Below are 144,179 nucleotides of genomic sequence, written 5' to 3'. Positions count from 1 at the left end.
CGCGCCACTCCGGAAGCGTCCGGAACCTGGGGGAGGCGGGGCACAAGGGTCTGTGTGTTGCTGTTGCTTCAGGCACCGCCCCCAGCAGCCCCATTGGCTGGAAACGGGGAACTTTGGCCAATGACAGCTGCAGGGGGGCGCTGCCTGAAGCAAGAGCAACACACAGACCCCTGTGCGTCCCCTTCCCCAAGTTCTGGACACTTCCCGGGGTGGCGCGGGGGCAGAGCGGGCAGGCAGGCAGGCAGGGAGCCTGTCCTTCCCCCGATGCGCGTCGGGCCGGAGACGCTCTAGGTAAACGCTGGGGAGGGTGGGGGGGGGCCACGAGGAGCTTGCAGGCCGCAGAAAATACCCAGCCCATGGGCCTCGTGTTTGAGACCCCTGGATTACAGCATGACGGTGCAAAACTCATTGGTCCCAATAAAGGAAAATCACTGTATAAACAGGTTGTCTTGCCATGAAACTTTGGGTTTCTCCTGCCAAGACTTCCCTGGGGCATCATGTCATGACCAACAGAACCTGGCTCCTACCTACCCGTGACCAACCTAGCTGGCCAGTAGATTGATCCAGACTCTGGACTGGTAACTATAACATCACCTGGCGGGGGGAGGGTGCATGTGTGTGTGGTGATTAAATACATATGCTAATTGTTGTATCTTTAATAAATGCGGCGTATTGCCTTTTCCCCTGAAACAGATCCCGTGTGCTTCTTATAAGCATAACAGGGTGGGGTGCCCAATGGGTATGGCTCCCCACCCTAGTTTTAGGGTTCTTTTCTGTAGGGATCCCCATCCTTGGGTTAGGGTTCCTATGGGTACGGTTCTCCAGTTTAGGGTTAGGGTATACATGGATCGGTCACTTGGAGTTAGGATTACAGTTCCTATGAGTAGGCTACTTGGAGTTAGAGGTAGAGTTCCTATGGGTTGAGCTCCCCTCCGTATGATTAGGGTTGGGCTCCCCGCCTAGGATTGAAAGGACTCTCCACCCCAGGGTTAGGGTTTATATGGGTAGGGCTCCCTGCCCTAGGGTTAGGGTACCTATGGGTAGGCCACTTGGCGTTAGGTTTCGGGTTCATATGTGTAAGCCACCCCAGAGTTAGGGTAGCGCTGGTGGCATTTTACAATGCTGAGAAGGAGGGTCCTATCTTTAATTTCATTGCCTCCTTCGCCACAAAGAAGATCTTTCTTTACTTTGCAGTGTAGGGTCCCAGAGATAAGCTGAGGCTGGCTCCCCCAGATCCAGAGTAACCTGCAGCCAGCACTCCGTACACCAGCATGTATTTAGCCCCATCAGGGCCGGCTCTAGGTTTTTTTGCCGCCCCAAGCAAAAAAAATGTTGGCTGCCCCCCGTCCCAGCCCTTGGCTCCTCGCCGCACCCCCTCCCACTCCAGCCCTAGACTATCCCCCACCACCCGCACCCCCCTGCCGCCCCATCCCTGGGCTCTCACCTCCCTCACCCACACCCCCATGCCGCCCCAGCCCTGGGCTCTCACCTCCCTCACCCGCACCCCCTTGCTGCCCCAGCCCTCGGCTCTCCCCCACACATACCCTGCTGCCCCAGCTCGGGGTTCCTCCTACCCCGCGACCATTGCCCCACCCACCCACACACACACCTCCTGCTGCCAAAGCCCTGGGATCACCCACTCCACCTGCACCCTCCTTCCGCCGCAGACCTGGGTCACTGGTAACTCGTTCCCACAGCAGGTCATTCAGCAGGAATTTTAGATGTGCACAGAAGACAGACAGGATTGGTTCCCACATGGTTACAGAACTGCAGTAAAGTGGATCAATTTTCAGCTTGTGTGATTGGAGGATATCTGGATGCATATTATAAGACTGTCCTACATAAATGAGGAAAAGTTGACGTGCCTTTATTATTCTTTTGTTCCACTCTTTCTTTCTATGGGGAATTTCCCAGTGCAATATCACTGTCTTCCTTTTAAACAAACAAACAAACAAACAAACAAACAAAAGGCAATGGCTGTTGAAAATAGCAATTCCAGTCCTAATAACCACTGAGAAGCATTTCTTGCTCAATTTTATCCTACTTTTTCTACAGCAAGTTACAGCGGATCAGTATATTTGATTTGGGAGTAATGAAGTAACAGCTGCCCAAACTGAGCTTGAGCACTCCTGAATTTTGAGGTGTTCAAATCTGGAAGGCAGGTGCTGGGCAGGAGGGGGAGCCTGTGGCTCCGCAGGGGAGCATGGCAGCATGTATGCAGCGGCGTGTCTGCCGCTGCACGAAGCCAGACACGCTGGTCGGAGTGGCACGGTAAGGGGGTTGGGAGGTTGGAAAAGGGGTAGGGAGTTCCGGGGGGGGGCAGTAAAGGGACAGGGAGCAGGGGGGGTTGGATGGGGCGGATGTTCGAGGGGGCAGTCAGGGGCAGGGAGAAGGGGGGGTTAGATGGGTCAGGGGTTTAGGGGGGCAGTTAGGGGACAGGCAGCAGTTGGATAGTCATGGGAGTCCTAGGGGGTTGTCAGGGGACAGGTAGGGGGTGGGGTCCTAGAGGGGAAGTTGGGGGGGGGGTCTCAGGAAGGGGGAAGTTGGGTACAAGGACCAGTGGGGCTTAGATAGGGGGTGGAGTCCTGCGGGGCAGTTGGGGCAGTGGTCCTGGGAGGGGGTGATCAGGGGACAGGGAGCAGGGGGGTTGGATGGGTTGGGGTTTCTGTGGGGGGCAGTCGGAGGGAGTGGATGGGGGCAGCGTGGGGCTACCCTCCCTCCCTGTGGAGTGTCCTATTTTTTGAATGTTAAAATATGGAATCCCTACTCACAGCGCAGCTCTCCAGTCACAGCAGGCTACAGCATGAGGTCTCAGCTTCCTCACTCCCTCCCCCTCTTTCCTGTTGGTAGTGGCCAAGGGAATGCTGGGAAATGTAGTTTTTTCCCTGCTCCAGGGCTGGCTCTATAGGCCGGGAGCTAGCCAACGAACTACAGCTCCCAGGGGTCCCTGTTGGTTCTCAGCTCCCATGCTGGATCCCTGCCGCCCCTGCAAATGGGCTGCCCCAAGCACGTGCTTCCTTTGCTGGTGCCTAGAGCCGCCCTGGACACGCAGCAGGGGGTTGTGGATGGCCAGCACTGCCGTCCGGAGGAAGAGTCTTCTCTGCCCTTCCCAGAAGAACTTTCCGAAGACCTAAAACCAACAGGATGTGAGGCATTAGCAGATTGCCCAGAGCCAGGCTCCAACTCCTGGGGCTAGAACGGCATCTCCATCTAGTGGCCCCTGGAGGCAGCCACTGCAGGGGACCCAGCCAGCCCCACTCCCGGAGCTGTCTCATGCCCTGGCAGAGTGTCCTTACCTCTCCCACCCTAGCTGTGTTCCTGTAGCCCCAGGAGCCTGCTGTCCTGGTGCCAGTCCCAGCACCACAGGTCTTCGGCCTCATGGATGCTCAACCCTGGGAAAGAGAGACACACACACACATTTGTCATTCTGGTTGCAGTGCTTGTGTCCTTCCAATCCCATTGGTGGCTGCACAGTGGGCAGAGTCCTCGCTGCGTGCCTGGCCCAACAGAATTGCAGGGGAGGGGTTTAAAACAGAGAAAGAGAGAGACAGAGACTCATCCTCCAGCCAGGGTCACTCTGAGAGAAATTGGCTGGGGTCCCAGTCTCACTCTTCTATCGGGTGCCATTTCCCAGCTGGGTTCCTTACCCCTCTGGTGCAGCAGCAGCTGGTAGAGCCGGTAAACCCCCTCCCTGCCCTGCCGGCTGATGTCCTTGGCTGGGTCACTGGTCAACAGAGCCAGCTGTGCCACGTGGTGACCCATCCTGGGGAATTCTGCTCAGTTCTAATGGAAGGGAGAGGGAAAGGGGACTCCATCAGCATTTTCCTGCCAGCTCCCAGTGCCCCATGGGCCAGGACTCTCTTTTTCCCCTCAGCGCCTCTGCAGGAGATGCAAGAGGGTAGAAGCTAGAGCTAGACCCTTAATTTCCTCTCCCCCGAAGGGAGCCTGGAGAACAGGGATATGGGCAGGACCCTCCATGAGGACTTGGTTCCCCAGCTGCTCCAGGATGACAGGAAGGCATGAACCTGGAGCATGGTCCCCTTAAAAGCCCAGTCACCAATTAACCAGGACAAGAAGAACTTGACTCCAGCCAAGCTCATTCTCTATTCTGCCTCCCCAAGAAGAACACTCCTAACCCACAGCCCCTGCAGCAGGAGATCCTACAGCCAGTTGGAGCCAGCCCGCCTCACCCCTCCTGGTGGTGGGAGGGAAACAGGAGAAAGGACAAAAGAAGGAAGAGATGAAAGAAAGGAAGGAGGGATGGAGGAAAAGGTAAAACGGAAAGGACAAACCCTAATGTCCCCAGTGATTGTATGGGACAAAATCCCAGGTGGGGAATACAATTCTGCCACCTTAAACTAATTCTTTCCATGCCTAGAATTCAGCTTGCACCAGGTGGATCAGACTGAACAGGTTCCAAACCTCTCGGAGACTCTTACCTTGTAAACAGGGATGTCCGTTTTCTAGTAAAATCAATAAAAGGAAAGCAGTAAGCTCAAAAGAGCCTCCTCCTCGCACTCACCTACGTGAACCCTAATACTCTCTCAGTCCTCAAAGAGAGACCTCGAGAAGGAGACTTGCTGAAGCAAAGCCACAGGGGTCTCTGAGGTTTCCCTGGCCCTGCGCCCCTATCCTGCCTGGCTGATGTCAGCATCTCTCTGTGAGGTCACCACCTCCCCACCACCTTTGACCAATAGGCTGAGGTCCTGCAAAAGGCCTTTGTGATGTCACTGCCACACACACCCCTCCCATGAAGGGCTAATGTCCTGCTGCTGGCCAGACACTTTGAAGGTTTGAGCTACTCTCTGTGGATCACCCCACTCAATGTGTGTTCATTCTAGGAAGCAAGCCAGCTAGATACTAAAACATAAGAGGCTGTTCCCAATGCTACACTCAGTTTTTCCAAAACTAGTAGACTTGATGGCCAGAAGAGACCTTTAGACCATCTAATCTAACCACTGCATGATCACCGATTCAAACGCCCCGAGGAATCAGGGGGAATTAAGAGCACCTGGAACCAGCAGCATTTCCACACAGCACCTGCCCACCACTGAGGGATGGATTCACCTCCTGACCCGAAGAATGGAGTCTGGTTGTCCTTTCTAGTAACCTCCAGTGCCAAACCCCCTCCTTGAAAGGTGAGCTCCTGCCACCTCCGCCTCAGTGCCCTTGACAGCTGATCCACCTCCATACCACAGCTCAAGTTCTCAGAACCCTCTTCTCCCACCCCCACCCAGGTTGGGCAGGGAGGGGCTTCTAGCAGGGGCGGGCAGGAGGGATTCTGGCAGCAGTGAAGTGGGTTGCGGGGAGGTCGAGATCTTGCCCCAAGTCATCCCAAACACTAATGCTGAAGCCACAGGATGGCAGCCCTGGTTAATGGGGCATCCATCCCTCAGTGGTGGGCAGGTGCTGTGTGGAAATGCTGCTGGTTCCAGGTGCTCTTAATTCCCCCTGATTCCTCGGGGCATTTGAGTCTCTGACAGATTCTCGTTCCCATGCAGCAGGAGGACGTCACGGCCAAAGTGATGCACCAGCTCCGCATCATCCGGCACTTGCGCCAGGTGCCTGAGGCACTGCAAAGGCTGTGCCTCTGAGGCCATCAGCAACACCTGCTCCGTGCTGCAGGTACTGCTCTGGCTCACTGTAAATGGGGAGCTAGTGGAAGGGGAAATGGAGCCCCCTGGCACTCACTAAAAGGGAAAGTGGAGGATTCTCCATCTCTTGATGTCATTGAATGAAGACTAGATGCCTTTCTGGAATGTGTGTGCTCAAAAAGTAACTATTGTACTATACAGGAAGCCAGTGATCATACTGGGGGTCAGATTAGATGCTCTAAAGGTCTCTTCTGACCATCAAGTCTACCAATTTTGGAAAAAGTGAGTGTAGCATTGGGAGCAGCCTCTGATGTTTTACTGTCTAGCCGGCTTGCTTCCTAGAATGAACACGCAGTGAGTGGGGTGATCCACAGAGAGTAGCTCTGTCAAGGCTGTTTCCCCACTCTGATCTTTAGGGTACAAATGTGGGGGCCTGCATGAAAACTTCTAAGCTTAACTACCAGCTTAGATCTGGTCCACTGCCACCACTCCCAAGATGCTAATTCCCTTCCCTGGGTAGCCTTGAGAGACTCTTCACCAATTCCCTGGTGATTACAGATCCAAACCCCTTGGATCTTAAAACAAGGAGAAATTAACCATCCCCCTCCTTTCTCCCACCAACTCCTGGTGGATCAAGATCCAACCCCCTTGGATCTAAAAACAAGGAAAAATCAATCAGGTTCTTAAAAAGAAGGCTTTTAATTAAAGAAAAAGGTAAAAATCATCTCTGTAAAATCAGGATGGAAAATAACTTTACAGGGTAATCAAACTTAAAGAGTCCAGAGGAATCCCCTCTAGCCTTAGGTTCAAAGTTACAGCAAACAGAGATAAACACTCTAGCAAAAAGGTACATTTACAAGTTGAGAAAACAAAGATAAAAACTAACACGCCTTGCCTGGCTGCTTACTTTCTAGTTGGAAATATGAGAGACTTGTTCAGAAAGATTTGGAGAACCTGGATTGATGTCTAGTCCCTCTCAGTCCCAAGAGCGAACAACCCCCCAAAACAAAGAGCACAAACAAAAGCCTTCCCCCCACCAAGATTTGAAAGTATCTTGTCCCCTTATTGGTCCTTTCGGTCAGGTGTCAGCCAGGTTACCTGAGCTTCTTAACCCTTTACAGGTAAAAGGATTTTGGAGTCTCTGGCCAGGAGGGATTTTATAGTACTGTAAACAGGAGGGCTGTTACCCTTCCCTCTATAATTATGACAAGTTCAAACCTTCAAAGTGTCTGGCCAGCAGCAGGACATTAGCACTTCAGGGGAGGAGTGTGTGTGGCAGTGATATCACAAAGGCCTTTTGCAGGACCTCAGCCTATTGGTCAAAGGTGGTGGGGAGGTGGTGACCTCACAGAGAGATGCTGACATCAGCCAGGCAGGATAGGGGCGCAGGGCCAGGGAAACCTCAGAGACCCCTGTGGCTTTGCTTCAGCAAGTCTCTTTCTCGAGGTCTCTCTTTGAGGACTGGGAGAGTATTAGGGTTCACGTACGTGAGTGCAAGGAGGAGCCTCTTTCGAGTTTTCTCCTTTCCTTTTACTGATTTTACTAGAAAACAGATGTCCCTGTTTACAAGGTAAGAGCCTCTGAGAGGTTTGGAACCTGTTCAGTCTGATCCATCTGGTGCCAGCCGGATTCTAGGCATGGAAAGCACTAGTTGAATGTGGCAGAATTTTATTCCCCACCTGGGATTTTCCTTTTCGTTTTACCTTTTCCTCCATCCCTCCTTCCTTTCTCTTCATCTCTTCCTTCTTTTGTCCTTTCTCCTGTTCCCCTCCCACCACCAGGAGGGGTGAGGCGGGCTGGCTCCAACTGGCTGTAGGATCTGCTGCTGCAGGGGCTGTGGGTTAGGAGTGTTCCTCTTGGGGAGGCAGAGGCAGAGCAGAGAATGAGCTTGGCTGGAGTCAAGTTCTTCTTGTCCTGGTTAAGTGGTGACTGGGCTTTTAAGGGGACCATGCTGACCCTCCACACACACACCCTGTCGGGTGCTGCAGGGAGCTGAAGGAGGAAACGGTTGGCACGGAGATGAAGCAGACTGAAGTAGGGACAAACACAAGGGTGGAGCAGTCCATGGTGGGTTCCTGTGCACTGTCCTGAAGGGAGTATAGAGCATAGGCATGGGGAAGACCAAAATTCACCTCCAGGTAGATCATCAACCTACTCCTCTGTCCCAAGGGCCAGGAAGGCCTCTGGTTTTTGCTCTCTTTGGTAGCTGGAGCTGCTCTGATTTGGGGGTGGGGTGGGCAGAGGTGGGAACAGGCCATAGGATTTAATCAAGTGTCAGGGGGAGACTCCCCCTCTTCGGGAAATTATGTTACCCCTCTTTTACCTTAGCTCTGGGGAGGCCTGGAAATGACTCGATGATCCACGTTTCCGTTGTGTCCTCCTACCTGAGAGCCATCCGTGGTCAGAGAAATGAGTGCAGGGCAGCGTTGGGGCCCTTCCACCTTCAGGGATAGAGGGAAGGCGCTGGTGCTCGACAACAGGGCTCTTCCTGGTTCTGTTGAGCACTAACTCCAAGGCCCCAGGCAGGCTTGTGGAGTGAGAGCATCAGACCCCTGTGAGGTCCAGGAGAAGGCCCTCTGAGAAGAGCACTGGCTCCTTCCTAGGAAGCTGCTGAGATTCTCAAGGAGGGATTCATCCCTTCTCTCCCATGGACACAGAGGATTGTAAGGAGCAGGGCGTTGTCCTTTATCCAACAGAGACCTGTCCTAGCTCTCACCCACAAACCTGGGAGAGAGCTGGGCACTTGACCAGATCCTACCCCTGCACTTGCCCTTGTACACTTTCTTCTCCCCTCCTGCCTTGGCTATTAGGCTATGGCTCTATGAACATGAAACAAAGAGGAACGTCTTCTCTATCTCTAAGACAAACTGGTTTATCAAGTCTGACCCCTCAACATATTTCAGGGGGCGTATTTCCAGTACATGTATAGAACTCATTATACCCCACTCAGACTTGCTCACGTGGATGCGGCGGCGTTTCTGCGGGCGATCTGACGGTCCCGTGCCTTCGACGTACCTGCCGCTGAATTGCCACTGAAGACTGCCTGCGCTTGCTGCGCTGGTGCAGCCCTATGAAGTGGAGCAGCAGCTGGCATACTCCCACTGCATGTGCTCTAACCCAACCAATATCCGCCGTCCTCCAGAGCTCTCTGCCCTGGCTTCTAATCAGAAAGGCCCTGACTGGTTCCCCGGTACAAGAGAGGGGACCAGCCCTTCACCAGAGCCTAACAGGTCCTTCTTTATTTGATAGAGTTACAGGGGAGGGTTGAGGGTTGTTCCTGGGCGGTTAGCGGGGCTGTTTTGGAGCTTTGATTTATTGCCTTCTTTTAATGTTTTATCTAATCCAGAGTATCTGGAGAGACATTTTCCTCCATTCTTTACATACAATTTTATTGTAAACCCTCAGTTGAAGAGTGTCATGTTCACAGTCATATTCAGGGAAGGGCAGAGGCTGGTGGCTGAGGAAGGTCTCCCAACTTCAGAACGGCCAGGTCTGCTTTTCAAGTGAACATATCAGTATTTACGACTGCCTTGCCCCCTAGGCACGGGTGATAAATGAAGGCGGGGGTATCTCCCTTTTATGGACACCCAGCCAGCCACTTAGCTATAAAATCCCTGTTTGTAGCTGTTCTCTACTTGCTTTATCTGTAAAGGGTTAAAAAGTCCCTAAGTTAAAGGACGAGAGTGAGCACCTGACCAAAACAGCCCATGGGAAGGCTAGAACTTTTTAAAATTGGGAAAAAAATTTCCCTTTGTCAGTCTGTGTTTGTTCTCCCGGAAAGCAGGGACAGAGCTGGATCTAGGCTGTAAAAGCTTGTGCCAGGTATGAAAATCATCAGATCATACCTAGAAACTACTCTTTTGAAACCCCAGATATATAAGTAGATCAGGAAATGTCTAGGAAGACGCTATTAGGTTTATCTCTTTTGTTTCTTTATGGCTTGTGACTCCTCTGTTCTAACCCCAGGTGCTTTTGTTTTGCTTGTAACCCTTAAGCTGGACCTCAAGAAGCTATCTTGATGCTTAATCTTTGTAATTGTTTATTTAAAACCTAGCAAAAAGCATAAGTTCCAGGTGTACTTTTCTTTCTTTTTGATTTTAATAAAATTTACCTTTTTTTAACACCAGGATTGGATGTTGGTGTCCCTAAGAGGTTTGTGCGTATGTTGTTTAATTAGCTGGTGGCAACAGCTGATTTCCTTTGGTTTTTTTTTCTCCCTGGGGAGGGAGGGTGAAAGGGCCTGAGGGTACCCCACAGGAAGGAATTCCCAAATGTGCCTTTCTGGGCTCTCAGAAGGGTATTTTTTGCATTTGGGTGGTGGCAGCATCTACCTATCCAAGTTCAGAGAGAAGCTGTAACCTTGGGAGTTTAATACAAGCCTGGAGTAGCCAGTATTAATTTTTAGAATCCTCGCGGGCCCCCACCTTCTGCACTTGAAGTGCCAGAGTGGGGAATCAGCCATGACATGGTGGCAGAGCGGTGGGATCATTTTGAACCAGAAGCAAAGACCTCAGGATTTTAAAAGGACACATTTTTTCTTTTGGCAGCCTGCAAAGCCAGGGAAGTTTCTTTTCTTTTCTTTTCTTTTCTTTTCTTTTCTTTTCTTTTCTTTTCTTTTCTTTTCTGCCTGAGGGGGAAGAGGCACAAAAAGGGTTCAGCCTGCAAAGCAAGGGAGTCCAACATGCATTTTTTTTTCTAGCTTTGTGGCAACAAAATAGCCAGGCTAGAATAGGGCAGCCCTGTGCATGAGGTGGAGGTCGGGCACCAAAACTCTAGAGCAACTAGTCTTCCCAAAGCAGCACGCCACGGAGAAGACAGACCCAGACCAAGCCCAGACATCCAGCTCCATGATGGAAATTCAGGGAGGGGATGAGGGAATGGAGAATCCCAACTGAGATCCTGGTGCCAGGATGGAGGGATGCAATGAGGGGGGGAGGGGCAATGGCAGAAACCCATCCCAAGGTGGTTCCTTGGGAGGAAGAGGAGCCAAAGGGGTCGGTAGAGAGCCCAGGGCTGGGAATACGTGAACGGACCCCTCAGATCGCCTCCTGTTGCAGCAAGCAGGGGTCACTGCACAGATCTGCCCTGATGTCACCTCACCTACTGCCATGGATCCATACGATTGGTGCTACACTCTGGCTTTGGAACAGTCTCTCAGGAAGCCCTTTGATGTGCCAGACCCCCTAGAGGTCTCACTCTTCCTGCAGGGTAAGACACACGGCTTCACTGCCTCCTGTGACTGGACCTCTGGGCCTTCAGCACTCCTGCTTCACACCAGGAGCAGTGTTCAGCGAATCCAGCTGAGATAGACTCCTGATGGAGACTTGTGTACACTTCAGGGATTAAGGCACCTCACCAAGCATTTGCAATGACATTCAGAGCAGTGACTAATTAACCAGGGTGACGGCCTGTCCCAAATTGGGCGGGACAGTCCCGAAATGCAGAGTTCAAGTCCCTGTCCCGGGCTGAATGACTCCAGGACAGCAGCTCCCTCTGGGTCATTTGTTGCTAGGTTTCGATGCCCAGGCAATTGGGTTTGCCATCTTCAGTTCAGCAGGGGGTCAGGGTGCAGGATGCGGCAGGGGGCTTAGGGCAGGGGTGCAGGAGGGGTGCGGGGTGCAGGGTGTGGCAGGGGGTTCAGGGCAGGGGATTAGGGTGCAAAAGGGCTTCAGGGGGCGGGCTCTGGTCCAGCGCGCAGCGGGGGCAGGTCAGGCTCCCTGCTGCACTGCACCGCGCCGCTCTGGAAGCGTCCGGAACCTGGGGGAGGCGGGGCACAAGGGACTGTGTGTTGCTGTTGCTTCAGGCACCACCCCCAGCAGCCCCATTGGCCGGGAACGGGGAACTGCGGCCAATGGCAGCTGCAGGGGGCGCTGCCTGAAGCAAGAGCAACACACAGACCCCTGTGCGCCCCCTTCCCCAAGTTCTGGACACTTCCCGGGGTGGCACGGGGGCAGGGCGAGCAGGCAGGCAGGCAGGCAGGCAGGGAGCCTGCCCTTCCCCCGGTGCGCGTCAGGCCGGAGACACTCTAGGTAAACGTTGGGGAGGGTGGGGGGGGGCCACGAGGAGCTTGCAGGCCGCAGAAAATACCCAGCCCACGGGCCACGTGTTTGAGACCCCTGGATTACAGCATGACGGTGCAAAACTTATTGGTCCCAATAAAGGAAAATCACTGTATAAACAGGGTGTCTTGCCATGAAACTTTGGGTTTCTCCTGCCAAGACTTCCCTGGGGCATCATGTCATGACCAACAGAACCTGGCTCCGACCTACCCGTGACCAACCTAGCTGGCCAGTAGATTGATCCAGACTCTGGACTGGTAACTATAACATCACCTGGCGGGGGGTGCATGTGTGTGTGTGTGTGTGGTGATTAAATACATATGCTAATTGTTGTATCTTTAATAAATGCGGCGTATTGCCTTTTCCCCTGAAACAGATCCCGTGTGCTTCTTATAAGCATAACAGGGTGGGGTGCCTTACCCTTAGCAACCCTAATCATAACTCCAACTGGCCTACTTACAGGAACCCTAATGCTAGGTCAGGGAGCTATACCCATAGGAATACTAAAACTAGGGCAGGGAGCCCTAGCCATGGGAACCCTAACCCTAGGTCAGAGAGTCCAAAACACAAGAACCCTAACACTAGGGAGGGGAGCCCTAGCCCGAGAAACCCTAACCCTAGCCTGGAGAGCCCAAACCGTAGGAACCCTAACACTATAATGGGGACCCCTACTCACAGGAATCCGAATCCTAGCGTGGGAAGCCATATCCATAGGAACCCTAACCCAAACTCCAAGTGGCCTATCCATAGGAACCCTAACCCTAGGTCAGGGAGCCATACCCCGAATGGGTATGGCTCCCCACCCTAGTTTTAGGGTTCTTTTCTGTAGGGATCCCCATCCTTGGGTTAGGGTTCCTATGGGTACAGTTCCCCAGTTTAGGGTTAGAGTATCTATGGATAGGTCACTTGGAGTTAGGATTACAGTTCCTATGAGTAGGCTACTTGGAGGTAGGGGTAGAGTTCCTATGGGTTGAGCTCCCCTCCGTATGATTAGGATTGGTATGGGTTGGGCTCCCCACCTAGGATTGAAAGGGCTCTCCACCCTATTGAAAAGGCTCTCCACCCCAGGGTTAGGATTTATATGGGAAGGGCTCCCTGCGCTAGGGTTAGGGTACCTATGGGTAGGCCACTTGGAGTTAGGGTTCGGGTTCATAAGTGTAAGCCACCCCAGAGTTAAGGTAGCGCTGGTGGCATTTTACAATGCTGAGAAGGAGGGTCCTATCTTTAATTTCATGGCCTCCTTCGCCACAAAGAAGATCTTTCTTTACTTTGCAGTGTAGGGTCCCAGAGACAAGCTGAGGCTGGCTCCCCCAGATCCAGAGTAACCTGCAACCAGCACTCCGTACACCAGCACGTATTTAGCCCCATCAGGGCTGGCTCTAGGTTTTTTGCCGCCCGAAGCAAAAAAAATTTTGGCTGCCCCCCATCCCAGCCCTGGGCTCCTCGCCGCACCCCCCTCCCACCCCAGCCTTGAGCTCTCCCCCACCACCCACACACCCCTGCCTCCCCAGCCCTGGGCTCTCACCCCCCTAACCCACACCCCCCTGCTGCCCCAGCCCTGGGCTCTCACCTCCCTCACCCGCACCCCCTTGCTGCCTCAGCCCTCGGCTCTCCCACACACACACCCTGCTGCCCCAGCTCTGGGTTTCCCCTACCCCCCCACCATTGCCCCACCCACCCACACAACTCCTGCTGCCCCAGTCCTGGGATCACCCACTCCACCTGCACCCTCCTTCCGCCGCAGACCTGGGTCACTGGAAACTCGTTCCCACAGCAGGTCATTCAGCAGGAATTTTAGATGTGCACAGAAGACAGACAGGATTGGCTCCCACATGGTTACAGAACTGCAGTAAAGTGGATCAATTTTCAGCTTGTGTGATTGGAGGATATCTGGATGCATATTATAAGACTGTCCTACATAAATGAGGAAAAGTTGAGGTGCCTTTATTATTCTTTTATTCCACTCTTTCTTTCTATGGGGAATTTCACAGTGCAATATCACTGTCTTCCTTTTAAACAAACAAACAAACAAACAAACAAAAGGCAATGGCTGTTGAAAATAGCAATTCCAGTCCTAATAACCACTGAGAAGCATTTCTTGCTGAATTTTATCCTACTTTTTCTACAGCAAGTTACAGTGGATCAGTATATTTGATTTGGGAGAAATGAAGTAACAGCTGCCCAAACTGAGCTTGAGCACTCCTGAATTTTGAGGTGTTCAAATCTGAAAGGCAGGTGCTGGGCGGGAGGGGGAGCCTGTGGCTCCGCAGGGGAGCACGGCAGCATGTATGCAGCAGCGTGTCTGGTGCTGCACGAAGCCAGACACGCTGGTCGGAGTGGCACGGTAAGGGGGTTGGGGGGTTGGAGAAGGGGTTGGGGGTTCCGGGGGGGGCAGTAAAGGGACAGGGAGCAGGGGGTTTGGATGGGGCGGAGGTTGGAGGGGGCAGTCAGGGGCAGGGAGAAGAGGGGGTTAGATGGGTCAGGGGTTGGGGGGGCAGTTAGGGGACAGGCAGCAGTTGGATAGTCATGGGAGTCCCAGGGGGTTGTCAGGGGACAGGTGGGGGGTGGGGTCCTAGAGGGGAAGTTGGGGGGGGGTCTCAGGAAGGGGGAAGTTGGGTACAAGGACCAGTGGGGCTTAGATAGGGGGTGGAGTCCTGCGGGGCAGTTGGGGCAGTGGTCCCGGGAGGGGGTGATCAGGGGACAGGGAGCAGGGGGGTTGGATCGGTTGGGGTTTCTGTGGTGGGTGGTCGGAGGGAGTGGATGGGGCTACCCTCCCTCCCCGTGGAGTGTCCTATTTTTTGAATGTTAAAATATGGAATCCCTACTCACAGCGCAGCTCTCCATTCACAGCAGGCTACAGCATGAGGTCTCAGCTTCCTCCCTCCCTCCCCCTCTTTCCTGTTGGTAGTGGCCAAGGGAGTGCTGGGAAATGTAGTTCTTTCCCTGCTCCAGGGCTGGCTCTATAGGCAGGGAGCTAACCAACGAACTACAGCTCCCAGGGGTCCCTGTTGGTTCTCAGCTGCCATGCTGGATCCCTGACACCCCTCCAAATGGGCTGCCCCAAGCACGTGCTTCCTTTGCTGGTGCCTAGAGCCGCCCCTGCCAGCAACTACAGGTATGTTACTATGGTGGATCATATAGTAATTTCATTTGATTGGTGGATTTCAGAAATAGGCCACCTGGTGGAGTTAATTATGTTCAGGTAAGTAAAGGGGAGATGGTAGGGGGGAAAGAACAGAAAAAGAAACACAGGCACTTCATGCCATACCCTTTGTTATTTTATTTTTGCAAGACATCATCTGTAAAGATATTTGAAGATGACAACAAGGTCATGTTTTTTAAAATAACATACAAAATATATTAACTTGGCATGGGTATGTCTGAAATACATGATAGTGAACAGTGTGATATTTCACAACTCATTAATGTCAGAGTTGTGATGTATAATGGGAAAAACCTTATGGACTGACAAAAATAACCAACAGTGAACTAGGAGAAAGGGATTGTTTCATGGTTAAATCACAGGCTTAGGAGACAGAAGATCTGGAGTGTGTTCTCAGCTCTGACACAGACAAGTTACTTGTCTTCTCTATTCCTCGGTTTCCATGTCTGTAAAATGGGGATAACTATACAGGCCTCACAGAAGTATTGCAACATCAGTTTATTAATGCCGATAGCGCACTTTGAGATCCTCAATAGAAGGTGCTATGTAAATACAGGGCAGTGGGGCAAGTAAGCTGGTACAGTCAGGTACACCTTACCATTAAGACATTTCTTGCCAGTACACCGTACCAGAAAGACACATTGTCAAGAATGAATTGTAGAACCTTGCATGGATACAAATTTACATCAGCAGATGCGGATATCCGTGGATAGAAATCGGTATCTGCTGAATTGCAGGGCTCTCCCAGGAACCACAGCGGCGAAAGGAGCAGAATGTGGGGCTGCCACTCTCAGGATCCAGCGCCACTCCCAGGAGCCAGCCCCCAGCCCTGTGCTCCGGCATGGCTGTACTGCCCCCAGCTGTGTCTCCTGACTGGGGTCTGTACAGCCCGCCAGAGGAACTGCCAGCGTGGGGTGCTGGCTTCTGGGAGTGGCAGCCCCACATTCCACTCCTTTCGCTGCTGTGGTTCCCTGGAGAGCCCTGCGGTTCAGCGGCTACCGATTTCTATCTGCGGATATCTGCATCCATGGGTGTACATTTGTATCCGTGCAGGGCTCTAGTCATGGAACATTTTTTGTGAGGGGTGGCGGGGTCGGGGGGTGCAGTACTGTGCCAATAAGAGTTAAAATCTAATCGCGCCACTGATACAAGGTAACATTAATATTTATTATCTATTGGGCCACGTTCATCTGTAGGCTAATTCTGATCCATCCCTGGAGTTGAGTTCAGTGGGGTTACAGCAGGGACGAATCTGGTCCAACTAAGGGGATAACAGTGTGAAACTATTTAGCTCATATAATGTTGTGTGTAATAAACTTTTTTCTCTCTTTCCCAATAAGACATACATTCCCGAGAATCGTTTTTCTTCCAGAGGATATTCATGTTTATTCCTTTTTCTCTTTACCTGGCTCCATTGACTCTGCCACAAGGTGACACTGGCCCTTTAAGAAGAGCAGGGGCAGTGCATCTCTGCCTCATGAGCTCACTCCATTTGGAGTTAAAAGAGGGCACTTGGGTACTGCACCTTCTCCCTCTTAAAGTGGCTTCTGTAAAGGGGGGAGGAGAGTCACAGTGAGACACAGGGCCGGTTTATTATCAAACATAGTGCCAATCAGTCAGTAACCAAAAGTCACCAACATAGTCCATTTATGACCCCAATGCATGTAGTCCTTAAAACCCCACTCTTCCCAGCACTCTGCTGGGAGCGCATCCTGACCATACTCAGGTGTTCTCCAGCACACCAAGGCTCTGTCTCAGACCTCTTCTGTCCCTCAGCCAGGACAGCCACCCCAGCCCTTCCAGCTGGAGTGAAATGCTGCTGTTTTGTCCAGTGGGAACTCCCACAGACTCTCTGCTGCTGGGAAAGCATCCTCACCATGCTTGGTAAAAGCAGGTGCTCTCTGCACTGATCTCACTGCAAAGGTTTTTATATTTATGGCTTGTGTTACTTAGCATTTCAGATGCTTTGTTTCGGTTAGCAAGGGCTGAGTGCAGAAGGCAATGTGTGAACGAGTCGTGCAGGCGGGCAATTCTGAGCAAGCACCACCACTGGCTGTACCTTTTGTTACATGTAGGAGGTGATTCTCTAGACCAGCAACACCTCATGTGGGCGTGCTGAAGTTGTGACTCTCAAAAAAAAATAAAAAAATCCTCTGTATCTCAAAAAAAACATTGTCTCTGAGAGCCAGATTTCATGGGGAGAAATGGGCAAACAGTCTGGGGAACAATGAGAAGTGGCCTGAACCTCAACTCAGATCTCTAATCAAACTGAACCCAAGATATTTTAGATTTAGGGGAGAAGGGGTACTCAAAAGAAAGCCCTTCCATTGCTTTCTAACCCCGTATAGGCTGAATTCCATCTCAGGGTCTCAGTAGGGCTGGTTATTTTTGTTTTGCTGGCTGTTCTCCTCAAATCTCATGAGTTTCAGGTTTTCAGAGACAGAGGGAGTGAGGTATAATGCATTTTGGGGCACGCCTAACTAAGGGAAGCCCTGGAGCAGAAGAGGTTTGACTAAAGCAACTAGAGTTCAAAAGAGTAAATGCCAGAACTGAGACCCCTTCCCAAACCCTGCTGGATTATCACCAAAGGTAGGGAGCTTGCAAGGACTGGGGAGAAGGAGATGGGAGTCAAGAAACAGGATGTTGGGAACTGGTCTGTAGATGGGTCACTCAAGGAGCTGTTAGGCAGCGGGCAGGAAGAACCCTGAGTTAAGGACAAGGAGAAAGTTCTTGGTGAGTTGGAAGGAAAGAGAGAAAATAAAACTGGATGTCATGAAAGGAGAGGGAGCAGGGTAAAGAAAGGACCTCAGAAAATTTGGCAAGACTTAGGATGGGAGCAGAGGGGCCAGGAACCCAGCACATGAACCTTTTGAAGTCAGAAAAAACTTGTACCTAATGAATTGGGATGGAGCCGTTCAACCTCCCAGCCTAAGCAGGTGTTGGCATGTCCCCTCTTCGCTCACTCAGAATCCAGATCCCATCCTATCACTCCTAATATATAGCCACTCACACAACACTACTAATATTTACACCTCATCACCAAGGATTCCAAATAGCCACAACCATTAACTAATCCCCACAACGCTCCTGGGCAGGCGGTAAGTGTGATTATCTTCACATCACAAATAAGGAAACCAAGACACAGCAACTAAGCAGCTTGTCTGAAGTCACACAGAAGATCAGGAGTGCTTAGTGTCCTGGCTGGTGCTGTAAGAATACAGACACTTTCATCCAAGGACCTGATACCATTTTAAAAACAATCAAACCTCAAACCACTTCAGTGAGGTTACGGTAAGTAGGAATCCCGAAACATTTCCCTGCTCTAACTACTACAGCATACTCCCTACTTGTGCAGAAGAAACTGAATGGGTGACATTCTACTTACCGTGGCATAAAGTGCCAGAATTATCCGCCTGGCTCACAAAACAGGTGGATTAAGCTGCTGACAAGTTCTCTGCCAAAAGAGAAATTGGGACAGAAATTGGGAGGTATCATTCCACTGCTTGGGCAACAGAGAAGCTGAGAGCCTGTTGCATCCCCTACTTCAGTGAATATCCGAGACTGAGACCCTGCCAACTTTCTGTCCTCAATTTCCCTTTCTCCTGCATTCTATTTGTGCCACAGCGAAGTCTGCACTTCTGATGTAAAGATGCCCACGCACATTCAAAGAGTTCTTTTTATAAGACTGTATTAGAGTTATCTCTGCATCTATTAAGGACTAGACAAGTCTGTTGCCTTAACACTTGGAAAACAAGTCTTTAAGATCAAATTAACCAAATCATGAAAACTGTGTTAAGGATTTAGTAATCTGTAAAGAGCAAACCCGATTCTGAAATCAAATAGCAAAAAATTAACCAGAGTCAGATCCTAAAATGTTCTATTGAATCTGTTAGAATTTTTTTCTTAGATATCCTCCCCAGTCTCAACAATAGAGTTGAGTCCTCAGGGCTTAAACTCACAAACAAACCATTAAATGGAGACAGCATTATCGATGGTTAGAAATGGAAGCTGGCAGTAAGGAGATGTAATGTACAGCAATTAATAAATTCATAGTCTAAGACCAGAAGGGACCATTGTGATAATCTAGTCTGATCTCCTGTATAACACAGGCTAAAGAACTTCCCCAAAATAATAGACCATATCTTTTAGAAAAACGTCTAATCCTGATTTTAAAATGGTCCATGACGGAAAATCCACCACAACCTTTGATAAATTGTTCCAATGATTAATTACTCTCATCATTACAAATTTACAACTTATTTAGAATCTAAATTTGTCTAGCTTAAGCTTCCAGCCATTAGATTGTGTTACAGGTCTGTCTCATCTTACGCTGGGGTTACGTTCTGCGGTCAGCGCGTAAAGCAAAAATCATGTATAGTCAAAATTACATTGAGTTCAATGGCGGGTGGAATCACCTGCACTACAGGTACAGTATTAAAATTATTTTTCTTTTTGTTTTTGCCAACCGTGTAAAGCTGAAATCACGCATGTTAAATGCGCGTAAGTTGCGACAGACCTGTATACCTTTTCTACTAGATTGACTAGCCCATTGTTAAATATTTGTTGCCCATGTAGGTACTCTTGCCTGTAATCCCCCCTTAACCTTCTCTTTGGGTACGTCTATACTTACCTCCGGGTTCGGCGGTAAGCAATCGATCTTCTGGGATCGATTTATCGCGTCTTATCTAGACGTGATAAATCAATCCCGGAAGTGCTCGCTGTCGACGCCGGTACTCCTGCTCCGCGAGAGGAGTACGCGGAGTCGACGGGGGAGCCTGCCTGCCGCATGTGGACCCACGGTAAGTACCTTGTAGTTCGAACTAAGGTACTTCAACTTCAGCTACGTTGTTCACGTAGCTGAAGTTGCGTATCTTAGTTCGAACTGGGGGGTTAGTGTGGACCAGCCCTTTAAGTAAAATAGATGGACTCAATGAGCTCAATCACTATAAGGCATGCTTTCTAAATCACTTAATTTTTCTCAGAGCTCTTCTCTGAACACTCTCAACATCCTTCCTGAGCTGTGGACACCAGAACTGGATACAGCAGCGGTCACCCCAGCACCTCGTACAAGGTAAAATAACCTCTCTGCTACTCAAGATTCTCTGTTTATGCATCCCAGGATTGCATTAGCATTTTTGGCCACAGCATCACACTGGGAGCTCATGTTCAGCTGATTATCCACCATGACTCCCAAATCTTTTTCCAGGGTCATTACTTCCCAGGATAGAGTCCCCCATCCTGTAAGTCTGGCCTACAGTCTTTGTTCTCACATGTATGTATTTACATGTAGCCGTTTTAAAAGGCATATTGTTTGCTCGCACCCAGTTTACCAAGTGATCCAGATTGCTCTGAATCAACGACCTGTCCTCTTCATTATTTATTACTCCCAATTTTTGTGTTATCTGCAAACTTTATAAGTGATGATTTTATGTTTTCTTCCAGGTCATTGATAAAGATGTTATATAGCACAGGGCTAAGAACCACTCCCTGTAGTACCCCACTGGAAACGGAGCCGCTTGATGACAATTCCCCATTTACAGTTACATTTTAAGACCTATCAGTTGGGTAAATAGCTTTGGAGCTCTCTAATCGCCCTCACTAGCTATGTTTACACTTCACATTAAGCTGTCTGTCTGTGGGATCCAGGCTTATGGATTTGGTGTGTCCAAGCTCATGCTTGAGCGTCCACACAGCATTGTAAACCTGGGTTTTCAAGTGCTGGACCCAGGTCTCACAGTTGTGCTAATATGTCCATACTGCACTACGCAGCCCTTCTGACCTGGCTCTGCAGCTTCAGCTGCGTCCACACTGCAAATTTACAGGGCTTGGACCCGAGTCTCAATGGAACTTGGGCTCTGACCCCTCCCACCCAGCAGGTCCTAGTACCAGACTCCTGAGTTCTGCTGACCCAAGACCGATTTGTATGTGGATGGAAGGGGAGCTTGGACTCACACCTGAGTCAGAGCCTGGGGCTTAGTGAGCAGTTTAGACATACCCACTGTCGTCCGTGTTTTGGAAGCCATCAGAACCCTGCCCTAGCAGCAGTGTATATATGTAGCTAGACGTGGCATGTTGTTCGTGTTTAGTAAACGCAGTTATTTGGACCCCACCATGCCTTTGTGGTTCCTTTGTATGATATAAGACACAACAGGAGACCTAGGTTCTATTTCCAGGTCTGTCCCAACATACTCTGTGTTGTTAGGTCAAATAGAGCCTGATTTTACAAAGATGCTGACCACATACAACATTCATTGTAATTGGAGTTGTGGGTGCTGCTTAGCTCTGAAAATCAGGCTCTTTGGCTCTCTAAGCCTAAGTTTTCAGTTAGGTGCTTTTTTTAATGTAACAGCTCTTTTATTAATCAGTCATACAGCTGTTTACTAATGACTAAGGAATTAGTTCTGCCATCCCACTATAATTACATATCTACAAATCAAACTATCTACTCTTATGAAGGATTAAGCAGGCAATTTTTTTTCTCCCTGAACATATAGACTTTTCTAACTCTATTAAGATCTACATCCAGCAAATGTAAATTGAACATTTTTGACACTTAAAATTGCACTGTAAAAAGCCTTTGGAGATCAAAGATTTTTGAAGTTCCTTGAAGTTGTGTTTGAAATAAACAACTTAAAAAAAAAATCCTGCCTTTTATTTGAGGATCAATGGTAGCTGATAGACTGTTTATTCTTAGTTGCAATGTGGGGTGATGTTTGTGTGGTGTGTGTGTGTTGTGTTTTTTTTTAAATAATAATAAAAACAAGGTTCTTCTTAACCCCTTCACAGGCAGTTCTTGATCAGCCTCTATGCAGCATTAGGATGGAACAAGATAGCTACCCGGGGCAGCACCAATGCTGTATGTTGGTCCCTGTCCCAGACACACGAGACAGCACTGAAATATAGGGTGCCAACCCTCCAGGGTTGGCCTGGAGCCTCCTGGAATCAGCATTGATCTCCCGGTGACTATTGAAAGCAGTCCGGGAGATTTTCATAGGATTTTTTAAGAAAATGACATTATGTCATGTTGGGGGAAAAAATCTCCCACAATAGCTTCAGTCAGAATTGGCAAACCTACTGAAATAGTCAATAAAATACTCTACTTTGCTTTTTTGTGATTTATTTCCTTAAGCTCTGAGGGCTACTCCATCTCATGGCAGTCCTTAACCTCAGTTTCTTTCAGTAGCTCATCCTCAGAATGTAGGTTGAAGCTCTTTGGGGCAGGGACTGTCACTTACTATAGGTCTGTACAGCACCTAGCCCAGTGGGCTTGCAACTTTCTTGGCCTCTAGGCACTACTGCAATATAAATGTTAAATTACACACAAAAAATGTCAAAGAACATTAAGGTTGTAAAGTCAAGCACTCAAAAGTTAGGAAATGCCCGAAGTAAGGTTGCCACCATGCAACTTTAGTTTGGCCTCCTTTGCGTGTAAGCATTATTTTACAGTCTTTAATTACATCATCACATACTATTTTTTCCACCCAACCCCTGTTGCGGACACTGCCATGGGAAATTTCACCCCAAATGGTTTAAATTTGGCAAAGTTATAAGCAACTGAAAATAGCATATTGTTCTGTGAAGTACCAGACAACTTTAACCAAGGTAGCACTCTCAGCTCTGCCTATAACAATGATAATAAAAGTATATGGACAACATCATTTTCAAGGGATTTCTGATATGTACATGAACAGACACCTCTGTATGTGTATCAAACCTCAGCTCCTGCAAACTCTGCCAAGTTGAGCAAAGGGCACAATTTGCACATTTAAATATGGGTGTTTACCTGCACACAACATGGAGATTGAAAATTGGTGAAAACAAACCCTGCAAAGACAGAGCATACAACCTCTGCAGTACTCTACCACTAACAGCAGGAGGCTATGACTGGCCGACAAACCTACCAGTGGGTTTCCTACATGGTAGTACCGAGCACTAATAGGTCACCAGCTCTGCTGAAATTCATTTAATAGCATGGTGTCTTTCCTGGGTCATAAACTAGTGCTGGGGTTAAAATGACATCAAACCCCTGCAAAAAATATGCCATGTTTATTGGATGTTGTTTGCAGTGTTGTTTTAGGCACGTTGGTCCCAGAATTTGAGAGAGGTAGGTGAATATGAGGTAGGTGAGGTAATATCTTTTACTGGACCAACTTCTCTTGGTGGAAGGGACAAGTTTTTGAGCTTCACGGAGCTCTTCTTCAGGTCTTGGCCCTTCCACCAACAGAAGTTGGTCCAATAAAAGATATTACGTCACCTACCTTGTCTCTCTGCTTGTTATTGAATGGCCAGCGAAGTGGCTTCACTGAGCTAACTCATTAATCCTTTGTCATTTTGGTATCTTCCGTTATCTTTTTGCCATCATTAGAGTTTCAAAGTGAAGAAGGGTTGAATCTGTCCCACAGTTTGCCAGTATTTACATAACAGTATTCTAAAATGTGAGCTTTGCCTTTTAGTATAGATTTTTCCATTTAGGGAAGAATCCATTAAAGTAATTATGTGATACTTTATAAACCTTCATCTGCAAAGTCAAATAGTTACGTGAGTGACATTTCTTAATACAACCCATAATTACAATATCTATTTTTAAAATCATACATCTGGTGATACAGGAGGAATGGATCTTTAGAAAATATTCTCAAAGCTGGGAATGGTATTATTTCCTTCATTCTTGGTAGGGACAGACACAGTTGTTTAGAAGTCATAAGAACCTAAAAGCCATAAGAACAGTAAAAAACAATACCACTGCGGCCAAGACTACTATCCTACCTGAACTGCTAAGATTCACAGATGTTCCATTTTGGCTTTTGCTAGGTTGGGCTACAATAGCACAATGCTGGCTGCTCTGTGGGGCTTGAAATTTAGCCACCAAAGCAGTTTCATGCTTCATTTTTAGCTGCTATTTTTTTGTACTAAATATATTGAACATTTTTAAAAAGGCTTTTTGTTTTCCTCTCACGTCTCTCTTGCATCACTATTCTCTTTGGCCTAATCTACTCACAGCTTTTGCTGCGGTATAGTTATTTCAGTTGGGGTGGGGGTTTTCAACCAATATATTTACATTGGTACAACCCCAGTGTGGATGCCGTAACACTGGTATCAGCACTTTTATGCCAGTGTTACTGGTCCACCCAATCGGAGTATACTGCTTTAATCATACGGGTATAGTTAAAATGGTACAACTTTTGTGTGTAGGCAAGATCTTAGAAATTGTTCCTCCCATGAATCTGTTTTCCTTTGGAGTTTCTTATTGTTCCCCTCCCCCCTCCCCCGCTTCTCTCCCCTTCCCATTCCCCATCCTGCCCCAAACCCTTCTTCTCTTTTTAGTGTTTTCATTTTAGCTCTTAATGAGAGATGAACGTGATCAAAACCCTGGTTTCACCCCACTGGGAATTTGAACATGGATCCATTCCATGTTTCACCTCTGACCCCTACCTGTATCATGGGCCAAACCGAAACCCAAGAGCCAAAAAACCTCTCAGTCTAGCTCCGGCCATTACAGACTGACCTCATCCTTACTCTGAATTGTATTGCTTGGCTGGTATACACAGTATCTCAGTTCTAAGCTGAGAGAGCAACATAGAAGGTTTGTGTGGGCGTCTGATGAACAAATGTGGTTTTGGTGGCTCTGAGGTGGTTGGTCTGAGCAGCTAGATAGCCTAACGGGGCAGAAACAGTATGTCCCCAAAGGTGAGGTGGAAAAAAGCAAGATCAGTGGTGGGTGACTTCTGGCCAAGGTGATCACAGAGCAGGAGGTAAAGTGTGTGGAAAGGTGACCACACTGGTCACTCCTGCAGTGAATGGTGCAGGGTGCAGTGGGACAGCACTGGTTCCGTTACCTCAGAGCTGGCCATAGCCTCAGTGTGGCTTTGCTGCCACTGTGCAACCATGAGGTGAAGATTCCTTCCCTCCCAGCCGCAGCTTCTGGGGAATGTCCCTGTGCCAAACCTGGGCTTGGCATGTGGGGCAGGATTTCATCCTGAGGCCCTGACCCTCCACTCGGTATTACAATGTGAGTTTTGCTTGAACACAGAAGGGCCCACACACTTGGGCCCTTATCTGAACCAAACCTGAATTCCTGCCTTTTGAGGTTTGCCTTATTCTCAGCAATCCCCACTACCACAGAACACACTCTCCGAGAGTCCCACCCCATTTGGGGTCAGTGAAGTCGACTGCTGTTGCAGATGTTCAATATCTCTCAGGCTTTAGCCCTACATAGAATATCTGACTGCAGCCACACACACACACACACACACACATACATACACCCGCATTGTGGCTAGTGGAGGAAGAATACAGAGGCTGGTGTAGTTATTTCAAAGTGGGGAAGGCAGGGCTACATGGGGAGCTGCTTTTCTTGGAGGCCTTGGTGTCTCTGAGGCATCGCCTCTATGAAACAGATGATTTGGTATGGGTCAGTAATTCATATTGCACATAAAGTAGGTTAATGATAGGGGGAATGATGGGGGGACCATATCCTCTCTCTCGTTAAGTGGCCAATAGCAAGTTGGTTTCAGTGTTAACCACTTTCATTAAGACAATCACACAAAAGGAGCAAAAGATCCAAATGTGGGTTGAAAATATGTTTTTCTAATTCTCTCCTTTAAAATATCTTGTTGGGGGGGGGGGGAAGAGGGAGCTTGGATTGTGGCACTGGGGAAATTCTCACACACCAACCAAAAGACAGAAAACCACCTTGGCAAGGAGGGTGTCTGCTGCTTCTCCTCACTTGGGTTCTCGGCAGAAGGGCCTGGAAAAATGAACTCCTCTGCTGGAAGGCATGCACTAGTGGGGCTGTGGTTTTGGTGGGCAGCCGTGAGACTTCTCAGGGCCACACAGGAGAAACAAATAAGAGAGGTGACAGGCTATTAACAGAAAATATAATTAGCTCAGAATATATTAATAGTCATAGTTAAAGTTATTTGTTACTCAAAAATAACAAGATCTGGAGAAGACCATCAGCCAGAAAAGGCAGTTTGGAATGTTCTGCAGTTGTAGGTTGGTTTAATAGCATTGTGTCCCTAGCCTCTGTTTGCCAGAAACTGGGAATGAGCGACAGGGAATGGATCACTTGATGATTACCTGTTCTGTTCAATTGTTCATTCCCTCTGGGGCACCTGGCATTGGCCACTGTCGGAAGACAGGATACTGGGCTAGATGGACCTTTGGTCTGACCCAGTATAGCCATTCTTATGTTCTTATTGCTTTGCTTTTTCAGGTAGCACTGTTGTGAAACAGTCTGTGGAGGGATATAAATATTCATCTCTATTATGATTTCTACACATAAAGAGCAACTGTATACTTTCAGCTTGGCCGACCTATTCTTTTTAGTAAACCAACCACAAAACAAGAAAGAACAAAAGTAGGGTCTCCATGACAGAGCATGCAGTGTTTGCATCTCCTCTATAACAAACAGCATCTCTGGCAGCTACCACAGTAGCAGTGACGGAGCCCTCTCTCCATTTAAAGGTACAGGACCCAGAAAACAAGTCATTATAGATACAAGATCGACGCATGAACAAAAATCCAAGAACAATTAGCTGCCCACAGTGCTGTGGGAGTCTCCTTCTGCAGCCTTGCTAGCCCAGAGGGTTCGATTCAGATGGTGTTGAGGTGGATGCTGGGATGTGAAAACATGATCAGATTCGCCATCCAAGAAACCAAAATGCTAATTTCCTAAAGTGTTTAGTCACTTCTAACCACTTATTCATCATCTGTGCTGTGTGTTTATAAGTGAGTCATGCGACGGGCACTATAGAAATGCTGAAGAAAACAGCAGGGCATTAAACAAAACTCAGCTTTGCTGGCTAAATGAAGTTGGCACCTGGTAGGAGTCAGTGGTACGTAATAATTGCATTATATTTTAAATGATACAATATAATGATGCAGCAACAAGACCGATGACTGTTGGTGTAAAACGCCAGTAAATGCCCACTCCTGCACCTCCTCAGCCTAACTAATGGCTCTGTCATTTGTGTTAGAGTCCAGAATTTAATCAGCAGGTGAGTCGTCCTTGTCTTACTTTCCAGCCCACAGAAAACAGTCCTGTGTAAGAAAGATGTGACTCCCAGTTGAGTGTAGCTCCAGCTCCCACAGACCCAGCCAAAGGTATGCTGCTTTGAGGCACACTAGATCTAAATTAGACAGCAAGCCCCCTGATTTATGTGAGGGAGTGCACTGAATTGCGTTGCGAGCTGGGAATTAGAAGGTAACATGAGCTGATCACAAAATTGTTTGGTAAGCTACAGTCTTAAGCAGTGTCAGATTAACACACAGGCCCATAGGGCCCATGCCCGGGGCCCCGGCCAATTCGGGGGGTTCCTGCAGGAGCGCTGGAACCAGTGTAGAAGTGGGGAAGGGCACTGGTGCTGAATACTGGCCCTGCCCCCTGGCCAGGCCGGAAGCCGGAGCCCAGCCGTGGTAAGAGCCGCCCAGGGAGCCTGGGCTGCTGTGGGGAGCCTCGGACCCTCCACCTGCCCTGGGCAAGGTGCCGGGGTGCCTGAGAGCAGCTCCCAACCCATGTCCCTGGCCCCCAGGATGTGCTGCTCAGAGCAGGTAGAGGGTCTGGGGGTCCCCACACGGGCTCCCTTGGTGACTCTTACCGTGGCCTGGCTCTGGCCAGGGCTGGGTCTGGCTTTTTTGCCACCCCAGGCAAAAGAGCCTCCCGCCGCCCCCCCCTCACCCCCCAAGGGCGGCAGAGGAGGGCGCCGAGCCCGGCCACGGGCCGCTCTCCTCGACCGGCCGGAGCGCAGTGGGGTGGGCGGCGAGCCCAGCCGGGGCTCCGCTCTCCTCGGCGGCCGGAGCACCGCGGGGAGGGCGGCGAGCCCAGTCGTGTCCCCGCTCTCCTCGGTGGCCAGAGCGCCGGGGGAGGGCGGCGAGCCCACTGCGGCTCTGCTCTCCCCGGCAGCCGGAGCCGGAACACCGCGCCGCACCGCCCCCCTCCAAGTGCCGCCCCAAGCACAAGTGCCGTGAATAGGCTAGGCTGGGCTCGGAGCTGCTCAGGGAGGGACCTATGGGAGCTGCTCAGGGAGGATCTATGTTCACACAGCAGGCATTGCAATGGCTGTAACTGGCTTGCAGGAGACTGTAAACATCTGACTAGAATACACAGCACCAATCCAATATCTACAGCATGCACAAGGCTATAGCCCACTTAAAAGACATGTCTCAGGTTCCAGCCCAAAGTGCAAATTGGAATCATGTTGTAAGTGGGTCTCTGACTTCGTTGCAACTGTAGACTAGACGTGTGTGTGTGTGTGTGTGTGTGTGTGTGTGTGTGTGTGTGTGTGTGTGTGTGTGTGTGTCTTCATTAAAGAAGGATCACTTCTCCAACCACTGAAATGCAACTGCCTCTGAAAAGAAAATAAGTAGCTACTGTGACAAAGTTCCTCCTCTATCTTGGTGGGTCCTGCGCTTATTGGTGGATTTTTTTTGCCTCAGAGATTCACCATGTGGGTTGGGGAACAGCCCAGAGACCTTCCCCTCTGGAAGAACCCACAGTCCAAGTCAATTGGGAGGTTTGGGGGGAACCCGGGCCTGCCCTCTACTCCGGGTTCCAGCCCAGGGTCCTGTGGACTGCAGCTGCCTCCTGTAACAGCTGCATGACAGCTCCCTGGGCTACTTCCCCATGGCCTCCTCCAAACACCTTCCTTATTCTCACCACCGGACCTTCCTCCTGGTGTCTGATAACGCTTGTGCTCCTCAGTCCTCCAGCAGCACACCCTCTCACTCTCAGCTCCTTGCACCTCTTGCTCCCAACTCCTCACATTCCCACCTAATTAGCCTGCCTGCCTTAACTGGTTCTAGCAGGTTCCTGATTACTCTAGTGCAGCCCCTGCTCTGGTCACTCAGGGAACAGAAAACTACTCATCCAGTGACCAGTGTATTTGCCCTCTACCAGACTTCTGTACCCCACTGGTCTGGGTCTGTCACACTACCTATCCAAGCTCAGCAACACTACAGAATGGTTTGTGGAAGGAAAAGTGTTTTATGGAATAGAAAACATGGAGGGAAAAGTAGATAATGACTCAGTTTGAAGTTTGGCCAAAGCAGTGTGATTAAGACACTTTTACTGCTTTGTATTACTGTCTAGTAAAATAATACAACGGAGTGGGGAAAAAATTCCTCGACTATTCGTTTGCTTTTTAAAATATGCAAGTGCTTCGCTGTGCTCGCGGCCATTGTGTGTTCACTTTCTGCAAACATTTGAGTGAGAGTGTTTTACTGCGAGGAATATTTGGGAGAAGTGAATTATAAAGACACTGGCACGAGTGATTGATGAAATCAAATTTTAAATTCACACAAGCAAGGATTGTGCCAAAGGGCTTATATACTCCTCCACTCAAAAACCAAAAAACCAGTGACTTCTCTGACCAGTCTCAGCTAAACAACCAGCTTGAATTTCAAATGTCAGCAACTGATCCAGAAGGTAAAAGGAAAAGATAGTTGAACACTGAGTATATGTGAGCAGCTGCAATCTGTTTGGAGATCTCCAAGTAGAAAGAGGATAAAATTGTCCAGCTTTTCACTGGGAATTATTTGTTCAGCTCTAAATGTTCATGATTTCAGATTCAGATTTTTTTTTTAGGCTTAGTTTATTTTATTCTTAAAGTGCCCTTTGGAACTGCCTTAATCCTTACTGCTTTAGAATGGCATGTATCACTTTCCCCCAAAAAGATAGTTTCCACTGTCCTACTGCCTGAGAACCTGTGCATATTCCAGCATCCAGATTCTCCACCTTGTATTTCTTCAGCGGAGGGAAGTGCAGCAATTGCATCTGAAGCTCAGTATGATGGTTTGCACGTCTGCAGTCATCCTGAAGCTGCTTACCAAATAATCTTGTATCTTTGAGAAGTTATGTACTGTGAAGGACTACATTGGGAAAAACAGTCTGTACACCCGCTTGCATGGTCTGTATACTGGGCAGGATGTTTAAAACTCTAAACAAAACAGAAACAAGGGCACAAGGTTATCAGAGAAAGGAGGAGAGTTAGCATGAAGCCAGAGTGCAGCATGTAGGGTGAGGAGCATCACATGTTGCACTCTACTGACCCTCGGGCTGACTTCAAAACCATACAAGTTGGCCCACCCCAACCTAACGCTTTTAGGAAGAGGGAAAATTAAAGGGTTCATTTGAATCCTCTGCACTGCAAGAAGAGAATACCCCACATTAGGGCTGGAATCTGTTGGCCTCCATAAATATTTGTGTGTTCAATACAAGGAATATCCACCATTTGATCTTTTTTTTACCCCCGCCCAGAGGTATCTCTGGACAGCCCTCTCAGTCTGCACATCACACTGTTCTTGGGACTTTTGGAGGATCCCACTGTCGTGACTCTAAGGTCATGGAGCTCTGCCCCTTTTAAGAATAGTTGAGGGTGAGAGATGTAATGGAAATTTATTATCCATTGTGACCATTGTTGCTGGCGGGGGGTCACACTGAGACTGCTCACGCGGGGCAAACTGCAAAGAATGGGGCAGACAATCTCCAAAACTGAGGGTTTCTTCTTATAATTAGATTCACCAATCTTTTCACAAAATAGCTTCTGTAATACCTTACTGGCTACCCCAAAGCCCCCCCAAATACAGTTTCCCTTAAGCAATCCAGCCTTAGGCTCCAGACAGCCAAGTCAAATATGGTAAGGATTACTTAAAATTGTATTCACCATATATAAAGCTCTACCAATCCCAAGAGATCAGACACATAACCCACCAAGTCAATGAATATTTCAGATTTGACCCAAATACACGCTTACAGCCAATTCTTATTAACTAATCTAAGATGTATTAAAAAAGAAAAGAAAGAGTTACTGCGGTTAAAAGATCATTCTGCGTACAGATATGAATAAAGTTCTTATGTCAGTTTCATAGCAGAAACAATGAACTGCTTTTTTTTTTTAAACTCTAGCTTTACTTACACAGAGGCAAGACAACAAACAAGTGGTGCAGAAGAATCATCATCTCCCACACTGGCCCAGTGATGCCACTGACTACAGCACAAAAGGAGAGAAACAAAAAGGAAGTGAGGACTGGGCTGGGTGAAGCGGGGGGAAATCTTCACAGAGAATTTCTGCAACTCCAACAGCCTGACAAATGCATCTTCAAAGGAAAGTGACTTTTTAGAAGTGTAGGGAGTCTGTCTTTAATATATAGGAGGGTCTCTATTAATATATTTCAGTCTCTAAGAGGAATGCCACTAAGAAACATGGTACTATTCTGTGGTTTTCCACCTGATCTCCCCATGACTTTGTCTCTTACTGTATATTCCATTATTTGAGAGGTAAATCAGTGCAAATAAATGTACAGAATGCCTGGCAGAGAACCGGTGCCTGAGATCACAGAGACCGCGAGAAAACTGTAAAGCTGCCGTCCAGCCTGATGGAAATCAGACGTCACATTGTGAATTCACAGGACTGGATAATGAATAAAGGGATAAGAGTGCGGAGAGTCGGCATCCAGGCAGGCCACAAAGATGACAATCCTGGAGGTCTTGAGCTGTTAATATTCAAGGACATAGGAGATGTATATTGGTCCTGGGGCCTTACTTGAGCTAAACCTTCACTGAAGTCAAGGGAAAATTTCCATGAGTAAGGACTGAGTGAAAATTAAGTGAGAATATCAGGGTTTGGGCCAGGGCGGAGATTGGAGGGGGCTTGGAGGGGCGTTTCCCCTCTTGAACTGTATACATTGATTTTTGTTCAGTAGTTTACAATTCAGGTTAAAACATATTCTATGCACCTGAGATTCCTAATGTGATGGACCTACCTAAAACTGAGAAAAAGTAAAATGGACATTCAGAAGTTTTTTGTAAAACCAACTGTTGAACCGTCGGCAGCTGATTCACTGCACCTGCTTCGACTCTGGGCACCTTATCATCGCAAGTACAACAAGAGGATCTAGAATCTCTGGATGCAGTGAGTACAGGTTCTCTCAGCACAAAAACTGAAGATGACGTGGAAGCATAACTGTTCCTACAGATCTCAGAGAAAAAATATCAATGGGCCTAATCAACCACATCTGCCTGATTTTCCAAGGAGACTGTTTAGGAAACACAACCATTCTTTTTTCAGTTTTCCATTACAATACATTTCCTTGGGTTGAATATTCTGTTCAACAAGATGCTGTATTATGATTTCCCTGCCATCACTTCCACTCTGAAACAGGCTATCTGGACAATTTATTTATCAAAAAAAAGGTTGTGAGATTGGAAGAAAATCTCTGAAAAATTGCCTAACTATGCCATTAGCCAGGCTCATGTGAAAAGTAGCAATGCTTCAAACATAGCAAAGAAACTGGATCAGTCGCAGTGAAGCTTTCGGCACGTCATACGAGTACCGCTGAGAGAAACCGGGATTACCTTACTAACGTTTGTTATATTGTAAAATTACTTTAGAAACTTGGGGCTTGTTTTCACTACGGGGGTAAATCAACCTAAGTTACGCCACTCCAGCTACATGAATAACATAGCTGGAGTCGATGTAGCGTAGGTCGACTTACCCCAATATCTTCATGGTGCTGTGTCGATTGGAGACTCTCTCTGGTCGACTTCCCTTACACTTCTCAGAAAGCTGGAGTACCGGGGTTGACCAGCGAGCGCTCTGCCATCGATTTAGTGGGTCTTTACTAGACCAGCTAAAATTGATCCCTGCTGCATCGATTGCAGCAGCATCGATCTCCCCGTGGTGGAGACCAGCCCTCAGTTTACCATTACCAAGGCACGATGAGGGAAAGGAACCTAAAGTGAAAGGGAATTTCCATGAATTTTGTGATTTTCTTTGGAAAGTATGATGAAACTTTCAAGAAAACGGAGGCAAGTTATTTTAACTACACAAGCCCTGAATTTCAAAATGAAGTGCTGCAGATTTGTGCAGATTTTGGTTTGCGAATAGCGTAGCTGAATTCGATGTATCGGAGCCGACTTACCCCACTATGAGGACGGCGGCAAAATCGACCTCCGCGGCTCCCCATTGATGGCGCTTACTCCTACCTCCACTGGTGGAGTAAGCACGTCGATTTGGGGATCGATTGTCGCGTCCCAACGAGACGCGATAATTCGATCCCCGAGAAATCGATTTCTACCCGCCGATTCAGGCGGGTAGTGTAGAGGCAGTGAATAAGACCTTTTTTTTTTTTGCTGTAATTGCAGATGAGGCCACATCATTTAAGACAGATCAGCTTTCAGTTTGTATCAGGTACACAGAAAGCCTAGAGATTAAAGAAGAGATCCTGTGCTTCATCAATTGTTCATCTTCCCAAAATGCAAATAGCATTTATACTGCCATAAAGACAGCTTTAGAGACAAGTGGATTGCAGAATGGGCTGATAGTTGCTCAATCTTATGACGGTGTGGGATTTTATCTAATTAGAGTATGATCATGCAAATCATTGTTGCTACTACTGTTATATAATTGCAATGAATTTTATACAAAAGTGTAACACATGTCCAGAAAGGATTAAGCATCCTGCAGGCTAATTGACCCTGAGTCAACCTGTAGAGATGTGTTAGAAATGGTAATTAGGACCATTCCATGCTAAATAGGCTAGAACTTTGAAATGCAAACTTATGTTGTTAGAAGTGATACTAATTGTATGTGTGTACTCATAAATGTTAGCCATGTAAACAGACAGTTCCTATAGCTATTGATTCAGAGATCAAAAGGGAATATTAACATATAGATGCATCTTGGGTGCGATAATATCATTGTCTATATGTCTCTTTAAAGTTTGTGATAAACTGCTTAATGGATAAATTATATTGTATTAATCCATGTAGTTAATTATCGGTGAGGTTTAGGAAACAGGAGGTTACATCAAAAGCCCAGAACTGTATGGTCAAGTGGCTGCTAGAAAACGGTATAAAAGACCTTTGGGTCCCAATCCTTTTTATCTCAGATTTGCTTGATGCTTACGCCATAAGGACTGAGATCCCAGTCCTGACTGGACCACCCTGAATATAAACATTGGACTATAACCTATGGACTAATTCTGAAAGAACTCTTTGCAACTACAAAGCTCACCATCTCTGCTATGAATCTGAACCTCAAGAATTGTATTCGTGTCTGTATGTATACTGATTTTTTAACCAAAACTCTCTCCTTTTTAAATACATTTTAGTTTAGTTAATAAGAATTGGCTGTAAGCGTGTATTTGGGTAAGATCTGGAATATTCATTAACCTGGGTGGTAATGTGTCTGCTCCTTTGGGATTGGTGGAACTTTTTTATATGATGAATAAGATTTTCAGTAATCCTCATCATATTTGACTTGGGTGTCTGGGTGGAGGCCTGAGGCTGGGGTTTAAGGGAACTGTGTTGTTGGCTTCTGGGTAACCAGTGAGGTCTTATAGAAGCCGTTTAGTCCTGGTTTGGTAAATCTAAGAATAGGAATATCCACCAGCTTTGGGGATTGTCTGCCCCATTCTTTGCAGTTCACCCTAATTGAGTGACCCCAATTGGCTCCCCTGGGACTCCAGTCACATAGTGCTTCTGTGATGTCAAGACATGTGGGATTCAGCAGAGAATGAAAGAAGACCATTGTTTGCAATGTATGTACATTGCATGGAACACAAACTCAACCTCGTCTTTGTGGAGTGCTGTAAAGTAAGTCCTAGTGCTGCAGGCTTTCTAAATGTACTTTGCGGAGCCAGCCAATCATCAGATGTCTCTTGACCTGCAGACAGCTTTGGGTCTTAAGTATCAAGAGCTCGTGCAATCCAATGACATGCGTTGGGCATGTAAGTGGAGAAGTGTGTGCAGTAAAAACTCAACATACTGCCATCACGAGGTGTCTAAAAGATCTGAGTGAACAAAGCGAAAAGTGGTTTGTGGGAGCAAATGTCTTTATCATCAGATTCTGATGATGGTCTTTATCATAACATGATTTCATTCTTTACATGCTTGATTATCTTTCAACATATTATGAAAGTTGTTCATGTTGCTCACAAAGAGCTTCAAGGCATCGAGGGCGTGCTTGCAAAAACTTCCACTATCATAGAAAAAATGAAAGTGTACTTTGAGAAACTCACATTTGGAATGAAATGTGGAAAGAAATTACAGAATTCTCTCAAGACCATAACATTGCAGTGCCAGATGGAGACACTCTTCACTCACCAAAAGAAAAAAAAAAAAAAAAGAGTAGTAAAAATGTCGGAAGCTCTTAGGGACTTCATTGTCCCAATAAGTTTGGGTCAAAGAGGACGTGTATAAGGGGCAACAAAGACCCAAGACTGGCATTGCACTTGAAAAACAACAGGTGGCATCTGCAGTTGTACCTTCCTGTTTTGGATGTCATAATTGCAGAGTTAGAGAGACGATTCTCAAAAGAATCAGTGGAATTTGCTGCAGCAAGTGACTCAGTATTAAGGTGTGACAAAAATGGCATTCATTGACTCTTGCAGAAATACGCAGACCCGCTCCACAGAAATCCTCACCTTGCAGCTGGAAAAATGGATATTTTTACCAGAACGGACTCTCCTGTTAACTTTCAAAGACACCAAGAAGAAATGTCTCAGATTATGTACCCAAATGATTACAAACTCATTCAGTTAGCTCTCACATTTCCAATTGGGATGGCCACATCAGAATGAAGGTTTTCTGCAATGAGATGGATTATAAACCGGTTGCATTCAACTATGGGAGAACCATGGAAGAACTGCAAAGCTGATTCCAGAGAACACTGTGAACGTTTACGCTAACTGAAGGGAAAGACGATTGCATCTATATTAAGGTAAATATGGTATTTCTATATTAAGACAATGTTTATGTAGCTCTAAAACCAGGGAGACATGATTCAGAGTGCTTGGTTCTCTTTATTTAAGAATTTGATTTTATGCTAATGTTGATTTTTAAGTGGTAGCTGGTAAACATGTTAAAACAAAAAATTAAGGATGATTAAATAATGAACAAACTGTATTTGAGATTTCACGCACATGGTAATTTAAAGTACCACTAACCATCGGTAAATCCAGAAGTTAAACCTATATCTATTATTAATAGTATTAAGCCCCCTGTCCTCTCCAGATATAGAAATCAAACCTATGATTTGTGCAATTAAAAAAAACCTGTATTTAAGTATTTTTTAAATGTCAGAGAGAAGCAGAGAAGAAGGAGGGGAAGGGGAAGGGATAGCTTAGTGGTTTGAGCATTGGCCTGCTATACCCAGGGTTGTGAGTTCAATCCTTGAAGGGGCCATTTAGGGATCTGGGGCAAAAATCTGTCTGGGGATTGGCCCTGCTTTGAGCAGGGGGTTAGACTAGATGATCTCCTGAGGCCCCTTCCAACCCTGATAGTTTATGATGAGTGGAGAATAAAAGCTCAGCATTTTCAACTCTTGCACCCCACTAAATAATATAGCTGCCAGGCAACAAGGGCCTAGAAACACAGCAAGAGTCACTGTCATCTAATGCTGAACAAGGAACTCTATTAGACTAAGGAGTCACTATTATCCCTAAAATTTCTCTCTCTCTCTTTTTCATTCACTGTAGAACTTCTGATTAGACTCTCTCTCAGACCCCTTCCTGCCTGGCTTTCTGTGACAGGTTTAAAGAAAGAGTACATATATATTTGCAATAGCCAAGTCTGTATCTTGAAACAAAGGGGGAATTTTCCAGTGAAGCACACAGGGGGATCTGGTGTATGGTACAACACATTTGTTAAACAGAGCTGCTGGGGGTATGTCTAATCCTACATGCACTGAGCCCAATTCTGATCTCACATCAGAGTTACTTGCCATTCCACTGACTTACAGGAGTTAGTTACCTCTGATTTACACTGGAGTTTCTCAGATCCAGGATCTATAAAATCCACTGTACCCCTTAGCATTTCTAAAGTCCGAACACTGGCTCATGGCGTCTCCTAAATATTCTGCACTTCTGAAAGTATCGCTACACCCTGAACAGGTAGCTGAGGAGGGATGCTGACTGGAGAGGAGAGGAAAGAAGTCTGCATTGAAGGACAAGAGTCAGCATGAGTGAGAAAACATCCTGTGGCCTGGTCATTTTTCTGGATCACAAGGTATCCTGTTTCTCTGCAGGAACACTAGTTATCTGGATGTCTGGTTCTAGGCCCAAAAGAGAGAAAGACAGCGCTTAATTTGCAATGGAAGAGGTGCCAGAGCTCAAGCAATTTTTTTACATTGATAAGTGATGCAGCAAGTGGCAGAGATGCCAGGGCTATGAACTGCCAAGCCTCAAGGTGCCAGGGCTCAGCCTGGCAAGCCCTCGCACAAAATTAAGCACTGGAGAAAGAGCTAAAGCTTAAAGGCCCAAATGGGAGAAAAAACATGGTAAGGAGCTGTAGGATGGCTGTGGGAGGGAAGAGAGGGAGAAGGGTGTGACGGGTTGGGTCACTGCCCTTGGGGCTGCCAACTGATGTGCGAAGACTACTTCTGCCCCTGCTTTCCCTGCCAGCTTAGGACTCCAGTACCCTGTCTTGTTGAGCCAGACACGCCAGTCTGCTGCAACACAGACCCAGGGTCTGAACCATGTGCCCCAAAGCTGTAGACTTAACTGAAAGCAACTTAAGAAGTGTTCCTGTCTTTAATACTCAGATGCCCAACTCCCAATGGGGTCCAAACCCCAAATAAATCTGTTTTATCCTGTATAAAACTTATACAGGGTAAATTCATAAATTGTTCGCCCTCTATAACACTGATAGAGAGATATGCATAGCTGTTTGCCCCCCTCCCAGATATTAATACATAACCTGGGTTAATTAATAAGTAAAAGGAGATTTTATTAAATACAGAAAGTAGGATTTAAGTGGTTCCAAGTAATAGCAGACAGAACAAAGTGAATTACCAAGTAAAATAAAACACGCAAATCTAAGCCTAATACAGTAATAAAACTGAATACAGATAAAATCTCACCCTCAGAGATGTTTCAATAAGTTTCTTTCACAGACTGGACGCCTTCCTAGTCTGGGCACAATCCTTTCCCCGGTACAACCCTTGTTCCAGCTCAGGTGGTAGCTAGGGGATTTCTCATGATGGCTCCCCTTTGTTCTGTTCCACCCACTTATATAGCTTTTGCATAAGGCGGGAATCCTTTGTCCATCGGGGTTTCCATCCCTCCTTCTCAATGGAAAAACACCAGGTTAAAGATGGATTCTAGTTCAGGTGACATGACCACATGTCACTGTAAGACCCCAAGCCTTCATTCCTCCCAGCCTGACTCACAGGAAGGCATGCCTGCAAACAGAGCCATCTACAGTCAATTGTCCTGGTTGATGGGAGCCATCAAGATTCCAAGCCATCATTAATGGCCCCACACTTTGCATAATTACAATAGGCCCTCAGAGTTATATTTCATATTTCTAGTTTCAGATACAAGAGTGATACATTTATACAAATAGGATGACCACACTCAGTACATTATAAACTTTGTAATGATACCTTACAAGAGACCTTTTGCATGAAGCATATTTTAATTAAATTATATTCACACTCATCAGCATACTTTCATAAAATCATATAGAGTGCAATGTCACAAGGGGAATTACTGGAAGGAGCCCTCCAGAAACATGGGATTGTGAAGGAGACTTCTCTCCCAGAGGTGAAAGTGGACCAGTATGGTGTACTGGTAAGAAGTGGCCGCCGGTACCAGCCTGTATACAGATGACGTTAAAGCACTGCTGCGGTAGCGGCTGGAGCCCTGGGTCCTTTAAATTTTCACCGGAACCCCGGCTGGTGCCTGGCAGCGTGGAAGGGCTGGCTGGGGGAGGCTGACCCCCAGCCCTGCCCCTTCCACACGAGGCCCCACCCCTTCCGCCCGAGACCCCAGAGCCGGGCCCTGTACCGGTAAGTCTTTTATCTTACTTTCATCCCAGTTGTCTCCTTTAAGAATTAATTATACTTTTCCCCGGCAACATAGAACTAGAGTATGGAACTCATTGCCATGAGAAGATGTTGAGGCCAAGAATGTTACAAGATTCCAGAAAGGGATTGGATATTATTATAAACTATGTGACGTTGTGCAGTCTATATGGTTTTATAAAAACTTGATAATAAGTCAATATAATGTAACTGAGATAGTTTTAGAGAAAATACGGTAATAAGTGAATGTAAGTAACTGGGATATGCCTCATGCAAAAGGTCTCTTGTAAGGTATCATTACAAAGCTTATAATCTACTGAGTGTGATCATCTGATTGGTATAAATGTACCACTCTTGTATCTAAAACTAGAAATATAAAATGTAACTCTGAGGGCCTATTTTAATTGTGTAAAGTGTGGACCATTAATGATGGTTTGGAATCTTGATGACTCCCATTGTCTGCAGATGGCTGTATTTACCTGTGAGTCTTCCTGTATATGTGTGTGCTGGCAAGTGAGTAATGAAGTCTTGCAGTGACATGTGATCATGTCACCTGAACTGGAATCCATCTTTAACCTGGTGCTTTTCCAGTGAGGGGGGGTGGAAACCCAGAGAGACAAAGAGTTCCCGCCTTATGCAAAAGATATATAAAGGGGGGGAAGAGAACAGAGAGGGAAGAAGCCATCATGAAGAATCCCCTAGCTACCACCTGAGCTGCAACAAGAGCTGTACCAGGGGAAAGAATTGTGCCCAGGCCTGGAAGGTGTCCAGTCTGAGAAAAACTTACTGAAACATCTCTGAGGGTGAGATTATCTGTATTTAGTTTGATTAGGCATAGATTTGCGCATTTTATTTTATTTTGCTTGGTGACTTACTTTGTTCTGTCTGTTACTACTTTGAACCACTTAAATCCTACTGTCTGTATTTAATAAAATCACTTTCTATTTAGTAATTCACTCAGAGTATGTATTAATACTTGGGGGAGCAAACAACTGTGCATATCTCTCTATCAGTGTTATAGAGGGCGAACAATTTATGAGTTTGCCCTGCATAAGCTTTATACAGGGTAAAACAGATTTATTTGGGTTTAGACCCCATTGGGAGTTGGGCATCTGAGTGCTAAAGACAAGCGCACTACTGCGAGCTGTTTTCAGGTAAACTTGCAGCTTTGGGACAGGAGATTCAGACCCTGGATCTGTGTGTGGAGCCAAACAGGAGTGTCTGGCTCAGCAAGACAGGGTGCTGGAGTCCTGAGCGGGCAGGGAAAACAGGAGCAGGGGTAGTCTTTGCACATCGGGTGGCAGCTCCCAAGGGGGTTTCTGTGATCCAACCCGTCACAGTTGAGGCCAAGAATGTTACAAGATTCCAGAAAGGGATTGGATATTATTATAAACTAGACTATCCAGACTCCTCACAACTAATTATAACAGCTTTTGAAGGGATATTAAATCTCATGCTTCAGGGTTAATTCTATCTCTAACTATTAGAGATTAGGAAGAGACACGTTGAGGCAATTATCCCACATCTGCCTCCTGAGGGTTTCTTACACCTTCCTGAGAAGTACCTGGCACTGGCCACTAGGTGGACCTCAGGTTTGATTCAGTCTGGCAATTCCTATGTTCCTAAAAGGGTACAGAATTAAAGTAATGCAGTAGTTACCATCTACAAGTTACCACACTGAGCGTGGTATTAGAGACACTGTAGTCATTTCCCTAGAGTTAAAAAGAGGAAAATGACTGTGATGGCTCAAATCCCTTTTAAATGGCAATCATTACACTGCACATGGATGAGTGAAAGCTAAAACCTTTCGTAAAGGGAGTTCAGAAGAGAAGAGATTGCATTATATGGGCTCAGTCCTGCAAGGTGCTGCGCAGTCTGGCCTTGATCCAGCCATGTGCTTAAAGTTAAGCAAGAAAGTACTCCCAGTGACGACAAGGGGACAACACACGTTTAAAGTTAAGCTTGAGCTCAAGTGCTTTGCTGTAGTAAGGCCAATGTGCTCCACACCTTGCAGGATTGAGCTCTCGGATATTCCCAGGACATCCAGTTCTCTGAATGATCACTACCTCTATCTCCTGGTATTGTCAAGAGAGACAGGAAAGCTAGCAAGCTTGAATCAGCACATTCGGATCGGAATTTCCCTCAGGCTTCAGGGGTCTGTGGATCAGAGATTTTGGTTTCTGCACCTCTAAGTAGGGCCCAATCGTGGAGTCAGCTGGAGCTGAGGTTCCTCAGCAACTTGCAGAATTGGGCCCATGAAGACAAAGTTGTCTGAGCCAGAAAGACTTTATCCTGCTTACTGTGACGGGGAAGAGACGTGATACAAAACTCAAGGGTGTGATCTTACTAGGACAAGAACAAAATGGAAGATGAATGTCTTCGGGGACTGCACAGAGCGAAATCCTGTCAAAGCTCCCACAGACTTCAAGTGTGGGGGTGGGGCAGCATTTCACCTATCTAGTCTCTGCTCAGCATGGTGTGTAGTTTTCCTCTTAGGGGATATTACGATGTGCTCACATTCAGGGGAGCATACATGCAGCTTTTTTTGCTTCTTCTCTGGAAGTACCCGGAGAGGTAGGTGCTGTTCTGAGTTAGGCTCAAAGGGCTGGATACTTCTCCCATTGACTCAGTCTGGCTTGAAGTGATTCATTATTCGGGGCAGGGAGGGAGGGAAGCAGTAATAGATGCGCAGCTGATTGGTTTAAACTGTTGCTAGCCTAGTAAAGGAATACTGAGCACTAGCACATGGGAAGCGGGTGGGAGGATGTCAGGGATCAGGGTTGCTCACCGCCTAGGAGGCAGATGTCGCATTGGAGAGACAGCGAACTGAAGCTGTTGTAACTGTGAGCTCCCAGCGAGTCTGGGCTGTACTGATTCTGTCTTGTCTCTGAGCTGGGTGTGTGTAAGGAAAACATCTTCAAAGGGTGCCAGGAACTAGCTTGGTATTTGTTTCTCCTGCATGCGGTGTGGGGAACAACATTTTCCTGACAAGGATGTGCCGTTCCTCTGACAGGAAAGGAGGGAAGATTGTGAAAGAAGTTACTGGAACGGCAGCTTGTTGTAGATGTAAGGAGAATAAGAAAGGTGAAAATAGTCGTGGAAAGATGGCTGTGTCTCAGTGGTCAGCTCCTGACAGCCAGCAGTCACCTAGTCCCAACATGCAGAGGAGTCACCACCAGGCCTATGCCTTCAAAACCTTGGGGCCCGATCCTGCAATCAAGTTGTGCAGGCAGATCCCAGCACTTTTGTAGGGTCCCCACCGACTTCACTGGGGCTCTCTGTAAGGGCAGGGGTCTGCCTATGCGTCTCCAATTGCACAGGCTTTGTGCTGGCTCTGTGCCAGTAGTGCATAGTGAGCGAGTACAGTGCAATGTCCTCAGTGCAGTACGTCACACGTACTTCTCACCACTGTGGTTGGTAGTTTCCTTTTCTAACCAAAGATGTTTATTGCACCACTCCACTATTGAGGAGTTGATATTGTGGTTGATATCGTTATGGCAGGCGCCAACAGGTGGCGCTGTTACACATTGTTTTCTAAGTTATTTTTCTTGGCATATGAGCAATTTTGACTCTTAGGAAGACAGGCTGTGGCGTGGCTATATTTGCTGAGTTTTGCAAAGAGGCAGCTTTGGGAGAGAGGGAGCGATGTGAGCAGCAGGAGAGTTGGCTGTCTGCCTTGGGCTCTGATTAGAGTCAATTGGCAAAGCTGAACTGAACCCTAGTGTTGGGCTAACATTCCTAAAGAAGGGATTGCCCTGCATGCTGTTGATCAATCTCATTTCAAGACTGGTGTATATGTGTAAATAAGACAGACTCTACCCAGACTCTGTCACGGATTTCTCCTCCACTAGGAAGATGCTCTGCAAAGCCCTGGTCATCTGCTGCCACATGGCACAAGGTGAAACAGGTGTCTAAATGGGAGACAGATGTCAGAAGAAGGGGCAACAATATCAATAGCTAGAGGCAGGTATTTGGCAAGCTTGTCCATGTGGTGCTGCCAATGTACTTCACTAGTAAACTGCCCATCTGTTTTAGTGCTGGCCATCTCTTGAGCAATCATTTGGCTAAGTGAGTGATTTGGGGCCCCAATCCCAAATTCAGGATTTCTCCTTCATTCTTACCACTTGGAAATCAAACCTACATAGTGCAGCATATCTGTTTTTCCTGCTTTGTCTTTTGTTCCCCCGGTAAACATACTTTACTTTCTCAATATTTTTTGGGTAAATACCTTCCTACTCTCTCTGCACTGGCTGGGAGCCTAGAGGTGTGGGCTGGAGAGAGAGGTAGGAGCCAGGACTTGCACAGACCGTGTTATTGGAGCTCTGCAAATTGTAGCATTAGTTTTTTGCAGGAAGGAACCCAGGCATGGACCAGGGCCCCATTGTGCTAGGCACTATGCAAACAAGTTCACAGTCCAAGTATAAGACAGGAAACAATGCGTGATTACAGAAAGAAGAGCACAAGGAAACATTCAGACAATATTGGTCAGCACGATAAGCAGTTTTCACGCTGGCCAGTGTAGTCTCATTGTTTCCTTGTGCTCCCACCATGTGTGTGTTGTACCCACCTGTTGTCTATAATCTTACACTTTTGGGGGCGGGACTGTCTCTTTGATATGTCTGTATGGTGCCTCGCACAATGGGGCCCTGGCCTCTAAGTGCTATCATAATACATGTAATAATCATTATCATAATAATTTCCCCTATAGATCAAATAAACTCACAACAACGGTGAGCACTGGAAGTGGCCAGTTGCATTAGGATAGAATGAGACTAAACTTGCTCAGGTTGGAGCCATATTTAATTGTGGTCATTGGTGTGTACAATGTGCTCAAACCATATCTGAAAAGGATTCACCAATGGGAGGAAGTGTGAGCATCCACTAACCTGGCCTCGTTTCACTGGGCAGGGAGGACAGACCTTTTTAATAACGACTGAAGTACCAACGAAGTCCTGGCCTGAAATGAATTTGCAGCAGTGGACGTAGTCGGGTGTCACTGCTCAAGAGTGTGATATATACATTGTCATTTTCCACCCACCACTAATTGTTAGGCACGATTCCAAATAAATCTGACAGTCGAGGTTAATTGTGTGAAGACCAATCTAACAGGTCAACACAATAAAAACAGATGGCACTGGATATTGCAATGCAGCCACTTCTCTACTGCACCCTCCTAACAAGAATTTGCCCAGACTCTGTACACTTTGGTCTCATGCCACCTAGTGGTCCACCAAAGAATTACAATTTATCCTTACGCTTGTCGGACATTATTCCTTCCTTTTTGCATTTCAAGCATTTCCCTAGTTCTATCTTGCATAGATTGTACTGTACTTAACCACAAACACAGGGAGGTAGCACTTCAATAATTTACTATCCTCTTCTTATGTTGCTTAGGCATTGGGCAAGGGGAGGGAGAAGTCTGACTGTATTCAGACCAGGTAGGTGAGGTTATATCTTTTATTCAGTTGGTGGAAGGGACAAGCTTTCGAGCTTCACAAAGCTCTTCCTCATAAGCTTGTCCCTTCCACCAAATGAAGGTGGTCCAATAAAAGATATGACCTCACTCACCTTGTCTCTCTGATATCCTGGGAGCAACATGGCTACAAGAGCACGGTATTCATATATAGCCGTTTTACAACTCAAGCCAACACAATTCTAATGACGGAACGCTTGCTGCCTCCTCAATGCAGGGGTGGTCCCTCTCCCATCAGCTTACAACAAAGGGATGGAATTCAGAACAAAATGTTCTTCTGAGTCTCAAATGCCATTTTATTATAAAGCAAAGAGGAAAGCAGCTCGAAGTGTCTGTATCAATTATTTCTGAATGGCTGTATCAGTTACTTCTGGTGAATGATTAAGCAGTTAGAGAGGGGCACAGTCTAGCAGTCTGAAAGCATGGGACTGGCAGCCAGAAATGTCAGAGATCTAATCCTGGTTCTGATACTGGGTCAGATTCGCTGGCCCGTTAAACCTGCTCTGTGCCGCTCTGGCCGTGCGAAGCAGGCTCAAAACTGGCTTAATTGGCAACCTTGGGATTCTCCAAGGTAGGGAGATCCCTATGTTGCATAGAGTTCCCCGGCTGGCACCTACATAGGGGAGTGTGATTGGGGAAAGGGGGGCATGGCTGGGAAGCCACCATCTGATACCTGAGTGTAGGGTGACCAGATAGCAAGTGTGAAAAATCAGGATCTTTTTCAGGGGGGATGGTAATAGTTGCCTATATAAGACAAAGCCCCTAATATTGTGACGTTCCCGATAATATCAGGATGTCTGGTCACCCTGGCAGGATGCCATGAGCCTACTCTGCCTTGCACCAGGAAGCAGGGTCAGCACTTACTGCCCCCAAGGTGGCAGAGCTATTAGAGTGGCTTAATGCCATCCTCCAGACTTGCACTGAGCATAGTTCAGCTAGTTTGGTGACTGTGGGACATTAACTCTCTTTGGCCTTGGGCATGTGCCAAACCCTCCCTGCTTCAGGTTCTCCTATCTACACTGGAGATAGACAGGTAAGGAAGTAGCACTACCTTCCTCCTAGAAGGAAATGGGAAGATTAGCTAGCTAGAGAAGAGCTTTGAAAGCACAGGTGCTATGTATAATTCCTATTCAGGGCATCATTTTGCCATAGATCTTGCAAGAGATAGAATTTTCATGTTTGCAAAAGATCCGGTTTTATCTGGCTATTAGATAAGAATCATTAATACTTGGACAGATGATAATGCAGATCTGAAAAAGAACTAAAAACATGTTTTGATTAGAGATTTGTGCTATCAACCAAATGTGCTGGTGGTCTAGTGCCAGCAAAGACAGTGCTGGCAAGAACAGAGTCTCCAAGTCCAACTGTTCTTATCTCTATGCTCTCATTGGTCAAGGGCTTTCTGGTCTTGGTTTAATGTGCTTTTCTTCGCCCAGTCAGCCTGCTCATTGGTGGCAGCTTTGGTTCTTTCCTCAGAGAAACGCAGCCATGAACTCCTCTGTGGCCTCCTCCTCTTTCCCTTCATTCCTACTACAGAACTCCCTAGGCTGGCTGAAGAGGAACTCACAGGCCACACTCCTCTCAGTGTTTTTTCCCTAAGCTACCGTGATAACGTCTTAGTACAGGACCAGCATCTCATGTACTGGTAACGTGGCAGAATATCTCAGACCAGACAGAAAAGGCTGAACATAGCTATGACAGCTCCTCTTCACATCCTCTTAAATATGTTGAGTTAGACTTTGCACAGGCACAAGAACTGCTAGATATCCAACATGCACAACAGGAAACCCATGCACATTAGAAGGGGTAGCCCTTGTAGAATCCTGCTAGGACACTTCCTTAGAGAGGGGATCGAGGGTGTAACAACAATGAGCCAGAGAGGTGAGTTGATGAAGTCCAGACTGGACTTCAGTTATGGATAGGGCCCTACCAAATTCATGAGCCATTTGGATCAATTTCATGGTCATAACATTTAAAAATCGTAAATTTAATGATTTCAGCTATTTCAATCTGAAATTTCGCGGTGTTGTAATTGTAGGGGTCGTGACCCAAAAAGGAGTTACAGGGGGGGTTCCAAGGTTATTGTAGCAGGGCTTGCAGTACTGCTGCCCTTACTTCTGTGCTGCTGCTGGTGGCGGTGCTGCCTTCAGAGCTGGGCAGCTGGAGAGCGGCGGCTGCTGGCCAGGAGCCCAGCTGTGAAGGCAGGGCTGCTGCCAGCGGCACAGCAGAAGTAAGGATGGCATGATATGGACCCTCAGTCAGCAGCTGCCGCTCTCCGGCCACCCAGTTCTGAAGGCAGCAGTGCAGAAGTAAGGGTGGCAATACCGCACCCCCCCCTGAAATAAACTTGTGATCCCTACTGCAACTCCCTTTTGGGTCAGGACCCCCAATTTGAGAAACCCTGGTCTCCCCCCTGAAATCTGTATAGTATAGGGGAAAAGCACACAAAGGAACCGATTTCATGGTCCATGACCTGTTTTTCATGGCTGTGAATTTGGTAGGGGGGCCCTAGTTATGGACACGTAGTGCATGGATAAAGCTGCTGCTGACATCCCACCTAACAGCTAGTCTTGGTGTCCTTTCACCAACAGGACTCTGCGTACAGGAGTTTGGTGCTATGGGGAAGTGCTGACTGATGGAATGTGTAAAAGCCTGTTCTCTTGTGAACTAAAACAGATTGTTCTCTGGGCCTACAGAAGCAAGACTAATTAGCCCACTGCACCACCTAGAGTAGCTAGCCAGTATTATTCGTTGTGTTCTGTTCAGGATTTCTGTTGTCTGAAGACATAGCCAGAAAGGTAGCAGGAGATGAACCCACAAAGTGATAATTTCTGGGGGCTGGTACTGATGAAGGGAAAACAAATCAGTTCTAGTCACTGATCAGAGTACAACAGAAGCACCAGTTAGTGAAGTGCAGATTCTCAAAGGTATTTGGGTGTCTAACTCTCTCGGGATTTCTCTCCACTAAATGGTGAAGACGGCTGAGGACTTCGACTGTATAAACCAGCCCCGGAAGGAAGATGCACACAGAATCCTCTGTCTACGTGGAACAAGGAGCACCACAGAGCAACAGAGAAAATACTGTTTTGCGTTATATTTGTGCCTCTTTTCTCCCTGCATAGTGGCGTCTAACCCCCTCTCCAGGCTGACCAAGCATAAGGACGATGCTTCACCATCGGTAGGGCTTCCCCAAGTTCCCCCTCCCCCCCCAAAAAAAGGGATCAGAAAAAGTGCCCATGTTTAGTAAATGCAATTTAGCTGTAATGGGATGGAGTTGCTGCCTGAAGTTATAAAACATAATGGATCACAATTGATCATGGGTGGAACAAGCTTCCATTTAGAACTATTAAAAGCGGTGAAATCCAGGCAGACTGGTGAGCAGAGGAGAGCACAGATGGGCTGAGCAGAGTATGTACTCACACCTCTCTCTCATTTACATGTCATGACTGGTGGAGGTGCCTGGAAAATTGAGCTGCTCCTCGTTCTTTGGAACTCCTGTGGTGAAGGTGGGATGTCCCTGTCTCCGCAGTGGCTCTGCAGCAGACTTACAGAATCGGCCCTACTTCCCCTGCCTACTCTCTGTCTCTGCTCATATCCTCAGCTGCCAAGAACACAGTAACAAGATGGCCAGACCGGGGGGAGGGTGGCATATTCATGTGCCAGCACAGGGACAGAGTGGGCAGGGGGCAGCTTGCCACCTAGGGAGGCACCGCAGGTGCCAGTGCAGCCCCAGCACACATGAGGCCAGCCCTCAGGGCAGCTGTAAATTGTGCCCTGCTTCCGTGGGGCCTATGGGGCTTTGCAGGGGCACAGAACTGCCTCTGTCACGCTTCCTACTGCCCCTGACATCCCCCCACCCTCCTCTGGTCTGTCCCAAGTGCCCAGGACTGCTGTATGCCTGGGCTAGGGAGAGGGCGCCAGTAGGAGGGAGACTTAGGCCTTCCCTTCAGCTGCCTTTGCCAGCTAGCTGACATAGAGGGGCCACAGGGCAACCATAACTCGGGCTTGCAGCGTTAACTCTAAGGGCTGACTGTATAAGTTGCTATAGCCTGTAGGAGAGGGTAGTGCAGAGCCACACAAGGCCACTAGAGGGGGGCACTGGGAGAAGCGGCTCCCCTCTTCCTGCATGGCTGGCGTGTAGAATAGGCTCAGGCATCCCCCACCCCCAGGGGAGCGTGGCTGGAGCAAGGACTCACTTCTGCCAAACTCTTAGCACGAGAGGCTGCAGGGAGGAGATTTACTCCCCCCACTCCCCCTCCGCCCCACATAAAGCCAGGCCCAGTCCAGCCCTTCATGACTGACCCACTTAGGAGGAGGTTGGGTTGAATATGGACAGGTTTGTGGATTGTAATTTTGGGCTAACCAGATTTTAATTCTACACGGAGCATTCCGGGGTCTGATTTCAGATGCCTCTGGACAGGAAGTACCCCGCCCATGCGTGCGAAAGCAAGAAGCTAAGACCCCTATTGTCATACTCAGGGGCCTAATCCTAGGCATCAAAACCCACATAGGCCCCTGAGGTGTGGCTTAGTATTGGAGCATTATAAGGTCCAATTAATGGGAGTCCCCATCAGCTGACTTTCAGAGGGGTGAGCCCAGGCAAGCCCACGTGGACACAAATGGGAATTGTGGCTGTTAGCAGCACCTCTGAAAAATCAGGCCACTTATTTAAGGGAGATTAGGCCCCACATTCAATTCTCTTGGTTCAACCGTGTCAGACATTTTCCTGCTAGGAGCTGGGCTTACAGGGATTCTCAGCACAGGGCCAGGCAGGGGAGGCTGGGAATTAGCTGGGAAGCAATGGCTCTGGGCTCAGTCTCTGGTGTTGCCCCCACAAGGGTCACAGCTGAAGGCTGCTGCTGTCCTGTGAGCTACTGAAGGCTGGTGCATGCAACTGAGGAGGCTGCTAGCAGGTGTTCAGGAAACGGACTCATAGGTAGGAGGGGAAAATGAAGTTGCCTCGGTACGAGGCCAGGAAAAGTAGCATGCGGCCAGCATTGATTCAGCCAGCTCTGCAACTAACGTGTGTCCCCAAAAGCCTGGCAATGAAAAACGGGTTAAGTCCATTCGGGCTACAGCCCTGCCCCATTGAAGTCTATGGCAAAGCTCCATTCACTTAACAACGGACAGTCAAGACAACTGTTTAGCAAGGGCAGTTAAACTTCTCTCAAGAAAATGGAAGACTCACCAGGAAGGGATTAATTACACCCTTGAACAAGACGGGGTAGCAGGGCCTCTCACCTCTGGGGTAATGCTTTGCTTTGGGGCTGCACTGGGGAAGGGATATTTGGTATTTAAGCATAGAGGGCCCACTCCTTCCTGGTGCTGAGCAAGAGGTGCTCACTCAATTTCCATTGTTTAATGGGAGTGCAAGGGGCTCAGCTCCTGCCAGGATCAGGCCGTTGGGAAGGAGAGGCTAGACTAGAGGGAGGCGTTTTGGGGATTAACCCAGCAGCGCCACTAGGCAAAGAGCAGGTCACAGGTTCAGACTGCATCCACCGGCAGGAGCGCAGCTAAACACATGATCCATTGGTGACGGAGGCAAACAACAATACAGCCCTGGGCAAACAAGAGAGCAGGGCAAGGCAGTGATGATTAAGCGGGTGTAGCTTCGTATTGCAGCATTATAAACTCCAGTTATAGGGAGTCCCCGTCAGCTGATGACGTGGCAGCTCCCTAGGAGTGCTTTAGATGGGTTTGCTGCCAAAGATTAGGTAGGAAAGAGGTGGAGGAGTTAGATTCACCGTCAGTGTATATGTTTCACCTTAACCCTTCAATTGCCCCCAAGTTATGGGCCCATCTGGAAAGGCCAATACCGCTGTGAATACGCGTCAGACGGTGCTGTCTGGATTGGCACCTGTACAGGGCCAGCATGAGGAGGTTGTGGATTTTTGCAGCCAGACAGAGAACATTAAAGGGCAAGGTTACAAGGCTGGATCACACCCACTTCAGGTGCCAGAGGCAGTCTGCCTAGGGAGTGCTGAGAGAAGCCGAAGCTCAGCTGGGATGCTGAGGTACTTACATGGATTCTGTCCCCTCCGTCTCAGCAGTGCAGCATGCACTCTGAGCATCGGCCTCCTGCCATTAACTGCTGCAAAGGGGCGGGGGCGAGGCATTGGCCATGTTCCCCTACAGTCAGACCCCTCAGGAGTGTGGTCACCTCTGGCCATGCTAATTCACCCCCTTCTTGTCAGAGGGTGTAAGCACAGGTGTTCTGTCTTCCTTCCAGGTAGCTGCACAAACCATGTAAGTGACCGTGCAGTCTAGTGTTGAATAGGGACTCAGGAGACCTGGGTTCTAGTCCTATCTCCGCCAGGGACCTGCTGTATGACCTTGGCCAAGTGGCCTCACCACTCTGCGTTTGTTTCCCCTGCCAGCCTTGTCTATGTAGAGTGTAAACGCTTTGGGTCAAGGACCGTCTCTCAGTGGGTTTGTGTACAGCACACTCTTGACTGGGGCCCCTAGGTGCTACTAGACTGTAAATGATACAAATCAAGTACTTGGAGAGGGGAAACTCTTAGAGACCTAGTCCTAAGACCAGGCTCCTACCGTGTGCACTGCACAGAAAGGGAGAATTAGCCCAGGGGATTCTACACTGCAAGAAAAGGTGGGTTGTGTTCTTAACATGGGCTAAGACAGCAGTGCAGACAGGGCCACTCAGCTTCTAACCAGGGGTAGCAGCTCAAGTTCAAATCCATGCTTCCCTCTAGGCTTGAATGTGCGTGGCTATCCTGCGTAAAAAGCAGAGTGACCATGTCCTCGGTGCTATTTTAACTTGACTTAAGAACACACACACACACACACACCCCTCCCCCCCGCAGGGTAGACATACCCCACGATTTAAAGGGGAAGTGTGAAACTATATAGGTAACCCGACTCCTTTACCATCTGATGGTGAGCTCTATGGCACAGAGTCAAGCCGTCCTTTGTAACGTAAATCGGGAGTTATTTCTATCAGAGCATAAGAAACCATTTCCCAGCCCTTTAAATGAGATAGAAAAGGGAATGATGGATTGTGAAAAGCAGTTCTGCACTGTCAAGGTAATTGTGCCAGGAAAGATGTGATGATAAAATGCTTACAATTAGTTCCATCGGGGTGTGGGTTCCCTTCTCGGAATAAATCAATTACATGGATGCAATCATTAAAAATGCAGAATGCTTGTTGTTGCCCCCATTGCCAACACTCATCCTTTATTTGGAAAGAAGAGAGACAGTTATGACTCCCCAAATAAGCAGTCGGCACTGCTGCAATTCGCAAGTGGCAGGGTGCCATATGCCGCCTCTGCAGTTATTTGGGGAACTAGCAGCCACATATAGGCAGGAAGAAAACCAAAACAAGACATACAGCAATATAGGAGCGTCCTTGTTTGACTTCAAGAACCGCTTACAAGTGCAGTCCTGGGTGTAGTGAGGAAAGCAGCTAATATCTTATTTGTGAGGACAGTTCAAATCCCCACCAAGTTTACAAATGCCTGCAGGGGACCTGTCACTTCTATCTTAGTGGGCACAGGAATGAGAAAGTTCCCTGGGCTACAATATATTCCCAGCCTAGATACAGGAATTTGAGTATAACTCCCACTCGAGTTATTAGGACACACCCCTCCCTGCAATTGGACCGCATTGCTCTGTTAATACAGTACAATGTCAGTGGGTGAGAACGCAACACCCATTTACAGTGAGTGGGGTTGTCCAGTCTGGATTTTAACCCTCCCTTTGCAGGGTGAGAGATACTATCCCTCTCACGGGGAACAGTTCATTTTTATGTGGTAGGCCAAAGTGAGGGCCTGAGAGTTACACCAGGGATGTAGCTGGCCCATTCTTTTGTATCAAAAACAGGGCCACCCAGAGGATTCAAGGGGCCTGGGGCAAAGCAATTTTGGGGGCCCCTTCCATAAAAAAAAGTTGCAATATTATAGAATACTATATTCTTGGGGGGCCCCTGTGGGTCTAGGGCCTGGGGCAGATTGCTCCACTTGCCCCCCGTCTGGGCAGCCCTGATCAAAAAGACACTTACACATTTCTCATTGACAAGACAGGCTCCTTGTTTGTCACACACTGCAAGAGCTGGCAAATGATATCTGTCTGATCAGGGATAGGTGGGAGGTTAAACCAAGTGAGTGGATACAAATGCATGTTTTGTATTGGTATGAAACACCTTTTTTACCACATGTGGTCTCTGCACACATTGGCAGCTGGCGTGTGGCGCACGAGATCTTAGCTGATGACATTTAAATGGTTTTCATTTTCCCTCAGTTGTGCATTAAATGGAGTCGCAGAACAATCTCACTGTTCAACCCCTTTGCTATCAACACATGGTGTAAAAATACCTTTCCATAAAACCATCCCTGATAAGGCCTGTGGTTAACACCTTAAGGAAAGAGGTCCTGTTTAACCCAGCCTTAGGTATGCAAGTCATTCATTTATGGTCTACCACCATTTTTCTGATAAACCCATTGTATCTTTCCATACTTTATTAATAATATTGATAAAATAAAAGCCAGGGTTCAGGTACACTTGACTGGATACATTTCAGAGAGAGGAATAATTACAAAGCTTCAGATTATTGGCATTATCCACCCTGACCACTTGAGTTTTTTTATCAAAGGCCTTTAAGCGCCTCAGGACATACACATTGAATAAACTATCAATCTTAATTAAGCCCATGCTCCAAGTATGTCACATGACTGGGATCTTCCCTTCATTCTCATATAGACAAGCACAACTTTGTCAGCTCAAGGCAATTCAACCCCAGGCTTCCCTATACGCTTGAACTCTAACCGTTAACGGAGTTAAAGGGGACCCAATCCTGTAAACAGGCATGCGCGTGAATAGTGTTATTCAATTCAATGACACTACTCCAGTGTATAAGAGTACTATGGTTAAGTGTGGGATCAGACCCTAAAATAGCACGTGTCCCCACTTCTACCGTCTATCACTACCCCAACAACATTAATCATTGAATATAATTAATAGTTTATAATCAGATCTGCACTCTATTGCTCATTCCAGCATCACCTGGAGGGGCTTTTGTTCGGTCTTTCCAATGAACCTGCTGAATTGATCCTCTAATAGTTTTGCCACAAAATCCAACACGACTAATTTCATCATGAATAACCTCATTCCTGCATCCCCGGTTTAACACAATACTGCCTAAAGCAGCTGGAGACTCTAAATACATCTCCATTTCCCATTTCTTTTCAGTTAACCTAACTGCAGGTGGCAAGTAAAGAAAATGCCCCACGTAACTCCACTCACAATTCTATTGGCTTAATTCTGCACTTATCAGTATTAATGTTACAGGAACACCCAGAGGCCCTATTGTGCTATGCACTAAACGTGCACATGGTGAGAGACACACACTGCCCCAAAGAGCTTACACACAACACAGGCAGCAGCAAGGGAGGAATGAGACTTGCCCAACGTCACACAGTAAGTCAGTGGTAGAGTTGGGAATGGAATAGAACCCAGATCTCCTGACTCCTTGCCAACAGCCCTATCCACTAGACCACGCTGCCTCTCCAAATGCAGCAGCATGAGGAGGCCTTTTCTTTTCTTTTTTAAGCAAAGGGCCAAGTACATGTATAGGGTGAATATAAGAACATTAGCAAATTGCCTCCCCAAGCCCTTTCATGAAGCGTACAATAACCGAGCATGTTACTGTCATCAGAATAATCAGCTGGAGCCACAGGGAAATTAAAATGTGACGTGTTCCATGAATTTCCTAAAGTAGAAATTACACTGAGGAGATCACTAACAGCAGACAAACAAGTTCCAACTGTCCAGTGCCGCAGAAGAGAAAGAGAAGAAACACCCGGTTCCCTGTACCCTCACCCCCAATCTGACAGCTCTCTTACATTTACTGCTGCTCCTCATGTCCGATCAGTATCTCTCCTCTTTCACATCAGCCCTCTTGCCTCGCTGCACTCACTCTGCAAACAGATAAACACATGCAGAACATATCCGGCACCATCACATCATTCCATGTTCGCTGGAATCACAGTAACGCTCAGAAAATGTTGTAGCAACACTCATGACTATTTCTGCATTTTACATTGTCCACTAGGTGACGCTATTTCCCACAGATCATCATAGGAAAACTACCTTTCCAGGGAAGGAAAAGGTAAAGTAGAATCTCAAAGTTACGAACACCTCGGGAATGGAGGTTGTTGGTAACTCTGAAATGTTCGTAACTCTGAACAAAACATTACGGTTGTTCTTTCAAAACGTTTACAACTGAACATTGACTTAATACAGCTTTGAAACTTTACTATGCAGAAGAAAAATGCTGCTTTCCCTTTTATTGGTTTGTTGTTTATGTTTAACACAGTACTGGACTGTATTTGCTTGTTTTTTGTCTTTGTTGCTGCCTGAGTGTGTACTTCTGATTCCAAATGAGGTGTGGGGTTGACTGGTGTTCATAACAACTCTGAGCTTCTACTGTATTTATATTCTCAGTAGCCTTTGAACTTCAGTAGACCCTCCCTTGTCTGAATAGAATGGGGTTCATGTCACTTATTTTGGGAAAGAGGGCTCAGAGGGAGTTTTCCATGTATGTGATTCACACTGGGGGCCATAGGCCATGGTAATAATAGGAGTTTTCAGTGGGATTCTACTTTATTTCAGGTCCCACAATGTTAAAATACACCAGGAAAAATATTTCAACTAAGACATCAGAACAACCTGCAGAGATACAGAACAAGCAGCATCACACGGTCAGAGGCACAGAGTAATTTACAGCCTGCCTGGAGGGACCAGGTATCCTGGTTTGCCCTGGGCTCTCCCAGCATTGAGGCTCCTGTCATAGCACAAGAATAGGGCCCAGTTCTGTGAAGTGCTACCTGGCCTCAACTCCCTGCAGGATTAGCATTAACTAGAGCTGCTTTCTAACCAGTACAGTCCTTATGTGTCTGTGCTGTCAGGGCCCCAGATACAGTCACTTCTGGGCTACTTTTAAAAATAAAACATATGCAGTGATGCCTTCTGGGTCCATCATTTAGCAGGGGGACACTGGTTAGATAGATGGAGGGTTTATTACCAGAACTAAAGGGGGAATATATTTAACAAGGAATCTCCCCAGTCTCCTAGCATAAGTTTAATGTAGTTTGTTTTAAAGTACAGTCAGTGCTTGTACGACTGTCCATTTGTTAGCAGGGATGACTGAAGCCCGCTAGCCGCAGAACAGGTACAGCAGATGCAGCAGCTGCCAAACTACCGGGGGAAATAAACCTCAGCAAGTTCCCCTCAGACTCACTTCATGTTTAGATGTGAATCCAAAGCTTGTGGGAAGCGTCTGACTCTGCAGTTTTGGGCGGCAAGTCCTGGGGGAATCAGGGTTTCTTGCCAGATTACCAGACTTCTACTCCTGGCTGCAAATACCATGAGAACAGCCTTCCGTTCAACCACCAGCGTATTCTGGGCTTGGTTCAGCTGGAAAATTGAAGTGCAGTACAAAGCCAAAGCCAGACACACACACAAGTTACCCCTGTGAAGACATGCTGTGCGTTTGGTTCTGAGAATGGGTGAGGCAGGCGAGACAGGGCTGTTCTGTTACTCTTACTACACACTTCCCTATTCCAACCATTAAAGGGACATCGGACCTGGCATAGTGCTATCACATAAGGTGAGGGGGTAATGCATTCTCCTTCTCCATTCAGTCCCAGGCCTTGCTCTTTAAACTGCTACCTTTGGTGCCAGTCAGTGCTCATTATACTGGTGAAATATTTTGTTTGCCAAAGACCTGGCTTGAAACCACCATCAAGTACAGTTCCTATTGCAGACCTGCTTATGATACAAGAGCCCAGAACTGCCCTGGATTCAGCTCTGGCTCAAACATCAAACTATACACCTGCATTACAAATTCTACAACACCTGCCTTTGATGAAGTTTACCATTTATCCTGTTTCCCAGAAGCTCCTGGACCTTAAATGACTGATTCTAAAGAACCTCGCTTTGCATTAGGAAGAAGAAAATGTACCATGAGCTTGAAACACTCTATAAATATTTTTAAATTTCCCATTTGTTGCCTGATGCCCTCTTTGATAAGAGCCACATTTTTGTGGCTAGAATTCTCTTTAATGTCCCACACTACTAGAGAGCTGTCAGCTAAATAAAGGACAGTACTGCTTACAAATGACTCTGGGTAGTTAAAAGAATAAGTGAAGATGATACTACTTAGGGGTTGTTGCTGGTATTTATTAAAATCTTTTCTCAAATCATTATTATTTTCATTTGTGCATTTTCTCTCTCTGTCAGTTTTGTCAACTCTTGTTATTTTCTTACAAGTCCTTTGATATTTGGTGTTCTTAAAGCCCCAGCTCCTGGAGTCAGGTGATAACCTGAAAGCTGAGAATCTTGTGTATTTTCCTAAAGAGGCATTCCTCTAACCCTCATGGCTATGGAGAAAAGCATGAAAACACAACTCAGCTCAAAAAACAGAAGGCAAATTAAAAAAAGACTAACTTTATTATGTTTTAAAATCTCATTTTAAAGCCCATCTTATGATTTGAGGGCCTGAATACTTGGCAGTTGGCAAAACTCATGTGTGCACACACAAATTGTATTGCACATCTCTAGGCAACTTACAGTACACACATTAAACATACAGACATAGCATAAATCATCTACAGTCGACAACTGTCAGCAGTACTAAAAGGATCCTTTACCCATCCCATCTAGGAAAGTGAGTAAACCAAGAAGCTTTGCAAAGGCCAGGAGCTGACGCTTCTTTTATGGACATGTGTAACGTTGTTGACTTTGCTGGAGTTAGTTCTGTTGGTGTAAATCAGATCTAAGGGAAGAGTCTGGCCCAGGCTTGGAGCACATTAAGCAGGAAAGCTCGTGGCCATTAAAGATGGGTTCAAGCTACAAAATTCCGAATGGGATCTGGATTTCAAACCTTTCGAAGTCTGGGGAGGTGGGGGTGTTTTCAGATCTGGTGTTTGGATTCAGTCCATAGGTAGCAGTCAGCCACAAGATACTGCTGAGAGTTCAGATTGTAAACCCCGACCGAAGCGGAGAGCAGCTTGGTGCCTTGGAGCAGTGCTACATTCACACCTACATTTTCCGCTGAGGTGCAAGCCTTAATGGAAAAAACTGTTCCTACTTGAACTGTGGTCACACAAGCTTGCCTGGCCCTGCCTTATACGGTGAGCGAAGACACGTTTGATAGACAGGAGGAAACTAAGTATTCGGTCAGAGGTAGAGGAAAACATTTTTAGCAGATCCAAAGAGGTATGACTGTGGTTCATCAGGCACGCCTGTCGATCTGGGAGTTTCTCAAGAGTTATCTATCTCATGGGAGTTCAGCTTCCTTTTTATGTATTTATACATATATAAATGCAGCTGCTAGCTGTGTGCATGGTAAGAAGAGACTTTAATTATGTAAATCAGTGAGCACGTCAGCTGGAAACAGACATGCTGTATCACTGACAGCCTGCCACACAGCAGCCACCATAACAGAGTGCTCTAGGCCCACCCTACACACACAGGGTCAGATCCTGCCTTCCTTGGGGGAAAAAAAAAAAAAGACTCCCAGTGGTGCCAGTGAGAACTGAACTAGGCCTGAAGGCCCTGATTTCACTAAGAGCTCAGTGTCTAACGTCACTGACTTCCACTGGTACGGGGGGTGCTCAGCTTTCAGCTTGCAGATTCAGGTCCAAAAACTGAGCAGACATTTGTTCGTAATTTGGGGCCAAATCCTGAAGTTTCCACCTCAGGCAAATTTCCCACGAAAGCCAAAGGGAGATTTTGCCTGAGTAACAATATCAGACTTTTGCCCTTGAAACACAGCTTTGCTAAGTTTGATGTAGCTAGAGCGGCTACAGGGATTGGATTGTAACATCAAGAATAGAACAGGTCTTTATTTGTAAAGAATTTCAGTGGAAAATATACATGATTATAACCAGTACAACCTAGTAACACCGGCAGTCCTGAGAACATACTGCCTGTCCTTTTGTGTAGTGATTTACACTAGTGCACAGTGGGTGAAAAGAGCTACTAGGCCAGAAAGGGAGTGGCTCACACTCGCTTTGCACTGGTGTAAATGACTACACAAAGCAGAAGACGAGAGAGAATCAGAGCTGCAGCCTCAGGGATAACAGTGATAACACTGAGCCATTGGATAACACGCAGTCCCATTCTCCATTTGTCACCATGAAGCACCTTCCTGGAGGACAAAACAGGAAACTTGATTTTCCCCATCCAAAATATGAAAATTTCCCTTGCAGAGCTTTCCAACTTCTTCCATGTCCTTCTCTTGGGCTTAGCTATGTGGGCACACCCGTCCATAATCCTGCTAGACATCACATATACTAGTTAATTCCCCAAAGGCAAATTTTGCCTTTTGAAAGCTTTGTTAGGTCAGAAGGATTGTACGTAGGTGTGAAGAGATGAGTCATGGGGAAGCCTACCTGAAACTGGCTGTAGTTGTTTGGGAAGGGAGCCAGAATAGCTCCATGAAGAGTAAACTGGCTAATTTGTCTTGTTAAAGGCCTGCTAGCTCCTCGTTTGATGAGTATCAGTCAGGATTCAAATTACATTATGGCAAATCTGAAATGCTAGCTCTCGGTTTGTCAGACTCAGAAGCCATTCTTCCAGAAAATATTTGGGCACAAATGGCCCACGAGTTCTATAAAATGCCTGGCAATTCAAATCTCAAACAACCTAGAAGAGCTCTAGGCTTTAAATGTCAAGCCACTACTACAGCCAATGTAAACAAAATCTGGAGTGACAGGGGAAATACAGTTTTGTGGTTGGGAAGAATAGTCACAGTCAAAAATGAGTATTCTCCCAAGGGCATCTTACTTGTTTCAAAAATCGCTCTGTGATCATCCCAGATAAAACCCTAGGAGGAATACAGAGGCCATTGTTAGAATTTATATAGGATAAGAAAAGAACGAGTGAGCGCAGATATTTGTACAGACCCATTAAACAGGGTAGACTAGCTGTTCCAAATATTGGATTGGATGTGCTCTAATCCAGCCAATCAGTGGGGCTTTATTGAACAAGAAAATTGTGACAGAGGAAATATCGCTAGGCTACCATGGATTAACTGGGGAAAAAACAAATCACACTGCCTAGAAATTTACAATATCCTTTAGCAAAGACTACTCCATGGGATTGGAATACAAGTGATGGAGTCTCCCACTGAGTTCGATGGATGAGGTAGTCGTCACTTATTCTGGTTCCTGAAAAATGAGACCAAAGACCAATTTTTGACCTGTAGCCCGTTCGCAAGGGCCACAAATGAAGACAATTGTAGATGGTGTGTTGCTTTTAGCCTCACAAGTGTCCTTTATTGAAGCAATCCGAGACAGAACTAGAGATAAGAAACTCTTTCCCCCGTCAGTGATATCCAGATCATATAATCCAGATCTTAACGAAATAGCAGATTAGAAAGTTTTAAAGATTCGGAGAACCACGGAATACCTACAGATGGCCAGCTATTCAGTAAAGAAACTTTAACTTTTTTAGAGATCAGAACAAACTTTAGCTGGCTCACTATCTCATGGTACCAGTACTTTCAAGTTAGGCATTATGTTTCTCAACTTTGCAGGAAAGTTGTTTTATACAGAGAGTTAACTTCAATAGAAGCAAGGACATCTAGTCAATTAAAAAAATAACTAGTTGATATCAATCTTTGCAGATAGCTTTCCTAACAAAAAAAAGTGTCCGCATATGACATGCTAAGAAAAGGATCTTAACGGGGGAGGGATAGCTCAGTGGTTTGAGCATTGGCCTGCTAAACCCAGGGTTGTGAGTTCAATCCTTGAGGGGGCCACTTAGGGATCTAGGGCAAAATCAGTACTTGGTCCTGCTAGTGAAGGCAGGGGGCTGGACTCAATGACCTTTCAAGGTCCCTTCCAGTTCTAGGAGATGGGATATCTCCATTAATAAAAAAGACAGACAAATTATCCCAGATAAATGAATTGTGATCTGGAAAGAAGACCCACAACCTTAGTCTGTAGATCAATGAAAACAAGTTTAAGATACCATTTCAATGGTAGCTTACGTGAGTCAGATTTAAAAAAACCATTCAATCTATATAAGTGGAGAAATTGTGGTGAAAGGGAAGATTTTATGCATGTACGGTGGACACGTCCAGTCATTAGAGTGTATTAGGACACAGTTTATAAACAAAATACCAAATGATCCTGTAGTAATCCTCCTGGGGCTTCCTTATGGAAATAGTCACCCAAAAGAAAGGAAGAACTAATCTCATCTGCTAGTAGCCGCGTGGCTAGTCATAGCCTCCCATTGAAAAAACAAATAGTCCAACTCTAGAGAATGGCTCAAAAATATGGGACGTTGTCATAAAATTAATATACCAATTATAAACCCAGCAGAATAGAGGACAAACAGCTACTTAGATATTTGCCTACCATTTATTCAGTACTCAGACAAAGCACACTCACCTGCAAAATAACCCAGCACACCTGTCCAACTTTTTAAATGATTAACATTTGACAGACATGTCTTCTTTGTTAAATGTGTAATTAGAGACATCATTCAATTTAAAAAGAGCACCAGAAACAGCACGTCATGGTTAATGTAAAGATGTTCACTCTAACCTGCTAATACCTGTTAGTAGAGAGATCTGAATCTGATGGTTATATTACTGCATGTTTCTCCAAACAAAAGCTCTCTGTTGTAATGATTGATTGTCTCTGATATTTGCATGGCAAAGATTTTTAAACCTCTTAACTTTCTTAATAAATATATTGTTAATAAAAGCCAAGAAAATATTGCCCAGTGTTTGTACATGTTTAGGGAAAGAAGGAACTTTCACTCAAGCTGCTGTTCAGACAGGAATACATTGGCCTTATTGTTCACAAATGAAAATAATAATAGGAATAACTGAGTCCTGTAAAAGTTTGTACATTTGATTTACTTTGCTAGAATTAACAACAATGAACACTATCCAATTTGCACGCAGTATGTTGAGCGGCGAGGTTTCTAATAAAGTCATTCAAAAGGTGAAGCAGCATGACAGAAAGGCACTGAAACAGAATGTAGGGAATTAGGTCACATACCAGTTGGGTTGCAGCTAAGCGGTGCTCACAAGGCAGTGGAACTGTCAGCTAGAATCTAAAGGGGAGATGGAAGATGAGGTGCAGCTGGAGGGGACAGGGAGGGAACGCTACTTCAGAATTGAGAGGTGAGAGTGGATTTGTTAAGCGTTAGATAAAGGGCCTGATCTTCAGCTGCAGTGAATCAGCACTGACTTCAGCGGCGCTCTGCCAATTTCCTGCTGCTAAGGATCTGGTTCAACCGCATCTTTACTTCTTTTCCCTACTTTGCTTTTTTGTGACTATAGCTGCTGGTAGCTAACCTTAAATCTGGGGTTTAGTCTCGCTCATAGGGGCCAAATCCTGCTCTCAGCTGTATGGATGCCTAATGAACACAGAGGAAGCTGAAATCAATGAGGTTGCACCAATGTAACTGAGAACAAAATTTTGCTGAATGTGCTATAAGTTAGTTAAGCATCTGTATTAAAAACCAATGTCGGTTTATACCTTCAATTCCACACATTTCCATGGGGAAAATGAAAACTGAAATGAAAAAACAGTGACCCCAGGACAAGTCTTTGTGAGCTGGGGTTAATGAGTGGTTTGATTGCCAGGCATCATCTAGATCCTGCTCCAAAGCTGATTGAAGTACACGGGAGACTGTGTAAATGGTCAAGCTGACCCACAGACTGCACTTCATTTCAGCCTTACCAGCGAGCAGGGTGGGGGCTTCCTATGGATTGCGTACATGAGTTGACTTGGTTTTTTGTTACAGTGAACTTTGTATTTCTAATCAAGGATCCAATACAGCAAACAGGACATAAGATGCACAAAACTTTTACGGTATCCCCTTGCTCATCCTTCCAAGGGTGGAGTTTGGAGAGTAAATATTACCTCTCACACACAATTATAATGGACCAGAAAGATGTACTGTAATGGAGAGACTAATGGGTACGTACAGCATATCCAATTAGTGTAATTAGAGGAAGGGTGGTGTAGTGGTTAGGCACCTGAAATTCCCAGCCTACATCTTTCACACCTCCTAACCCAGCCCGTCCTTCATGCCTGATGACCAGGAGGGGTGCCCTACGCTTTATGAAGATCCACACCAGTGTTTCTCAGGCTGATACTCCTCCTCTCTGACATGTTTTGATGAGCAGCAAAAGAGTGAAGCCTAGATCCTAGGAGACAGGACCAGCCCTAAACCAAGTGATACCCCAGGCAAGGAGTGTCTTCACCACCCCCTCTCTTTGTTAAACTTTTGAATACCTTATTTTTTATTGCATTTGTAGCCCATTTCACAACTTTGATGCATGATAGAATATCAGGGTTGGAAGGGACCTCAGTAGGTCATCTAGTCCAACCCCCTGCTCAGAGCAGGACCAATCCCCAGACAGATTTTTACCCCAGTTCCCTAAATGGCTCTCTCAAGGATTGAACTCACAACCCCGGGTTTAGCAGGCTAATGCTCAAACCACTGAGCTATCCCTCCCCCTGCATGCTTGATTTATCCACAATTACACAATAAAACAAGGTTCACAATATTGCAGCTGGGCTCTCACTTCACTTCGTTCTTATATCTCACTGACTAACTGGCAATGCCCTGCCCTTATATACCTGCAAGGGCACGGCTGACATTTTCAAAGAAAATGTAGTGCTCAGAAAGTCTGGAAGGTTCCATGAGATTCTAGGAGGTTAGTGAAAAATGAATCCACATACAGAACACCTGAAACATTTTACTTCAAACATTCTATTTTCCCTTTTGTCGCTAACAACAAAAAGAGCACCCCAAGCCCAGCATTGCCCCTAAATCCGTCCCTGCCAGGAGACCTGGGATCAATTCCCTGCTCTGCTACAAACTTCCACTGTCACCTTGGGCAACTCCCGTGCCTCAGTTTGTCATCTGTAAAATGGGTATGGTAATACAGCCCTGCTTCACAGGGAAATTGGCAGGGTAAACACATAAAAGATTGTGAGGTGCACAGGTACATGGTGAAGTCCATATAGTGATGGGACTTAGCTTCTCATTGATGTGTGCATGACTGCCTCAACACATACAACATCACTGCTGGGGAAGATGTCTGAAGACATCTGAAAGGAGAAATAAAAAGGCAGTGTGTATTCCCTCAAAAAACATAAAAACCACATTAAAAGAACATTAAGGTTGCACAGTCAAGCACTCAAAATCAGGAAATGCCAGAATTAAGGTTAACTATGCAAACTTAATGCAGTCTCCTTGTGCGTATGAATTATGATACAGTCTAATTACATGATCACAACTCCCCCACAACAGAACCCCTCTATCAGTCCACAAGAAGAACTGTGCTCTCTTAATGAGCAGCTATTGAATATTTTGTTTTGTCTTCACTGGTCAACGTGTGGCCCACTGCTCGGAGGACAGAATTATTAGGTTCCTCATGGGCTTTTCTGTGGCACTTCTCATTGTAGTATGTGAAAGCTTCACAAACATTTATCTTTACAACAGCCCTGGGATGTGGGGGTGCTATTATCCCCCTCTGTAAAATGGGGAACTGAGGCAGAGAGATTATGGTCAAAAGAATCGGCTATTTTAGGGTGCCTAATCTGAGATGCCTCTGGCCTGATTTTGCAGGGCACTTGGTATTAAACAGCACTTTATATGTTTACAGCATAGCTCCCAGTGACTTCAGTTGCAGCTGTGAGTGCTTAGCACTTCTGTAGGTCAGGCCCTATGGTCTCACATCAGGGACCCAGGAAATGAGGAATACACAATTTGTAACCACTTTTGAAAAGTTTGATTTAAGTGATTTGCCCAGCATCACACTGGAACTCTATGGCAGAGAATCTAGTTTTCCAAGGCAGCATTCAATTGCCTGAACCACGAGACAATTCTTTCTCTTCTTGCCTCCCCTCCCTCATTCATGACACACCTTTCAAATTCTACAGCAGATGAAGCAGGGATCTTACAGAAGAGAATCTCATTGACTACACAACTCTAATTCATTCTCAAAGCACAGTCCATCCTATGCACTAAGTGAGGCAGAGGTTCTGTTGAAAAACGAATAGTATGTGACTAAAGATTATCATAATGCAGATATACAAGGAGACTGAATTAAGGTTGTACAGGCAACCTTAACTCTGGCATTTCCTAACTTTCGAGTGTTTGGCTTTACAACCTTAATAGTGTACTTTTAACATTGTGAGAGATTTACTAGTTTAAAAAACCAAACTGAACAACCAGAAATTCCTTCAGGTGGCATTATATTGACATCCAAAGGGTTATTAGCAGGGTGGGAACCTTTAGATCCAACACACAGTCCAGAGGCACCAATTTTCCAGTTTCCCTGGGATGCTCGACCCCTACTCCGCCCCAGGCCCTGCCCACACTCTATCCCTTCTCCCAAGGCCCCACCCCACCCCACCTCTTCCTGCCCCCACTCCCCCTCCCTCAAGTATGCCCCGTCCTCATCCTACCTATTCCTGCCCCCACTCCTTCCCCTCCCCCCCAGCGCCTCCTGCACACCACTGAACAGCTGATCACTGGCAAGTGGGAGGCTCTGGGGGGCAGGGGGAGGAGTTGATTGGTAGGGCTGCTGGTGGGGGCTGAGCACCCACTATTTTTCTCCGTTGGTGCTCCAGCCCCTGAGCACCTATGGAGTCAGCACCTAGGACACAGATCTCCGCCACTTCAGCTAAGGAGTAAATGATAGCAGAAGTGGGCTGTCATCCTCTATGTGGACCACAGGAGAGGGATGAGACTTCTGAGGAGTGAGTGGAGACAGACTGCCTAGAGGAGGAGAATGGAACTGGGGTGAGACGCCAGGGGTGGGGAACAGACAGGACTGGCAGAGGGACAGCTGGGAAGGGAGGTAACAGAGGGGGGCAAGCTTGGAGGGCAGGGGGAAATGGGTAGAAGAGTCTGTGCTCTCTAGAGCCTGGAATGGAACCAAAGCTTCCTGAATCTCACCATTCCTCTGCTATCAGCAGATAACTGACATCCACTTTCAAAATCTCATCCTAGTCCCTGTCCCCTTGCCCTGCCAGTCCTAGTTTCATCCCACTGGACTCACAGTTCATCTCCCCATTGTCTCCCAGACCCAGTCTCCTTGGCCAGCCTGTCCCAGTTCCACCCCACCTGTTGCTGTCCTTTCCTCCCGCACCAAGTGCTTCATCTGATCTGTTTCTCTTCACCATCCTGGCCTCCAGTTGCCACCCTTCCCCTATTCTCCATCAGTTCCCAGTCCCATTGTCCCCACCTCCTCCCGCACAGCTCCTTGTTAGTCTTTGCCTAGCCAGTTCTACTTTTAATCCTGCCCCTTAACTCCTTGTTAGCTCTGTCTTTCCTTCTCTCCTTCCCTACTGGTTCTCAATCCCAGGCATCTTGCCCACCCAGTCTCAGTCTCCCCCCATCCCAACTCCCAGTCCCAGTTTTCCTCATCACCTCCAGTCCCAGGGGGAATCACTGAGAACACAAGTCTCCCTGTTCTCACATCAAGTTGTAATGTAACAAATACTCTATAAGTAGAATCTAAACAATCGCCCAAATCATCAGGAAGCTCGGACTGGGTCCAGCTATAGACGGCTGATCGCTACCTTCTTATGATGGGCCAGACCCAAACACCCCTGCACTTTGGTAAAGGTCAGATACAAACCTTGCAGCTTGGGTCCATCGCTTCATATTACATTCGTGTACTGGACAGCATTCAGGACTTGGATTCTATTTTCATATGCATTTGGGGTTATACATCCAAGCTAAGGTGGTACATTTCTGCTGTAGGGGACTAGTTGGGAATTAAAACTGTGCACAGTTTGTAATCAGTAGCTATCTTTCACAAAGAAATACCAGTGCAATGGGAAGAGACGACTAATTTAATTTGGGTGCATAACCTTGGTTCCCGGTCAGTCGTGCCATTGAGCAGTCACCACCACAGAACGCGAGGCCACGGGCTCTGGCAGCAGCCCAGAGAGAGACAGCTCATTGTGAAGAGAGCTGAGGAGGGTGGCACAGTGAGTGGTTTCCATGGCAGCCCGTCTGATGCCAGACAGCATTTCCCCAGAGCAGTGGGCGGCTCAATGGCAGCGCTTGAGCAAGGAGAGGAAAAGCAGAGTCTGTCCGTTTGCGTTACTGGTGATTTTAAACATCGGAGAGAAGGAGAATTGAGAGGCAGGATTGGAAACAGAAGAGAAGGAGGCAGAAGTAAGACTCAAAAAACCCTGAAAGAAAGAAGGATGTGAAGAAAAGAATGATTCCCAGAGTCTGTTATTACAGGGAGGAAGAGCTCATGGTGCCTAATTCTCCTCACTTTCACCAGTGCAACTCCATCAGCGTCACTGGAGTCCCTTCTGATTTACCGCCTGGTAAGGTCAGCATCAGAGCCAGGCCCCCTTGCACTCCTGGGAGGTGCCCGCATTTCTGTGGTGGGAGAAATGATTGTTGGGTGCAGAAGTGTTTGCAGCTCACTGCTGTGCTGTGCCTTTATTGCATGTTGTGCTACCCAGTAATACAGAGACCAGGGCAACCCCTGTGAACCGGGCCACAGGTGCTGTCAAATACATCTCTTATCACTTAGAGCTGCGTGGAGCAGGACCACTGAGATTTCAGCTTCAGAGTCAGTGAATTTGTTCCAAGTCCTTGAAGCCGAGGCCTCCATGGTCCTGCTCCATGCAGCCCTATAGGGAAACAGGACCCTGGGGAAGCTCAGGTCCAGATTAAGACTAGGAAGCCAAAGAGCTCGACCTGTTCAGGTAATCCTTAAGGGCTGTAGGTATGGCTTTTAAACCACAGCCCACGGTCATGCTCTGGTAGCAACTCAAAAGGGCAGCAGGGACGATGGGGGGAATTAGTCCCTCCCTGTGCCAGTGGTAGGGCTAGCCGCTTACATCTCCTCAGTTGTGGGGCTACTGGAGGCTGCTCTAACCTGCCCTCTGGCTGCCATACTCCTCATGGGCCTTGTGCACTGAGGAATAACCAAGGCAAAAGGAAGCCCTAGCCCCTCCTCCTCAGCCCACAACACCCCCATCTGAATCCAGACGGCCCCTTGGTAGGGATTTAAACCCGGATATATTCCTCTTGGTTCTCTGTGAGATGGTACACCCAGTGCTCTCCTCTTTGCCATCTCCAAGGAGCATTTTCCCTAGCTAGTCTCTCTGCTGCCCAGACCTTGAGTACTCTGGGTGAAAGTGCTCACCAGCTCCTGTTCCGCCCATGTGGCAGCCATTCCCCTGGCAGTGCCTGGAGCCCAGCCCTGCCTAGTAGCTCATGTGGGCTTCTCTGGAGGACATGAAAGCAGAGGGGAGAGCTCCCTCTTGCCTCCGCTTCTGGACTAATTAGCTGCACGCTGACTTGAGATCAATGCATATTCAGAGTTCTCTGTGTGGATATGAAAATGCAGGTCACTAGAGGCAGTCCATCACTCTGCCTGTATTACGCAAGGGAAATCAGAATGCAAAGCAGCTCCATGGAATCGCTGTACCGTTAGAGGGGCACAAGGCACGAAGAGCCACCATGAGTTCTCTCCCCTTTGTTTCACTGAGTCTGTTACTTGCACCCCATCCAGTCCCACACTCCTGACAGAACAGTTCGTCCCTCTGGAGACTGAGTCACACAGCTTCTTTCTGAATCACTGCTCACCCACTCCACCTCTGCCTCCCCCTGCCGCACTGACCGCTCCTCCAGCGACTCTGTGACAGTGTGCTACCCACTGGGGCCCATCAGTCCCCCACTCAATCTACAGACTGCCGGATAGCGCCCCCGGACATCAGGCGACTCCATCAGGTTGAGTGGCAGCACTGCAACCCACCCTGCTCTTTGGGGTCCCCGTCTCAGGCCCTGACAGCAGTTTGGTTGCGTACACTCCCCGGCCCTCCCTTTTCTGAGACCACTGCTCCTCACAGCAAAGCAAACCAGCATGCGGTGAGGTTCAGGCAGTAGCCCAGTGTGTGACCAGACTCCAGGGCTCTCACAGGCTCAGTTCTTGAAAGCTAGAAAGGCTATGAACAAACAGCCCCTAGATCCCTTCCCCCTTCAAATTAAAGCCTTTCGCACAGACTACAAAACAAATTCACAACAGGTTAGCTGGATTCCCTTAGGAGGTGTAGTCCTTCCCCCAGCCCAGCTACACAGCTGGCCATGGCCATGGGTGAAGCTTCGTAGCTAGCCCCCTGCCTGCCTCTTCCGGCTGAGGACCTGCCCCCACTCACTGCTCTTGGTCTCCCCTCCCCCCGCCATTGCCCTGGCCAAAGTGGGGCAGGGGGAATAGAGCTCGGTCAGGGCCATGGGAGTGGGGAGGGGAGCCTGAGAACTCAGCTGGGACCACGGTGGAGCTCTCTGCCCTGGCTGGAGAGCCGAGCCCGGAGACCCTTCCCCCCTCCACCGCAGCCCCACCCCATTCCACCCCCACTCTGCCATGCCCCCCACTGCTCTCCACCACCGGTCAGGGCCATGGGAGTGGGGAGGGGAGCCTGAGAACTCAGCTGGGACCACGGTGGAGCTCTCTGCCCTGGCTGGAGAGCCGAGCCCGGAGACCCTTCCCCCCTCCACCGCAGCCCCACCCCATTCCACCCCCACTCTGCCATGCCCCCCACTGCTCTCCACCACCCCAAGACCAGAAAAGATCTGTGCCCCCCACTCCAGCTCCGGAGCTGTGGCGAGGAGCGAGAGCGTCTCCAGCCCTGGGGCTGTGACAGGAGGGAGATTTTTCAGGGGACCCCAAATCTGCAACTGCCCCCCCCCCATGGTGTGAGGTTCAGGGAGGCTTAGCCTCCCCCAACCTCCATTGCGCACCGCCTATGCAGCTGGTTCCTATTTTCTCTGAAATGCTTCGCAGGCCAACAGGCTCTCAAGTCATTCGCTGGCCCTGCTAACTAATCCTTGCCTCCCCCGTCTGGAGTTCCTGGGCTTTCTGAACCAGTAGCACACTTGCGTCTCCCAGGACAGAGGGGTAGCATACTCTGTCGGTATCCCTCATTACCCTCCCTCTCCAATATACACTCGGTGCTACCTGATCTCTCGCTCTGGTAACAAGCAACACCTCAGTGCAGAGGACTCCCAATGAACCACCCTCCACGCAGCCCTCTGCCCACTCTCCATCTTTCTCCTGGCTGCCCCATTACCACCACCTCAAACTTAAATATGTCCCACAACACCCTTCTCATCTTTCATCCTCTCCCCACTTCTGCCAGCCACTCTGCCCACGCCGATGCTCTCTCCCTCCCCTGCAGCAGTGATCCATCTGGTGCAGTCAGTGCGTAATTTGTAAAGGAGGTGCCGCAGCTCAAAATAGCACTGTACCTGTGAGGTCATGCCTTGCATGCAAGTGTAGAATTGCCTGCATTACTAAATGCTGCTGACGGAGAGGTGCTGGAGCTAAACCCTGGCCCAAATGAAGCTCCTGGTACAGCATCCTTTCTGACAGTGACCAGCACCAGATGCTGCAGAGGAAGGTAGAGGGTTTTTCGCAGTGGACAATCATGGAACCCCAGGTGACATTTATTGTCTCTTATTAATTAGAGACTGGCTTCTGCCACAAAGTGTAACGGTTTATATCTAATATGTTTATTATATTGAACATGACTGTGGATGTTCTCATTATGCATATGAATGTCAGGTCTTGTTCTGAATCCTACAAAGCTCTTGGCCTCAATGAAATCTTGTGTCAATCAGTTCCACAGGTTCCTGTGAGTTGTGTAAACTAGACTACTTAATCAGTTTAAAGTGTGTTGCTGTTCAGTGGCATTAGATGTCCCCTTGACCTGTAACATAAGGGGTAGATTAGAGACTTAATTAAACTTCTGTCCGTTATTCACTATTTTATGTACCTCGACAACATTTCCTCTTATTAATCTGCTCTCTAAACTGAAGGACTGAGTTTCTCCAATAGAATTACTCCAGATTATACCAGTGTAACTGGGAGCAGAATGTCTTTACATTTATAAACCACACTGGTACTAACAAAATTTGTGCCAGACTAAAATGCTCACTTGGTTTTATGTTACATCCCTTTTCCTCTTCCTTTCCGTGGTTTGTCTTCAGAGCATATGCTGTTTGGGGCAAGGACCTCCCTTTCACATGACGCAGGCAACCTTGCATTGATACAAGTATTCAAAAAAGTCAAGTTTGTCTTAAAAATCCTCTCTCCTCCAGGCCTGGGTTTGTGGCTGGGCACCCCAACCTGTATCAAGGGGAGCAAACGTGATAGCACTATGTGTAGGAAACTGTCCCAGGAGATCCTTCTGACAGTCTGTACCCTATGTTCACCCTTTTTACAAAAAATAAAAATTCTACAAAAAGCATGCCTTGTGAGGTATCATTTGAAAACTCATAATTTGCTGGTCATTATTGTCCTGGTAAAATACGTGTGGCAACATTGTACGAACAATTATAAGATTCTACTGTATGACTTTACTGAGACATGCTCCAAGTTTAGAAAAGCAGGTACAGACCAGTTCCTCAGAGACAAAATGCTAGCCAGCACCTAAGCAGTGTCAGCATAATCAAATGGACTATCACCTGGTTACACAGCCATTCTTTGGCAGGAAGAAGGGTATGAGTGAGAAATTTATGTCTTGGCAAACACTTTGTCTCCTAAACCTCAGCTGGAGAGGATTTTCAAAGAGGAGGAAGAGGTATAAGAATGAGAAACAGAGGCTCCAAATGATCTCTCTCCTCCCTTTCTCTCTGCCTATGACATCTATGACCCCTGAAGGACAAGGAAAGGGAGCATTGGACTGGGGGTGGGGTCCTGGCTGAAAGCATCCAGCCAGTAAGACTGCAAAAGAACATGTGGTGAGAGACATTGGGCTTTAAATTCATTGAGCCTGTTAAGTTAGATATTAGTTTGTGTTTTACCTTTTATTTTCTTGTAACCAAATTCTGACTTTTCTGCCTCCTTACTTGTAATCACTTAAAATCTTTTGTTCTGCAGTTAAACTTGTTTTATCTAAACCAATGTGTTTGGATTGAAGTGTTTGGGAATCTCTATTTGAGATAATAAGGGATGTGCATATCATTTTCTATTAATGAAATGACAGACTGTCTATGAGCTTGTATTGTACTGGGCGGTACAAGCCGCACATTTCTGCAGACAAGTCTGGGACTGGAATTGGTTGGTGTTGCTCAGGAGAGGCAGACTAAGAGCACTCTATACCTCAGCTAGAGGCTGTGTGTGAACAGGCCAGAAATGGTTGCGCTCATAGCAAAGCAGTGTAAAAGTCACCCCAGGTTGGGGAATTGAGGCGAGGCATCTGTTCAACAGTCCAGATTGTACCCTGGCACTATCACAATCCTCCCCTGCCCTCTCTCTCATGGATTTGTTGCAGAAGGGTGTGATCCAGCCCCTTGAAAAGCTGCATTGGCTGGTGAAGATGCAGTGCTCAAGCAGTGCATCAAGGTCACATATTACCAAGTCATCCTGACTGTGAATGCTTGAGAGAGGAGATCTGATGCAACTGCACAGATGCAGTTTCAGACATAAGGGTCTGAGCCCACTTCCCTCTCAGCAGGCCACTTCACGCAATAGCTAAACTGCCAACCCCAGTGTTTTACGGTGCATCTTAAAAACCCAGCACTTAGAGATCCACACTGGTAGCATGCAGCTATCTCACAGGCAGGGCCTTCTCCAGCCATCAAGAAGGTCTCTTCCTAAGCTCCTTCTGCTGGAAACTTCTCCTCACCACTGCAGTCTCCTCTCTTTTAAAGGCTTTTCTTTCTAGGTGCAGCCTTTTATCTCAGCTGTTGCTAACGAGCCACTTCGTCACAACTGGGGTAATAGCCGTAAATAGGTAGAACAGCTGCAACAGCATGGGGTTTGTACACCCCGTCATACAGCATATTTAGGAACGACTCCCTCTCAGCACTAGGGGTTACCTTTGCTGCAGGTAGGTGGTTGGTCTTGGAGACTTGTAATTGCCTGTATTTGATTTTTAACGGGATGGTGCTTCAGTACTTTGTAGTAGACACCATACAAACAGATGAAATGTTTAAAAATCAGTAAAATACTAGGAACCTTTACATTCCGTTCCTTGTGATTAGCTAGCAAAAGGAGTTACAGAATGGTGACTCTCTGCCCACAACCAACCAACACAACCCCACTTCTGTGCACTTACCCAGCGCCCCCCATGCCTAGGCATGTTGTGCCAGGTATCACAGCACACATGGCATGCAAGCCACTCTTCTGAGAAGATGATATGCCATCTGAGAGTGCCAACTCCCTTGTCCAAAATGAAGGAACAGTGTGCAGGGTCAGGGAAGAGGAGTGAAGGGGTGCGGAAAGAAGGACCCATGGATATCCTTGTCCAAAGAAATTGGATATCAGATCTGGTGTAGGTGCTACTGGAATACTTGGACTGGGTTTGCCTTTTGACTCTGAATGGTGAGCTATTTTGGTATCTCGCCAGTTCCCAACACTTTCCCTTTATGCCCCTGCTGTGTTTCTCTCTCACACGAACACCCAGCAGCACTAGATAGCCCTTCTGAAAACCACTCCTGCTGCCCTGTCCCTTCAAGATCAGAAATGGTGCAGCAGCAGTTCTTTAGGTAGGCTGGATTCTGCACCGTGACAAACTGCAACTGGTGGGGAGAATGAACGTCAGACACAAAATTGCTCAGGCTCTGTCTCCTTGTAATTGGGTTAGATAAAGGAACAGGGCCAGGTAACTAGAGCTCAAACAAACTTGAAACATGTTGCTGGTATAAACACATCTAGGTCTATCCAAGATGTTCCTAGAAGCTGTTGGGAGTCACGGTAGCAACATCAGCAGCCTAAGAACCCAGAATAAGGAACTGCAAATCAGTTTCCATTGCACCTATTACATATGTGCTTAAACGTCAATCCCTCCTTTCCCATCCATTTCACGGTTCACACAGGCAGAGACATCCCTATGGCTGTGTGGACTCTCAGAACAGTGCGCTGACCAAAATGGCTTTCATTTGTCATAAAATGGAAATATCTATGCTCTTAGGGACCGAATGCATAAATAATATTGGATGAACTCCAAATTGGAACCACTACATGTAGCCAATCCAGCAGGTACTCTGGAAACCTGTAGCTCCTCCCATTGTGGCCAGTGGCTGTCATCTCCTCTCAGAGTCCCTGATTTCAGAGTCCCCCCACTTGCTACTTTACCTGTTTCTGAGCCAACAGTTGGCGTGGTTTGTGAAAGTCACTCTGGCTCAGCACTTTAACTCTGCAGGGCAGAGAGACAAGCTCCCAGTGCCACTATCCAAGGCTCCCAGGGGGCCAGGCTGTGCCTTTGGGGGGATATGATGCAGAGATTCACCTCCCCAGGGGATGTTCTTAGGTGGAATATGCCTCAGGGAGCCCAATACCTGTCTAAGCCCCAGGCATACATTTCAAACAGTGCAGTTCCCCCTCCTCTCTGCAGCTGGCCAGCTCTGCTGTGGCCCTGCCTCCTTTGGTGTATATTGTGTATATTGTGTGCACCAAAGGAGCAGTGTCTTTGCTCCCAGCAAGATCAGGAACTTTGATTGACCCTGGCTCTTTGGTAGGACGCAATGGAAAAGGCAGGAGAGGTAGGTTCCTGGTATCCTCTTCATCCAGCACATGCAGATTATCCAGGGCTAGGGAATAGCCATCCTTGACCAAACACCTTTTGCTCTCAGGATTCAGAGCTGAGAGTTGTAGATCCTGGAGGAACACAGGGTTCTCTGTTCCTTCTCGCTCACGCTAATGGCAGTAACTTTTGTCAGGGGTCTCAAGTTCAGCTGCTCTGTGCATTCCAGTCTGAACATATCTTAGAATTATGTTAACAAGACAGAACAGTGCTTATACATCTAATGTAACCATTACTTCCAATGCACGGTTGGTCCTATTTGCCTTGTGCACGGCCCAGAGCGAGCTACATTCATTCTCAATGAATAAAGTGTTACTTCTTAGAAAAGTCTCATGAAAGGTCCCCTGTAGAAGAATGCCTCGGTAAGAAGAGAAAAACACGAATTTCCTACTCAGAACGTTGAGGGTCTGATCCAAAGAATTCCAGTGGGCTTGGATCAGGCCCTTTATCATCCTATTTTATGGCTCAAATCTGCTCCCACTGGAAGTTATGCTACTGACTCCATGGGGAGCAGGGTCAGGTCCTTAATTTATTTAAAGCATTTTTTCCCATGTGTTCAACGGCTTCATGAGTCATGTCTGATCCCATAGCTCTTTGCAGAAATGCCTTTAAAAGGGTAAATTGAGTTAGTTGCCTGAGAAATCAATGTCTCTGCGGCATGCTGGGGAAATACATATTTGACTTTAAGCCATCTGTTTTCAAAGATGATGGGCCAACTACACCCTGAATATATCTAAATTCTATACACTGTACAGCACACGACTCCTTTTAATAAGGATCATTTGCACTTTTGTCCAATGATCTCAAAGTGCTTTACAAAGGCAGACGAACGTTACTGCAGTTGTACAGATGGTGAAAACTGAGGCACAGAGAGGCTGAAGGCCAAGAAAAGCCAGCACCAGATAAGCGTTTTAGGTGTTCTGGTTGCCATCCCACGCTCTAACTGCTAGGCTAGTTTGCTTCCCGTTTGGGAAGCCAAAGCCTGAAGTAATGCTATGAAATATCATGAAAGTTGGCCAGGCATCACCAGAGGACACTCATTTGTACAGAACTGGGTTAGGATACTCTGCTTGGACAGAGGTTCTGGAATAGACTATTTCGCTTCATGGTGCTGCTTCAGATTAGCAAGGTTAAAATATTAAATTGCTCTCCAGCAGCCACTTGATGTTTTAATACAGTTTCATTAGCACCAAGGGTAGCATCAAGCCAGGAATGAATTAGATCATAACGCAACATCTCCAACTAAATAGATTTAGTTGGGGATTGGTCCTGCTTTGAGCAGGGGGTTGGACTAGATGACCTCCTGAGATCCCTTCCAATCCTGATATTCTATGATCTCCTCCCTGCACCCACCCCTGGCTGCAATGGTCTGGTTTTGGAGACTGTCTGAAGATACTCCTGAATGCAGGCATTCTATGGCCCCAGATTACAGACCTATCAAGAAGGGATGATTGTCAAAGAAAGCAATGTGCACCAAATTGCAGTCTGGGAGTGGGCTCAGGCAGGCATTTGCTGGCTGAGTATTTCTACTGATGCATGGAGTCAGAGAGAAGCTTGTCCCAATCTAAAAAGTTCCTTCTTGCTCATGGTAGCTCACAATTCTTCCTCGTCTAGGCATTTCTAACGTGCCCATAGTGTCTATGCTGCCATCCACACAGTGATTTTCTTATCATGAACATCTATTTCCCGGTTGAGGATCTAGTGCATAGATATTACAGGAATGAGCACTTTAAAAATAGGTATAATAATAAGTGGTGCAGATTTAATCTGCAAAGGAGATGGATTTCTCTTGCAAAGGGCTTTACTACCTCTTTTTGATAGGACCTTCAGCCTAGGACTTATTCAGAAGGCCATGCAGTGGGACAGGACGGGAAACTCTTCCACTGCATCCGAATGAACCCCAGTGAGTATGCATCTTTCTGCTACTGGCCATCTTTAGTTTCAGATTCCCCTAGAAACCTTGGCACTGCCTCAGCCTGTCACTCAGATAGGAATTTGTCACTGGTCTCCCGCCAATGGTAGCTTTGACATTGACCTTTTCACATACAGAACAAACTCGGATTCTTTGACTCTTCTATTTTTAGGACAGGAGCTGTCCGACCACATGACTTTGTCAAGGAATGGAGTTTTGCTTCCTGCAAAACTGTGTGATAAAGAATTGGGAAAGGGTCTGGGGAGCAGGAAGTGATCTACTCTTCTATCGAGAGCAGGGGTGCTGAAACAATTTGTATAGTGGGGGTGCTGAGAGCCATTGAACCAAACTGCAAACCCTGTACATGAGTCTGCATCCCCTGTACCCCTAGTTCCAGCACTTATGATCCAAAAGGAGCTGATTCCTTGCAAACTTCTGAAGATAGAGCCTGTAGGAACAGGCCGACATGAACCCCTAACTCTGTATCAACCGTTGTCTCAGTGCTGGGGAAGCCTCTTCATTTTCCTGTCACCTCCTTAGAGGACCACCCATATGCTGAGCAGCCATAATGCTGGCTCCAGGCAGAGTATTAGCAAGAGTGTCCTGTCCTGGTATAAATGATACTGAGACAGCTTTAGAGTGCGATGTTAGAGTGCTGCTAGAAAGAGGTCAGGGAAGATCCATTCCTGGGCTAGCAAAGGCACCACCTCGGGGCTGGAAGGGAGCTGGCCTGCACCTCCACTGTGCAGGGGCTGCCAAGGTCAGTTCAGCCCCTGGCACAGGCTAGAGCAGCTTTGAGGAGTGCCCTTCTTCAGTGATCCCTATGGGCCTTTATAGGGGCTCAGAACTGCCCAGGTACAGGTCCTCCTGTACGCAGCCCCTCCTGAGCCCTGGACATGGACAGAATGCCCTGAGTGGGGGGCTGAGGCAGTGCAGAGCTAGCTCTGGACATCATGGGCCCCCCAGAGATGTGGGTATCCCCCAACAGGAGACACATCTGCCCTGCAGCCACGTTGTACCAGCCGAGTCAGATGCCACCACCTTCTTCTTCCTCCCACACCTGCCATTTCTCTGCACCAAGGAAGTGAGAGACTGGAACTCAAATGCAAGTGAGAGGAAGTGAGCGGAGGGGGGGAGGCTTTGCACCCACACAGAATGAGCCACCTCTACTTTATAGGCAAAACAAGAAGTGGGATGAGCCAGCACAGAACATGCACCTCCAGATGTGTAGCTGTTGCCTGATCCTCCCCATGTGCACAGGTGTTGCCGGCACAGGGGCCCGAGGACAGCAACAGTGGGGTTCGGTGCCCGGAGTGCTTCACGCCAATAAACATACCGGGGTGGAGAAACAATCAAAGTTTATTTGAGATCTCAAAGTGGTGCAAGGAGACAGGCAAGTCTCAAATCGAGCACACCAGCAAAAACAGTTTCTCTCTTCTTTATACATTTTGCAACTAAGCCCCCCTCTCTCCCCCTCTCTACCACCCCCCCACTCCACCTCCCCTCTCTACCAAAGACATGTTTATACATTTAAGCAACTAAATCATTCTAGGGCAATAAATCTAGCTTGTTAGTAACTTCTCTCTAAACAGTTATTTGGTCCTGTTTACCCTTAGTTTATTACCCCTTCCCCAGCTAGAAACATGCAAACCTCATCATTATTGTTTGGTACCTGGCATGAGCAAGGTCGTAATTGCTAACTAGCTATTTACACATTCCAATTCCTGTCCTTAGTTGTTGAGGCCGATTAGAGTTAAACATGGAAGGACAGAGTTTAAACATGGAAGAACTCTGGCTCAGGCAGGAATAGTAACTCCAACACAGGTGTAACAACAGAGCGCATGCCTTGACTTCCCTGCCATTCCCCCCCATTCACACTAGTGGGCGTGAAAGGCCCCATGTGCTCACTTCCTTGGTCACCGCTGCAACATCAGAACTCAGATTCCCTTGGCGTGCTACTAGCATGGTTCCTCTCTGACCCTCAGGCTCATCTCTTCCTTTTCTGACCCCACAGCAAAGGACGCCCAAGTGACATGAAGGAGGTAAGCAGGATAGATGGATGCCCTCGGTCCAGAATGAATACAACACTGGTGCCACCTTGTTTGAACTTTGCTTTCTTTTGCCGAGGAATCTGCAGTGTGTCGTGGGCTTTTGTTTTACTCTTCTCCATTACTAACAGTTTTATACCTTTATGGTTCCTCCCTGTGGCTGTTTTCTTTCTTTGTGCAGTTTTATTTGCTCAATTACTTCGTACCTAATCTGAAGCAGCTACAAACTGTTGCTTGAAATAAGACACTGCATGGGGTTTCCTCTTATAAACACTCGGTTATCCCTCAGACCCAAGTTTAACGGGGTCAGCACCCACCTCTCGTGAGCCCCTAGGCTGATGGTTCTCTCAGCAGGTCTTCAGCAGCTCAACTCTCCGGCTGAGCCACACACACTGTCCTTCCTTCTGGGGTATACAGTCCAAGTTCTTATCACTGCCCTGGTACGGGGCCATAGCCCTAAAGCTTCTCTCAGAGGCATTGCCTTCTTCAACCACCCAGCCGGGGCCCATCTCAGTACTGGTGGTGTTTCAGCAGACCTCCCTGGGCTCAGTCTTCAACCAGACCAGGGGGGCCTACCTCAGTACCCTCACTGGCATGGCCAGGTTCTGTGCTCAGTCCCGCTGGGCTTTAGCCTGCCTGCACTGACCTTCTGCTGGTCCTGCTGCTCTTCCCACCAGCCAGGCACCTGGTCTTCAGCAGCCTTCCCTGGGTTCCAGTCCTGCCTGCAGTGAGCACTCCACAGTGAGCTGTTCACGGTACTGTGCTGCTCTTCAAGCCAGCTAGTCACCCAGTCTTCACTCCTCAAGCTCTACACAGCAAGTGAGGTACTGCGTCTGCTGCTTATCTTATATAGGGCCTTTCTCAACCCTGATTGGTCTCTCCATCAGCCCCTCTGATTGGTTGTTCCTCTGCAGCCACTCTAGGTTGCCTGGAGGACTTCTCTCTGCTCTATTCTGGGGCAAGGTGTCACAGGACCGCAAGGCCTCCAGCAGGCACTTGAGCTACAATTTTCAAAAGCCCATTGCTGACAAGAGCCTAAGTCCCGTTTTCTGCCCTCTCCAGCCACAGGGGCTCTAGGCACTGTAGCATCCCAATAGCAGCTGGTAAAGCCACAGCCTATGGGCTGATTCACTGTTTCCCTCCACCTATTCATAGATTCATAGATTCTAGGACTGGAAGGGACCTCGAGAGGTCATCGAGTCCAGTCCCCTGCCCTCATGGCAGGACCAAATACTGTCTAGACCATCCTTGATAGACATTTATCTAACCTTCTCTTAAATATCTCCAGAGATGGAGATTCCACAACCTCCTTAGGCAGTTTATTCCAGTGTTTAACCACCCTGACGGTTAGGAACTTTTTCCTAATGTCCAACCTAAACCTCCCTTGCTGCAGTTTAAGCCCATTGCTTCTTGTTCTGTCCTTAGAGGCTAAGATGAACAAGTTTTCTCCCTCCTCCTTATGACACCCTTTGAGATACCTGAAAACTGCTATCATGTCCCCTCTCAGTCTTCTCTTTTCCAAACTAAACAAACCCAATTCTTTCAGCCTTCCTTCATAGGTTATGTTCTCTAGACCTTTAATCATTCTTGTTGCTCTTCTCTGGACCCTCCCCAATTTCTCCACATCTTGAAATGCGGTGCCCAGAACTGGCCACAATACTCCAGCTGAGGCCTAACCAGAGCAGAGTAGAGCGGAAGAATGACTTCTCGTGTCTTGCTCACAACACACCTGTTAATGCATTCCAGAATCACATTTGCTTTTTTTGCATCAGCATCACACTGTTGACTCATATTTAGCTTGTGGTCCACTATGTAGTCATTTACTTCAGTGCCACAGAGGTGTAAAATGCCTCCAGATCCAAATGGTAACATTTTATACCCATTTTGCACTGCTGTAAGTGACAACAGTAAGGCCCCCGAGGGCTCTGAAGGGAACTCCAAACATGTTTGTACTTAGCTCTGCTACTGCCATAAACATAAGAAAACACACTGTCCATAGCCGAGTGCACTGCCTACACCCTCTGCCCCACTGCAGGATTGCTGCTTGAGCCCCTACAGTTGGCAGACACCCATGGTAGATCAAGTTTTGCTAGAGAAGGTTGCTGGACTGTCCCATCTTGCAAGATCAGTATGTGCCAGGGCCCCTCTCACAGCTGCAGTCCTATTTAAATCATCTCCCAGCTCTAAGGAAATAATTTTCCCCTCTGGGAACAACCGGAGTGGTAATAAATAAAGCCAATTATATTAAGTGGGCTGCAAGGGGGCTGCTCACAGACAGGCCTGCAAAGCATTCAGTGTTGCTATGGGCAGGAGAGTATTCGGAATGCCTCCTGGCAGCTCATCTAGCGGATCACAGAGCAGGAGTAAATCAGTCCCTTCAGTCAGCCCCTGTAGATGGAATTGCATCTTTGGAACCTGGGCTCTACCTAGCCAAAGGAAAGGAAAGAACCAACATTTGGTGCATGGCTGAGCCAGAAATGCTGGCTAATGAGCTGTCCCATCTGTTATCCGCATATGTGGATGTCTGAACTGTCTGACAGTTTCACTCCACTTCTGCTGTAGCTCCACCTATACCAACACGCTTTCATTAACGGTGACCTGCAACGGGGAGACAGCACTGGGCTTGGGCATTCTTTGGCTACTGTATGATGAAAAGAGAGAGAGCAGGAAATGTTTATATACAAAAAAATCTGTTGGCTTTTACAGTAGGAATTTAAATCTCAGCTAACTCATATGGAAGAATGTAATGTCATTGGGAGTCACCAGGCTGTGCTTTTAAAGACGCAGGTTAGAGTGTCCCATTTAGATCTGCCCTGAGCAGTCCAGGAAGCAGACTGGGAGTTTATAGAACCTGCTTCCCTTCCTACGCTGCAATCCATGATATGCATAGTCTGTACAAGGGAATAAGGATTGATGACAATCTAGCCCAGTGTTACATATTCTATTTATCAGGCTGCATAGAAGTCAGATCTTCACCAGTAAAAGTTTCTCTCCTTATATCTTTGCCTAAGCATATTTGAAGGTGTTGCTGCTGCCTATAGGTTAAACTCACACAAGCAAACAAAACAGCACTTGGTGCCAAAAGATTACAGATTCTATGGCAACTGGCGAACTAGTGCAATTATACCACCGTGCACTACCAGGCACTCACTCGATGGCACAGAAGAGAAAATCTGGACTATTTTAGAATTAACTCCCTCATATAGTCATCATGAATCCAAGACGCCGAGGGAATCTCAGAGTCAAGCTCTAAAATTCACCCAACACAGCTTTTCTCTCCCTAAAACTGTTGTGACTTTGAAGTCCATTATCTTGGTTCCTTTCTGGCTGGAAGCAAATATCGGGTCCCGAAGGGTAGCTGGGACTCTCCCCTTCCCACTGATGTAAAGCCCCCATTTCTAGCCCGGCAGGGGCACATTGAGCTCTGCCCTGCAGGGGTCCTATCAAATGACTTCAGAGAAGTGTAGTCTGGCCCCCTTTTTGGCAATCTCCATATCAAGGCCATGGGACGTGGGGTCTCCCCTTTCGCCCCAGAGGCAGGCCCTCCAGGTCAGGGTTGAGTGACACCTTGGCTGAGCAGAGTAGGGAAGTTACCGGGCTGCTGTCTGGGTTGTACTTGGTCTGGGCATTACCAGAGGACTTAGCTGCTAGTGCTGCCAGTCTAATGCCGTCCAGCTAAATTCACTCCCGCTGTTATAATAAAAGAGAATGACTTGCAGCCTCTGCTACCCTCCAGCTCAGTTAAACTGCAGTCAGTCCAGCTCATAGCCCAGGACGGTATTTGTGTTTTGAGGTTAACACATAGTCCATTGCTGTGCTCTTTGACCCACTGCATGTTGTGCTATTTGTACCCTTTTATCCACAATCCTCCATTCTCTTCTTAGATACCAGTTTGGCCTTTGATGTATAATAGATAGTTTTCTTGTACAAAAGAAAAACCAAGGTCCCCATCCTGGAAACACTACTTAGATTGTGAGCTCTGTGGGCAGGGATCACCTTTGTGTTCTGTGATTGTACAGCACCTAGCAGGATGGGGTCCTAGTCCATGAGTGACAGTGTTAGATGCTACTGCAATAGCTCAGTGGTTTGCGCATTAGCCTGCTAAACCCAGGGCTGTGAGTTCAACCCTCGAGGGGGTCATTTAGGGAACTGGGGTAAAAATCTATCTGGGGATTTGGTCCTGCTCTGAGCAGGGGGTTGGATTAGATGACCTCCTGAGGTCCCTTACAACCCTGATAGTCTATGAATACAAGTCATCAACAACAACAATGTAGGCACAGGAGGTCAATGGGACTCCTTAACAGTATCACATTTCTCACATGCCTGGGGCCCTAATCCAGTAACAAGGTGACATCCTGCAAGCACAGGGGACTCTACACAGATACAGGGATCTATCCATGCAGTGCTCTTTGGAGGCTCAGCGCCTTAGTATTTATAGGGTCAGGGAATAAACATTTAATAGCAGGTGTTTGTATAAATAGTTTATTAGCTGAAAATATAGATGTCCTGTAATTAGTTGCTTTATTGATTTAAAAAATGTGAAGGAATGGAAACAAAAAGTGCATCACAAAAATGTTATCCATTGTTCTAGTAAACAACATCACATATTCTAGTAAGTCTCTTCTTTCTATCAGCACTACAGGATACACTGCATTTTACATCATCCATCCGAGGCTCTCAACCTAGTTTACAACCATGAATGACATAAGCATTTGAGGGATTATAATAGGTGGGGAAACCGAGGCACAGCACTGTTGATTAATTTGGCCAAGATCATGCCGGAAAGCCATGGCAGAGCTGGGACCAGAATCCAGATCTCCTGCCATACATTCATGTGCTTTAAGCATAAGAAATCCTTAAAAGTCATTTGAGTTAACCAAAAAGAACGAGGAGTACGTGTGGCACCTTAGAGACTAACAAATTTATTTGGGCATAAGCTTTTGTGGGCTAAAACCCACTTCATCGGATGCATGCAGTGGAAAATACAGTAGGAAGATATATATACACACAGAGAACATGAAAAAATGGGTGTTGCCATACCAACTATAACGAGACTAATCAATTAAGGTGGGCTATTATCAGCAGGAGAAAAAAAACGTTTGTGGTGATAATCAGGATGGCCCATTTCCAACAGTTGACAAGAAGGTGTGAGTAACAATAATTAATCAGTAATTGTAACCACTCCAACACACTGGATGCAGAATGTTAAAACAGATGCTGCAAAAATAAAAATATAGCACTACTGCGGCTTTGTTCTTGCCATGTTGGGGAGAGCTAGAAAGGGGCGCAGTGGCCTGATTTTTAGAGGTGCTGAGCACCCACTGACTTCAATGGGACTTGCAGAGGCTCAGCACTGACAAAAACCGGGCCCAAGGTCTGGGCCAGTGAAGAAAGAGAGCCATTGGTTTATGCATTTCAGTCACCAGGGAGGGGTTGCTTATTTACAACCGTTTTTTAAACCGGAAAAGATAACGTCTCTGTGCAAAAGTGCAAGTGTGGCAACTGTGTTCACGGGCCTGCCTCAGGCTGGACATACCTGAGTGCTACTGTCCATTTATCCAGAAGTGCATTAGGGTTTGTCAGAGGGATCTGTTCATCTACTCCTCTGGTGTAAACTGAAAACACCATTTAATAAAACAGATAGTGGTCAAATTAAAGGTGGTAGGGTAAGTGTAATCGATCAGAGTGGAAGGAGAGAGAGATCCTGAAAAAGAGAGGGACCCTGAATGCTTATTCGAAATCACTGTAACCACCTTACTACCCTCTTTGTGTTGTTCACTGTTCCACATTTCAGAGATTTTCAAGGCAACAGGGAAGTGGGTGTTGGGAGAGAGAGTCAGTGGCTGTTGGGTGCCTGATTCCCATTCATGGCTTTGAAAATCTCCCCCTTAAGGTCTTCACTTTGGAAATATACTTCACAGTGTCATGGCTGGAGAATCTGATCGGTTGAGAGGCCTTTTACAATGTCTCCATATGACTATTCCCAGCCGAACAGCAAAGGTAACACAAGCCACCGCCAGCAACACAACTATAAAAGAAACAGAACGCCCTTGATTATGTGTGTGAGAGCAAATAAATGATCTCTCTTTTTACAAGAGTGGGGGTAACTGGGAGAAGGGCTACAACAACAGCAAAGGGGGAGAACTCCAAACAGGGCCCAATATCTCCCTTGAAGTATTTACACCATATTTTTACACTTACTGTGAGCAAACCCTAGAGCAGGGGTCGGCAACCTTTCAGAAGTGGTGTGCCGAGTCTTCATTCATTCACTCTAATTTAAGGTTTCGCGTGCCAGTAATACATTTTAACGTTGTTAGAAGGTTTCTTTCTATAAGTCTATAAGATATAACTAAACTATTGTTGTATGTAAAGTAAATAAGGTTTTTAAAATGTTTAAGAAGCTTCATTTAAAATTAAATAAAATGCAGAGCCCCCGGACCAGTGGCCAGGACCCAGGCAGTGTGAGTGCCGCTGAAAATCAGCTCGCGTGCCGCCTTTGGCACCCGTGCCATCGGTTGCCTACCCCTGCCCTAGAGCCTGCCCCTCAGCCAGAATAAGGTCTTGTCACCACCTAGAAGTTTTGCTGGTTTAACTAAACTAGTATATCTGTACCAACAAAACCCTCTTAGTTTAGACGCAGTAATATCAGTCTAAAATGGCTTATACCAGCAGAGGCCTTGTCTCCACTAGAAAGGGTTTGCCTGTACAGGTATACTGGCAAACTTTCCTAATAGAAACACAACTTATATCAGCAAAAGAGTTCTTTTGCCAGTATACGTTATACCAGTTTCCTGAATGAAATAAGTTAAAAACACAGTTTTTGCCAGTATAGCTGTGCCTACAGTGGGACTTCTGCCAACACAGCTATGTAGGCCAGGGGGCGATTTCTTCACATTCCTATCTGACATAGCTTGCAAAACTTTAACCCAAGCTAGAGTTTATGCCGGTTCCCCAAGCTAGCATAAGCTCTATTGGTGGAAGCACATTTATATCACTACACCCTTAACTGACGTCACTACACCAGTAACACTTTTTAAGCGTAGCCCCAGCCTGAGTGAAACGGGAGTGTGTGTAGGCTGGGGCTTGAGGAAATCAGAAGCAATCCTCCCCCAGGCCACAGAGTGGCAGCGGAGCTGCTTTCTGGCTGTTGCTACTACCACATCCTCTATGCCTGATGTGCCACCTCCACCTCGGTGAGTTGTGTAGCTGAGGCTCTGCCAGACCTGCCCTGCCCCCACCACCCCGTGGCTCTCCCCACCCCCAAACCCTCCTCAACAGCAGAGTAGAGGGAGCGCCTATGGAACAGAGGGGGCGCAGACATCCTGGGGCGGCTCTCCAAGTCCTATCCTACTTGCATTGTGGAAATGCACCAGTTCAGCTTCCCGCAGAAGGTGGTGAAGAGGTGGAAGGAGGTGGAATCTGCCCCACTAACAAATGAACTGGAGTGATGTTGAGGGTTTACTTTCCACCCCAAGCACAGCAGACCCCAGGGCAATCACAGCAGTTAAAGGGTCTTGCCTAGCTTTACTCTCACTCTGCAAAATTAAAGACTTCTCATAAAACCCTAGTTGGTTTTTAAAGGTCTCCTTTAGCAAGAGGGATCTTCTCCCTGCACACAAAGATGCTGGGGGAATGACATGCTGGAAACATTCAGGAGAGATTGGTGCCCTCTTCTAGATAAAATGAGCTTAAACTTTACAAGGACCCACCTGTAAACACACTGTTGTCAGTTGGAGATGAAAGGGAGTAGTTCTTCCACACAATGCCGGTCAGTGCTACAATGACCACTGGGTAGACAGTGAGATTATACCGCACATACTTGTCAAGCACAAAGTTTTCCAGAGAAAACCTGGTAGGAAATAAAAGTGGCAAAAAAATGAACATCCTGTCAGTGGATTTCCCCCCCTTCTAGATAACTTTTTTAGGGAGCAGTTGGGAACAAGCATGGAGTTTGCCAGGGCTGGATTAGACTATCTCCGTCGCTTCTCAGAGCCTAAGAAGAGCTCCATTATGGAGCACGTGAAAAAAGGTGGGGTTCCATGGAAACTGATAAAAACAAATAACATTCATTTTTGTGTGATTTTTTTTCATGGGAAGTTTCTATTTTTCGGTGGAAATTCCAATACTGAAAAATTTTGGCTGAAAACCAAAATGTTTTGTTTCTGAAATGCTGACGTGGTGCCTCCTGGGAGTTGTAGTTTGGATGACTCAAGTTCCCATTCTCCTCTATAGCCTGGGCTCCCTGGTCAGACTACATCTCCCATGAAGCACTGTGGCAGCATTTCCAAATCACAATATCTAGCCCAAACCCTGATATATTTCCATTTATTGGCTTTAGGGGTTTTTGACACTTTTTGTAGAAAATTTTGTTTAGTTGAAAAACTCAATTTTCTGTGGAAAAACAATTTTGACGGTAAATTTTCAACTCGCCCCACTCCAGTACCTTGAGCAGAATTACCATTCTCCTCTTGTGTTCAGTCACTGAAGAAGCTGATAAGGCCCCTTCTCCTACACATGGCCCAGCGAATACCTAATCATAGTGTCTGAGAGTGATCCTGATGCTACTCACTAAGAGTCAAGAAATGAGCAGGATCCAGATGGCCAGAGATTTTTTTAGGGACAAATGGGAGCTTATCGGTGTCACCTACCATATTACTAGTTCAAAGGTCAGGATGGCCAGAGAGGTCGCAGTTGCAATCTTATTAGATATGTTCCCATTGAAGATCAGCACCACGGCAAAATTCAGCAGAGTGGCAATGGTGGTCCAGGTCGCGTATAGTGCAATTCCGTTTTGCACCTGTCATGTAGAATAATGATACACTGAGTGATGATGAGAAATAAACATTCTGTATACCTCTAAACCTGCCACTCCTCCATAACCCAATGGGTGGTTAAACTGGCACTGGTATGTTTAGGATGCAGGTAGGTGCAGGATGCAGGAAACCCACTCAGTAGGTACACTCCTAGCTTCACAGCGGCTCCATCAGCACAATTGCAGAGAGGGGTTTATGGGAAAAAGTAAGGTTGGTGGCTCCACACCTATGCAGATCCTCAACATACCCCTCCAAGGAGGGGATGTAACGCCCAGTGGCCAAGGCAGGCAAAGGGGTAGTCCAAAGCAGTAGGCAAGTGTGCACGGTAGTTGGGTAGCCAGCAGGTCAATCCATATCAGAGATTGTCCAGGCCAATAGTCAGAGTTCTACAGGGATCAGCCAGACGATCCAATGCAAGGGGCCAGGTCAGTGGGTTGGTGGGGGCAAGGTGGGGACAGGCAAGGTGGTCTCGGCAGCAGGTAGTGGTGTGTTGCTCAGACAGCTTCCTCTTCCTGTTGAGGCCTTTATGTAGTCCAAGTATCCACGGAGACTGCTGCCTGTCCAACTACTTAGGCCAGGGTGTGGGCATGGCTGCTGTGGGTCTCTCGGCCTTCAGCCCTTAGGCTATTGGTCAAGGGGCTGCAGCTAAGGATGCTGCCTAAGGACCTTGTGGGCCTGGGTTCTATACTGGGCCCTGACAGGGTAGTACACCAGCTGCAGGATTGGTTGTATAGAGGCTGCACTACCTCGCCACAGCCTGGGTTGATGGAGTCCATCCCTTACTGATAGGTGCAATTCTCCACCCTCATCCTTCATTGTGCCTGGGTTTGTAAATCCAGGCTTGTTCCATGGAGTGAAATTTGGGCCGTAAACAGCAATACATAATTCCTACTGAACCGTTCCTAAACACTGAGCCAAATGGATTCATCTTGTTGGTGTGATGCCTATAGTTCCAAATGCTGAATTCAGAGTTTACTCACTGTCTGTACCTGTATATGGAACATGAGCCCTGGAATCTGACTATAACAAGTTGTGGGGAGACAGGCTGGAGCAGGAACGCATATTTGGGGTGGGTCAGGACTGTGATCTGGCAAGAGTCTCATCTTCACACACTGTCTACTGCTGAGAAATCCTCCCTGGTCTCAGACTTGCATTCTCATCCAACCCACTTTTCCAATGCATGTTCCTAGTTAGGAATCAAGCAATCCGAGGGGAGGGTCAGAGACCACATTTCAGTCAGGGGAGGGGTTACGGTAGACCAGACAGCTAGAAGGTGTAGGGTTTCTTGGTTGGGAGGGTGGGTAATGAGGGGAGGTAGCAGGTATGGAGCTCTTTTCTGCTGTGGGGAGGTGGAGGGACGGAGGGAGGGAGGGAGGATCACATGTGGCTGAAGGTATTCAACTTCATTGCCTCTGTGTAATGTACTGAGCACAAATAGCCAATGTTCTAGGTTGGGGGAGCAATCACTTTCATCCAGAGCATGGAACAAAAGGAAAAGGCAGAAGAAAGAAACCCTGAAAAATATGTAGGGTTTTTCCACTCCATCTATACATTCTTAATAATGGTCTAATGGATTAAGGATTATTTTGGGGCAATCTGGACTGTCAGTCTATACGTGAAGCATCGTGAAACAGATGAGGGGCTTATCTTCCTCCTATTGACTCCCATGCTGTCCACAGATGGGGAACCAAGACCCAAGGGAAACCTGAAGGTATGTGCAAGGGGAGGGAGTTAGCACTGGGGTAGGAATCATAACGGCATTGTGCGTCTGAACTTTGCCACCTTCAACCCTGCATGAACGTGGCGGTGTAGCTTTTCTATAAATAGCAGTGCTCACATATAGCATACCAGAATTCGGAGGAGCCACAGCTCTGCTTTGTGAGACTTTAGGAACCAAACGGCATGGATATGCAAGGATCGGTGTGAAATGAAGAGACCAACATAACAGGTAAAAGGGAGGACTGCCAGGAGAACCAGGGCTGGAATGAGATACCTAGGGGGCAAACACATGTGATACAGTATTTTAGCTAAATTGTATTACATATTAGCTCAATTGATGCCTCACCTCATAGCCTTACTCTTGGGCCTGGTCCCCACTAAGCCCCCACTTCGGACTAAGGTACGCAAATTCAGCTACGTTAATAACGTAGCTGAATTCGAAGTACCTTAGTCCGAACTTACCGCGGGTCCAGACGCTGCAGGGAGGCTCCCCCGTCGATGCCGCGTACTCCTCTCGGCGAGCTGGAGTACCGGCGTCGACGGCGAGCACTTCCGGGATCGATCCGGGATCGATTTATCGCGTCTTAACCAGAACATCGATTGCCTGCCGCCGGACCCTCCGGTAAGTGTAGACGTACCCTTGGACTCATAATAACCCTTAATAGAGCTAATCATTACATGTAGCCTTTACTTAACCTATAGCTGTTTTACTTTGTTATTCAATTCATGCTCGTATTTAGCAACTGCATTCTTCTAACAGCCAATGACTACGTGACTGCCGTGCTGTGCCCGTGAAATGACTATGATCATAAAAATATCCAAAAGCCACAAGATTAACTGGCTGAATGAAGAGTGGTACAAGATGACCGATCCGAGCTTCCTTATATTGAAAATATGCAGGAATGGCAAGTTGGAAGAGATTTTAGATTTAGATATCACAGATCCAACTCATGGGCCAAAAGCAAAGATTACACAAAACAAACATGACATAAAGGCTACCTTTTGCCTAGTCCAAGTGTATTAAGACACAAAGCCTGATTCCCTGGCCTAGGCAGTTTTACACCGATGTGACTCAGTTTACTTCGCAGGGGTTAAACAGGGGTGAAAATGGTGAAATGCAGCAGTGAATCAGGCCCAAGGAGAGGATTGCAAAAATCCCCTCTTCACAGTTCACTTACTCTCGGTCCCACAGGAATAGCCATCCAACATTAATGGCGTTGTTCAGTATCCACACCAGATAGAAGGATATTGGCAGTAAATCTGGCTCTGTGTAAACCCATCCGAGTTCATTCCTGCCAATGAAAAGCAGGCATTTGGAGAAAGCAGTACTGACTGTTAGGAAGATCAAGCATTGCAGGTCTGATTCTCCTCCCACTTACAGTGAATTGGCACTGGTTGAAATCCACTGAGGTGAAGGAAGTACTTTGTTTTACACCGGTGTCAGTAAGATCTGGCCTTGTGGCTTTACAAAGCATGCTTTCCATTTAATTCATTCATAATATCCCATGATATGTCACTACAGCAACTACATCTCAATTATGCAATATATACTACTGTTTGTGTCTATGCGGATGGTTAACCTCAACATCCTAGACTCATTTAGCACTCAGGCCTACTGAATCCTTGGCCTCTCCACTGAGGCTGGAAAAAACCTGTGCGGAGGTTGGTGTCAGTAATGGCAACATTCTGTGATCTGCATACCTGTCTAGCTAGGATTGAGAACACCAGTTCATTTCACATATGTCATCACATTGCTACCTGTAACGGTTTTTGCTCCCAACACGGTCTGGAACTGCAGAGCTGGGAGATTCAGTCTCATTTACATTATGGCTCTGTTATATCACTGTCAGCAGAAAGGCGCTGCCATGAGAAGCAGGCCAATCAAGTTTTGTTACATGATTTCCCCACAGATCTTTGCTAGTCTGTTTAGCCTGTGTATTACTTGCCCACTCAAAAAGCTCCCGGGGGGCTAGTGTATGTAGTAAACTCAGATCTGTGTCCACAGACTCTTATACTGTGAGCACTGTGGAGACGACACTGTGGCCCTTCTCCACCACTTCCTACATTAGTGTAACGCCATTGATTTCAATGGATTTGCTCCTGATTTAACCGCCGTGAGAATCAGACCCGGTGTGTTCTGATGAATCAGCATCATTTCCCAGCACTCCATTTGAGTAATATGGTGCACTGGTGCCAATCTCTGATCATGGTAATTCTGCTGCCCCCTCAGTGGGAAAGGCAGTGGTATTTAAATAGCTGTGTATCACAGAGACGGTTGGGGCAAGGGATTGTCGCAGATGGAGCACCCCACCTTCATTCAAATCCCACCTGTGGCCTCACTCTTTCCACCATGCCCACAAGCAGCAAGTCAAGGCTAATACTGAGACATACATAAAAACAATCCTAGCCAGTCCCTCCTCTGGACTGCCTGGTGTCCATCTTGTCTAGGTTGCAAGCACTTTGGGGCAGGTCCTGTCTGTATCTTATCCCACGCACATACAAATAATAAATATTCACATGGGATCAGAAGCAAAAGGCAAAAGACTGACAAGGATCCTCAACTCAGTGTCAGCTCAGCTAAGGTGGTGTGTGAGGGAGACTCCTGCATTCAAATGATATGGAGAAAAAATACCTTCTGCAGATTCCTGACAGTGCATAACCCAGCCAAGCAAACTGCCAGACATAGATGACATTCCAGATGAGGAAGGCCCAGCCAGCAGGTGTGAAGTCAGTGTTGTACTTGTTTGAGATGTTTCCAACAGTATTTAGGAATACACCTGGAGCAATGAAGGTTATTGCAGGAAAACATGTTACTGCACACAAGTAATGGGAAGAACCCACAGTTCTCCGCGCCCTCGCTCAGGCTTGACTCATTACATAAGCATACCTCGGTGCGAGCTGATAGGACTCTCTTGTCAAAATGATTCCTGTGTTGTAATGGGTTTTTCTTTGCAAAATCACTGAAAATGTGACAATCATCGCTTATGAAGACCAGGTGTGACTTCGAGCAAGTTATACAACGAGAAAAGAATGACAGCGAAACAGAACCAGAAAAGCCAGTCAGACTTGAAAGCCAAAGCTGCGGGTGAGCCGCGATACGCAGAGCTGACGAACTCTGTTGGAGTTGGGAATTGGCGGCACTGATCTTTATAAACAGGCAGCAGTAACTGAAGACGCTCGTCCTTTCTTGCTGCCAAGTCACTGGGGGCCTGGTGCTGTATAGCCCTCACTTGGGAGAGGGGCAGAGGGGGCTTTCCTTGTACACCGCTCACATAGAGCCTGACCCATAGCCCACTGAAGTCAACGGAAACTAAACCAGGCAACTGCAGCCCCAGCAGTGGGAGGAAATCAGAGGGTGTTCCCTCCCTACTCCCCTGGGGAGCTCATGGCATCCCCAGGGGGAGAGAGAGGAGGCAGGGTCACCACCTCCTACACGCCAGACAGTGTAGTTGGCTGGATGGAGGGATGGGAGGTTGTACCCTATAGCCCATCAAGGGGCCTAGAGTGTGCTGACTCTCTGCACCTGGGAAATGCCCCCCAGTATGCTCTGGGGAAAGGCAGCTCTAGGCCCATCTCTTACTATGGACTGTGCCTCGATGGGGGAAAAGACTGGGAAACAGCAGAGGGTAAAGAAGTGACAGAGTGAAAGAGGCAAAGCATGAGAATCTCTACCATTAGCTGCCTGACTAATGCACCTACTGACTCGGAGGAGGTCCTGCTTCAGCACACAAGCCGTCGTGTGTTTTGGGAGCGAGAGGTGTCTAGTCAAAGCAGAAACAGCTGCTAGTGTTACCTTTGAATGCCCCTGATCCCGCTCCAGCATTGAGCACCACCATGGCTGTGTAAGTGACCAGTGCCAGAAGCATTACGAAAATCTTCAATTTGTTGTGTGTAAACATCTGTAGGACAGAAAAGAAAAATCAGCACAGAAGGAGGCCGAGCAGACTTTAATCCCCCCATTCTTAGATTGCCGAAGGTGGCCCAGCCGGTTGCGGTGGTGGTGTAACATACATGCCCGATATAAGATGGTCCAAAAAGGGGCTATACATGGTTGTAGATGGCGAAGTAAGTGGCTGTAACTCGCAGCCATTCCATGGGTATGGAAGGCAAATGTAACGTATCCCAGTTTGTTATTCCGGGGCAGGGGGAGGATGGGCGCAAGTACTCCCATTACGTCAGTGGGACTACTCACGAGTGAAGGACTGGATGCCAAGTGAATGGAGAAACAGAGCAGGGGGCGGAGTAAGGGCAGCACATTCAGCAGACTAAAAAATTCAAATGGACCATCCGAGTATGGTCAGAGCACCAGCCTCCTCGACAGCATCCCATCCCATCTCCTAGAACTGGAAGGGACCGTGAAAGGTCATCGAGTCCAGCCCCCTGCCTTCACTAGCAGGACCAAGTACTGATTTTGCCCCAGATCCCCAAGTGGCCCCCTCAAGGATTGAACTCACAACCCTGGGTTTAGCAGGCCAATGCTCAAACCACTGAGCTATCCCTCCCCCCTAATGGAGGGGGGAGGGATATGGACCCAAATGGCATGGACCCATTTACTTAGAGGAGCAATGGAGGAAGGACATTATAGATTAGAAATGCCCAGGGATGTATTGTGAGTGTGTTTATGGACCAAACAACTAGCACACATCTGCAAATCTGTCTTCTTCACATCGCAATCGCATGTACTGGCTCAGGCAAACCTGCCATTTCCCCCGCTTTTTTCTAGGTTTTTACACTACTTCAATCTTCTACTCTGGCTTCACAACAGTGTTTGTTTTTCTTCAGTGTAGCTTTTTAATGTTCATCTACTGACCTTAAAATCTGTGAGTCTATGAGTCTTTAATCCTACAAAGTAATCTTTTATTTTCATCATGGTATTACCTCTGCATCTACTGGCTAGAAATAAGATTTAAACTGCTTTGACAGCTCCCGGGTGTTTTATAGATTTTAAAACTTATACATCAATTTTGTAAAGAGGCATTTGAAAATATAACTGAGGTTTTCTCAAATAATATCTCACTTTCAGGAAAAATATTATGGCATCTATCAAAGTAAACGTCCATACTTTGGGCATATGATTTTTTTAATTCAAGTTTTCTGCATCAAATAAATGGCAGCACAGCAATTCCTTCTATACTGGATAGAAATAAAAAGTGAACAGTTCTGAGTTGATAAGGGTTAAACTAGTGAATTCCAGGTCACACATGAATGGATAATTTTAGAGTTCTGTGCTTTGTTCCTGGATTTAACTACACCCAAATGCACCATCGGGAAGTGGGAGGGGAAACTTGCTTTTTCTCTGTTCAGTCCAAGTGAGTTTTTTTCTTACGAGTTTCTTTTGGATCATTTTATTATCTATTTATTTCAATTAAAATCCTAGATTTCAAATATAGGGGAGATCATTTAAATAAAAGATGACGATTCTGATTTGGATAATACCAGCATAAATCTGGAGTAATTCCCTTGACTTTACCGGAGTGCAAGGCAAGAGGTACATCCGGATTTCTGGATTTACAATGGTGTAACCGAGATCAAAATCCAGCACAAGCTCTCTCTACTAGCATATTTGGAAGAGGCCTTTGATTAGAGAGCACTGGGGAAATAAGTACTTGCTTGTGGAAATCTGGGAGGGAAATAATTTATGCCTAAGTGACATTTTCACAAACCACCTTTCTCCTACTGCCTCCCTTTGATTCATTGTTGACAATAAAGGTTTTCATTATTTTCCTAGCTGCAGTTATAGGTCATGCATGTTGTTTAGAAGATGTAGAAATATTACTCACAGTGTTCCTCCCAATGCTGATTTTTGGGACGTCTTTCCGCTGTGCTTCAGCTACTTTCCAAACTGGAGTCTTACTCTGCCTCTAGGAATTGTGCCTTCAGGCTTATGTAGAGAAGAATTTATACAACGTTAGGAAGATCAGCAGCATCTCCTCCTTAGAAAGTTAGTGGTTATTGAATGGACTCTTTGTTTTGCCCATTGTTTATTGTAGCCTCTGATTGGCTGAAGCATCTTGAAAGCAAAGCTTATACAACAGAAATGTGGTAATTTAACTCAGACCTGTTATAACACCCAGAGTCCTGTTGCCTGTCTCGAAACTTGCTGATAGGGAAAATAACTAGTAAAGTGCATATTTGTAGACTCCCTCTTAGTTCATATTTTGCTGTCCCTGTGATATATGAATCTAACACTGTAATTCAGTGGAAAACAAACACTTACAGACTATTGTAGCTAAGGATGATGATACGGTACATCAGGCAGCTCCATGTGTTATGTAAAGTGCAGGGGTTACTCCAAAACAGCATAGATTCCAGCACCATTTTAAAAACAGCTGCTTCTTTTTTTTAATTTAACCAAAAGATCTGTTTTTTAACGAGCACATTCATCTTCGCTGTCGCCCCTGCATTTCTGTTGCTATAAAAGTTTTGGATGGAACATAGTGTTCCTGCTGGAAAAAGAGTTGGCTTGCCAGATTCCCTCCCTTCTTCAAGCAGGAACCACTGAGAGTGTTTCTTGTTTTATGGACTTATTAGCCAAAAAGAATAAAACTAGGGCATTTAAATAGCCTGAGTGACGCCCTGCAGGCTGAACTGTACGGCTGCAGCACAGAAGATGGGAAGGAGTAGTGCTGAGTCCAGATGGTCAAGGATTTTCAAACAAAACGTTTTTTATCAGAAAACGTCGACATGTTCAAACAGAAACTGTTTGTGAGAACCCAAAAGGGTCACCTTCAAACATTTTGGAAAAAAACTAGAAATTGTCAAAATGTCCCGTTCTGGCATTTTACAAAGGAAAAGTTTCATTTTTCAACTCAAAACAACTTTTCATTTTGAAATTTTAATCAATTTAGACTAAAAAAAAAAGTTTAAGAAGATTTTAAAATGCCAAAATCTAAACGAAACATTTCAAAATGATCCAGATAACACATTTGCATCTGAAGAAGTGAGGTTCTTACCCACGAAAGCTTAGGCTCCCAATACTTCTGTTAGTCTTAAAGGTGCCACAGGACCCTCTGTTGCTTTTTACATTTGCATTGACACAAATGGATTTTTTTTTCAGATTATCGGTTTGTGGATGTTTTTCAAGATTTTGACTTTTCGCCCTGTTTTGGAATGAGGGGGGGAAAATCCAAATCTTGAATTCTTTGTGCTCTCCCCCATACTGTCCACCCAACTAAGAGCCAGCCAGATTTGGCCCTGATTAAATACTACAGACCCAGTTCTAGCATCCTTTCTCATGCTGAGTCAGGGTGGCAGAATCAGACCCTATATGATTCGGAGAACTCCCATGGAGCACATCAATTCTATAGGAGACAAAAGCATTAAGGAAATAAAGATCTGGGAAAATTCAGCGAAACACCTGGATTTTGGTGAGACAGAGTAATTAGAATGAGAAAACAATCAGACAGTCCGAATACTTAGCATTGGGAAAGCTCTTGACTTCTTCAACCCCCGCATGCAAATATCTACTCCTTACCCACTAGGTTTAAGCATGATTTGTTAGTGCAGGACATATCAGTGAAGGAGAGTTGGCATCCTCCAGGTCATTTGCTTACAATCTCTGTGGATTTTATATCCTCTCAATAATACAGTGTGAAACTAACCAGATCCAGTAAAATCCACTGATTATTTATGGCTAGGTGCTGCTTGCCCCTTATGCATTGGGGAAGGTGTGGGGTCTTCCTCCCCATGCACAGCCTGTGTAAGGGTCAGGCAGAATGGCAGTGCCCAGTGCTTTCGGGAGGGCAGGGAGAGCTCCATCCCTGCTGCTTCAGGGTCCCCACGGTGCTCTGAATCTAAAGGAAACAGGCAGGGAGGTTGAGGAACATGGCTCCACTCTTCCCACACACTGGCCAGTGGAGTTAGCTGGCAGGGATGGCAAGCAGTAAGCTATACCCACAAAGGGTGCAGCAACAGGCATGTAGACTCAGGAGTCTCCAGGGGAGGCATGTCTCTGTGCTGGCTCATACCTGCACAGGGCAACCTTATCCTTCGCTGCAGGAACTAGAGACCACAAGGACTTTGGTGACACTTGGCATACCAAGAGCATTGGCCAAAATGCACCTCCCAAGCTGTGGCATGATACAACATTCCCTGCTGACATCGGTGCGACTCTGGGGCAGCCCAGGAGCGTGATGCAGCTAGGCAAGGCAAGAGGTACATCTGGATTTCTGTTCAGTCATCACTCCCATATACCCTGGGACCAGCAGTAACAACTTGTCAGGCTCTATGTGCCAAGCTAGCCTGAGCGCTCCACTACCCTGAAATTAATCTCTTGATGCCAGGAGTATGATTCTTCTGACCTGAATTCCAGCGTTGGCAATACCACATGCAAGCAGTGTCATGGAGTTTGATTTACAACCTACACAGGGAGGAACTGGAGAGCTTTTTAGCTAGAGATCTCCTGAGAACGAGTTTGCTCTGGGGGCTGACTCCACCCTTCCCCAGTATAAATACGTTCAGTTGCCACTGTACATAATAAGCTCAAAATATGCTTCTTGGGGAGGGATTTTGTTCTCAGTGACTTTACAGAAGCCACTAATGCTACCAATGACAACTCGCTCCAGCCAGACACCGACTGTGAGCGTGAGGAGAATTTTTTCTCTCCAAGAAGGAGACGAGAGTACTCTATTTGGTTATACATCTTTGCATTTATTTATATATACCTATTTGTTTGGTTATACATCTGGAGCACTGTATAATTGAAACACACTTGGTCCCAATCAGCCAGCCATCCACTGCTCCAGCCAAACCAAACCAAACGGACAAAGGAAACAGAATAAAAAAGGACATAGGGCTGAACAAGGAAGAGAGAGATGAGCTGACGTGAAAAGCAGGTCCGTGCGCCAAGCCCTGAATGCAGACGCCGGGGGAGAGGACTCTGGCAGACATACTACAGAAGGGGTGCCCGGGACAGGATCTCTGAACCAAGCAGGGACTGTCCCTGCCTTGCCCCAGCTCGTACCTCAGGACAACTTGACCAGTCGCAATGGCCTTAAGGACTTTGTGGAGAGGCAATTACTCAGGTACCTTAGGACTTGATCATTGAGGGCTATAAGCAAAGCCTTGAACTAAATTCATTTGTGGCCTAATGCAGCAGTTCTCAAATTTTAGCAACCCGAGGACCCCCATTTTGATTTTAAATTTTTCACGGACCCCAAGCTCCCCACTCAGCCCCAGACCCCGCCCCCACTCCACCCTTCCCCCAAGGCCCCACCAACACCCCACCTTTTCCTGCCCCTGCTTCACCCCTGTCCCTCCTCTTCCCCACCTCTTTCCGGCCCATCCCCCTGAGCGCAATCCACCCCTGCTCCTCCCCTACCCTCCCAGCGCCTCCGGCACACCGCTGAACGGCTGTTCCCTGTTGTGCAGGAGGTGCTGGGAGGGAGGGGGAAGAGTTGAGGGTGGGAGGGGGAGCAGTTGATCAGAGCAGCCTGTGGACCCCCTGAAGTACCCTCGTGGACCCCCAGGGTTCTGAGGACCCCAGTTTGAGAAACTCTGGCCTAATGGATATCCCTGCGGTGTGACCTTAAGCAAGTCATTTCCCCTCTTGGTGTCTCAGTTTCTCCAACTATAAAAAGGAGATAATAATACTGACCTGCTTTTGTAAAGTGCTTTGAGGTCTACTGATGAAAAGAGCTGCATCACTGTTGCCAGTGCAAATCACTGAAGGTGGGGATTGATGACTGTCTCCTTCCTATGAAGGGTAGCTGCTCTCTGCAACTGGTGAAGCTTCCAGGCGAAAGTCAAGTATAAACCCCAAGTAGGAGTGAAGGACAATGACGTGATGGCCATATGAATGACAGGGGTGAGATCTGCATTGGGAAGCAAAAGACAGAGAAGTCTGAAATTGCTGGGGCCATGGTGACCTTGAGGTTCCAACCCGCTTCACAACTGGCAGCCTCACCCTCTGAACACTGGAGGGCGAGGGGGAACACAAACCACAAGTCCCTCCCAGTACTTTCCCTGACCTGTCGTCATCGTCTCGCTCGCATCTATAGACACAGCTGTATCTAAGACAAGCCAAAATGGCTGCCCAGCAATCCTGCAATGGTTGCGTGAGATGGAATTTTAAAATGCCGAGCATCTAGCACTGTGGAGGAGTGTTATATAAACGGAAATGAATGAATGGTAATAAACATTACCCTTTGCAGTCTTTGCAAGATCAGGAATTAGCTTGTAACACCTTTGGGGCATGGACCTTAGCTTAATAGCAGTTACCATTTATTAATTATCAAGATTATTATTATGGTAGTGCCCCAACCAAAATCAGGGCCCCATTGTGCTAGGCACTGTACATACACTGAGACGCATTGGGAGGCGCAATTGCAATACGTGTAGGTATACCCAAGCTAGCTTTGATCAAACCAGCTTGTTAAAAACATTACAGTGTAGCCCCTGGCAGCCCGGGCTAGCTACCTGAGTACAATCCTGCCCAGGAACCTAGGTACACATGCTGGTGGCTAGCCCATGCTGCTGCCTATGCCAGTTTTTAGTGAGCTACCTTGGGTTGGGTATGCCTACATGCGCTGTCCTGATTGCAGGGTAGCCATACCGGTACTGAGATAGACTTCCTCTTTCAAAGAGCTCACAATCTAAATAGACAAAGGCCAGGAGGCAAAACGGTCACCGAGAAGTGAAATGATTTGCCTGAGGTCACCCAGCAGGTCACTGGAAGAGCCAAGTCTCTTGACTCCAGTCCATGTTGCTTTTACCAGTACCTTCCATAAGGAACCTACCACATTGTCTGTGTTGTAATAACCCCACCTTTTAGTAGTAATAACCCCACCCACACCATCTCGGGTGGATTTGACCTGGCAACTGAGACTGAGGAAAGTCTTTGTAGGCCATTATCAAGCTCCATCTAGTCTCCCAGTCCTGTTTACTTCTCCAAATAAAAATCAAGTGAGTCCCCATAATATTGTCCCATTTATTGCAGAGAATAACGTGCTAAATGCACAGAAACTTGCTCTGGCCTTTTCTGATTTAAAAATTCCCTCCAGATGCTTTACATCAGGACATACTTAGAGCGGCACCAAAAAGTCAGTGACCTCACTGGAAATCATTTTCAGTAAAACTTTGGAAATGTTGCGAATTCCATATACTAATCCTCTAACAACAGCTCGGCATCTTAATCCTGCGCTGGGCTAATCTGGGTGCCTTCAATGCCATGGATTAACATCTTTGTACTGCCGCATGGGAGGGGATTTGAGTTGGTGCACCGGCAAGGGCAGCACGCCAAGAGTATCTGGGTTATCGAGCCAGTTTGTCTGGTTTTGAAGGCAAGAGCATCTGCTTTTTATTGTTGAAGACGGGGATCTGTCCATCTTTTGGCAGCTGTGTCTCTGGGAATAAATTTTTTGGGGGAAAAGACTAATAAATTAATGAGATTGCAATGCCTAGTTTACCTCAACAGACTTTGAAGCAGTTGACTTGATAAAATTCATTGACTGATCCCTATCAAATCTTTTGCTTGAGCTCTGGATTAAAAGAGGCTAATTTGAATGTCTAAGTAAATCAAAACTCTTCCATTCCTTGTCTCTCTCTCCCTGTAAAAACAACGGTGCTTTGCCAACCACAAGGCTGGACATCATGAGAGGCAAACAATCGAAAAAACATTTTGCATATGTTCTCATTTACTGGTTGTCTGTTGGTAAGTTAGTCCAGTTCCAACCAATAAGGGAGAACTTGTTTGATGCTTGTCCTATCAGTGACAGCAGCATTGAGGAACATGAGTACAGCAGCTGGCAGTTGGACAGTGTTGACATGCAGTATATATAAATGTGTTTTTCATCCTAATAAAAACTTCTGTATTAAAGGAAGATTAAGGTTGCAAAATCAAGCTCTCAAAAGTAAAAAATGCTAGAATTAAGGCTGCCCGTGCAACCTTAATTCAGCTGCCTTGTGTGTATGCATTATGATACAGTTTTTAACTGCATGCTATTTTTGACAGTATCCCTTCCTCATTCAGTGCAAAGGATGGACAGTGCTCACTAAAGGGGTAGCTTTAATAGTTCTTTTAATCCTCATCATTCAGAGTGTCGCCCCAGGTCTACTTAACATACACCAGCCAAACCCTGCTTTGAATACAGAATTATTAATTTCCACTATGGCATCTGAGTGCTTCACAAACATTAATTTTATTTCCACAACACCCCTGTGAGGTGAGAATATTATCCCCATTTTAAAGATGGGGAACTGAGGCACAGAGCGCTTAAACTATCAAGTTTCCACTAATTTTGGGTGCCCAACTTGAGAAGCCTAGGGCCTGGTTTTTCAGGCTATTTAGTATTTGTACAGCACTTTATATGTTCTAAGTACAGCTCTCAGTGATGTCATTTGAAGCAGTGAGTGCTTGACTCTGCAACATTAGTGTTTTCTTAATACAGGTTTGGGGTTTTGGTGGGGAGAGGGAGTTGAATGTAACTGCCTAAGTTTAAAAAAAAAACCCTGAAAAAATAGAAATTCCATCATGTTGAAGGCTATTGACTCCTACATGGATCATCAGAAGGTTGGAACCTTGAGCTCCACAGCACAAATCTCTACTACTTGAGCTACTGGTAGCAGTAATAGGTTGTTATCCTCTATGTGGCTCAACTAAAGCAAGGGGATGAGACACATTTTGCCAGTGGGTTTCACAGCTCTTTACAGACAGTAGAGGCATGATGAGACTCAGGACTCCCTCCTGGGTTAAGTTCCGGGTTCTGGAAGGCAGTGTTCTCTATTGGTTACAGCTCCTTTTGCCCCACTCCTCCCTTTTTGGCCCCCCCTTCTGACCCTGTTCCCCAGCATGTCTCCCCCAGCCTTCTGTCCCACCCTTCTTTGCTTCTATCCCCTTGTTCCCATCCTACTGTCCCGCACCCTGCAATCCCTGGCCCTTTCTGCTTAGTTCAGATGGAATCTTCAGAGGGGTGCCAGCCTCTAACAGTATGTGCATGTGTGACCTGTGCTTTTCACAGGCTTATAACCTGCTAAAATTATTGGGCAGATTTTCACAGAGAGACAGCAAAAGGAACATCCCTGGTACTACCAAATTTCAAGCCCTTACACCAAAGGATGGAGGCACTGGAGCATCTCAGTGAAATGGTTGTAAGAATACTTTAACAAGGGCAAAACAATGTATTTTTTCCCTAACCTTGTTCTCAGAAGTAGCTAAATCATTTGCGCTGTAACTTTCCAGAAAAATTCAGCCCAAGGCAGATACCCAGCATGGAAAATTTCAGCCTGAATGGTTAAAGTCTGGCTACATTACAAGCAACTGAAAGTAGGAGCTTATAGTGGGAAGTGTCAGGCAATCCTAACTATAGGCATCATTGCCAGTGCTGCCTATAATCTTTGTGGGTGTGTGTGTGTGTGTGTGTGTGTGTGCGCGCGCATGTTTTCTCTCTCTCCCCCCCATACACACAAACACATTGCAATCTCCTATATTTTTAAAAGTGGCTGATGATTTTAGGTGCCTTAGTTTTTGAATACCCAACTTGAGACACTTTAAAAAAGAGTTCTGATTTTCCGAAAGTGCTGAGCAACCCCTCATGAATACCAAGCCCCTTTGAGGTGCCTCAAACTGGCCCCCCCAAAACTGAGACAACGAATCACTTTTGAACATTGCCTTTACAAAAGCCTTGAGGCCTTATTTTCAGAATGCAGAGCACCTGCTATGTCAGCTGAAGCCAGTGGTGGTGCCAGTGCTCAGCACCTCTGACAATCAGATGTAAGTATCACTATAAAGGTCAGTGACTATAATCCAGAGCAGCAATGCAGGATTTTCTACCGAGGTTTAGAGAATTGATTGGGTTGTGTGCGATGGAGCGTTTGTGTGGAGTGGCACAATTGGGGATTCAGAGAAGTGCAAGGTGGAGAGGACTGAATACATCATCCAGTCCCCTTCCCTGCTGGTGCAGAATCATTCCCTCCAGTGCAATTTTAAAGCTATCATGGACACAGAAAGAGAAAGATTATTATTATTATTGCACAGTGGGCAACCTGCAGCCTGTGATTTGCCATTGTTTCACAGAGATTTCCAGTGCTACGTGGCCCAGCAGAGCTCCTACATACCGTAGGCAATGAATAGCAATACCCCCCTTTGAATGGCTGCCACCACACAACTGGGAATGATGGAGAATCACAGCTAGCGCTGGCTGTGATAAAAAGACTGTAGCATAATGACCACATCAGCTCTATCTGTGAGACCAGACCCCTCCTTACCCCACTCCCCAAGAATGTGGAAAGATGATATAGAAGTGTGGCTTTCTGCTGTTAAAGCAGGGAAATGTGGTGTTAACAGTATGATAGAGCATATTCCTACTGGAAAGAAAAAATTGTGCATTCACTCTGCATAAGACGACTTTTCTTTTAGATGTCTGTGGACCATTTAAGCAACAGCTGTCTTGTCTTTTCAACTAACCTGACCTATCCTTTGATGAGTGTAGGCTAAATTCTGCTCTTTGATACGGTTAAGTACTGTAATACTGCTTGTAATGAAAACAAAAGCGTAAGGCCTAGATCCTTTATTCATTGTGATCAATGGAATCTCTGCCATCTCTGGAATGATTTATACAGATGTAATCTGTACGTCTCATTAGGGATTTCAATAGTTCTGAAAAAAGTGCAATCAGGGAAAGCTACCAAGCCAGGTAAACACCCTCAAATCATGCAAGTGTCTTCCAAGGACAGGCTCCCATCTCATTTGGATGGATTTATGTGCAAGGAGACATGGCACAGAAATGAAAAACGTCGGGTTTTTTGCAATCCATCATGGAACAGAGCATGGAAGTATACAAGGAGGTTGCTGCTTTGACTGCAAGAAACCTCTGTAAACATGATCACTTTAAACAACTCTTAATATTCTTAACCATTTCACTACTGGTTAATGTCCTTGGTAAAGTTCATTGGGAAACTACATTGCCAGGGGCTACTGCATGTACCAGGTACATCTCACAATAATACCTGACACCATCTTCTAATTCTAGCCCCCTCCAACACCACCTCAAAATAAAAGGAGAAAATTAATAAAATATTTAAAAAAAAAAACCCTATCTCCAGCAGAGTTTTGACCAGAAAAGAGAACAGCCAGAAACTCCAAGTCCACCAGGGACTTCACTCTTGCTATTGATTTTACATGGAAGACACTCAGATACCATGGTGATGGGCAGCAGTATAAAACTCTCAGATAGACAGATCAGAGCATTCTATTGCAAACCATCAGTACACCCTGCCCTGGGCTGCCATAGGAGAGATGCTGGAGTTGAGCACCAGTAAAGAAGTGGTAACATTTTCCCCTATGCCTGGTGGTGGTGCTCTATGCAGCCATGTGGGATGGAGAATTGAGTTTGAGTCACATATTCTCAGCCTCATGCTCCCTGTGTTTGCAGTACAACAGATACATCACACAGAGCCTGAGAGGGAAGCAGAAACAGCTGTAGGTGCCAGTTGATTAAAGAAGAAAGTTAACAGGCTTCGGAGAGGAAACTCTCCCTGTGCAAGAAGGATGGAGGTTGCATCCTGGTTGGAGAACGTGGGGGGATCTTCAGACCTTTCGCAGAGATATAGAGCTCCCAACCCAAAGACACAATTTATCATTGCAGTTAATAATATCATTTCAGTGTTCAGGAGATACCAATTTGCAGACTGTGAGAGCAGTGACCCAAAACTTCCCATCAACATCACTAACAAGAAAAACTGTCTAATTAGGAATTTTTATTTGTGACATTGGTGTAAATAACAGGCCTAGAAAAAATGAGACACACTGACCTAAAAACAGCAGGCTTGACTCCAGGTGTATATCCTCTGCAATCATGGACTTGCACTAGTGTGGGAACAATCCCAAGCATGGCAGTGGGTGAGTCCCATTCCTTTGGCTTGCTGTGGTTTGATGCATATTGATGTCTCCCTTTGTGCTCCTGTCTCTATTAGAACATCAATTGATTTGGTCACGTAATACTGACTATAGAACTCTCCCCGGGATAGTCCTGCCTATATTTACAACACCGAAGATTGGATAGCTGACAGCTCATGGGCCCAATCCTTCTCCCATTGATGGTAATGGCAACACTCCCATTGACAGTACACTTGCCACAGATTCTCAGGGGGATGATGCCAGGGAGCCAGCTTACAGAACTATTTGTGACCCGTTTTCGAAACAAGTTGGGTGTACAGATTGTTCCAAACACTGCAGCTTGTGTGGGTCAAACCTTGCTGAAGATTTGGTCCATGGTTCTTAGGAACACTTATCAATGCAGAGTTTTTGTCTTGACCCAGTCGTCCCTTTAAGCCAGTCACTAGGGTGAGTTTGTTTCAGTCTCTGAAGAAAACATTCAACCCTATCTAGTCCTGTCTGGCTGTCAATTGTTTTCATGTCTCACTGGATAAACTAGGCCTAATTTTTCCACTGTCTGGCACCCTCTGTAATCATTGAAACAATGCAGTGGGGGGCCTTATGAAAAGCTATTGGCAAAAGCAGGCTGGGCCAGAGGCCAAGGTACTGAACTGAGGGTCAGGAGACCCGGATTCTATTCCTGGCTCTGCTGGTTGGTCAAGTCACTTCCCTTCCTCTCGCTTATCTATTTAGATATTAAGCTTTTGTCCAAAGAGGCCAACAAATGCCACAGACTCAGAATGGGTTCATGTGCCACAGGTGAAGATGGTTACACAAAGGGCAAAGCAGTGAGGAATCCCACTCCCTATTTCCTTCTGGTTTGTTCTGCTGCTTCCAAATCATTCATCAAGTTTCTTTCTGCGCCACACGACCCTTACTGATGCACACACGAAACCCTGCCTGGGCCAGAGTCACCGTTGTTTACACCAGTGCAAGATGGGTGTAAAATGTAGCCAAGTCAGAACAGTGGTATCTCACTCCACCTTTGCACAAGGTGCAGGCCAGTGGAGAATCAGGCCTCCTGACTTTTTCTAGCTATTGACTCCATACTATTCGTCTTCCTTCACTTCTTTCTCTTGTTTCTTCTCATCCATCTCCTCTCACTTCACTTCTTTCACTATCCCTTCTCCTGGTCCCGTCGGTGCTTCTCTTTGTTACTTAACACAGCTTTTAAGAGGACACAGAAGCATGTTTCTCCTCCATTACAAAACTACCAGCGTACTATGCAACCTGAACATTCATTCAAGGACTGGCAAAATCAAGCTGGCCTCTTCATTTTAGGTCTTGAGCGTTACAAGAGTGCTGCACGTCTGTATACATATACTGTAGTTAGTTAAAAGATGAGGCACCAGTCGGTGGTGCCCAAGAATAGAACCTGAGTTTTGTAGGGCCAGTTAAACTTGTTGAGCACTACGTATGGCTGTCTCCGTGCAGCTCTTCATGTCCGTTCTCAAGACTGGGGGCATATCCTGCTATTCATATGTGTAGAATTTCCATTTATATCTTTAGAATGACAGGTACGGCACTGCTGCATGCTGGGGATCTCTGACCTCCTTCAGGCCTGGTAGCTGGTGTATTTTGCTCTTCTAATGATCAGCCCGGAAAACTGTTTTACTGATATTGACTTCCTATCAAACACAACATTCAGAACCCTTACTTACAACTGCCTTCTGTGCCATCATTGTCAATGTAACTAACGTGCTCCCTCTTCCACTGTGAGCGTACACTGGGCAAAGGCTGATGTGATGATCAGAGTGTCAGCAGAAAGGGACATCTACTGACGGTGCTAACGAGCATTATTACAGCCAGGAGTACAGCTGCCCTCTTGCTCTGAAAGACTCCCTGAGCTGTAGGGTGATGAGCAATCCCCAATGATAGTCACTTTGTGCAATGAAAATTGATTCTGTTTATGAAAGAATTTTATTTTAACCTGATTTTTCTCGGTGAAATATGTGAAAGGAGCCATGGTTGATGGTTCCTACCTGAGACTACCATTGTGATCACATCACAGGAGCAGGGTGCCACAAGCTCACCTGAACAGAGGTGTTGCTTGTTACTTCATTCCAGAACAAACCACTAACTCACCTCTACCTGCTGCACCAGCTAATGTTCCACCCAGGCTTGCGGAGAGCAAACTTTGCATCGCAGCTTCCTGTGCAAACCATAGCCTGGATCATTCCCTCCTGTGAGCAAGCCCAAGGAAGTGGCTCTCGGGGAGGACGTCTCAATGAGAATTCCCTCATGGAGAACTATTCACGTCATTCTGTCAGGGGGACCTTGCAACCCCCACCCATGGAAGAGGCCACAAAGCCTGCCCCCAAACCTGGCAGATCCCCAGTAATCCATGAGAGACCAGCTCCATTGGAGTCACATTACTGGGGGCTGTCCCAACTGCAGCTCCTCATGCGACCTGGTTGACGGGCCTCTGCTAAGAAGCTAGCACAGCTTAGGGTTGTATTATCTATCCTAGGAGTCTCTGCAGAGCCAAAGGAGAATGATGTCCATCCGCTACCCCTCCCCAGCCTGCTCAGTCTCCTCTCCTTCTCCACTCGCTCCCGATGGAGCCTGAGGAGGTATTGCTCATGCTTAATACCATGCTGACCTCACCTGTGCACCTCCCACCGCCTCCTCTTCCTCTGGGCATGTGGCTCAGCCAGCGGGGAGAAAGCAGGCTGGCAAGTATATGCTATATTGCCATCAGGATTCCCATAGGTTTCTGCAGTTGTGGATCCCAACCAGGCCTACACAGGCACCTTGGGCCAGGCAAGGTAGGGAAAGAGGCAGGTTGCAGAACAAGAGGCACAAGGATGCTGCCAAGCTGTGGCCATAGGCTAGACCAGTAACTTTCCAGAAAGAGCATAGACGAGAGAAGCACCCAACACTGCACACACAACAGAGTTACTAGGGTAACAGTAGCTGCAGGGGGAAGTGAGGCAAGAGCAGCTAGATGGAACAGGGTATGACAAATGCACCTACGCACTGGAGGAGAACAACAAGTTTACTGAAAGGGCAAATAATATAGAACACCCGTCTCCCTGTCCCATACAACATGAGTTATTGGCTAACTAAAGGCTTGCCTGATGCTTCTGACCAGAACCACACAGTGCTAGATCTCTAGCAGGGCAAGTGGAGTATCACACAGTAGCTGGTCCTTGTGAGTAGGCCAGGCCCAGGGCCCCTGTGTCTGAGCAGGTGGGACCAACTGAGCCAACTAAAGGTTTCAGGGTTACTCGGGGGTTCTAAAGGCCTGTCAGAGGGCCGGCCGGAAGAGGAGGAATGGCTGGGGGCAGGCTGTGCCTGTGGAGAAGGCCTGCTGTGGAATGGAGCTTACGCCTGTGGTGGGTCCCTGAAACAAGGGACCAGGTGCTCAGGGAGGTAGCCCTGGGGCTGGTGTTCCAAAAGGGAAACAGAGCTGGCTGGGACTGGGAACTGCTAGAACAAAGGATGAGCTGAGGAACTCTTTTTATCTGTTCATGTTCTTATGTTTGGATAAGTACACTTATTTAAAGGAGACTGAGCATGGCAGTGAGTGTTTGTTAAGCTGGGGAGAAGCCCTGCTGTATCACATATGGTGAAGACTGTGGACATGTTGGTTGGCCCCTAATACAAGGAGGCAGGGGTGCTGGAACAAGGGTGGCGAGGGGACCATGTCCCTCCCACTTTTTACCTGCCATAAGGGTAGGGTTACCATACTTAACAAATAAAAAAAGAGGACCCTCCATGGGGTCCTGGCCCCGCCCATTTCCCCAGCCCCGCCCTAACTCCGCCCCCTCCTCCCTCCCACTCCCAGCCACGCGGAAAGGGCTGCCCGAGCGCTACCGGCTTCACGGTTTGCCGGGCAGCCCCCAGACCCTGCACCCCCAGCCGGCGCTTCCCCAGCGCAGCTGGAGCCCGGGAGGGGAAGCGCCCAGCCGGGGGCGCAGGGTCTGGAGGCTGCCCGGCAAACCGTGAAGCCGGTAGCGCTCGGGCTTCGGGCAGCCCCTATGCCTCCGGACCCTGCACCCCCAGCCGGGCACTTCCCCTCCCGGGCACTTCCCCTCCCGGGCTCCGGCGGCGCAGGGTCCGGAGGTATGGGGGCTGCCCAAAGCCCGTAGCACTCGGCTCTTAAACAGAGCCGAAGAGTCGGGGAGGAGCAGAGCCGCCGCGGCCGGAGGCTCTGCTCCTCCCCTGACTCTTCGGCTCTGTTTAAGAGCCGAGCTGCCCCAGCGCTACCGGCTTCGGGCAGCCCCATGCCTCCGGACCCTGCGCCGCCGGAGCCCAGGAGGGGAAGTGCCCAGCCGGCGGCGCAGGGTCCGGAGGCACAGGGGCTGCCTGAAGCCCATAGTGCTCGGGCAGCTCGGCTCTTAAACAGAGCCGAAGAGTCAGGGGAGGAGCAGAGCCGCCACGGGAGGGGAAGTGCCCGGCCGGCATTTTCCCGGACATGTTCGGCTTTTTGGCAATTCCCCCCGGACGGGGGTTTGAGTGCCGAAAAGCTGGACATGTCCGGGAAAAACCGGACGTATGGTAACCCTAATAAGGGTGAGCAACAGGGGCGGAGGAGGTGGAGAGGAGCAAGAGGGGGGCGGGGATTTGGGGGAAGAGATGGTGCAGAGGCTTGGGGAGAAGGGGTGACGTGAGGGCAGGCCCTCGGAGGAAATGGGCAGTGTGAGGGCAGGGCCTCAGGGGGTTGGGGCGGCATGAGGACAGAGGGGAAGGAGTGGGGTGGGGCCTTAGGTGTAAACGGGGGGTGGGGCCATGGTTCGGGCACCAGTGGCCCCCCACACTTTTAGGGACTTTCTGTCGCACCTGCAAGGATCTTAGGTGCTCTGTGAAGAAAGGGAAAGCAGAGGCAGGATACTGCAGAATGACCTGTGGCCATGAGGGGTGGTGGCCATCATAATTACAGGGACATTACAATGAGTGCTGCTGGGTAGCTGCAGTGCACCTACCCTTGGCATGACTCCTTGTTATTCCGGGGAGTTGGGCTCTATTCTCAGTTCCCTGAGTTGCTGTACTTTCTTGGGCAAAGGACTTAATTAACTTCTCCCTTCTTCAGCTTTCCCATCTTTTAAACGGTGATAATGATACTTACCCATCTTTGTAAAGAGCTAATGCTTAGTGATCTATGAATAAAAAGCTCTAAGTAGCAAATGTTGTTGTTGTTGTTGTTTATAATACCACGGTTCTCCCTGCATCTGTAGATGTTCCCCTATACTGGTAGCATTGTGTTTCATATATGAGACAGAAAAAAGAGGGACCTAGGCATCTAAATACCTTTTGAGGGTCTGGGCCTAACTCCCGTTGGGGGAATTTATGGCCAGGATCCTCAAAGGGCCATAATTATTCTGCCATGTTATCCAACAGTACATTCACCAGGACCTCACATTCAGCATGCTATTCACTTTATGTAGATTCTGTAAAGACTATTAGTATAGCAATGATAATTGAGGCCGCAAAACAGATTTGTCACAACGTGCTAGTAATCAAAGACATCACAAAAGATTCTATTTTTAACTAAGAATCTTAGTAACTTATAGTACAACGTTCTGATGATGCAATAAATGATCAAATTCAATACCCAGACAGATAGGACCAAACGTTCCGAAAGCACTAAGGGTCTTTTCATTAATCTTTGCATTGTCTTCAGTGCTTATTGGATAAGGTCCAATGCAGCTAAAACAGTATCCTTTGTTGGCGTGGAGGAATTGCCCAGTCAACAAATATATGACCCGAAATTCAGCCCTGATCTAAGTAGAAGCAACTTCCATAGCTTTGATTTAAGGATATGAGAAACTCTTATGAGTTTCTGCACAACTGGAATCTCCATAATTTTGTTTCAAGGAGATTACACATTCTAAGGATGTCATCAATGGGATTTAAGAGTTTGGTTCAAAGAACTTTAAACCTTCCTAGACACACCCAGAGTAGTCACTATAGTCTACAAAGGAATAGCTTTCATTCAGGGAGGTTGCAAACTCCATGAGTATATTCTGCATATTAGTAAAATGCATCGGCTAAATAGTTCTGGCTGAAGCAATGTATACATTTTATAGACAGACACGTGACACAATATGGGAAATCTGGGAGCCAAATGGCTCCCACTCAAGAAATAAAGGCACTTGCAATGATAAAGCATTTAGTGTCGCCAGTGGGCTGTATAAGGCAGCGGAGTGTATCCCTTACAATATGCACAGGCCTATTCAACAGTCCTTGTAAATGCCATCGAAGTAAACATGGAGTTTACAAGGTCTGCAGGCATTGGCTACGAAACTTAGGAAGTCAACACATGTTGCCTATGGATCTGAAAATGTCTAAAAGTTATCATTTTGATCCTGAGCACAATGGGCCCCTCGTGACTTTTACAGGGTTGGTCTTGCATACTTTGAAAGTTCTGCTGTGTTTATGACTATAGTTCAAAGACACTCTCAAAAGAGATGATCAGTTCTACAAGACCAATATCTCCTATTCAAGAAACATACAAGATCCAGAGAGGGGGGAAAGTGACAAAATAGATACCTAGCGAATTTAAACAACAAATAGTTCCAAGAAAATCATGATGTGCTCATGGACATTCCATGAGCAAAAAAAATACTGAATTCTTTAAATCAGTGTTTCCCAAACTTGGGACACCGCTTGTGTAGGGAAAGCCCCTGGCGGGCCAGGCCGGTTTGTTTACCTGCCACGTCCACAGGTTTGGCTGATTGCGGCTCCCACTGGCCGCGGTTCGCTGCTCCAGGCCAATGGGAGCTACTGGAAGCGGCACGGGCCGAGGGACGTACTGGCCGTAGGGCTTTCCCTACACAAGCGGCGTCCCAAGTTTGGGAAAAACTGATTTAAATAAATGTGTGAATTATTAATGCAGCTCTACTTAAAGACTCTAGCATCATACCTAGACAAGCTTTCAGTTCCCATGTAGCCTCTGCAAGTAAATTTAAAAAAGCACCCCTAAGGAAATTCTAAGGTAAAAAAATGAAGATGACAATAACTATAATACCATTAAAGCTGTAAAATAAAGATCTATTAATTCAAAGCATTATAAGAAGCTGCAGTTATGTAAACAAGTATTTAAAAGTGAAAACATTTGTAGCTAAGTTTCTACAAACACCTTAATACCAAGCCCATGACCGCAATCAGCTGCTTTGCGAGGGAGTTTTTAGAACGGGAGGAGGAGAGATAGATATCCCTGATTAACATTCTCTAAAAAATTAAGGCAGTAAACACACACACACACACTACAAATAACAAAGCAAAACAAAAAACCAAAATCCAACAACAAAGAAAGCTACAGGAGTAAAGACAATGCAGGCAGAAGTCCAGCAAAAGAGTGGGTTTTGTGATGACAGGGAAAACCGCATGGTGACTTGCCTGCCAGGTCCAAAGGTTGCAGATCTCTCGAGACATCTGGACAGGCCCATGTGTAGTACTGGGGAGGAGCCAGTGGTCATGGGTACATGTAGGTACCAGTGACATAAAGAAAAATAGGAGAGACATCCTGGAGGCCAAATTTAGGCTGCTAGGTCCTCCATGGTAGCATTAACTGAAATGCTTCCAGTTCCGCGCGCAGGGCCAGTTAGATAAGCAGAACTGATGGGTCTCAATGAGTGGATGAGACGATGGTGTAGGGAGGAGTTTAGCTCTATTGGGAATTGGGAAACCTTTTGAGAAAGCAGGAGCCTATACAGGGGGGATGGGCTCCACCTAAACCAAAACAGAACCAGAATGATGGCATGTAAAATTAAAAAGGTCGTAGAGCAGTTTTTAAACTAAGGGCTAGGGGAAAGCCAATGGATGCAGAGGAGTCCATGGTTTGGACAGAGACATCTCTAGGGGAGGATCTATTAAAGGGGATTCTCAATATCCTAGTAAGGAGAAGATAGGGTGACCAGACAGCAAATGTGAAAAATCGGGACGGGGTGGGGGTTAATAGGAGCCTATATAAGAAAAAGACCCAAAAATCGGGACTGTCCCTATAAAATTGGGACATCTGATCACCCTAGGAGGAAATGATGAAAGATAATAAAGTACAGGTAGGATCTGACGACAAACAATCAAATGAAAAAAAGGCCCATTCAATTACATCATGTAATGGCAGACAGTTACAAAGTGACAAATTTTATAAATGCTTGTATACAAATGCTAGAAGTCTAAATACTACGATGGGTGAATGTGAGTGCCTGGTATTAAATGAGGATATTGATATAATGGGCATCACAGAAAATTGGTGTAATGATGATAATCAATGGGACATGCTAATAACAGGGTACAAAATAAGAATGACCGAAAAGGTTGTGCTGGTGGGGGGATGGCACTATATGTGAAAGAAAGCGAAAGCATAGAGTCAAATACAGTAAAAATATTAAATGAACCAAACTGTACCATAGAACCTCTATGGATAGAAATTTCATGCTTAAATAATAAGAATATAGCAGCAGGGACATACTACTGACCACCTGACCAGGGTGGTGTTGGTGACTGTGAAATGCTCAGGGAGATTAGAGAGGCTATACAAATAGAAAACTCAGTAATAATGGGGGATTTCAACTATCCCCATATTGACTGGGTATATGTCACCTCAGGACGGGATGCAGAGCTAAAGTTTCTTGACACCATAAATGACTGTTTCTTGGAGCAACTAGTCATGGAACCCACAGGAGGACAGGCAATTTTTGATTCAGTCCTAAATGGAGCATAGGATCTGGTCCAAGAGATTAATATACCTGAACTGCTTGGTAATAGTGACCATAATATAATTAAATTTAACATCCCTGGGGGGCAGGGGCACACCAAAGAAGCCCATCACAGTAGCCTTTAACTTCAGAAAGGAGGACTACACAAAAAATAAGGAAGCTAGCTAAACAGAAATTAAAAGGTACAGTCCCAAAAGTGAAATGCCTGCAAGCTGCATGGAAACTTTTTAAAGATGCCATAACAGAGGCTGAACTTAAATGTATACCCCAAATTAAAAAAACATAGTAAGAGGACCGAAAAGCTGCCACCGTGGCCAAACAACAAAGTTCAAGATGTGCTTAGAGGCAAAAAGGCATTCCTTACAAATGAATGTAAAAACCTTATTTAATGCTTTACATTTCAAATGCCTTAACTCTTGCACCTTTTCTGTATCTTTAATAAAAGATTAAAAGGATTTTTAATAGTGTGTTTGCCATGGTACTAAAGAGTCTGAAGTCTCAGTGTACCAAACCCCCAACCTCGTTTAAAACTCTTTAATGTTGGCCAATGACTGGGTTATGTTAACACCTTTAGTGCATATATTCCATCTAAATTAATACAACAGACTCACCTCACCCTCAAACCCCAGCTTTCCACTGTGGTTGAAAGACCACACAGTAGTATACCTTGCTCGTCCTATGTAGTCCCAAAATGACACCACTTCCAGGAAGCCAACTACCCCATCTTCTCTCCTTATATGGAGAAGAAACCCCAATATATGTTCAATATTCTCTGAGACCCTGATCCTCCAGATACAAATTACACATCTACCTCTACTGAGTCCACTACACATGGAGTTAGGCCTCAGACCACAGAGTCCTCTTCATAACATCAGACCAGGATATTAGTCTCCCTTGGAATAGAGAAGGAAGTGGACATATTTGCACAAACATATTATGCTCTCGTTTGTAGTCAATGATTTAAAAAATTCCTGAAGTTGTAGGAGTTTCAGTATGAATGTATGGCTGGTAGGGGCTGGTGGGAAGGATCAGGTTATGAGTGGAACTTCTACTCCGAATTTCTTCAGTTTCAAATGTTTGCGGGTTTTATACATAGGGTATAGTAATAATGCTTTAAATTAAGGAACAATACAACCTTAACTCTAATTTATGAAGGGTTTTGGCTGGCAATATAATTGAAATATATTATAGCATTTGTTCTTAATGAGATCATTTACCTTGAAAGTTTACAGGTTCTTCAAAAGGTGGTCAGAAGTATGGGCTTTCAGTTTTAGGGCCAAATTTTCAATGGTGCGCACAATAGGTGCACCCACAAAAAGTTTGCTCTCGTATTTGTCCCCAGAATGGGAAAATGCACACATTACAATGGGTTTCTCCATGCAAATTAGGAAGATCTTTTTTGCAGGCATCTTCCTTTAACATGTGACCTCCAATGAAGATCCCTGGCTCACCATTATATTTGTTATATTAGTGTTGTGGTTATAAGGGATTATTCTGGATGGCCTAATTAGCCTGGAAACCCAGTAAGGCTTCCATGGGTAAGGGAGTTATTAAGATTCTAATGAACATAAGTCTCTGAGTGATGTTTACTCAGTCACACCCTGCATGATCGTATGAAAAAGATCAAAGAGTCCTGGAAATGGGTCAGCACGCTGTGATATGACTGGAAACAAATGAGGAGAAAAATGAAAACATGGTACTGTTCTAGAGAAAGGATAACAATACATTTGAATCTGAAAAATGCAGTTGTGATTGTTCGCTGCCAGGGAGCTAAGGTGCAACATGCTTTTGCATTGCAATTGTGGTTGTAAAGTACTGGGGAAATAATGACCATCATGCTAAGGAAAATGTTTGACCTCTGAATACAAAACCCAGAAAGGCGTGCAAACAAAAGCTCTGTGTACTTACATGGAGGGCTAACAATCACTCACTGACCTTCTCTGTAACTCAATGAGCCAGTAGACAAAATCAGCTGCCTAGGTGGACAGGTTTACGGGGGGGGGGGGGGGTGGCAAAGGCAAATTAATTCCCTACGATATTAATATAAATATTGAAAATCCTGTGTGCTTACTTAATAAACTGTCACTGAAAAAAGTCTGGCCTAGTTATCTAGGCTTACTACAGTGCTAGGCTAGCTGGGTTTTAGGCCAAGAAAGATGATTTTGTACCTAATGCACTGGACTGGGACTCGGGATCTACACAGACACCCTGTGTGACCTTGGGTAAGTCACTTAGCTCTTTGGGTGACAGTTTCATATCTGTAAAATGGGATAATAATACTTTCCGTCTCAGCTTGGCTATTTAGACTGTAACTTTCTCAGTACAGGGTTGTTCCTTTACAATCTGGCCCAATGGGATCCCGAACTCAGATGAGGTCACTACATGCTACTGTAATAAAAATAACAATTGGCAGCATTGTATTCAGTGTTGTTGTAGCCATGTTGGTCCCAGAATACTAGAGAGACAAGTGGGTGAGGTCATAGCTTTTACTGGACCACCTTCTGTTGGTAGGAGAGACAAGCTTTCGAGACACACACAGCTCTTCTTCAGGTCTGTGTAAGCTCGACAGCTTTGTCTCTTTCACCAACCAAAGTTGGTCCAATAAAAGATATTGTTTCACCTACCTTGTCTCTCTAATTACCAGCATCAGTTTTCTGATTTCATCTGTTTTACTTTAACTCTTTTTTAACTGTTTTAACTCTTTTGCTTTAACTGTTTTACTTTAATTCTTTTCCTCCTCCCGGGCCATGCACGTTTCTGTAATAGCCCAAAATTCTTAGCTGCTTTTCCGATTCTGCTTTTAGGATGCTTTTCCGATGGTAGACTAGACCTTGGGTTTACACATAAACAAAGCTGTACATGAATACCCCATTTGCTGACATTCTCTGGTGCAATAAGTGAGTTGATCCAAAGTAACAAGAGCATTGGAATAAAAGTTTTTTGTATCATTGTGTTTATTTTACATCGATGCATAATGTCCACAGGCGCTGTCATTATATTTCATTTTGGTATACTCCATTCAATTCATGTTACTGCTTTTAGACATAACTGATGGATACATCTGAATTACTTTTTAGTAGGGCTGCCAAGCGATTAAAAAAATTAATTGCGATTAATCGCAGTTTTAATCACACTGTTAAACAATAATAGAATACCATTTATATAAATATTTTTGGATGTTTTCCACATTTTCAAATATACTGATTTCAATTACAACACAGAATACAAAGTGTACAGTGCTCACTTTATATTTATTATAAATATTTGTACTGTAAAAATAAAATAAATCATATTTTTCAATTCACTTAATACAAGTACTGTAATGCAACCTCTTTATCATGAAAGTTGAACTTACAAATGTAGAGTTATGTACAAAAAATAACTGCATTCAAAAATAAAACAATGTAAAACTTTAGAGCCTACAAGTCCACTCAGTCCTACTTCTTGTTCAGCCAATCGCTCAGCCAAACAAGGCTGGTTACATTTGCAGGAGATAATGCTGCCTGCTTCTTGTTTACTACGTTATCTGAAAGTGAGAACAGGCGTTCGCATGGCACTGTTGTACCCAGTGTTGCAAGATATTTATATGCTAGATGCGCTAAAGATTCATATGTCTCCTCATGCTTCAACAACCATTCCAGGGGACATGCGTCCATGCTGATGATGGGTTCTGCTCTATAATGATCCAAAGTAGTGCAGATGCCACCAGCAGAAGGTTGATTTTCTTTTTTGGTGGTTCGGGTTCTATAGTTTCCGCATCGAAATGTTGCTCTTTTAAGACTTCTGAAAGCATGCTCCACACCTCTTGCCTCTCAGATTTTGGAAGGCACTTCAGATTCTTAAAACTTGGGTCGACTGCTATAGCTATCTTTAGAATTCTCACATTGGTATCTTCTTTACGTTTTGTCAAATCTGCAGTGAAAGTGTTCTTAAAATGAACAACATGCTAGGTCATCATCCACGACTACTATAACATGAAATATATGGCAGAATGGGAGTAAAACACAGAGCAGGGGATATACTATTCTCCCCCAAGGAGTTCAGTCAGAAATGTAATTAACACATTATTTGTTTAACAAGCGTCATCAGCATGGAAGCATGTCTTCTGAAATGGTAGCCAAAGCGTGAAAGGGCGTACAAATGTTTAGCATATCTGGCACGTAAATACCTTGCAATGCCGGCTACAAAAGTGACAGTGTAAATAAGAAGCGGGCAGCATTATCTCCCGTAAATGTAAACAAACTTGTTTCTCTTCGCGATTGGCTGAACAAGAAGTAGGACTGAGTGGACTTGTAGGCTCTAAAGTTTTACATTGTTTTGTTTTTGAGTGCAGTTACGTAACAAAAAAAATCTACATCTGTAAATTGCACTTTCACGATAGAGAGTGCACTACAGTACTTGTATGTGGTGAATTGAAAAATACTATTTCTTTTATCATTTTTACAGTGCAAATATTTATAATAAACATGAATATGAAGTGAGCTCTGTACACTTTGAATTCTGTGTTGTAACTGAAATCAATATATTTGAAAATGTACAAAAACTTCCAAAATATTTAATAAATTTCAATTGGTATTCTATTGTTTAACAGTGCAATTAAAACTGTAATTAATTTTTTTGAGTTAATCATGTGAGTTAACAAGCCCTACTTTTTAGCAAGGAAATTGGAGCCACGGTAGCAACCTAAACAAGCAACATAAAGTCATATCTGCTTCAGGATCAGTCACACCTTACAGGCCCAAACCTGATAATCAGCCCATGGAGTCTGGGATGATTTGCAGCTTTAGCTTTGAGTGTGAATGGAAATATTAGTTCTTTTGCAGATGATTTGGTCAGCAGTGTTATGTTTAAAATATGCACTGACTCTCTAGGAGCATGCACACTAGTATAAACTAACTGACACACAATATTTAAACATGACTGTTGCACCATGGGGCCAGAATTCCATGCTCATTCATTGTGCTTTAGGCACAGACCACACAGGGCACTATGCTTAAAGATAAGTAAGTCAGGGCAGAGTTTCATTTGGAACAACCTACCAGAGCAAAAGACCCTTGCTATGGGAGCCTATCTCCAGAGTGCAAGCTACAGGACGAGGCTGACAGAAGAACATGTCCTAAGCCTAGAGAAAAGAGGTGGGGAGGCTAAGGCATTGCAAAGGAAACTGGGACAGCAGGAAGTTGGAAGGGGCAAGTGAAAGAGATGGGCGAGACTCACAGATGGGATCTGATGGAGAACCTGCCTTGTTTACTTAGGGATGTGGGAGTCAACAAAGCAGGTTCTCCATCTATGGCAATTATTTGCCCAAGGCACAAACACATTAGAACTGGCCCTGTTCTGAGTTATGTGCAGTAAGTTGTGTTAGATTCTGCCCTTCCCTTTGAAGACTTCTCTGGATACTCTTTCCTTTCTACGGATAAATTGGGCAGCCCTTTTCCTGCACTTCCATACTATTTTTCGAGGATATAATAGGAAAGGAAGAAGCCTGGCTTGCCATCAGATGGTTTTAAATTGACAGACACTCTAAAAATTACTTGACTGTTCAAATAGCGGATGTCCCTACTACCAGCTCCACAATGAACAGAGTTATGATTTTAGAAGAAACTATAACTAAAGAAGAGCTACGTTCTGTTGAGAAAGAAATTCAGGTACATTTTGTTCACAGCACCCCGTCCTTTACTTTTGTGTGTAGTCGTTATTCACTGACCTGAGGAATATATTGATAATGGATGTGTAGGTCCCGTAGATTTACAAAAGGACCCAAAGATCTATGATTTCCAATAACCAGCCTTCTGAATGGAGTCCCACATTCCTGATGAGTGATCTTCTTCTATGAATGTGCTTTAACAACATAGTCAGGAGTTGCTTTCTTAGGCGGCTAATCGCTTTCATTTGAGAACCTCTCCTCCGAAGTCCCACTGCATCCTGGGGGGGGTGGGGTGGAGGGGGAGAAGAATGACTTTGTCTGGCAAAACTCTTGCCTGTGAATCGATTGTGATGCAGCGTTAATGTTCAAATTGGTGTTTAGTGGTTTTGAAGAGGCAGCATTTTTCAGTGCTTAGAGAAAGAGGCTAAGAGCCTGGGCACTTGATTTCTATGCTGGTCCCTGCCACCGACTTACGGGTTGACCTCACACAAATCCCATAATTTCTCTGTGCCTCTGTCTTCACATCTGTAAAACTGGAATAATAATGCTCGCCTTTGAAATCCTCCTATCAATGATCGTGCCTCTGGTCTCTACCACAACATTAATATTAAATACCATAATGATAGAGATGCTGTTATTAGCATATAATGTGCATGATATGAAGGGCACAATGCAACACAATATTTAAAATATAAAGAAGAAAAGTGTTTTCAGATCACATGGTCTATCTGTAATTATTAATTTGAGTGGCAAATATATTATTCATGTCTGTTACCAGCTATCGTAGTACTCGCACATACGATAAAGAGCCTACAGTGTTTGCCAGTAATACTAATTTACATTGCTATAGTGCCTTTCATCTGAGGATCTAAAAAAGCTTCATGGGCGTTAATTTATTTAATCCTCACAGCACCTACATGAGCCAAGTAAGAATGCCGTCCCCATTTCATTGATTGTTAAGCTGAGCTACCGCAAGGGTGTTCAAGGTCATAACAAGTCCGGGGCAAAGCTAGATGCAAGACAATACAATGCACTGATTACTTTGCATCACCCCACTCGTTGCACCAGAGAATGTCAGCAAATGGGGTATTCATGTACAGCTTTGTTTACATGTAAAGCCAAAGCCTAGTCTATCACACTGCCTACAGCACAAAAAATATCAGGTCCAACAAGATGGTTAGTGAATGTTTCTTGTGTGAGTGAGCGTGGACTGAGAGGACGAATATAAATTGTCCTCCTTGCCTAGGCCTGGCAAAATAAAAACAACCCCTCTTCCCCCCCCCCCCACACAAACAAACCTAGGATCAACATTTATTTGACTCACAGTCCCCCGCTCTAACCATTAGACTACACTCCCTGAATAGCAAGGAAGAAGAGAATATGCTTGAACTGTTATATTATTCTTATTACTATCATCTTCATCCATATTGCAAATACTTCCAAATCCAAGAGTAGTCTCAGGCTTGTGGCTAGGTAAAATATTCTGATTATCTTGTGGTGCATCATTCCTTTAAGATACATTTCAGGGTTAATAAGCATACATGACCATGCCCTGCTATCCAGCTCTTGATACACTTGTTTGAGGAGATAAGCGAGACAGACCGGTGAAAGCAACAGGTGATGCATTTTGAAGTTCATGAAAAAATTATGCTGCAATACATTTCAAAGCAATTACCAGGAACACTCAATACTGCTCACAAACATGTATGGACAAACACGTTCCCTGTGGCCTAATGACATGGGCTCCACTGTTGCAACTGATAAGCATGGACTGACTGCTGAAAATGTGCCTATCAATTGCAGGACTGGGTGCTTGGCTGTTCTTTTAGGAATATTTGGATAAATTGGCTTTGTGGGTGTAGTGCCAGGAGAACCCCGTTAGCCCACTGAGAATGAAACCCCAAAGCTGCCATCTGTGTTCCAACTCCATTAGTCTTCTGGGTGGGAGTGACCCTCAAATCTAAGCAACACACAACTGAACCAATACGTTCAACAGAAGATTCTTAAACACTCTAATAATGTCTTTTATCCCAAGCCGTAGTGTAGTCAAGGGTAAACAGAGTTTACCCACTTCTCATTTGGGGAATATGGAGTTTAGTTTTAGTTAGTTTACCCTCTTTTTTTTTTAACCACTCCATGAGGGATTCCCAAAGGCATTTTATAACCCATATATCTAGGGATCTCTCACCCATTGGCGAAATAAATACCTCTCACTAAGATCTAATTTAGTCAGTAAACACTGTCAGTGATCCGTCATCCTGTCCCTGCAGACCCAGTAGTTCAATCTGTCTCTGGTGGCTAGCATACGGCTTCATAAGCCAGGGGAGCAAGGGGCAGGCTGGGTCCCCCAGAATCGCTACTGACATTTCAACATCGCCAACGGTAAAGTGTCGCTCATGGAAGAACGTCCCCGCTTGCAGCTTTTGGAAAAGTCCTGAGTTCTTAAAGACATGCATGGTCATGCATCATCCCCACCCAGCGCACATGGATATCAGCAGTGGGATAGTCCTACATCTCAAGCCTACCAGAATGGCGAGGGTGGAGCACTGTCCTCTGCAAAATGGCATCCTCTGTGCAGTGAAATAGTACTGGAGTGGCATTCCAGGCTATTCCCACTCCACTTCACCACTGGTATCAGTGAAGCACTCACAGTGATCAACTTGGCCTGTTGGGTGATCTTGAGCAAGTCACTTTACCTCTCACAGCCTCTGTTTCCCCATCTGCAAAATGGGGATAATGCTACTGACCCCCTTTGTAAAGCACTTTGAGATCTACTGACGGAAAGTGCTGTATAATAGGTAGGTAGTATTGTTATAAGTGGATAATATGTTTTCGGTATTGCTGCCTTTTCTTCTTTGTTTACTCACTTTTATCATAAAAAATGAAAACCAAAAAAAATATTTTAATCCTAAGGCGAGATAAGGCTGTAACACTACATTATTGAAGGAACAGAAAAGAATTCAATACCAAAAACCTATGTTAAAATATAGAGAAACCGGTTTTACACAGTCACTGGTAAATCCAGCAATACTCAGTTTCTTAACAGATGTGGACCCAGTTCCTCAGCCCTGCTCCAGATGCTTTATGAGCCTGATCCAAAGCCCACTGAAATCAGTAGAAAGACTCCTGTTGTCTTCAGTGGGTTTTCCGTCAGGCCATGGAATCCCCTGGCTTCATTGTGGGGGAGGGATAGCTCAGTGGTTTGAGCATTGGCCTGCTAAACCAAGGGTTGTGAGTTCAATCCTTGAGGGGGCCATTTAGGGAACTGGGGTAAAAATCTGTCTGGTGATTGGTCCTGCTTTGAGCAGGGGGTTGGACTAGATGACCTCCTGAGGTCCCTTCCAATCCTAATATTCTATGAATCCTCAGGTTCCTTGTGAAAACGTAGCACTTTCGTACCCAACATATACACTCCCCGTGTGCCGGCAGAGCCACAGCTGCTATCTTCCATGACTCGGTGAAATTGTTACTGTTCCTTCACTCCTGCTAGCCTTGCAGAGCCTAGGAAGATAAGAGAAGCAGTGGGGTTGTACAGCTGCAACTGTGAGGGTAGAATTTGCCCTACAGAACCTTTACTACTGATGATGTGCAAGACATAAAGACCCAGCTTGACTCCCAGGTTGAATTTGTAGGGCTGGCCGGCACAGGGGGAAAAGCACATTGGCACTGGAGTCTCTGAGACAATAAACATGGAATCCCAGGATGTTATTTCTGTGCTCATTTTTCAGAGCAGAACCACACTTTAGGCCAGGGCTTGTAGCTGAGGTAGCACTATGCTGCATTGTCAACAGGAACGGTGGTCAACAGAGGCCGTGGTGGTGGCCTGTAAAACTGAGGAGGAGGTTAAGAGTTGGGGGGAATTATCAGATGCATCAAAGTGAGTCAGGAGAGCAAGGCCCAGACTCAGACTCCAGCTGAGTCTCCATCCACTCTAGACAAAGCCCCCCTAGCTGTGAAGCATCGCACATTTTTCAGTTGCAACCTCCAGAGCCATTTAAAGGTGTAAAGGGTGCGGAGGCATTAAAATGAGGAATTCTTAGAGCTCCATATTTTTGTATCATGCACAAAGGCCACTGGGCATCCCACAAAATGTAACTAAAAACCTGACAAACATTTTTAAAAGGCCTCATCGTCCGAACCTAGCAAAACAACAAATAACCCAGCTTCCAGTATCTATTAATAAAATAACCAACTACCCAGATAAAGCTCAATGGTAACAAAAAAGTACTGAGGCTTGTTGAGCCAGATGTCATTAGACATAAACCTGAAAAGCCCTGAACGGTGGGGAAATTCAAAGCCAGATGCAGCTCCAAACCTCAGAGCTGGAGCCCAGCTCCAGATGCCATAAATATGCACTATTTATTGGTGAGGAGAAGATTCTACACACATGGGTCTTCAATGGAGAAGCGGCTACAATACCCTTGAGCTTATGTTGGGGGACTGCCAAGAGCTTCAGTCCTGCCATTTCCAATTATTGTAAAGGAACACAGAAAGCAACAGGTTGTCTCTCTCAGGCAGAGTGGTCCTATAGTAATTTACGATGTGCATATCGAGAAGTACAAGGACCTTTTTGTGCACGCTCATTGGACAAAACGCAGCCAATAAGTGCTGTGGAGCACGGGCTTCACTGACCCTCATGGGCAAAAGCTCGTTAGCAGGCAGGCTTCCAAGTGCTACAGTAGCTGCAATGCTACTGCCAAGCCCGGGCATTCAAAATTCATGAGTCAGGCCACAAAAATTCATGAGATTGGCTTAAAAAATCATGAAATTAAAAAAAAAATTGAGTTATTTTTATTTGCCTCCTGGTTTCTGTGCCATTAGGGAGTCACATTTTCAAGCTTTTCTCCACACCCATGAGGGCCAAAAACTTACATTAAAAAATAAAAGCTGAGAGTCTCGTGAAATAACATGACTCCAGGAGATGAGACTTAAGAAAAGAGATCAAATACCATGAGACTAATGCTAAAATCATGAGAGATGGCAACACAGGGTACGTCTTCACTTACCGGAGGGTCCGGCGGCAGGCAATCGATGTTCTGGGATCGATTTATCGCGTCTGGTTAAGACGCGATAAATCGATCCCGGAAGTGCTTGCCGTCGACGCCGGTACTCCAGCTCGGCGAGAGGAGCACGCGGCATCGACGGGGGAGCCTCCCTGCCGCGTCTGGACCCGCGGTAAGTTCGGACTAAGGTACTTTGAATTCAGCTACGTTATTAACGTAGCTGAATTTGCGTACCTTAGTCCGAAGTGGGGGGTTAGTGGGGACCAGGCCACAGTGTTTTTCAAAGTAAATCCCAAATAATACACAGTACAATAAATCTGCCTTGAGGTCACAAAGACATGGTCCACAACCTATGGATCTCCTGAATCCTATCAGATCCTTGCAACTATCACTTCTGCCTACCCTATGTATTTGGAAGTTATGGATGTGGCTGCGGGAGGACTTTGAAGATCCAAAAGCCTCCTGCCCCTGACTGCTATTCAACCAATAGCTAATCCCATATCTGACTTACATTTATGCACATGTTCTCGGTTCAAGGTGCCTTCTTCTATTTATCAAACACGCTGCAGGATCTATAAATATTCTGCAATACAAATGGACACCAAAGCGTATCCTAACTGGAGATTAACAGTATGTGTGGTCAAATGACTCATGCATCTAACCCATCTCTTCAAACAGGAGTTTGTTTGGTCCCAGTCAGTGAGAACTTCGGAGGGCTGATTTCTCCACCACACACATGAGGAAAATGTGAACCCACGAGGCGATACTCATACCAAAACATTTCAGTGAGCAACAAGAAAAGGTTCATAGCGTGAAATAAATGATCCTTTTAATCTGAAATTATAAAACACTCTGTATAAATAATATGTTAGCCAATGATGAAAAACAAACAGCTGGTGTTGGGGTGGATCCTGGACTCCTTTATCAGTCTGTCAGAAAGGAACACAAGTAACGCATGACAATGCACAGTCATGTTAAATACCCGTGCTGTTCTGTTTGTTCTGCTGCTCCATCAATTGCATTGCGTAGGGGTGAGTGTGGGAGGGTGTGTCTATGAACACACCAAATGGTATGTGATGTGTGGAGAGGTCACTTACCCAATTCACCTCAACCATGACACGCAGAAGGGAGAGGCTAGGGAACCCAGCACTGTCCTGAGGAAGAGTAGTTACGCTCACATCCAAGCTCTTACAATGCTGCCTACATTTATACACAACGTTATCAACGCAAACAGCACTTTCTCTGAAGCTGCTGGTGCTGGACACTGTAGGAGACAGGATGGACCATGGGCCTGACCCGGTACTGCAATTCATATTGGGTGCGCCTCATTATCATCCAACTTTACACCTTGGAAGTAAATTAAACTAAACGAATTAAGGCCACTTTAATTCTGAATGACAGTATCCACTCAGGGATTTAATGCAGTTTAACTAATCCACTGTAAATTCACACCTTTAGTTAATTCAGATTAATCTTCCTGAGTATCCCCTGTAAACAAACTCTAATATAACAGCAACAGCTGTGAAGGAAAAGGAGAATCAGGCCCAGTATAACACTAGAACAGGATGGCTCATTCCAGTACATTCCACTGAGGTACCAGTACAACAGGAAAGACCCAAGGAAATGAGCTAGGTTCCGGGCCCCTTCAGCAGCACACATTCTCCTTCTGTAGCAACGTCTTGATGCTATTCCGCTCCAGTGGAAAACAGAAATGTTAAGGCCACTTTACAACAATGTACAGTCCCCCACAGACACTACCATCCCTCCATCACCTCCTGTGTCGTGAATACATGTGAATAAGAACTGAAGGCAAATTTTCTGCTCAATAATGATATAAATGCATACAGTTTTGATAGAGGGTCCTGTGGCACCTTTAAGACTAACAGAAGTATTGGGAGCATAAGCTTTCGTGGGGAAGAAGAAGAAGGCATCTGAAGAAGTGAGGTTCTTACCCACAAAAGCTTATGCTCCCAATACTTCTGTTAGTCTTAAAGGTGCCACAGGACCCTCTGTTGCTTTTTACAGATTCAGACTAACACGGCTATCCCTCTGATACAGTTTTGATGTCTTCCATACCTATCATACCAGTACACAGTGGATTCTCCAGCTCCTGAAGTCTTCAAATCAAGACTGGATGCCTTTCTGAAAGATATGCTTTAGTCAAACACACGTTGTTGGGCTCAGTACAGGAGTAAGTGAATGAAATGATATGGCCTGTGTTATACAACAAGTCAGACTAGATGATCGAATGGTCATCAAACTCACCTATAATCTACGCTAGCTACAACATACCAGAAACCCTACCAAAAAGACTTTGGACTTTTTGTAATCATAAGAACGGCCATACTGGGTCAGACCAAAGGACCATCTAGCCCAATATTCTGTCTTCTGACAATGGCCAATGCCAGGTGCCCCAGAGGAAATGAACAGAACAGGTAATCATCAAGTGATCCATCCCCTGTCGCCCATTCCCAGCTTCTGGCAAACATAAACATCCCTCTCCATCCTGGCTATTAGCCATTGATGGACCTATCCTCCATGAACTTATCTAGTTCTTTTTTGAACCCTGTTATAGTCTTGACCTTCACAACATCCTTTGGCAAGGAGTTCCACAGGTTGACTGTGCGTTGTGTGAAGATCCAGGCAAGAAGTTTTCATTGACCATTGTGAACACAGCAAATGCATCACCAATGGATGCTGACTCAGTAGCTCATTAGAAATAAATCTCTTACTTACCCATGCCACATTGCGTACCCAGGTGCTCTCCTGTTCATCCTAATACATGAAAGTCTATTACAGCCCGAGCACCTAAGGGAGATGCAATATCTTCCACTCTTCTCTCACAGCCAGTTGCTGCCCTTCCTTAATTACCCCACTGTTTTGGAGTGTATGTAGGTAGATGAATGAGTAATGACAGGAGTTAGCCTCAGCTGGCAATAAGGACCTCCCATGAGATCCAAAGGCATGACAGATGGGAGCAGCTTCCTCAATCAGTCCTGTGCAAGAGGACAGCTTCAGTATTGGAGCAGCACTTTGACGGGTGCATGTGAACCGGTGAGGGTTTGCACTGCCATGGTAGGGCCTAGAGAGAGTTGTGTCCTATAGGGACTGTGATGACCTTCTACATACAGGTGTGATAGGCATTTTCCTGTGGTTGTGGATCTCTCGAGACATCTCAATAGCCTTATGTGTAGTGCTGGGGAGGAGCCGGTGGCCTGCCAATGACATAGTGAAGGATATGAGAGAGGGCCTGGAAGCCAAATTTAGGCTGCTAGGTAAGAGATTGAAGTCCAGACCTCCATGGTAGCATTCTCCGAAATGCTTCCAGTTCCATGCGCAGGGCCAGTTAGACAGGCAGAACTGCAGGGTCTCAATGCATGGATGAGACGATGTTGTAGGGAGAAGGGGGGTAGATTTATTAGGAACTGGGGAAACTTTTGGGAAAGGGGGAGCCTATACAGGAAAGATGGGCTTCACCTAAACCAAAATGGAACCAGATTGCTGGCACTTAAAACTAAAATGGTCAGAGAGCAGTTTTTAAACTAAGGGCTGGGGGAAAGCCAACAGGTGCGGAGGAGCACGTAGTTCAGACAGAGACATCCCTTAGGGGAGAATCTATTAATGGAGATTCTCTATGTCCTAGTAAGGAGGAGAGGATGGAAGATGATAAAATACAGGTAGGATCTGATGAGAAACAGTCAAATGAAAAAGAGTCCCATTCAATTACATCATGTAATGGCAGACAGCTAAAAAGTGACAAGTTTTTAAAGTGCTTATATACAAATGCTAGAAGTCTAAATAATAAGATGGGTGAGCTAGAATGTCTCGTATTAAATGAGAATATTGATATAATAGGCTTCACAGAAACTTGGTGGAACGAGGATAATCAATGGGACACAGTAATACCAGGGTACAAAATATACTGGGAAGGATGGAACAGATCGTGGCGGTGGGGAAGTGGCACTATATGTGAAAGAAAGCGTAGAATCAAATGAAGTAAAATCTTAAATGAACCAAACTGTACCATAGAAACTCTATGAATAGTAATTCCATTCTCTAATCATAAGAATATAGCAGTAGGGACATATTACTGACTACCTGACCTGGATGGTGATAGTGACTGTGAAATGTTCAGGGAGTTTAGAGAGTCTATCAAAATAAAAAACTTTATAATAATGGGAGATTTCAACTATCCCCATATTGACTGGGTACAAGTCACCTCAGGACGGGATGCAGAGATAAAGTTTCTTGACACCTTAAATGACTCCTTCTTGGAGCAGCTGGTCCCAGAACCCAAAAGAGGAAAATCAATTCTTGATTTAGTCCTAAGTGAAGCACAGGATCTGGTCCAAGAGGTGAGTATAGCTGCACCACTTGGTAATAGTAACCATAATATAATTAAATTTAACATCCCTGTGGTGGGGAAAATACCACAGCAGACCAACACTGTAGCATTTCATTTCAGAAAGGGGGACTACACAAAAATGAGGAGGTTAGTTAAACAGAAATTAAAAGGTACGGTGCCAAAAGTGAAATCCCTGCAAGCTGCATGGAAAGTTTTTAAAGACACCATAATAGAGGCTGAACTTAAATGTATGCCCCAAATTAAAAAACACAGTAAGAGAACCAAAAAAGTGCTACTGTGGCTAAACAACAAAGTAAAAGCAGCAGTGAGAGGCAAAAAGGCATCCTTTAAAAAGTAGACGTTAAATCCTAGTGAGGAAAATAGAAAGGAGCATAAACTCTGGCAAATGAAGTGTAAAAATATAATTAGAAAGGCCAAAAAAGAATTTGAAGAACAGCTAGCCAAACACTCAAAAAGTAATAGCAAAAAATTTATTAAGTATATCAGAAGCAGGAAGCCTGCTAAACAACCAGTAGGGCCACTGGATGATCGAGATGCTAAAGGAGCTCTCAAGGACGATAAGGCCACTGCGGAGAAACAAAATGAATTCTTCGCATTCATCTTCACGGCTGAGGATGTGAGGGAGATTCCCACACCTGAGCCATTCCTTTTAGGTGACAAATCTGAGGAACTGTCCCAGACTGAGGTGTCATTAGACGAGGTTTTGGAACAAATTGATAAACTAAACAGTAATAAGTCACCAGGACCAGATGGTATTCACCCAGGAGTTCTGAAGGAACTCAAATGTGAAATTGCAGAACTACTACTATAATTTAAATCAGCTTCTGTACCAAATGACTGGAGGATAGCTACTGTGACACCATTTTTTAAAAAGGGCTCCAGAGAAATTACAGGCCGGTGAGCCTGACTTCAGTACCGGTCAAATTGGTTGAAACTATAGTAAAAAACAAAATTGTCAGACACATAGATGAACATAATTTGTTGGGGAAGAGTCAACATGGTTTTTGTAAAGGGAAATCATGCCTCACCAATCTACTAGAATTCTTTGAGGGGGTCAAGAAGCATGTGGACAAGCGGGATCCAGCGAATATATTGTACTTAGATTTTTAGAAAGCCTTCGACAAGGTCCCTCAGCAAAGGCTCTTAAGAAAAGTAAGCTGTCATGGGATAAGAGGCCTCTCATGGATCGGTAACTGGTTAAAAGATAGGAAACAAAGAGTAGGAATAAATGGTCAGTTTTGTACTGGGACCAGTCCTATTCAACATACTCATAAATGATCTGGAAAAAGGGGTAAACAGTGAGGTGGCAAAATTTGCAGATGGTACAAAACTACTCAAGATAGTTAAGTCCCAGGCAGACTGTGAGGAGCTACAGAAGGATCTCACAAAACTGGGTGACTGGGCAACAAAATGGCAGATGAAATTCAATGTTGATAAATGCAATGTGATGCACATTGGAAAACATAATCCCAACTATACATATAAAATGATGGGGTCTAAATTAGCTGTTACCACTCAAGAAAGAGATCTTGGAATCATTGTGGATAGTTCTCTGAAAACATCCACTCAATGTGCGGAGGCAGTCAAAAATGTGAACAGAATGTTGGGAATCATTAAGAAAGGGATAGATAATAAGACAGAAAATATCTATATAAATCCATGGTACACCCACATCTTGAATACTGCATGCAGATGTGGTCACCCCATCTCAAAAAAGATATATTGGAATTGGAAAAGGTTCAGAAAAGGGCAACAAAAATCATTAGGGATATGGAACGGCTGCCATATGAGGAGAGAGTAATAAAACTGGGACTTTTCATCTTGGAAAAGAGATGACTAAGGGGGGATATGACTGAGGTCTATAAAATCATGACCAGTGTGGAGAAAGTAAATAAGGAAGTGTTATTTACTCTCTCATAACACAAGAACTAGGGGTCACCAAATGAAATTAATAGGCAGCAGGTTTAAAACAAACAAAAGGAAGTATTTTTTTGTATTATGCACAGTTGGTTTGTGGAACTCTTTGCCAGAAGGTATTGTGAAGGCCAAGACTATAACAGGGTTCAAAAAGGAACTAGATAAATTCATGGAGGATAGGTCCATCAATGGCTATTAGCCAGGATGGGCAAGGATGGTGTCCCTAGCCTCTGTTTGCCAGAAGCTGGGAATGGGCAACAGGGGATGGATTACTTGATTACCTGTTCTGTTCATTTCCTATGGGATACCTGGCATTGGCCACTGTCGGAAGACAGGATACTGGGCTAAATGGACCATTGGTCTGACCCAGTATGGCCATTCTTATGGTGCAGCCAGGATTATTATTTTCCCCAGCAATGGCCACCACATAGATGGAAAAGTTGGGACCCATATCCTCTAGGAAAAGCCAGTCTTGGCATGACATCCTGCATTATTGGAGGGCAAGACCAAAGACTCACCCCCACCAAACCCCTTTCACTTTTGGAAGTCTAGCACTGTTGCAATGCTAGAGCTATGGACTCCTTGCACATCCTGCGCACAAGAGCTGGGACTCTTCCCAATCTGTGCACAAAGAGAAAGGAAAGTACCTTTTACCCTTCCCCCAATTGGCACACCAGCACAGACAACCTATATTTACACAGAATTATAGACGGTCTGGCAAACCTCCATCAGGTAGCAGGTTCCAGCCCCCTATGACTTACAATGGTTGAGTTACAAAGCTGAGGATGAAAAGCCAGGGACCCTGACAGATGTATAATGATACCGTGAGAGCCTAACTGTCATTCTTCTGAACTCGTTCACATGCGAAACAGTATAAAAAGGTTTGGCTCCAGCCACAGTTTGCTTATACTTTCTCCTGTATCTGCTTACTCATTGCTCAGGCGTTCCAGGTTGTTACTAAATATGGACCCTAGTTCCTTTCCACCCTGAAACCAGGCGAAGCTTCCATGAAACCGACAAACACCTCACATCTTGACAGCAATTTCATAAAACCACGGTGGCAAGACCAGTCAGTCTATAAACCTGTAAATGAACACAGCCATGTCAGATGTAATGAGGTGAGAAACGCAGGGTAATTATGCCACACCAAAATTGTAATCATCCTGCATTCCTTTTCAGTGAAGGACAACTAAAAATGAGATACACCTGTTGAAATCCCCAAGGGGAGTAGCACTTGAGATGTGCCGGATTTACAGGCCCACGGCAATGGCCTTGTTGCCTGGGTGAAGGGATGCTAAATGTTCCTGAGTTTTGTTCCCACTTCCTGCCTGGCTTTCATGCCTACTGGTGAAGGAGGATTCAATACTCACTTCTCCGTGCAGTAGCTAGTTTGGGGCCACATACCGCTCACCTAGCCCCCGGTGTTGCAATCAGGTCTGCAAGGTCAGACCCTTGTGTCTGCGCAGAGCTTCACTGACTCCAGTGGGGCTGCACACAGGCACAAGGGTCTGTCCACACATATCTGCCAAGGTCCTTTTCCACAGAGGAGTTAATGGAACTGCTCATGTAAGGGGAGCAGCCTTGGCTCAGAGTTCTCTTTACTGAAGAACATTGTGAGCTCGATTGCAGCGTCTACACCACAGCCCTGTGTAGAGGGGGAGCTACGATTCCAGAATGAGCGGCAGGGAGGTTATTTCTCAAGCAACCACGCTCGACTGTAGGACTTCTTTGCGTGCACAAGGGATCACAAGCCTGGAGCATATAGCTCCTCTGCTGCGCCAGCTACAAGGACTGGTGTAGAAGGTAAGGCTAAGCCAGAATCCTGCCTCCTCCCTGCTCCCTCTGGTGTCTTGCTCCCCAGAGGGAGGAACAGGGGTGAACCTTTCCCCAGTAGCGGAAGGGGGTGAGGTTTTTGTGTGGCTTCCTCATCTGGCACAGTCCCACGCTGGCCCTGTTGTAGCATGAAGCATGCCTTTCAAAATTCGCATGGGCCACTGTGTAGGGGAGGAGAACAGAAAGTAAAAGGCACAGACTGTCGTGTCCTTTCCTTCCACCTAAAAACGTAAGGAATTTGCTCCTTCATTACCACCTCACAGTGCACGTTGTTTAAACCAAATCCTTCCAGGCCCGAGAGAACAAATGCGACATTTATACTAGCTTCTGTAAACAAGCCAAAACAAATGTAGCGCAAAGAAGCTAGAAAGGCCATGTTTTTATTATTTAATTATATAGCAATGAAAGATTTAGTTTAATTTTTTTTTAAAGTTGTAATAATGACCACGCTTCCTGCTAGAGCTGACCCCTTTCAACATTTGGCCTGAAGGATTTGCCTATATGATTTTAAGTCAGCTACCTCGAATCTTTTTTTAAAGGGTCTCCCTCTACAGGGGGCGGGGCTTCCTCTACACCGGGAGCAAGATGGAAGGGGGTGAAATATTTCACAGAAGAGCTTCTCATGCACAGTGTATTGCTGAATACAAGTCCCTGCTCCGTTAAACAAAATTAAAACCCTCAGAGCAAATTCTGCTCTTAGTTAGACTGGTACAAACCCTAATGGAATCAGTGTGGCTGCATCAGCATAACTGAGAGCACAGACTGGCGTCATAGATGGACTGACAAAACCATAAAACTACCTCCCACTTAGAAAATCCTCTGATTATCTTGTGATTATTCAAATGCACTAAACTTACCACAAAACCAATAATTTTTAATGTATGATGGCACCATGTTACTGAACTGTTTACGAGTTCAATTTCCTAACATGACTTGGGGAAAGTGTTTTTCCAAGCGGTGAATGCCCATAGCTGAACAAACCGGCCCAGATTTGCTCCCGCACTGAGATTTGGTCCATTATGACTTCCTGATTCTTTACCCCAATTTGTGCTCACTCGGGAAACCGTGAGTATGAAGTTCAGCAGTGCTGAGTGCCTGCTGTTGACTGCAGGCGCTGAGGATGTCTGAAAATCAAGCCCAAGATGCCTGAAACTGGGCATTCAGAAAGGAAAGCACCCCCAAATCATCAGCCATGATTGAAAATTTTGGTCCAATAATTTAATATTTTCACAACATTCGCTTGTTCCCAAGACTCTTGATATCCTGATGTGAATGAAGATTTAGACAGAGTGAATATTATTATCCAGCCACTTTATTTCCCAGGTGCCTATCATTATGGTATCTAAAACCCAGATAATAGTACAACTACGCGCTCACTCAGCACTTCGCAAACTGCAACTAATTAATTTTAATAACACCTTTGTGAGGAGAGGGAGGTAAGTGCTATCAACCCAGTTTTACAGATTGGAAAGCTGAGGCATAGAGAAGTGAAGTGATTTGCCTAAGGCCACACAGCACAGCTAGAATCAGAAGTCAGGTCTCCTGACCCCAAGTCAGGCACTCTGAGACCATGATAATGGGAGTGGCATAAGCACCTGAATAGAACAGGAAAAAGTCCCATGCTCAGTCCGCTATACCACGCTGCTCATTATGGTCCCTGCAGAAATCACATTCATCTGTCCACATTCATGTCACCAAATCCTAGCAGCGGGGGCGGGGGGCTCTTTAAATCCCAGTAGAACACTGAGCTCATGAATAATTCAGTTACCACATTGTCACAAATAGAAAATCAATCATTCTATGATAAATATAGTGAATTGTAATAGTCAGAAGGCACTAAGAGCTGTGATTTCCTTAGTCAGAGGTGGCTTTGTAATTCTCTCATTCACACGGGTGCAGCATCATCCTTGACTTCAGCAGATTTGTACTAGTGTAACTGAGAGCAGAATGGGTTCAAGAGATTTTATTTTGTGGAGCTAGAATTCCCTATTGCACCACCTTCTGTAAGCAAGAACTCTCCATGTGAGTAGGTGTTAGCCAGGTTTTGAGCCTCTGTAATGAGCAATAAACACCCTATTGATTCACTCAATTAGCTATGTCATTAGAATGTTTGTAGGGAAGAATTCAAAATACTTGATATATGACATGGGCAAGAGCCTAGTATATTACCTAATACCTTGTAGCATCAAATACATACTGAGAGCCTGATGCTGCAGATCTCGTTACCATTCAATGAGAGTTTTGCCTCAGTAAGATCTGAAAGATCAGGCCCTTAATATATGAAATTACTTAAAGCCATGGACTGTAAAATGTAAATAAATGTAGCAATAGACATTTGTTTTTCAGGGAGGCACCTTTACATAGGCACAGTGGATCTCAGAATAATTCTGAATCAAGTAGAAAAATACCACCCCCAAAAAATCAGTATAAAAGAAAATAAAAATAAACATAAATCTGTATCAGAAAAAGGCCTAATGTACTTACCTGTAGCAGTGTCAAAACCAGTTCCTGCTCCCACTAAAGTCAATGGCTTAAACTCTGACTTCCATGGAAGCAAGATTGGTGCCAAAAATGTGGGACGGTAAACAAGGCAGGGAGGTGTCTGTCACCTCCATTACAATATCCCTCTCTGCAGAAACAGCTATCTAGAGGTCCAGGGTTCTGCCCCTGGACAGGGAGTGGGACCATTAGCAGTGTCTGATGACTCCAGGACCTCCTTTCTTTCCCCACCCCAAGCCACTCAATTGTGAAGGCAACAATTTAAAAATAAAATGAATCAAACTGTTCAAACAAAATGAACAGCTCTCCAGCTCAACTGCTCCTGATTTTCAGAAACCTCATCTTCAAATCCCCCTGCCCTGACACCTTGGGAGCTGATTCAGGGCCCAGCTCTAAGTACAAGCACTTGGGGTCTTGCTGTCTTCAAAGCTCTACAACCAGGCACAGAGCAGCATGAGCAGACAGAGACAGAACAGCTGGTCATTCACCAGAACCTCTTCTGCTAGGCCAGGGGTGGGCAAACTACCCATTTTAGTTTTAATCCAGCCCTCAAGCTCCCACTGGGGAGCAGGGTCTGGGGTTTGCCCCGCTCCAGCGTTCAAGCTGGGCAGCAGGGTTGTGGGCCGCTCTGCGCGGCTCCCAGAAGCAACGGCATGTCCCCCTTCTGGCTCCTACGTGTAGGGGGGCAGCCAGGAGGCGCTGCTCCGCACACTGCACCTGCCCCCATGCGCTGCCCCTGCAGCTCCCATTGGCCGGGAACCGCAGCCAATGGGAGCTGCAGGGGCAGCGCCTGCGGACGGGCAGCGCGCAGCAGAGCCACCTAGTTGCACCTCTGCATAGGAGATGCCGCTGCTTCCGGGAGCTGCTTGAGGTAAGCACTGCCTGGAGTCTGCACCCCTGAGCTTCTCCCCACAGCCCAATCCCTTACCCCAGCCCTAATCCCCCTCCCAGCCTCCAAACCCCTTGATCCCAGCCCAGAGCACCCTCCTGCACCCCAAACCCCTCATCCCCAGCCCCACCCCAGAGCCTGTACCCCCAGCCAGATCCCTCACCCCCTCCTGCATCCCAACCCCCTCCCCCAGCCCTGAGCCCCCTCCTGACTTCCAAACCCCTCAGTCTCGGCCTGGAGCACCCTCCTACACCCCAAACCCCTCATCCCCACCCCAGAGTCTACACTCCCGCACCCCAATATCATGAGCATTCATGGCCCGCCATACAATTTCTATATCCAGATGTGGCCCTCGGGCCAAAAAGTTTGCCCACCCCTGTGCCAGGGGAACCAGAAAGGGGCCAACTCATGACTTGGTTCACCCTTCTCTGCAAGCTTGGGGTCTAGCAAATGTAAAGCCGGCTCTTGGAGTCCCTCTGGAGCAGAGAACTATTGGCAGCGGGGAATATGCTGGAAGCAGAGCTGTGCCTCCAGCAGCAAGGAGCAGAGATCTCAGGGGCGACGACAGAAGCCACAACATCTGAATCCCAGCTTCCAAGATCCCAAAGCTTGAGGGGCATTTGGGTCTGGGCTTTTGATTTGGCCCATTATAAACACAGGGGCTATTTGCAAACGTCTGGTCCAACCCCAGGCTGAGAGGTGGAGGGGGTTTAGATTCGGGGTCTTGGTTTGGGAGAAGCTCAGGGGACAAAGGAGATGTTTGGGGGCGGGGCCCAACATAATGCCCCCATCCCTGACCGCTGGAGCGTGTGAAATCCAGGCCCCTCTCTTCCTAAGGCGCTGAACCAAGCGCCCCTTCTCCATGGGACCCTCCTTCTAGGCAGGGGGCCTGTGAATCGCCGACCCCCGGAGCCTGGCGTTGGCTCTCAGCTGCTCGCCTCCCCTTCCCAGCTAGCGGCGCTGCCGCCCGGCCCCCTCCTCGCCGCGTCCAAAGAGCTGCAAGTGGAACACGCTGCAACAACCTCGCCGAGTCCCCACCCGGCCCCTGCCCCGGGCTGCCCCACGGCCGGGGCAGGGCTTTATATGCCGCCTGCCTGGCGAGGCGGCGCAGCCTTCGCTGCTGCCACCTCCCCTGCTGCTGCCACCGCGGCGGCACCAGCCTGTCTGGGGGCACGCGAGCCGGCGGCCTTTGCAGGAGCGCCGGGCTCCGGGTCCAGCGCCGAGCCCCCGCCCCCTCGCCCGGCCGGATCAGCTCCGGCTGCGCCCAGCCCAGCGCGTCCCGCTCCCTCCCCCCTTCCCGCTCCAGCTGATCCAGCCCCGCACCGGCCGCCTGCGCCTTCACAACTGCACCGATTCAACAAGATGGCGGGATCCGTGGCGAAGAGGGACGCGCTGGTAAGTGGCCCGTTTCCTGCCTGTTGCCGGGGGCACGGCCCTGCTCCGGGGGCCATACAGCGCCCCCACCCCTGGGACTGAGCCGCTGGGCGTCTAGCGCCGCTCCGGGCACCGGCCGCCGCGTCTCCAGCATACCTGTTAGCGGCACCAGAGCCAGGGCTGGTGCAGCAACCCCCCCTCCCGTGAATCGGCCCGGCTGTCTGCGGCTTATGGGTGGGCTATGGTCAGGGGGGATGCGGCGGCTGGGCTGGAGTGCTGAATGGGGGGAGGCAACCCATCCCCTGCTGTGGCTCTCCCCCTCCCCCCGCCAGGTGGAAGAGATTGGTGTGTCTGTGAATGCTCCTGCATGCAGCTGGACGTTGGTGGGGTCGGGGGACAGACTATGTGCATAGCTAAATATTGCCTGGGCTCCACATCTGGCTTTTGAATTGGAGCCCGAGCCCTTCCTGGGAAGTTAAGAGAAGCCCCCTCGGAGAGCAGGAGACACCCTTTGTTTTGCAAAGGAGTTCGGAATATGGACCATCTCGAGGAGGTGACTTGAAATTAAATTGGCAAGCTGCAGAGAGACGTCCCCAAGCTGTTATTTGCTGCAGACCGTCCTAATCACAGGCAGGCTCGGTAATAAATGCACAGAAGGAGCGGTGGTTTCTCTGTCTCAGTGTGTGTTCGTTTTGTCTTTAGAAAATAGAGGACGGGCATTTAAACAACTCCTTGGGATCCCCAGTGCAAGCAGATGTGTATTTTCCACGGCTGGTAAATGATTTTTGACTTGCTACCCCTCCCTTTCCTATAATTGTGCTTGTGGTCTGGATTTGGCCCAGTCTGGTTCCAGCTTGAGGGTTCCTCCCTCTGATTCCCTGCTGTTCTTTTACAGATTGTCCCATTTTGTGGACACATCAAAGGAGGAATGAGGCCAGGAAAGAAGATCTTAGTTATGGGCATGGTGGATCTCAATCCCGAGAGGTAATAACACAGAGGCAGAGCTTGCTTCTGGTTGGCAGGGCTGCTCCAGTCCTGTCTGCATTTTCCCAACGAAGAGCTCCAAGAAAGTACTACGTTCCCATGACAAGAATTTGCCCGAAAACATGCATCATTTCTGAAGACAGCTATTTTTATCAGAGATTATAGAGTGCTGATTTCTCCTTTGACCCATAGAGGGGGCATTTCTTAAAAGGATCGTTGTTTCCCAACATTTTAAAGGAGGACACAATTTAATATAAGAGCAGAGTGTATATTGTGTCTTGGTCCCTTTCTCAACTTTGGGGACTAGCAGTTTCCCATTACCAGTTCAGATTTGCTTGTTGAATAAGCTTAGAAATCAGGCGTGCTGCATTTTGGATTTGTTTGCTTCTTTCTTGCCAAGTGAGAGCAGTTTTATTCCTATTTCAGCTTTGACATCAGTCTGACATGTGGGGAATCAGAAGATCCTCCTGCGGATGTAGCCATTGAACTGAAAGCTGTATTTACAGACAAACAGTTCCTCAGAAACGCTTGTGTATCTGGCGAATGGGGCGAAGAACAATCATCAATTCCTTACTTTCCATTTATTCCAGACCAGCCATTTAGGGTGAGTACCACCAGCAGAAGAATATACATCATATTTGACAAGGTGTTACTTGATGTGATAGTGCAGCACATTTTTGTGTGCATGTTCAGAAATCACATTAAGGTACAAGAATTTCTTCTGTTGCGGTAACAACTAAGAGACCTAAAGGCATTAAAGTATTGATCAGCAGTTGTGTGTATTCATGCATATGCTCATATTTGGCGCTCTAGAATATTTTCCCATGTAGGCTATAAAATCATAGTGGACATAGTGTTTGTAATTTTTATAGTTAAAGAGGGCTTTATTCAGCCTTGGTGTAACTGTTTGTTTGTTTGTCCCCAGTGGAGTTACTCCAGGGTTGATTTTGGCCCATTGTGTTAATAGATTTAAAATATATCATTAGTAATTCTGTACCCTGGAGTTAAACAAATCTTATATAATGTAAAGATGTAGCAGTTTGAAAGTGATATCTAAGGAACAATCTTGCACTTGCAAGGAGATGGACTGGATTGACCTAATAGACTTTCCCATCTCTAATTTTTATGATTATATGAAGACATCTTGGCTAATCATAGCCAACAAAGGGTGCCTCTGCACAGGGCCTTGCTCTCAGCAACCTCAAAGTGCACGGAGGAGAAAGGCAGGCGGGCTGCTTTCTCCATGCAGCTAACCCAGAAAAAGCCTCCCTCTCCCTAGTAATAAAGCCTATCTGACCCCCATAACAAATCCTCCTAAACCATCCTGCCCCAAGATAATCCTCCTCCAATCCCAAAAGCTAACAGTCTTCCACACAGGGTAGGCTGTGGAAGCATGCTTCAGGCACTGCCTGTCTGATTTTGCACAAGGCCCCAGAAAGCCTGAGGGTGTGTTGTTTGCTCCTGTTAACCTTTAAAAATCATGATTAGACCATATCTCGAGGATCTCCAGGGATCTGTGATGGCCAGGATCACATGGACCCACTCTGTGCCCCCAGCAACCTCACATCCCTGCTTCCTGGCAATACGGCTCTGAGGGAGCTTCGTTACCAGTGACTCCCTCTGACTGCAGCTAGATTAGAGATTCCCTTAAATGTGAGTAGTCACCATGGACAATGCTGTGCAGAACAGATGATACAGCACTAGGCTACATCACATTTTCAAGGTGTCTCCATAGGGCAGTAGGGGGAGATGATGTGCATCCTTCCCTGACCCCAGTCACACCCAGTGTGGTACCATCCTAGGGTGACCAGACGTCCCAATTTTATCGGGACGGTCCCGATATTTGCTTCTTTGTCCCGCGTCCCGACCAATGGGACAAAAAAGAAATTTTGTCCTCTGCTCTGGCACTCGCGCCCCCCTCCCCGGCTCTTCCCTCTCCTTCCTCCATTGGCTCCCTCCCCAAATCCCCACCCTGGCCCCGCCTCTTCCCCAACCACACATTCCTCCTCCCTCCCAGGCTTGCAGCATGGCTGCACAAGCCTGGAGGGAGGGGGTGGCGACGGTGCCTGGATCCTGGAGCTGGTGAGTCAGCTCCAGCACCCGGGCACTGGGCGGGCAAAGGGGGGCTGACAAGGGAGGGAGACGGGGGGCTCAGCTGTGAGCCCCCCCTGCCGCACCAGAGGGCTTCTGCCCGGGCTGCTGCACCCGGGGCCAGGAGCGCAGCCTGGAGGCTGCTGCAGCCCGCAGGGCAGCGCGGTGGGTCCGGTCGGGGGCAGCGCGGAGCGGGCAGGGGCTGGGTGGGCGGTGCGGGGGCGTGGGCCGAATCCCCACTGCTGCTGGGGAGCCCCACACCTCTCCCTCCCGCTCGCGGCTGCGGCTCCTTCCCGGTGGGAGGGAGACTAGGCGCGGGGGACACGCGCCGCATGTGCACGGGGCAGCGGGAGGCGTGTCCCGCCGGGAAGGAGCCACAGCCGCGAGCGGGAGGGAGAGGCGCGGGGCTCCCTGGCAGCAGCGGGGATTCGGCCCCTGCCGGCCCCTGCCGGCCCCCGCCCGCTCCGCACTGCCCCCGCCCGGACCCACCGTGCCCCGCATATGCCCGTGGCGGGCCAGGGGGCGGGAGGCTCCGCGGGGAGGGCAGCGCGTGGGGCCTGCTAATGCCCCAGGCCCCTTTAAAACTTTTTTTTTGCTCCGCCCCCCCTTTTTTTTGCTCCGCCCCCATCCCGATATTTTATACTACTAATCTGGTCACCCTATACCATCCTCCTCTACCTGCTCCAGCTTAACCAGTCCCTAATTTCTTCCCCTGTCATGAATTTCAACACCCAGAGAGTCCTTTGAAGGGAGGGGCAGTGCTGTGGAAGCAACTACCCTTCTTATTCTGCACAGGAGGGAGTAGAAATCCACACGTGACCTTGGAGGCATGATCTATCCCTCTGTAATTACATGTTACTTAGCATATGGGGCCTGTTTTTGCCATTATTCCAAACTGGGAACTCCCATTGACCTCAGTGGAACTTTTGTGTGCAGAACAATAGGACTGGGATCCAATATGCTTCTGACTGTACTAGTGTACATCTAGAGTAACCTCAAGGATCTCTGTGAAGTAACTCCAGATCTATGAGAGTAATGGAAGGTAGAATTTGGCCACGATGCCCTCACTGGTACATGGTACTTCAATAATAAAATGGCCAACAGTTATCATGTAAAGAATAATTGAGTGACATTTGTGCCCTGGGAAATGAAGCATTCCAGTTACACTGTGAACCTGGTTCATCATTTTTATTTTTTACAGGTTGAAATACTTTGTGAGCACCCACGTTTTAGAGTATTTGTGGATGGACATCAGCTTTTCGATTTTTACCATCGTATTGAAACACTGTCAGCAATTGACACAATAAAGATAAATGGAGATCTTCGTCTTACTAAACTCGGCTGACCTAGTGAAAACTGTAGATTCCAAACTGGCTCAGGTGCCATCTTCTATCTGGAAGATCAGTGACAGCTGCGTTTGGACACAACTATCATAGGCAAGCTTCACTGTTTCTTTCCTGTGTGCAGTAAAGAATATGTTGATAAATTGAACTGATATTTATCCTACTGAAGAAAGCTGTTGATTTATAGACACTGAGCCATTTTTCTTCAAACAGACTAGCCCCTCCATGCAGGATAATCAAATTAGAATGGATTCAGAAAGATTTACAGTCTTGTCATAAGTTGCAGCAGCTATTAACCTTCTCAGAGAGAGGCAATTTCTGAAACAAGTGCTAAAGCCAGCTATTGATCAGCGATTAAACAGAAACATTTATTTGCCAATAGTTTCTGCACTGAAGTGGATTAGTGTAGCACAGCACAGGGCCAAATGCTGACATCCTTATCCAGAGCCTGATCCTGTCTCCATTTTAATCAATGGCAAAACTCCCATTGACTTCACTGGGTCATGACTCATGATCAAAAACTTTCAGTCCTTCAGTTGAGCACAATTCTCATTGATTTCTATGAGTTTTGCTGAAGAAAGGGGAGAGCCTCAGCTGATGTTAATCAGCATAGTTCCATTAACTTCAGTGGAATTAGGCTGATTTATGCCAGCGGAAGATTTGGCCCACGAACTGTGCAAAAACTGAGTAAGGGCTTCAGGATTTGGCTTGTATATTTTAGTCAGGGTATTTGTCTAGAATGTAGATTGTTACAAGTTTTTGCACAATGGAACATTAATACAGTTTTTGACGCTTACCTGTAGTTTATTTATTTATACTCATCTCTGTATGTATTCTTAGTAAAACTGAACGATTTTACTGACAGTTAAGACCAACAAAGTATAAGTATTTTGAATGTACAAATGTCTTAGATTCTTTGGGTAAACTTGACATATCATTATTGAAGCACTACAGGTGTCTTGCTGAACGATCGGTTACGTTCTAGACCCAGAAAGGTAGGGGGTCTGCTCGTGTATTCACTATAGACTGTTTTTCAGGACTTTATAACTTTGCTGTAAATGTTAAGTCTGAGCTAAAGCGATTTAAAAAAAAAAATCTTATAGAGAAGGTTTGTAGGTTTAGTTGTGCTTTTTGAAACTTAGCCTGCAGAATTTAATTCTGTTCTCATCAGTTCATTATGGGCACTAGCCTTTTGGGGGTAAGTGGGAAATTCTCTGCTCGCATAGAAGGGCAGAATTTGGTCTTTGGTATTAAAATTTAAAATAGTGTGTGGACAGCCAAGTTATTAGCACTTGAAAATCAGCCACTGCACATGAATAACTTTTCCAAAGCTTTTTAAATAATAGGTATAGCTCTCTAAACACTGTAACTGCTCTACACTATGAATGAACACAGTAACTTTTCATAGTTTCTTTAGGACTTCATACACTCTTCCTTGGATGTACACAATGGACTACAACAAGTCTTTTTGAGATATTCTAGTCCGTGAAATAAACATTTATTTAGACAATTTATAAAAATGTATTATAGGGACTTTTTAAGACCTGTATTTTGAAGCCTTTTTTTTTTGTAGCACAAAAAAAAAAAAAAAAAAAAAAAGGAAGAACAATCTCTGAACTATGTTAAATGTATGAAAAAGATCTGGTTTAAGCCAACCAAAACTGAAACATCCAGAGTTAAGGATAGAACACCAATTGTCAGTCAGTTCATTTTGCCCTCACTTTGAGCTAATCTGGCCCTGAATCAGGAAGCCTTAGACAGTGAGCTAAAATTCCAGCTATGGCCCTGATCCAAAGCTTATTAAAATCAGCGGGAGTCCTTCTGTTGACTTCAGTGGCCTTTGGATGAGGCTCCAGATGAGCTAGAAACATAGAGGCCTGATTCGTATCTCACTTACTTTTAATTTACATTAGTGTAACTCGATTAAAGTCTGTGGAGTTTTGCTGATGCAAGTGAGATCAGGATTGGGCCCCTAGCCATACAGTGCAAATTAAAGATGGAGTTTTAGCCTTATCTTTGAATGTCTGTGATTTCTCCCCTCCCCGTCCCCCCCATTTAAACCAGAGCCTAAATGTTATTTTCAGGTGATTTTTCTGGTGTGTGACTTTATATGTAAATTGGACTCTGTTTGTACCGCAGGTTGATTCTTGATATGAAATGTTCCTGTCTTGCTTTGTTTTTATCAATTTTACATGATACATAAGTAATGAAATGACTGTGTCATTTTCAAATGTGTTAAGAATGCTGGCCGTGTTTCAATACAAAAATATATTCTTAAAAATAAAATCTTAGGAAAAGAAGCTTTTACATGAAACCTCTGGGTTATTCTCCAGCTTTGAAACAGTTTACAGTTGCCAGGCAGATGCAGGTAGAAGATGAATTATGTTTAGGAAGATACATTAGTAGCCAGCTGGTCCAGCATTTTCTCAATCTTGAACATTTAGGGGCAGGCTCTTGGGTGTGGTGCTACTTCTTTGTGCCATATCACCAGCAGAATCCAGTCATAATGCTCATGTAACTGGCCCAAGAAGGCTATCGCCAAAGAAAGAACAATCCCCTGAGAGCACAGAGCCAGTGTAGGTGCTCTTATGCCACTTCCTGTCCCCCCTGTTTGTATAGCTGGGGGCAAGAGGCTTGGCTGGGCTATCACTCTGCTAAGCTGATCTCTGACTGCATTTTCTGCCCCTTGGGACTGTTTGCCGCTGGTATAAGTTTTATAGCAGTCCCCAGATTGCTGCAACCCAGCACTAGCCCTGTACAGACCAGCAGCAGGACCAGAGAGTGCAAAGGTGAACTTTAAGCACATGTCCCTGACAGGTGCTCTGTGTGGATCAGCAGACTCCATGATGTGGCCCATCCAATTCTCCCACCCTTATATGGCTCTTAATGCTATACCAGTCCCTTATAAGCTACTGTTTTATGGCTCTCCACTGCATTCAAGTCCCTCTTTACAACACATAATATTTTTCAGTCCCAGGAAAAGGCTTATAGGGCCTGATTCCAGTCTTGCCTAGTGTAATTCCATTGACTTCAATGGCTAGCCTCCTGATTTACCCTGGTATGAGTTTAGAAGCAGGCCCAGAGAAAGGGAAGATCATAAACACATTTATAGTATGTTTGGACTTAGCTTAACATAAAGATCTGCAGCCTTGGATGCGGAGGAAACCTGCAGAAAGTCCTGGTTACAGCTTCCATGCCCATTCGTCTCTTCAGTAGATTCTTGGAAGCCTTTTCATTTTTTGCCATTGAGCAGTTCCAGGCTATAAAGAATCAAGATGGCATGTACGTAAGGGCCAGCTTCTGATTTCCTGGACACTGGCTTTATACCAGCTAACTCCGTTGAGGAGCAACTCTTAACTAATTGATGTGTGGTATAAGTCCGACAAGAATCAGGCCCTCCATGTTTCTATTCAGTAAGCTTTAGAACCCAACCCATCACCAGGCCCTTATGTGATTGGATAGGAAAATGCAGAGTATTAATTAGAGATGGGATTATGCTGCAAAGCTTAGGTCTGGATTCAAGTTTCCCTGGAATTTGGGGAGTATTCAGCTCTGG

The 144,179-nt window shown here is 46.4% G+C and overlaps 2 protein-coding genes and 1 long non-coding RNA gene across 6 annotated transcripts; 2 read left to right on the top strand and 1 right to left on the bottom strand.

The window, feature by feature from the left end:
* The first annotated feature begins 14,691 nt into the window (after window positions 1–14,691).
* On the top strand, window positions 14,692–21,359 carry LOC135982078 (uncharacterized). The gene is made up of 3 exons (XR_010599289.1): window positions 14,692–14,855; window positions 19,799–19,887; window positions 20,259–21,359. It is a non-coding gene; the product is annotated as an uncharacterized LOC135982078 (long non-coding RNA).
* Window positions 21,360–82,074: 60,715 nt separating this feature from the next.
* On the bottom strand, window positions 82,075–136,471 carry LOC101949805 (uncharacterized). 3 transcript variants are annotated; one of them, XM_008172380.4, is made up of 10 exons: window positions 136,362–136,471; window positions 97,736–97,952; window positions 93,921–94,021; window positions 91,934–92,039; window positions 90,773–90,917; window positions 89,319–89,432; window positions 88,270–88,414; window positions 86,257–86,405; window positions 85,318–85,457; window positions 82,075–83,636 (listed from the first exon to the last, which is right to left on the bottom strand). In XM_008172380.4, exons 4-10 carry the CDS (start codon window positions 92,037–92,039, stop codon window positions 83,524–83,526), a joined length of 912 nt encoding a protein of 303 aa, XP_008170602.2. In that variant the 5' UTR covers window positions 93,921–94,021; window positions 97,736–97,952; window positions 136,362–136,471; the 3' UTR covers window positions 82,075–83,523. The 3 variants fall into 3 exon arrangements, with proteins under 3 accessions (XP_008170602.2, XP_005287272.2, XP_065445773.1); XM_005287215.5 differs by lacking the exons at window positions 97,736–97,952; window positions 136,362–136,471 and adding an exon at window positions 94,358–94,463; XM_065589701.1 differs by lacking the exons at window positions 97,736–97,952; window positions 136,362–136,471 and having other exon boundaries at window positions 93,921–94,123.
* LGALSL (galectin like) lies at window positions 135,792–142,923 on the top strand. Of its 2 annotated transcripts, none has more exons than XM_005287216.5 (5): window positions 135,792–136,226; window positions 136,908–136,979; window positions 137,101–137,189; window positions 137,616–137,793; window positions 140,482–142,923. In XM_005287216.5, exons 1-5 carry the CDS (start codon window positions 135,915–135,917, stop codon window positions 140,623–140,625), a joined length of 795 nt encoding a protein of 264 aa, XP_005287273.2. In that variant the 5' UTR covers window positions 135,792–135,914; the 3' UTR covers window positions 140,626–142,923. The 2 variants fall into 2 exon arrangements, with proteins under 2 accessions (XP_005287273.2, XP_065445774.1); XM_065589702.1 differs by lacking the exon at window positions 135,792–136,226 and adding an exon at window positions 136,622–136,758.
* Window positions 142,924–144,179: the final 1,256 nt, after the last annotated feature.

The sequence above is a fragment of the Chrysemys picta genome, chromosome 3 (assembly GCF_011386835.1).
Source record: "Chrysemys picta bellii isolate R12L10 chromosome 3, ASM1138683v2, whole genome shotgun sequence".
In the NCBI taxonomy this organism is placed as follows: domain Eukaryota; kingdom Metazoa; phylum Chordata; order Testudines; family Emydidae; genus Chrysemys; species Chrysemys picta.
The sequence above is the reverse complement of the archived record's forward strand: the minus strand, read 5'-3'. Positions and strand labels throughout refer to the sequence as shown.

What these genes read in the sequence shown, in the direction of transcription:
- LOC101949805 (XM_008172380.4), bottom strand. Translation starts at nt 92,039, where the DNA reads ATGTTTACACACAACAAATTGAAGATTTTCGTAATGCTTCTGGCACTG. An exon ending in CTGTCAGGAATCTGCAGAAG is followed by an intron (nt 89,433 to 90,772) that starts GTATTTTTTCTC and finishes TTTCATTGGCAG; the next exon opens with GAATGAACTCGGATGGGTTT. An exon ending in TGTGGCTCCTCCGAATTCTG is followed by an intron (nt 86,406 to 88,269) that starts GTATGCTATATG and finishes TCTACATGACAG; the next exon opens with GTGCAAAACGGAATTGCACT.
- LGALSL (XM_005287216.5), top strand. Translation starts at nt 135,915, where the DNA reads ATGCCGCCTGCCTGGCGAGGCGGCGCAGCCTTCGCTGCTGCCACCTCC. An exon ending in TGGCGAAGAGGGACGCGCTG is followed by an intron (nt 136,227 to 136,907) that starts GTAAGTGGCCCG and finishes TTTTGTCTTTAG; the next exon opens with AAAATAGAGGACGGGCATTT. An exon ending in ATGTGTATTTTCCACGGCTG is followed by an intron (nt 136,980 to 137,100) that starts GTAAATGATTTT and finishes GTTCTTTTACAG; the next exon opens with ATTGTCCCATTTTGTGGACA.